We start from the raw sequence: 120,581 nt of genomic DNA, 5'->3' as shown, positions 1-120,581 counted from the left end.
AAAAAGGGGCAAAAAACGGTTTAAAAGGGGGAAAAATGGGTTAAGGGGGTAAAAAAATGGGCTAAAGGGCGGCTGGAAGGGGCGAGGGGCCTGTCCCTCAGGCAGCTCAGAGCCCGGGGCAGGCCGAGCCAGGCCGCCCGCCCCTGGAAGGGACCGACCCCCAACCCCCGCTCCCCGCCGCGCCGGGAAAGGACCGGGGTGAGGGGAAGGCCCGGGGCCGCGCCGCTTTCCCGCCCGCTCACCGTGCCGGCCCCGCCGCCCACTTCGAGCCTTCCCGCGCTCGGCCCCGCTGCCGCCGGCCCCGCCGCCCAGCCCGGCCCCCTCAGAGCCCGGGGCGGGGCTGCGCGCAGGCGGGGCCGGGGCTGGGGCTGGCCCCGGCCGGCCGGGAGAGCCAGGATGGCGGCGGCGGCGGCAGCGAAGGGAGGCGCGGCCGGGGCCGCCTCACAGCGACTCCGCTCCGGCGGCTGAGGGGAGCCGGGCTCCGCGCCGCCTCGCTCCGGCTGCCCGCACACGGGTGGCCGCTTTCTTCGTCCTTCTTCCTCCTCCTCCTGCTGCACGGAGGGTCAGGCCGCCCTGCCCGGCCGCTGAGGGAGAGGTTTCCTTCCCTCGGGGGAGGGCAGCGCCATCGGCTGATCGTAAGTCGGGGTCGGGGGGAGCCGGGAGGGCTGAGGCGGTGTCAGCGGCCCAGTCAGCGGGGTGGGCTCCGTCCTCCCGCGGGGGATAGAGGGGGGCTCGCTTTTCCTGTGGAAAACTGCGTGCGGGTGCATTCCCCCTGTACACATCTCAGTGTATAGAGTGTGTATGTGTTTATTCTATATACTTACGTACGCCTACTTAATGGCAGTCCCTCCAGAGTGGCAAGGAAATGAGGGGCTTATCCAAAACCCCCCTGAGAGTAGAGGGGGGTTGGGGAGCCCTCTCGGGCACCCGAGTAAAGCAGGATCAAGCCCATTTGGAGATAGTTATGGTAATTATGGAATTACTCCATAATTACAGCCATCCCGATGCCTGTGCTAGATGCAGTTGTAGTTGGGCAGGTAGCGATTGCGCTGCAGAAATCATTAAGCTCTCCTGCGCCGGAGAAAAATAGGAAGAAAACGTCGTGGTTTATTTCTTGAAGGGCAAAAAAATGTTAAGAGCTCGACATACCTGAAATAAGGAAAAAAAAAAAAAAATATATATATATATAAGAGTTCTTTGTGTTCCCTTTAAGTAGCTTTAATGATCTGGCCCGGTTTATTCCTGCTTCTAAGAAAAAATTGCTTCCAGGCAAACCCCTTTTATCTTCGGAGTTATCGGTGGTTGGGGTGAGCAGAGTGATTTATTTATATTGGAAATGCGGTGGGGCTCTCTCTAGCACTCACACTGTTGGTACTTTCATGAATGAGTAAGTGACAGGATTACAAAGCAGGCACGCTTCTTTAAAAAACAAACAAGAAAAAAAGCCCAGATTTCATTATTAAAGCTTGTGGAAGCTGCGCGGAGAGACATGTTTTCCATGGGTGTAATCCTGACATATTTCAGTAAATCGTGATTTCTGGTGAGGATAACGTGTTCTAGCAAAACGTTTCGAGCCGAAGCGCTTATCAGATGAGTGGGAAGACCAAGCTATTCTTACAGCAGCCTTATTGCAAGCCGCTGCCCGGGACGGAGGCAAATGGATGTCAACTGCCATTATTTTTATTTATTATTTTAATGTGCGGAAACTCTTGCACGCACTGCACCTGAAATATTTTACAGTATAAAAGCCGTTCTAAGTTCGGTTCTATATAATGACTAAATTGATTGTCTGGAGGTGCTGCCTGCTGGGATGACTCTTTGAACAGCATGGGAAAACTGGGGGGGAGGGTTTTTTTGGGGGGGGGGGGGGGGGGCGGGGGATGAGTGTTGAGGGATCCCATGGTCACTTGGCCAAGGGACTGCAGGCCTGGTGGCTTTGTCACATGTGAAGTGGCACGGTATCGAACACAAGGTTATTCTTTCAATCCGTTCGGGAACTCGACCTGCTGCCGAGTTGATGAATAGGTGTAAGCGGCTGCTCGCGGAGCTGCTCGCTTTCCTCTTGGGTTTCTGGGTGGAGCACGAAGTGTTGGTCATGGACCATCAAGCTTTCACTGATTTAGGGCTGCTGCGGTCTGCCGAGCGCTGCCTGCGTCTCTCCTTCAAGCACATGAGCAGAGTTTCGTTAAAGCCGTAGATCCGAGCAGCCATCGCCTTTTGGCACCTGCTTCCAGATTGCTTCCACCTCCTGGGTGAGAATAAAATAGCCCCAGTGTGTTGTTTATCCTCCTACATTTCTGGGGTTACACAGGACAAATTAAGGATATTTCCAGCTAAGAACATTGTAGATTATCGTTGGTATCCTTAGACAGTCACTTTCTTCTCTGTGTGTGTGTGTGATAATTGCTTTAATTTGCTGGAAAGGCCTCTGGAGCCAAGCGTAGGTATTTTTGGATGGTATCATAAATCAAAATAAACACAGTCAAAACTGAGGAAAAATGAGTTAAGATGGAGGAATTGAGACTTAATGTTATCCTTAATAGGTTGGGCTTTTTTCCAGAGTAAGTCAGTAACAGCTCAACTTCAATGGAAGGTCAGGTTTTAAAATGCCGTCTTGTGGCCAAAACCTAATTGGGCGAAATTAATGAAAACAGCATGTGACCGATGAGAATTTTTTTCAATAACTTTTATGTAAGTTGAAAGAAAAAAGAAAAAGTACTCCAGTTTATTCTGGCTTGATCTCCTCTCTCTTCTAGAGCTGATAAAACCCTGAATATCAACTTCTGTAACAGTTCCAAAATTGATTTATTGTTCTTTATGCGAATCTCCTTTTCTTGTTTAATTAGAGGCGTAATACAGCGACGCTTTGGCTTTTGTCTACTTGGACAGAAAACTTGCAAAGTATTTCCTGGAAGGGCCATGCGGACTGGGAGCGCTGGAGAGGTGGTGGCACCTCTGTCCCCAGAGGTTTTCGGGACGTGGCCGGACCATGCTGTGCCTCCCGGAGCAGGGGGTGGGCTGGAGACCCCCATGTCTGCTTCAGACGGTGCTTTGCTGATCTTACTGTCAGGGTTGCGCTGCTTCGTTACACCGAAAGGGAAGCAGCTTGATGAAGAGGATTTGGAGGTACTGGGCTAGAGGCAAGGGTCTGGCAGCTCAGGGCATAAATATCTAGCGAAAGCAATTCAGTACTATTAAATAAATTTAAAAAAATGTCTGTCTACGTTTATGGGTTTTATTTTCCTGTTGGAGTTATTGGGTGTTTGCTACTGGTTTAATTAGACATATGGTGAGGCTGCAATTGTCTTCTCTCAGTTGTTGATTACAGCCTACCTCTGGCTAGGAGATAAAGTTGGTAATGCCTCCAAATAACTACTAGACGTTGCTTTTAGTTTGGGCTTGAAGTTTTAGTGTTGAGGTATCGGCGCTTGAAAGAAAAAGCATCTCGTGCAGCCGCCTGTGCTCCCCACCCCTGCAGCCCGGCGAGAGACGTGGCCTCTGAAGGAGGGAGCCGTGCACATTGTAAAAGCAACAACAAAACCCACCCAGCGCTCTGCTCGGCTTGTCCTCGGGGACCGTAAGCTGTGACAGTGTTGGATAACCTTGAACTACAAGCCGGATCCCGTGGCCCGAAGTGAACTCAGCTTTATCCCTGCTGTTGCTTTACCCTTTGCCGTTGGCTTAGAAGGAAGATTTTCAAGCGGAAGGGTTTTGTCAAATCTGCCTGGTTTTGAGATGCCCAAGGTGTCCCCCCGTAGAAGGCGGCTTCTGTAGGCAGAAGGCTAAATATATCTACCAAAAGGATCTCGGAACCGATGCGTGGCAGCGGCACAGTGCTGGGCTCCTCCATTTAACCTTGCCCTGTAGGGAAAAGTACACTTTGTGTTCCCTCTCTTTTTATTCCCGTCCTCCTCTCCCGCTCTCTCGGTTACGCTCCAGCCGTTAATGGATGTACGGTACACAGCATTTCCCTCGGCCGTTTGCAGTGAAAGGAGTAGCTGGTTTAGGCGGATAGCCTGAAGTGGTAATACAGCACTGACTGCCTCGCTGCCCTTTATGCCTTTTTCATTCCAACATCTGAATAATTTTTGGTCCCTGTTTTATTGGTGGGGCCATGAATCAGGGATTAAGAAAGGTATGAAGGTGTGACCCCTCGTCGTAGTGCCAAACCAGGGGGTTTGGGCACCGCGGCCGGTGCGTGTTTCAGAAGGCAGCTTGCCTGAGAACACACCGACATTTATAACACATCTAGAAACTGAGGTTTTGTCTCCTGAGTCACAACCTGACCTCCCAAAACGATCTTTTATTCTGCCTTCACAAGGTCGAGTTCAAACCTGGCTTTAGTAGGACGACATCCCTTTTTCTCCATTTATTCCATTGCTCTTTTCACGGGTCCAGCGTTATGTCTGATTAAAAATTACTGCTCTGACGTGGCAGAATTGGCGCCTGGGTTCCAGCAGCCTTCAGACCCCAGGGAAACAGCTCTCCGTGCCGCTGGCTAATGGTGCATGTCGTACAGCATCACGTGCTGTTTCTCCACTTCAGGTTTCAGGGTTCAGGTACCACTAGCGATTCGTGATGGAAGAAAGGTACAAAGTAGAAGGTGGCTTTACGGTTAAATACAACAACCATCCAGAAATAAACATAAAACACTGGAATTATTTCAGTTGCAAGGCTGAAGTTAGGAGATAACGGGCATTTTCAGCGCTTCTGGGTTTTGTATGTTTTGCTGTTTTTAATTAAAAGCCCATATTCTGTATATTCTTATTTCATATATGGGCTGGATATGCAGAATGAGATAATCGAAGGTTTTCAAAACTGTCGTATCCTAATTTTTATGTACTTGAATTTGCAACCTCAATGATATCTCTCTGTCAATTAAAAATCCCATTTATAGAGAGTTAATGCATTTTACCACAGGATGAATCTAGGATAACTTTTTGTCTTCAGCGGTGACTTCAGATTATAACCAGGGTAAATGAGATTGGAGCACTGAATTTTTTCCACAACTGAAAAAGAGGAAAAGAAGCAATCTGGTTTGTTTCTGGATGGAAAATCCAAATGTTGCAAAAACAATCAATGAATCTTGGTCTAAACAAAGGTGTTCCGGGTCTCATATACAAATGTTGCCTTTCTCCTGTCTGCATTGCATCCTGCAGTGTTTTCACTGAAAATTGCTTTGCAGAATCCTGAGAGAAGAAAAATAAATCCATTTCAGTATTTGGGTTATAATTGCTGGAACGTGGACCCCATTCTCTGATACCACTTGGTACCAGTGAGGTACCATTCACCCAGATTGCTCTAATGCCATTATTTTCCCCCACTTATTTGCAATATTTTACCTGTCTTGCCCTCGTTCCACATTTCTGCATCTCCTCCCTTGCCCTCCATTTTTCTTTTCCCCACAGCTCTCAGGTCAGTGGGTTGTAAATAAGGAATGCAACGTCAAAAATTCCTGGGTGAGAGTTCCGTCTGGGCTGCATTTGGCCCGCAGATCGCACGTAAGCCTTTTGGCACGGCGATCTGCTGCTTTTACTGAAAGCAGAGGCTAGAGCTCAGCCTGCGCAGCCCCGGGGGACGGCAGAGAGGTTGTGTCACGCTGCCTAATCCCGATGATGAGAATGGATTGAATGGAGAGAGGAAGTAGATGCCCTTTTCTTTTCCTGCTTAGTATCTACCACGTCGATCAGTTTAAAAAAAAAAAAAAGAAACACAACAAAAAATTGACAGCCAAAAAAACCCAGTGGAATAGAGGAGCTGTACATCGTTTTGGTGCAAAAGCCTCATGGTACGCGCTGGGAAGTATTTCCACATTCTGCCATGCCTCGGGAGAGTATAGCATACGTAACATAGTGCTGTCTATGTACCTTGAAAAAATTCTGCTCTACTTTCAACTCAGTAATCAAAGGAGGATTTTTTAATTTTTTTTTTTTTTTCCTTTTTCAAAGCACAACATTCAAAAGGAAACCTCTTATCTATTTAAGAATTCAATACACTTTTGGAAACAAAAGAGAATGAAATCAGCAACCGTAGGTCTCAGAGCAATACTGATTTTAATAATGTAAACTTTCTTCTCTAATGAGTAATAAGCAGTTCCATCTTTCATGGCCTTTTAAAATTGCTTTTAGTAAGGGACTGGATTTGGTTTAATCCTTTTCAGTATGTAAAGCCCCAGATATTTCAATCCCTTAGGGGCTCAGTATTTTCTAGCTCTGTTTGAAAAGGCGGAGGAAAACAGCTTTCAGAAATTGACAGAATCTGTGACTGATATAATTTAATTTTTTTTTTTTTTTTTTTAATCCAGAAAGTGACCCAAAAGTGTCAGTTAACAAACAGATCTCTGGCATCCCACCCTGTGGATTAGTAGCAAACAGGCATATCATCTAGGTACAGTAGCTCTTTGTGCTCTGACCTAGTTGTTTCTGTTCCTGCCTCGTTCCTTCTTGAAAGGTTACTTGGAAGAGATGCAGAATTTGCTCAATAAACAGCTAAAGCAGCATCACCTGCCACGTGAAGTGCTTCCCTTTAAAACAGACCCTAGCACTATAGGATTGCCGACACCTAAAACTGCCTGTTCTGCTGCGTAGTCAGAATGGATACCCTAAAACCACCTGAGATGGTTTATTCTGGAGGATGCTTTCCCAAGGAAGGGTTAAGAGAGCTTTGTCTGGGATCAGGCCGGTATTTATGGGGTCTACCAGTGAATTCAGCTGGATCGTATTATTTTTACATGATTAGCACTTAATTGTCGGTGTTGTCCTGTCTACACCTGCATTGCTGTTGTGCTGTGTGCGTGATGTAACTGTTAACTTGGCTGTCTTTTCTTTTTCCTTAGATATTTCCAGAAAGTGCCTTGAGGAAGCTTCCGTATGTAGAAAAAAACCCTACGAGAAACAACTGTGTGCTTTCTGGCAACTTGTGAAGCAAAGCTGTCAAAATGGCAGAAAATAAGGACAGTAACGTTAAAAACGTGGATGTGAGACCCAAAAGCAGCCGGAGCAGAAGCGCGGACAGAAAGGATGGTTATGTCTGGAGCGGAAAGAAGCTCTCCTGGTCCAAGAAGAGTGAGCACGGTTCTGACGCTGAAACATCAAGTGCTGCAGGAAGATCAGGGAGTAGTTTAAGGAGCCAAGAGAGGAAATACAGCTGTTCCTCTATCGAGCTGGATCTGGACCGTTCCTGCGGTCACAGGTTTTTAGGCCGGTCTCTCAAACAGAAGCTGCAAGATGCCGTGGGGCAGTGCTTTCCCATCAAGAACTGCAGCAGTCGGCACGCCTCGGGACTGCCATCAAAGAGAAAAATTCATATCAGCGAGTTAATGCTAGATAAGTGTCCTTTCCCTCCGCGCTCGGAGCTGGCTTTTCGGTGGCACTTGATCAAAAGACATACAGCCCCTATAAGTCCAAAAGCGGACGATTGGATAATTGCTGATTTATCCCAGCATGAGGAAAGGGAGGATCAGCTGCGAGACGATGAGCTTGCCAACGGGGGAGCGGACTCTCCCTCCCAGTCCTGCGACTTTACCGACAGCGGTTCCTCGAGGGGTGATTCGAGGTGTGAGTTGGCGACAGGTAAGGTGGTGAGGAGCAGTAAAGACGAGAGCGATATGGACTCCGATGACGAAGTTGTAACACTGTGCACAAGTTCTAGAAAAAGAAACAAGCCCAAATGGGAAACGGATGATGAGCTGCTACGGATGGAAACGCCTCCGAAATACCATACGCAGATCGATTATGTCCACTGCCTGGTCCCAGACCTCCTCCAGATCAATAACAATCCCTGCTACTGGGGAGTCATGGATAAATACGCAGCTGAGGCCCTGCTGGAAGGAAAGCCAGAGGGAACGTTTTTGTTACGAGATTCTGCCCAAGAAGACTATTTGTTTTCTGTGAGCTTTAGGCGCTACAGTCGGTCCCTCCACGCGCGGATAGAGCAGTGGAACCACAACTTCAGCTTTGATGCCCATGATCCTTGTGTCTTCCATTCTCCTGACATCACGGGACTCCTAGAGCATTACAAAGATCCAAGTTCCTGTATGTTCTTTGAACCGCTTTTGTCCACTCCTCTAAACAGGACTTTTCCTTTCTCTCTCCAACATATATGTAGAACGGTTATTTGCAACTCTACAACGTACGATGGTATTGACGCACTTCCCATCCCTCCCTCGGTGAAGCTGTATCTGAAGGAATATCATTATAAGTCGAAAGTTCGAGTACTCAGGATTGATGTACCAGAGCAGCAAAGCTAGAGAATATTTTTATGAAAGAATGAAATTGTCTCGAAACAGACAAATAGTATGTTCAGTCTTTCTTCCTTCTAGTTTGTTTTTTTCATAGCAATTTGATTTTTTTTTTTCCTTTTTCTGCAGATTATTTAACGCCCAAACTAGCCTCTGTCTAAGGCTTTTTTATCCAAGTGTACTTTGAGTCTTCCCAGCTCTGTTTTTTAGAAATGATATTCATTGTGGGCTTTTGGTACTGTTCCCAAACTAGAGTTTTACAGAATTTCAGGTAGACTTTCTGATATTTCTGTAGATGGGTAGTCTTTAGATCAGAAACCCCTAAAAATCAGTTTTGAACTTGATCTGTCTTTTATATTGTAATTTCCATGTGTTGCTGACATGTTTGAAATACTGCACTGTTAACTAAAGATTGACTCACCTGTATTTTCTGCATTTCTTTTAAAATGAGTGCCCTACCCTCTGTGTGCGTGTGTGTATGTCCATCCCTCCCTATCTAATAGAGTAAATTCATCAGTCTATTTCTAACATTACTATTCCTAGCAAAATGAAGTTTGAAAGAGGATATGATCTTTCTATAAATACATCAGGGGACTAAACACCAGGGAGGGGAAAAACAATTCAAGTTAAGGGCGACACTCGGTACAGGGACAAACGTGTATAAACTGGTCGCAAAGGGATTTTGGTTGGGAAGGGAGGAAGGCTCGTCATCGTCAGAGCAGCGGGGCTCTGGAACAGCTTTTCATTTTGTATAATAGCAGTAAAAAGCAAACTGCTCATAAACTGGGATTTGATCAGTGTCTGGAAGGGATGATGATATAGTTACTTATGATAGATGGGACTTGGATTTGGTAACTCTATTTCTATGTTCGTATTTCATTATATGAAATACCCAGTTTTCACTAACGGAGCTGCTGCTTCTGAAACAACAAGGCACGGAGTGGGAGGGCGAAAAGGAAGATATTTCCCTAAAAATCTGCATATTAAACTATCTGATCTTGCACGGTTGATCCTGAGGTGATGACGAATAACTTTCTTACTTTGTTAGTTGGAGGGTTGGTTTTTTAATAAGTATAGTTTAAAAAAAAAAAAAAACAAAAACAAAAAACAAAACCAAAACACCCCAGTCTGCAGATCTTTCTTGCAATGTGAAGCATTTGGTCGAATGGCCGCCCGCCAAATTCCATGTACGGGAAAACCACGCATGGATAATGCTCCTAAAAGCATTACTTACATTACATGGATAGGCAGATCTGTGGCTGAATTACTGGTGAAATCCCAGCGAGACTCAGTGGAGCTAGGTTTTCTGTTGCTTTCCAGGCTGGCCTCGGGGAGGGTCAGCAGTCCTGTTGTCTTCTCTCGTGGGTGCTTTATCTCCTCTTGCAAAACGGGGCCCAGAACCACTCTGCCAAAAGTATGTGAGATGATGTAATTACTTGTAATACAATGACCCCACTGTTTCCTCTCCTTTGATCGCAGGCAGCGTTTGTATCCCCTTGAAATGCTTTTGAAACCGAGACACCCCCAGAATCACAGAATGATATGCGGTTGGAAGGGACCTCTGGAGATCATCTAGTCCAACCCCCTGCCAAAATAGGTCCATCCAGAGCAGGTTGCGGGTTTTGAATATCTCCAGAGAAGGAGACTCCACCACCTCTCCGGGCAGCCTGTTCCAGGGCTCTGCCACCCTCAAAGGAAAGAAGTTCCTCCTCATGTTTAGATGGAACTTCTTATGTACAAGTTTGTGCCCGTTACCTCTTGTCCTGTCACTGGGCACCACTGGCCCCATCCTCCTGACACCCTTCCTTTAAGTATGTATAGGTGTTGATCAGATCCCCCCTCAGCCTTCTCTTCTCCAGACTAAAAAGACCCGAGTCCCTCAGCCTTTCCTCGTAAGAGAGATGAATGAGCCTGCACGTTACAAAGTGCTTAATTTCATGCGTGCAAAAGATCTTATCAAAAATCAGCAGTTACTCGTGAGTCTCGCTCCCAGATTGTAGGCTACGACTAAGCAATATTTCTATTTGAATCTTTTAATTCCACCTTGTACAGAATCCTACAGATTTTGGACATCAAACCTCCCCTGCAAGCCGGGTACTCGGGAATTACAAGGAAGCTTTGCTGTGCAACTCCACCGGGGACCCACTGCCTTGCCCTTGCCCCCCACCGCTTCCCGAGCAGAGAATACCCTTTCCACTGAACTGCTGTCACTATGATGATGTAAACAGATTTCCAGGGACATCTGCTTAGAGACCAGCCCATTTGTTTTCACTGTGTTTTAAATAGGTTTTGAACCAAAGTCTCCGGGGAGAAAATGCAAACGCATCAATCTATGGCATCGCACATGGATGAATCCGCTCCAGGACAAACTCTCAGCTGCTATAAATCAGCGCGGCTTTATTGATACGCTTATAACAGCTTATACCAGCTGAGATTCTCCCTCCTCCATATGCAAATGATAATTGTATGACTGATGCCAGAAAAATTACCCTTTTTTTTTTTGGTAATCTTCTCGTGCTGCTTCCATTCAACTGACATTGCCTTTTGCATAAACTATCTTTTACCAAGGACAGCTTCGTACCAGTAAATCTATTTTTTCCTCTACCTATCACTGTCATTTTGCAAATGGAAAGTGAGTGAGCAGCAGGGATCGTCTTTGCTCTGCTCTTTTACGCTGTGCCCATCAAAGGTCCCTTCCAACCTAGATGATTTGATGGTTCTATGATTTGTGTGGCTGCAGTACGAAGCGATCGTATCTGGTTCAAAAACCTGACTTCACAGAGCGACGTCGGGTGTATTTGCAGCCTGCTTGATTCAAATTCTCTTTCAGAAACTCCTAATTAAGGCAAAAAGCTCGTAATTTTAGATAAAGATCATCAGCATTATTGTCATTTTTGTCGCAAGACCACAAAAAATAGATTTTGACCAAAAGTCCTACTACTGGCTTTGGGAGTTAGCAAAAGCCACCGTCTCTCAAAATCAGCAAAGATTCTGTCCCTTCTAAACAAAAGGCCGTGAAAGAACCTTTTTTGGGGTGTAGTTCCCCAAAGCGCTGGGTTTTCAGCGCTGTTCTGGGTGCAGCCTACGTTGCTTTGACATTTGTCGATGCCTCACCCCAAAAACATCTTGAGCACTCCAATTTTAGGAGACCTATATAATATAGCGGTTGGGGGAAGAAGGCACAGCACATAAAAATAGTGCCTTTGGACTGGGGGCCAGTTAATTGCATTTGTTTAGAGAAATCATACGTAGAAAATATTGATGGATGGCATTTTGTGGAAGTTCACCCTGTTTTTTCTTGGTTTATTTGCCCAGATCGTTCCTGTGTGACGTTTGTAGCTAATGATGTGAGTTGTGTGTACGTGTGCAGTCTGTGAGAAAAAGATCCATTTCATCAAGTATACATGAAAAACACGACAACTCAAAAGGTCTATTTTGCTTAAATCCATGTCCCCTTTTTTTCTCCTTTTTGTCCTTTTTTTTTTTTTTTTTAAATAAGCCTGGTAGAATTTAACTGGTTTTACAATATGTCAAGAATTATCATCCTAAAGTTTTCCTCCTGCTGCATTAACAGTCTTACGGGTGCTGCTCACTCCAATAATGCTTTATAACACCTCGCATCTCAAGTGCGATCCAAAGATAACCAAGTCTTGAAGTTCAGTGTTGAAGCCCTCTAAAAAATCAGCCTCAGAAACAGGGTAAGAACTTCCCATTTTCTAAGCCCAAGCTCTTGCAAGACGGAGATCCCAAGTTCTTTGGGACGAAGATTAAATGTGGAGCAAGGAGAGGTACGGAGATGTGTGGAAAAAGACCACGCAGCAGGTCGGTGGCTGAGCGAGGACATAATCCAGAGGTGACCCTGGCCACAACCCCCCCAGTTTTGGGGTCCCCAGCCAGCTTTGCATCCGGAATTGGGTCTGCCTGAGGCCGTTTGTATTGGTTTGAAGGCGGTTCCGTAGGAGGACAGGGGAAATCGGTGTGAACAGCTTCTGGTAAGAAAAAAGATCTGATTTTGTTAAACTATTTTGATATAAGGGAGGGGGGGGGGAAAGGTGAAGGTCTCGATGCACGCTGGGCAAACTACAAATACAAGCTATTTTTTACAGGATGGTTTTAAAAATATTAAACACACTTTCCATGAATGATGTTCTCCGGAGTTTGCTTTTGCCTGAAGTGACTTTTTGCAGCTCTAGAGTAATGCAGTTGTTGGCCCAGCGCGGTCAATACAAAGCAACTTCAGCTCCATCGGAATCGTTGATAGATTTGGGGCAGTTGCTGCGTCCGATTGGGATTCCACGTTTCTTCTCAATTTTTCCCATTCTCAGCACTCGTCTTGGTGAAATCCAGGGCACGTTTGGAACAGGATGTGTGTATCTATAGTAGCATATCCAACCTGAAAAAAAAAAATAAAGGAGCAATGGTGATTTAAATGCTTTCCTTTTAAAGCTGCTGGTGTGTTTCCAATAGGAAGAAGAAATCCTTGTATGATGCAGTCATACATGGCCTTACTGTAAAATTGACATGCTCTTAAATAATTAAAAAGGGGGATACTTTAATTTTGAAAAAGGATGCTGGAGGAAGGAGGTTAAAGGAAGCTTTTAGTCATCTCTAAGGTTAGATTTATTGATCTAGTGATCAATCCCTTTCTCTTTCCTGAATTTAAAGCTAATGGGAGACTGTGGTCAGAGATGAGTGGCTTTTAGTTAAGGTTTTTGACTCTTATAAATAATACAACAAATGTCCTAGTAAGTAATAAGAAATAAGATACTCGCTCATTCTTTTTAAATAGAACAAATGTGGCAAACAAGACTCAGCTGTAATTTCTGAAGTCATTTATTAGACAAATTGCTCTTCTCTACTTCTTTTACAAGAGAGACATAAACCATTATATTATTTATTCATGAATCATAGCCATTAAGATGATAAATCAAATTATCAGCTTCCTGTCTCTCTTCAGTTTTAATCATTTTTTATAGTTCATGCAATATAAAGACAGCTTCCTTCCTATGAAACAAGAGACCTTCAGAGACCTTTTTTATTGTAAACGTACATTTCCTTCCCATTTTTAAGTATATCCTAGTGATTTTCTCTGTCAATTTTACCTGCAATAAAAATCCAATAAGGAACTTGTACATTGATTCACTATAGCCAAGTTAGCTATGAAGTAAGTGATTTTGGTTAACCTCTGAAATGACGTAGTACTGGAAAACGCAGTTCGAGGATATTTTTTCTGCTACCCCTAAACGTGCGTGGTTTTATCACACATTTAAGGGAGGGAAATCTGGGCACGAGCTCACATACTGATAGCAGGACCGGTCTCTAAAGTTTTAACATGAGCTCTGCAGCAGCATCGCTTTATTTTATACATTGAAACTTACTTTTTCTGCTGTTTTTGCGCAGCCAGCGTGTCTTTGCCTCTTCCCGTAAGGTGGGAGAGATGGTATCACTCCTCCTTTCCTCGCCTGCTTTCCCTCTGCGTCTCTCTGCTTCTGAAGCTAAAACGCTGGCAGGAGGAGCCGCACGTGACGGGGAGAAGTTGTCCATTCAGAAAAAAATGCACGTCATTGATTTCCGTTCCAAACAGCGACGGCCAACTGGGTTTAAACTTGATCGTCCTTGTTAAATACTACTCTCAGGAAGCACCGATGAGGTCAGAGTTACCCGGGATGGAGGAAGAGCCTCTGTCTGCATCATTAGAAATACTCAGCTGTGCTACAGTGTAAAAATCAATACTTGTTTACTCAACTCTATGAATAATAGAGTTTTGGATGTAAATATATAATTTATGCATCTAAAATCTATAGCATGGGGCTGACGTGAGTTGCAATAACTTCTCTCTTCCCTGCATCCATTTTAAAAATCCCCTGGGTGTCGGAGTGATCTGTTTTCTGGCCAAAAGGCATCCTCAGCCCCGGCTCCCCGTTCGGAACACCTTCCTGCAGGGTTCCATGCAGGGTTAGACCACCACGTGCCCCAAGGATGTCCTCGCATAGGGACTCCAGGTATTTTATTGCTGGGGGAGAATCCCTTGAACAGCATGGATTTGGGACCAGTCAGAGGGATGTCTGGATCAGGGAGCGTAGCTCCCGTGGTTGCCACAACATAATTAAAAGCCATAGCAGGCTCGTTAGCCCATTGAGGATGTCTGGCCACCAGTGCAGAGACAGGAGGATGACTGTCTCGTGAGAGACGAGGACAACGGCCTTGCAGGGTGGCTTCCTACCCTGGTGGTGATGCCTTTTTGCGAAGACCGTGGCTGGTAAAATCCAAAAATGTTTGTTCCCCTGTCGTCTTTGTTATGTTCATGACTCTTGCATATCAAAATGGTGCAGCAGGAAAAACTCCGGGCTCGTTTTAGTGTAACCCACCAGCACAAAGCCATTGCTGGAAAGTGCCAGCTTAAGAAAGATTTGAATCCAGTTTCAAGGTAGGAGACCGTGTTGGCTACCTGGGAGCTCTTCCATCTTATTTTCCTTATTTTTCTTTCCAATTCCTTGGGAGGAAAAAAAAAAATCGTAGTTATTTCTTAATTTTCGTGTTCAGCCACCAGCTAAGAACATCTCTGCGTTAGTCTCAGTTGAACAGGTTCATTGCCAGGCCTTTATTTTTTTAAACATGCATCAATTGGAATAGACGACAGCCATTGGAATAGACCAAATCCATTGGCTTCTGCCAACGTGGGATTTTTTGTTTAAGGAAAAGGCTGGGTCTGTCCTTCGTAGCAGTTTTGCAATTGTATTTCTAGGTCAGGCCTTTATGTGTAGTCACATGAAGTTTCAATTTGGACAAAACGCCCAGTTAAGAGTCTTGATGCTTGATGCTGTTATGATTAGAAAGTTGTCTAATCAAATTTTGTTTCCAATTAAAAAAAAAATTGGATTAGCTCTCAGACTGAGACCTTCGCTGTTATTTTTAGTCTACAACTAATGAACCCCTGAAAATAGAGTTTATAATGAAAATACGGCGATTGGTTCTGCTGGGATGGTTGGGAAAATACATTAGCAGATCAGAAAGGGTAATAAATCTTCTGTCACAACCTTCCTCATTAAAGTAGATAATTTGAAATTGCCTCTAGTGTATTAAACAGTTCATTATTTTGTAGGGGAGCAACACACAAGACAAAAGAGTAGTGTTCTTTTAATTGATGCCCAAAGCCTGAGAAAAAAAAAAAAAAGAAAAAAAAAGATCAAGCACATTTAGTCAAGAAAAATCAATCTGAGCACCGGCTGTGTTGCTGTACAACTTGTTCGGAGCCATCCGAAATGTCACGTCCTCCGACTTAGGGGAAGGAGGAAAGGTCTCTGGAAAATACTGGGGGAGAGAGGGCAGGGCCAGGGAATAGCTCTGCTAAATCCAACATTGTGTTTTTCTCCACCACCACACTTACAAAATTAGATAATTTCAGGTTTGTGGATATTTTTTTTCTGATGGTTTTAGCGCGTTAGAAATGAACAGCCCCCCAAACTTAATTTCTTGAGTTTATCAGCACCTTAGTGTTATTCCAGAGGCATCCAATGCTTCCAACTGGCAAAGGGTGCCGTCAGCCCGAGGGAGGGGCACGAAGCATAACCTGAGTGGGAAACTGAGGCAAGAAAGGGGAATTTGGGGCAAGAGCTGAACCGAGGAAGGAACCCAGCGCTGGGGTGCAACAGAGACTCTTCCCTGCGCAGCTGGCTATGACCTCTCATCAGCAGGAATGGGAAATCACCCTGGTGGTTTTGGCAAGGAATAGCCCTGTGTGATCTTCCGCCTCCCCAGAAATTCCTCGTTTTTCAGGACACCTTTGACCCAGCAAGCGGAAAGCTGAGGGCAAGCTGATGGCTTTTCTTCTCTGCCTCTTTACAGCACAACTGCTGTTTTGGCAGTTTGACGAGAAGATGCCTGAGCTCCCACCAAGGTAACACGGGGCTGGCGAGGGGGACATCCTGTCATTTTTATACTCCTGTCATTTTTAGGCTCTCGGAGCCAAATTACATCTCGGTGTGATGCTGCTGGCTTCTGCCGTCCTTGTACACAAGGAATTTTGGTCCTGTGCCCAAAAAGAGGGCAAACGTGAAGGGGAAATAAGGGAATGTTTTATTGGGGAAGAGATATTCAGTGGTGGCAGCGAGTGGGAGGGTGTGAGTTTGAGTCTGCCAGCCAGATGAAGCACTCGCCCTTTGTCTCTTTTACGTTGATTCACTAAGAACGCACGCATTTATTAAGATAAGCCAAAAAAAAAATATAAATTGCAAATGCCTCTTCCCGAGTCCTCCTCTCCTCCAAGTGAGTCAAAGAAAAATCGGCTCTCACCCCTTTGCCAGCCAGCCCTTTTCTCACGCATGAGCAAGGCTTGATTTCTGCTGGATATTCCCTCCCGACAGGATCTTCTGCTACTGCAGGTACAATCTGTTGGTACAAATTACCTGAGTGGGCGGCAGATTCTTGGTACACAAAAGACTAGCCAAGGAATAAAAGGATCCTTTCTTTCACATGAGCCAGGGGGACGCACCGAATACTTTGATATTGTGCTTCATTTAATAGCAAAAGCACAAGTAAATAATCCCTTTATCTGATGTGATTCCAGGCAGACAGGATTATTGAGGGGGAAATAAAAGGGGGGGGCACTGGAGAAGACCTAAAGGGAAGGAAGGGGGAGGCAGGGAAACTGGGCAACCGGAATTGCCGCTTTCCAAGGGCTTCCCAAGCCAAGCATTGTGCCCCTGCTCTTTAATCTCCTGGCCTTCTTCCCTCTCTGAACTGCTCTGATACCCACACGCTGTAATCAAATAGCCCTCCCCAAAGTACAATTTGGAACCCCGGTTGTCAAACGTTTGGCCACGTTAGGGTAGAAATTATTCCAGATAAATTCGTTCAATGCTTTATGAGCTAAAAATGGCACATTTGTTACCACACAAATAACATATGGCATTAGCAAATGAAATTTAATATTGTAGCAGCTGAAATCACAAGTGTAGTTTTATCCACCACCTGAACCTGAGATGCACAAGTAAAGCAAAGAGACGTGCCCCTCCCTCCATCGCACGCTGTCACGAGCATCCACAACTCTTTCATTTCACTGCCTCCGACAGCTTCGGCTTCGTTTGTACTCTAATACCAGACTTTTACACTGACTTACCTACTTTTACATGGGGCAAAAGCCCAGCCAGGAGAGTGCCCCTTCCCCAGGAGTAGCCACAAGTGACGGTTTGGGGAAGAGCAGCTCAGGCAGCAGCCAGCCCAGCCCAGCCCAGCAACGGGTGCTTTACCTGTCTCAAAATAAAAACAAGCATTACTAGTAGTGCAAATGTTATGAAGGTATTTTGAATGAGGCACTAGATGGTTGCATGCTGGTGTTTTTACTGCCTAAATATGACAGTGAATCTTAATTTCTAACAGCGGGGAGATTCATCGCAACAACTGACTGCAAATCAGTGAATGAATAAGAGTAGATCTCCACAAAGATCTCCACAAAAGTACACTTAATTCATTTGCCAATCACAGTTCTTTTTTAATTATGAAAATACATTTTAGCAGGCATGTAATACGTACTTTGTCTAAAAGAAAAGTAATTTCTAGCAGTATCTGACCTAACTCCAGGGCTGGCTGTTACATCTCTGCTGAGAGGGAGAGAGTTCATTCATCTTTTACTGCACTTCAGCATAATGGTTTTGGAGCCTGATCCCGCAATCCTTGCTACCTACTTGTTCCTTAGGAACAATTTGTGCAATTAAGAGCTATTCATAAGTTTAAATAACATTGCGCTTGTTGTTTTTACCTCCTGTTACTTCATGAAGCCTGCGGTTCAAATAGTGGAGATGGGGGCAGGTCTCCTGTTTGGGGAGTTGGTTCTGTCTGCTATTTTGGCAGCACATCGTGTTGTTTTCCCAGAACGTGTTTAGCTAAAGTAGCGCCGAGGAAGGAGGGTGACACAGTCCAGAACGAGACTGGTTTTCTCAGGTCACCAACTGGCCCGGACCCTGTGACGCTGAGCTGAAATACTCCCAAGGAAGTGTTATTCCTCTTCGTTATTTTGTATTGCAACAGCAGCTCCACGCTGCTAACCTCAAAACTAAAACAAGGAGATGCTCCATGTCCCAAAGAATTTCAAGTCCAAGCATAAAATGGGAAACAATAAATGAATACAAGGCGGGGGGGCTCTGTACTAACCAAGTCCGGGGCAGCCGTCATGGGATGGGGAATTAAAGGATGGAATTTCCCGGAGGAGGAGGGGGAGCACGACCTGGGAAAGCAGGCAGTGGGGAGCAGAGTTTGCTGAAGGCAGTTTTTAAGTGCCCATTCTTCTAAACTGCCTGCAGCACAGCCCTGGGGAGCACGAAATAACAAGGCAATCATGTCCTCAGATCCCTGTGATACTGTTAGAGTGGAGCCCAGCATGTTTCACCATGTATTTTATCACAATAGTCAGTTCCTTTTTTTTTTTTTTTTTCCTAAATGGCTGTATAGAGGAGTATTTCTGCTAATTAATTAGGATGCATTCACCGCAGGGGTGGGGAAGGGGAGAGCTTACAGTGGGGATTTGAAATCCGTTTCTTCAGACAATATTACATTTACAGGCAGGAGCAGCTCTTTCCCCCAGGGCAGGAAGAACTGCGATAACATATAGTGCCTGCTCATCCAGCCCGGAGCTGTAAGTCTCTGGTCTGGTGGGGAGAAGAGCAGCCTGGCTACTGGAAAGATGAAGCTGGAATGTAGGACTTCCATGGAAAAAAAAACCCAAAGAGTGCCAGATTAACACTTTTTTTGCCCTCCTTCAATGGGAACTCCCCAGGGTAAACCTGCACAAAGACAAACCTCTCACCCAAACTCAGCCGGGCTGAGACTTTCTCCTATCAAACCTCACACAAAAAGCCCCAAAATCAATGAGGAAGCTCCGAAATGAACTTTGGATCAGGCTCATTCCAAACCTTCCCTTATCTCACTTCCAATTTATCACTGAAACGTCTGTAATCCTCCCCAGGGAGACTTTCTAGTATTTAAACAGCTACTACCCTGCATAATTTCTTCCTGTTTTCATAAGAGAGAAGAGGAACTGAGAACATTATGCTAAATGCCTCAAGACTCCAAAGAATAGAGATCTTCATGGAATTTTCTGAATCTACTATCATTGCTAGGGATGAGGCTGGAAACAACCCCAAGGTTAAAAAGTTCAAATGTTTGTTTTCTTTTTTTTTAATGACTCTTGCTTGAAATGATCCCAACTTCAATCAATTCCAGCCACATTTGCACTTTAAAGCTCTGTCAGACAGATATTAAAAATATTTAAGTCTCATTTATTTATAGGAATCCTTCATACTTGGCTGACTATTGGCTTGACAAATCCATTTGACCTAAAATATGACTTAAGAAGTGTATTTGCAGTATGTTTATTAGTTCAGAAGAAATCTTTCCCGGGCTAATCTGTTTTCCAACCGTACTCTTCCAGCAGGCTGATGAAAAAATAAGACCCAAAGAAGGAAGTGGCTTCTTAACAGTGGTCATGAAAACTGCTTTATTCTCAAGGCATTTCTGCATGGCATTAGCGACTAAAAGGAAGCACGGGCACTTCAGCTATTTGCTGAATCAGAGCCCGAAAGCTGAAGAGAAGGAGGAGGAATGACACGGGCGTTATTCCCACAGATTTTCTCAGAGCGTTAAATGACTAGTGACCGATGTGACAAGATTTTAGCGTATTAAAGTTGCAGTGGATTAAATACATGCTTTTTTGATGGGGTAGCCCAAAACTGACAAGGCAATTGCAGCCGTGGAGCAGGGAGGGTAAAGGTAAATACAAAAACTTAGTCCTGGAACGGACTAAACTCCCTCAGCTGCACCAGGTACCTGGTAAATGTCTGTCCCAGTTCCCCCCCAGTAAAAATGTTGAGGGAAAATACGCCCACTCTGAGAGATTCCTAGAACTACTGAAATTAAGAGGTGAGCACCAATTTGGTCTTCATCTGGAAGATTTTGGGTCAGATGGATCGGTGCTGGATGTAACACTCTCCCCACAGTGTTTTATACTGAATGCTCACGTCAATAATTCATCACACACCCTTGAGTAGCTCCTTTGTCACATCGGTGACTTACAGATCTTTCACGAGCTCAAATGAGCCTTACGTGCCTCGTTCCCTGAATTACTACAAGCCATTTGACTGTAAATGTGTTCTTTGGCACCAATCAGTGGATCATTGACCTTAGCAGTATGGCTACACCGTCAATATACATCTGGAATAGAGACACGAGCAACTTGGTAGCGAACAATTAATTTCACATATAGAAAGGCGTACGTCAGTGGCTGTGCAAAACCGGAGATCTCAAAGGCCCTCGGCGGGTTTGCAGAGAGAAGTGCCCGAGCACAGAAGCGTCTCTGGATGAACAAACAGATCCCAAATGCTTCAGACAGAAAGATCAAACAAGGCAGAAAGACACGGCCACAAATGGCGTCATAGGGAAGTGATGAGAAACGGAGTGACTGAGATTTAGCAACTCGGGCGCATTCCTCCGCTGGAAGCCGCCCACAGGATCGCAGGGATAACCGGCAGGTACCCCACGGCACGGACGACACCTTCACACAGATCTCCAGAATCAGAATCACAGAATCCCAGAATGATATGGGGTTGGAAGGGACCTCTGGAGATCATCTAGTCCAACCCCCTGCCAGAGCAGGTCCACCCAGAGCAGGTTGCACAGGAACGTGTCCAGGCGGGTTTTGAATGTCTCCAGAGAAGGAGACTCCACCACCTCTCTGGGCAGCCTGTTCCAGGGCTCTGCTACCCTCAAAGTCAAGAAATTCCTCTTTATGTTTAGATGGAACTTCTTATGTTCCAGTTTGTGCCCATTTCTTCTTGTTGTGTCACTGGGCACCACTGAAAAAAGACTGGCCCCATCTTCTTGACACCCAGCTGTGGGGGATGCAGATGTGACCCCAGACTGAGGATTGCCAGGGGCTCACAGGCTTTGCGAGGGGAGGATCGTTCCACATTTCTTGTCTTTCTCCATTTCCTAAGGATCTGGTGTTGCCAGGCTGGACTGGAGGCCAGCTGGACCTTTGATCTGTCCCACTGTGACTATTCTTAAGTCGCTCCGCCAGTGTGCCTGTGTGTGTTTACATCCCTTAGAGAATCTGGGCTACAGGAAAATCAACTCTGCCCTCATTGTCAGGCCAAAGCCTCCACAAGGCAGCTACTCCTCACCTCCTTCTCCCTCTCCAGAAACAAGAGCTTCATTTACAATTGCAAAATAAGAGCAAAATAAAGTAAGGCGTCCCTTTATCTGCCTTTTGCTCTTCAAGCTTTTGAAAAAAAAAAAAAAAAGAAACTTTCCAGCTTGTCTCCACAGCAGCGAGCGCTTGAAAACATGATCCTTCAGAGAACGAAGGGCCATAATTTCATATTGTCATCTGCCTGTAGGAGCCGTGGCTGTAAGCCAAACAGCAAATGTCACAAAACTCACTGACAGGGTGTGAGGATTGCAACACCGCACCGGGAACCAGTTTGGGACAGGGCGTGCGGAGGAAAGGGGAAGGGGAGGACAGGAAAGGGACAATAAAGATTTGGGATCCCTCAGGGGAACCGTGGTTCTCTCTCTGGGGATGGGGAGAAGGTGGGCACCTCTCCGAGAGGCCAGATGATGAGGTGGGTTTCACTGGTGTCACCCAAAGAGGAATTTTCTACTTCTTATTCAGTAAAGAACAAGTGAAGAGAGCTCTGTCTCCTGCTGCCAGAGCTCTGTCTTCTGCTGCCAGACGTAATCACTGGCTCCAAAATCTAAAAACAAACTCGTGCAGTAGCTTGACACGACCAAGGCTCTACACATCCACCACCGTGGAAAGAAAACTCACTCCTTGTCACAGCAAACCCATGTGTTAGTACCTAAGTGGCTGTCGAAATGTCTTTAATGACAGTTCACCTGCTCCTAATTTCACAACAAGCAGCCAGCCATGCTTCCTTCCCAGTTCAATCCAGTTTATCTCATCTCCCCGATAGGGCGCATTTGCCATCCCAATGCACTTTGAACCAGTTTTATGATTTTATCTTCATGGCAACAAGCCTCTGCCTTGAGAAAGAGCACTTATTAACTAGAGACAGCATCATTTTCGAAGTGATTTATTTTATGAGGGTTTTGAAATAAATTATCAGTCAGTGATTGGCCATAGGGGAAAAGCATATAAAAGCTTGCCACATGCATCGAACATACCATCTGGTATCCTTTAAAATCTAGCTTCAGGGTGGCTCAGCTAATTCTTCAGAGCGCACGATGTTCACAGCGCACAGTGAAGCATGAATATAAAAGCCGAGTGACATCGCCCAGTAAGAATCAACGCTGTAAATGAAGCTTAATATCTTATATCTCACTGTTCTAGCCGATCGCCAGAGACTGGCATTTTCTTAACTAAAACCGACGTTACATTCCATAATTTTAATCTCATTTAAAAAAAATAATAAAACCTAATCCTTTTATTTTCTGGTTGGATAGAAAAGGGATGCCTCCACTGTGTCTCGGATTTCCTCCTTCCGACCGGCTGATGTAAAAGCAGGAGGTACAAAAAAGATAGCGCTATTGTTCCTCTGAATTTATTGTTTGTGGCATGCACAGCCCTCCGAGTGCGATAAAGTTTCCTGCCTCTGATGCTTGTCACATTTCAAGATCTGCGTTGTTGTCCCTGAAAAGTACTAAATCGGACAAGTTAAGTATTGTCTGTTGGTCTTTTACCCCAAAATAAAGGCTATGTCAGCCAAATATGCCCAATTTTGCCACTGAAAAACAGGAGAGATGTTGACGAGGCAGGCTGCTGGTGTAGTTGGGGAGCCAGAGCATTTGGTGTATGAAGAGAGGCTGTGGAAATGGTATTTTTGGGCTAAGAGAGAGGGGAGGAGGGATGTCGCTGCAGTCTCCGGCCATCCAGAGCGGGGTCACAGAGCAGGCAGACGCTTTGCAGAGGTAACGTGGCAAAAGGACAAGCAGCAAGTGTCACAAGTGGCTGCAAACAAAAGTCTGAGGAGATGCAAGGAATAATGGTGGTATTCATAGGGACCGTATTTAGGGACTGGACTGAGTGAAGAGACAGGTTGTGCAATCTCTGTCTTTGGAGACACTCAAAACTCAGCCGGACAAGGTTTGAAGACAGTCTTGTTTTAAGCCAGAGGTTAGACCAGAGCTTCTTTCCAAGCCAAATATTTATACGATGCTGAAGAAAAAATAAAGTGGCCTATATTTGTACCAGAGAGGCAACAGCACAGGCCCTGCAACACAGACCTGTAATGAAAAATTGCCTTCACATTATCACACCAAACAGCCCTGCTGAATAATTTAAATAATACCATCACAGGTCCTACAACGGAGGCATGGAAAATAATGCCTCTTACTAACTGGGAGCCAGATTTCTTTCACACAGCTTCCATTGTCTTCCTTAAGAGCTGCACGCAAGCTCTAAATTTGCCATTTCATCCCAACTTTTTTTCCATTACATAATTTAGAGTGCAAAGTAATGTCTTCCAACAGGATGTGGCTCGGTGCTAGGCCCCCTGAGCCCTAATCCAGGCACTGAGGCAGATCAATTGCACACAATTTATGTAAAGTCTGCAGCTCTTTTTACAACCTTCAGCATATACGTACACACAGATGAAGAGCTACGTTTGTGTCTACAGCAGGGGGAAGCTGTGTATACAAATAAATATTTGTACAAAAATTCATCATCCTTTCTGCTTCTGCATTTATTACACATCGGGCAATCCTAACGTCAAGGTTGGCTGGTAAGGTTGTTGATTAAAAGTGCTACCGCAGCCCCAGTTTGCTATTTAAGATGAGACATCATCACCGTCCTCAGCCGCATGTGTGCTCATCAATTAAGGTTTCTAACGACCAGATTGCTCAGGGAGAAACGTCACGCTCTGGGGACTCCTGCTGTCACCGCTGGCAGTCCAGGACACAGCAGCAACCGCCCACAGCGAGGCCTTTGGAGCGTGGAAAAGCGAAGGTGAGCTGAACCACTGCATCCGGCTGGGAGGAAGATTGATTTCACTCTTATTTGCTCATTTCTCCCACTGAGGCCGTGCCAGAAGGGATGGTTCTATACCAACTCCCAGCGATCGCCGGACTCGGAAAGGCAATTGCGAAAGAACTGTGAAGCCAGCCTAAATTTTCCACAGCTTTTAATTAAATTCAGAGCGAGCAGATTAACTGAGTTATCATGCCATCACAGGGCTGGGTCTGCAACGAATACCTTTTTAGTTTTAGTAGTAATGCAAATAAATCAGTAAAAATACTGAGGTTTTATGCCCCTTGCAGCTACCGTAGCACCTGGGGCCTTCTCTTGCCGCTGATTTTTCCCAGTTGCTTCAAAAATGGCTGAATAACGACCTTGAAAAGTGCAAACGGGCACTCACAAGGGGAAGGAACATGACTGTTGGCATGTGCTCGCCATCGCCCGCGCTTCTGCTGAGTTTAAGGGAATTATCTGTACAGGCAAATACTTGCAGGATTAGTGCCATAGCTCAGAGGGGCAGGGCAGGAAAATGGCACTGTATATTTAGTCCTCCTTACCACGAGGGTCTGAGGATATGAAGATATGCAGGGAGATGTAGTTCTCCTATGAGAAAACCTGCCAAGTTTTCAGGCGCATCATCCATCCTCTAGGTCTGAAGCGTCAAAACTAGCCATTTTGGGTAACATGAAGTAAAATTTGGTGGGATTTTATGCTGGCTGAGAGGGAAACCAGCCAGCCAAGACAGCAAATCATAGAATCATCAAGGTTGGAAGGGACCTTTAAGATCGAGTCCAACCATCAGGCTAACACTGGCAAAACCACCACTAAAACATGTCCCTCAGCACCACATCTGCTCGGCTTTTAAATACCTCCAGGGATGGAGATTCCACCAATTCCCTGGGCAGCCCGTTCCAATGTTTGACAACACTTTTCGTGAAGACATTTTTCCTAATATCCAATATAAACCTTCCCTGGCCCAACTTGAGGCTGTTTCCTCTTGTCATAGAATCATCTAATGGTTTGGGTTGGAAGGGACCTTAAAGATCATCCAGTTCCAAACCCCCTGCCCTGGGCAGGGACACCTCCCACCAGACCTGGTTGCTCAAAGCCCCATCCAGCCTGGCCTTGAACCCCTCCAGGGATGGAGCAGCCACAGCTTCTCTGGGCAACCTGGGCCAGGGTCTCACAGGAAAGAATTTCTTCCTAATCTCTCATCTCAATCTCCCCTCTTTCAGTTTAAAACCATTCCCCCTCATCCTATGGCTCCCCTCCCTGACCAAGAGTCCCTCCCCATCTCTCCTGGAGCCCCTTTAAGGACTGGAGGGGGCTCTAAGGTCTCCCCGGAGCCTTCTCTTCTCCAGGCTGAACCCCCTCAACTCTCTCAGCCTGTCCTCACAGCAGAGGGGCTCCAGCCCTCCCACCATCTCCGTGGCCTCCTCTGGCCCCGCTCCAACAGCTCCATGTCATTCTGCTGTTGATGGCCCCAGAGCTGGAGGCAGCACAGCAGGGGGGGCTCCCCAGAGCGGAGGGGCAGAATACACCCCCTCGCCGTGCTGGTCACGCTTCTTTTGTCCTATTGCTTGTTCCATGAGAGAAGAGACCGACCCCCCCAACTACACCCTCCTTTCAGGGAGTTGTAGAGAGCGAGAAGGTCTCCCCTCAGCCTCCTTTTCTCCAGGCTGAACACCCCCAGCTCCCTCAGCCTCTCCTCATGAGACTTGCTCTCCAGACCCCTCACCAGCCTCATTGCCCTTCTCTGGACCCGCTCCAGCACCTCCTGCGGCTGAAAACCCCCGTCGGTGGCCGGCGGATCGCACGTTCCCGACCGCTCCCGGGAGCGGGTCCCGGCCCGGCGGATCCTGTCAGCGCCGGCGCGCGGAGCAGGGGCGGGGCGGTTTCGGAGGGGTGCGGGCACCACGTGACCGCGCGGCGGGGGCGGGGGGGGTGCGCGCGCGCGCGCGCGCTGCCAGGCGTTGTCACGTGGTGTGGGCGGGGCCAAGAGCGTGACCTTCCGGGTGGTTTGGTGGTGGTGGGGAGGGGCGTGGCGTGTGACGCAGTTCCGCTTCCGCCTTGGGCGTCGGGGGTGGCGGTGGTGCTGCGGGCCGCCGCCTCGCTCCGGGCCTGCGCCGCGCTGGGCCGCGCTCCTCCCGCCCAGGTACCCGGTCTGCTGCCCGGCCCGGCCTGACCGCTGCGGGGGTGGGGAGAAGGGAGGGGGGGTTCTATCCCGCACCGCCCCTGGGGACCGTCGGGCCGCTGCTGGCTCTGCCCCCTTCACAACCTCCGGAGAGGCCCCGGAGCTGCCGGGGGTCGCTGGGCTGGAGTGAGGGGCTGGAGCCAGCCTCCCCCGCCCGGGGACACGTCGTGTGGCTTCGGGTGCTGGGGGCGGCCTGGTGGCTGTTGCCGCTTTGGGTAGCGGGGAGGCGGTCTTGCTGATGTCTGCAGGGCAAAGGGGGCTCGTCTGTAGCAGATGCCATTATACTCGGTGTAACGGTAGTAGCTGCTCTGGCTTGACTGGGTAAAACCTTTTGTCGGCTTGTATTTATGGTATATGGTCGTAATTTGTAAATGACTCTATAAATGAATGTGGATCGCATATAAGTGACTGTTTTAACTCAAAGGTCCTTCACTAAAGAAGGCCTCGGGCAAGTCAATTTTTCATAGGTTATGAGAAGTTGATTCATTTTATCAAATGTTAATGTTCCTAAGGTAGCTGATGGACTGGGGAGGCCAGCACTGTGTGGTATCAAAGGGCATGTTTCTTTGAGCGAGAACTACTTATCTGTCAGGTTTTATCTCTGAAAGAGAACTTGATTCTAGGTGGATTCCGTGGAAAACTCTGTTGATCTGATGCTGTTCAACTTTATTGTCAGTGGATGTAAGAACAAAGGTTGTTGTTTTATTTTTTTAAACAAAACTGTCACATCCTGAAACTACCCTCCCCAGGACCTGTGGAGACCAGTGGCTGATGCCAAGATTTGTGATAAATACCAAACCAGTCCTAGAAAGCATTTTTGATATTTTTGAAGCTTGAATTCATTCAAGTATATCTTAGCAGTGCCAAATCAAGATGTGAAAGATGCTAGCTGTATCCATGCAGTGAGATTGTATCCTGAAAAGCAGTTATCTTGGGGAAAAAAAGCCTTTGTAAAGGAGCAGGAAGGTGTGTGGGTTATTTTGTCGCTGTTGAGGCTAGAACTGGAACATGACGCACAGTTTTGATGTTTTTATTGCTGGGGAGGGAACCCAAAAACCGGCAGTGAAGATGTTTGATAGTTACTCACACTCAGGGTTAGTATGTTTATTTCGTCCAAAACAAATTAAAATAATTAAGCTGATGATTCCTGGTTATATGGCTTTGGTAGGAGGAGAACATAGGTATTCTTTAAATAGCTTTTGCAGCTAGTTCAGGAAGACTTCTAAAGAATTGATAATTAGAACATGAAGGTATAAATGAAAAAATGAAGATAACATTATAAGAGTGGACTCCATAGCTCTCAAGAAACTTTAGAGGCAACTATGGAAGATATCTTTTAATTATTTTGAGCTGCTGGACGAATGTATCTTTTTGCAAGATTCACAAGGTAGGATGGTGTGGACAGGAGCAGTCTTTGGCAGTGGAGACTCGCTGTTCTCCACAGGGGCTGTATCACAGCTGGCACACAAACAAGCCACCCAAGAAGTGATCGATGTCTGCCGGGTTTGGAACCATCTGCTTGCGATGTGGTGACCATCTGAAGTGATTAGGTCTAGTTTCGGTGGGGAGGCAGCTGTGAAACTGAATGGCCTATCATGGGTGGAAAGCTGGAACAGATTACAGTTCCTTATGGCTTTATATTTTATAGGTATTGGAAAGTGATAAGACCTCTGTTTTGAAGAATTTTTTTTTTTTTCTGGTAGTTGGTAATTTATAGCAACTGCAATGTTTAGGTTGTCAGTCTTCATTAAATCTGTCCTGAAAATCTGAAAACTAAAAATCTGACTTCTGTCCTTTTTGTCTGTTGAAACAGACATGGGAAAGGGCAAAAAGATTGCTAAATTTCACGTAGCTACTAATGATGTAATTGTTGTTTTTTTCCCTTCTGTCCATTTACTAATTGTCTTTATTCTCCCGATGAATAAATGTGTGGGTCAGACTAAATGATTGCACGATACGCAAGTGCGTCGGCGTGGCTTTCAAGAAGACATTAAAGATAGGGAAAGGCCAGCTCTAAAATGTTGACGCTTAATGCCTGAAGGTAGAAGCTGCAGAAATTTGCATATTTTAGAAAACATTTAGAAGCTGTCAAAAGATTTGGTCTCCCTTCCATTTTCTCTGTAGAGCTATGTTGGGTAGTTCTACTTATGTGGGCAGAAATCTTGTTGTAGATGAGGTTATGCTGGTAGGTATTAGTCATGTTCCAGTGACAGAAGAACGTCTTTGCTGATAGAGCCATGCCACCCAGTGGAAATGCAGCAGAGTCTGTTGCATCTAGAAAGCGTTTTTCTTGTGTTTGAAAAATGATGATCTTGGAGACAGGAACTAAATCTGGCACATCAAGCATTTGAAAAATGTCACACAACTCAAAAAAAAAAAAAAAAAAGTAAGCAGTTGATGCTTAGTTTTGGATAGCTTTAGTCAAAGAAAGATAAAGTGTTTTGGTTTCTTTCTAACGGGGTTCTCTGGGGACTGGTGATGGATAAAAGCCAGGGAAGGCAAGAGCATGGGAAAAAAACGCTACTCCATCCATCAATTTCAGTTGGGCTGGATGCGATCAGAGAGGGTCTAGAGCTTAAAAAACATTGTTGCAGCTGTTTTATTGTGGAAGCTGAGGGATTCAGTATGCCACATGTAGCATCATGCTTCCAGAAATGGGGATTTTCATAGAGCTCTCTGAAAAATCACCGCTTGGTCTTGAAGGCAAGGCTGTTGGTAGAATTAGCCTAGCAGTGCTGCGTTAAAGCGCTTCTCAGCCTTCTTCCAGCCTGCTGCGTGGTGCCCCACAGGATTGCTCGTCTCACCTACCTGCTGTTAATTTGCGGGAGCAACTCGTGGGTGTCTGGGAGGCCTTGGACTGTGGTCTGAAGATTTTCCTCTGTATGGTTTCTGCCTAGGTGTGATGGAAGTCCTCCATGCCCTCCCATCGCTCTTCAGGATAAAGGATGAGAAAGATGCTGCTCCTAGATGCTTTTTTTTTTTTCCCCAGACATTGGTCATCTCTCTTTTTCCCTGGCTTTAGTTTCACACTTCTGGCCATATGTGTTCTCACAGGTGGCTGAGAAATGGTGCCCTGAGCAGCGGATCCAGAGCTGGCAGGGTCTGTGCTTCTGGATAGCAGGGGATGTTTCCAGGGGCGGTGGCCTTCAGCAAACAAAGGAAATCTTTTCTTACAGCACAGTGGATGGGAGCGGGACTTCAGTTTGAATGCTGCAGGTTCTGTAGTCTTTCTACTCCCTGCCAAATCGCTTAAACTCCTGAACCCTCCTCCTTCCACTCACTATTTCTTCTCCCCAACTCCAGGAAAGAATAATTTGGAGTTTAAATGTGGCAAAACAGACGTCTGTTACATGAATCAGCTTTTCTCTACTCATACCAGAGCTTGTGCAGTGCTTCTCTAGGAAAGCTTCAAGAGAAGATGAGAGTCCATTTGTTACCTCTACCAGCTCTAAAAGTCTAGTCAAGGCACCATTCAGTACATTTTTCTAAAATCTTGAGCCCACGTGTGCCCAGTGGAGGCTTTAAAATGGAGTTACTTGGAGGTCTTCTGTCTGACGGTGTCTCTGAGTCTAATTTGTGAGCATGTGAATTGGGCAATGCTCTTAGAAATATAATTGATATTTCTCTGCAAGGCTTTGATTGAAATTCTTTATACCAGCGTTGAATGACTTAAATGGAATATACATTCTAGATTTAAGTACGAATTAGTTCATATGTTGTCTGAACGTGCCTAACGGTAAGTTCAATTTATTTTTTATGAAACGAAGGTGACAGTACCCGGCTTAAATGTGTTTTTAAAAACGTCCCTGAAGTAGGCCATCCTGTCTGCGAGAGCATCCTTGACATGCTTGGCATTGACTCACTTATGCCAAATGTTGCCAACAAATGTTGCTCTAGTCTGCTTGCCAAGTAAAAAAGCCAATAAATCTCATTATAAGCAATGCTTAACTATTTTTTTTTTTTTTTTCATAAGCCATGCAGGGGAATTGTTTCCTTAATTTTCATGGCACGGAAATATTTTGAAACGATTTGCTGACAAATATGGGGGATATTTGTTGATATTTTGTAAGCAGGCCTGTTTCAACTGTGTTCATCCACTGCTTTGACTAGAATTTACTGTTCTGCACTTTTGTGACAGACCATGGGATTTTCTCCTGAGTTCTCCTTTAGGGCTGTTTCCTCTCCTCCTTCTCTCCCTTGCAGCATATGGTCTGTCTTCTTCTGAGGGCTTTTTTTTGATCTCTTGTAGATCTGTTTTTCGGTTGATCTTTCCCCATCTCCATCTGCCTGAAGAAAGGATGATTCTCTTGGCCTGTTTTGTTGTGGCTTTTTCTAACGTTTTCTTTTTTTGCTTATGAATACATTTACATGCACACTTAGAGAAAAGCACAAAAATAACTTTTTACCGATACTAGTGATTGATTTCCTATATTTTGTGGATTATGTCAAATAGCTTCTGGGTCTGTGCAGGTAAATTGCACTAAAAAGCACGTACCAATTTGTGATTATTATTGAGCATGGTTCATTGCAAAAACTAACAAACTCTTTTCTTAAAAGAGCTATCTACTAAAGAGAAATTGAGCTTTTTTCTGGTAGATATCTCTCGAACAGCTGAGCTGTTAATAATGGGAGCAGAAACCACTTTCCTGATGCAGTTCAGTTAGTTTCACAACTTTAAACAAATAGTCATTGACGTGAATGGTGCAAGATTCTCATCTGATGCAAAGATTCAGGTATTTGTACTTCCTTGAAGGAACTACTGCTGTTAGAAGCTAATGTTGGACCTTTGACAAAGCTTTGGATTCAGGCAATTAGGCACCGACTTCCACCAGGGCGCTAACTTTTTGGATATGTATTTCTTAGAAGGTTTATTTAAATTGTTAGGTGTAACTTGAGAAGTTCACTGTGTTTCCACAGGGGTCTGGGTTGCTGGATGGGGTCACAAGTATCTTGGGGCGATGAGATAAACAGTGTCTTGGTGTTACGAAGCCATTCAGGAAGGTAAGGATTAGGTAATAAAATGGCCGATATAATTCAATGCCGATAAATCTGGTGTAATTCAGAGTAGATAAATGTAGAGCGGCGCATATAATTTCATATATAAAATGATGGGCTGACCCTTAACACTGAGAAGTGAAATACTGCCACAGAAGTGTCAGTTCCATAGTGATCAAAACGCAGATGAAACATTAAGAAGTATTAGGAAGGAAATAGAGGACAAACCAGAACATAATTATGAAACTGTATAAATCAGTGGTTATCCCACATCTTGAATTCTGTGTGGTTCTTTCTTGTCATTCGTCTGAAAAGATACAAAAGAATTGGCAAAGCCTCAAAGAGAGGCAGTGAGAATAATCAAAGGTATGGAATAGCTGCTGCGCAAGGGTCAATGAAATCAGCTACAGCTCAGCCTGGAGAAGGAACAGCTAAAAGAAAATGGTAACAGATCTGTAGAATAATGAGCAGCATGGGCTGAGGGGATAAGAATAGATTTCCTGATTTCCTCAGCTGCAAGAATAAGGGAGGAACAACTGAATCTAGTAAGAACCAGGTTTAGAACAGGAAAAGAAGGTGCCTTTTTGTATAACAAATAGGAACCCTGTGGAGTTCCTCGCCAACGGGTGTTGTAGGTGAAACTAGAGGTGTTTGTGGAAAAGAAATTCTTTGAGGGTTGTTATTGCATAGAAATTGCCTGCAACTTAGGAATTCTCTGAGCTTGGAATCATTGAAGTATTTGGGAGGGTGTCATCCCTGTGTTTGTTCTTCCCTGCTGTCATTGCTGAAGATAAAATGGTATGCTGAGCTAAGCAGCCACTTGTTCTGATCCAGTACTGTCTTAAGATTAGGAATTTGTGTAGTTGGTAATAAACTTACAAGATGGCTTCAGAGAAGACTCTAGTTTATATGTGCATTATTTGCATTATGCAATTTATAATCTAATAGAGCTCATAAACCTATTTGTGGGAGGCTTGTCTGTACAAACCTCCATCACTGAGACCAGTCTCCATGTTAAAACTGAGGTCTTCACCATCAACAACAAAGAACAAGGATTGGTTTTTGTGGGTATCAACTTGGCAGTCATATTTGTTCTCTTGACTAATAATTTACATTTTTCCTCCTCTTATGTTCCTCTCTATCTCCTACACTCTCCCCTAAAACCTTCTGGCTGCACTGGGGCGTGATGTTCACCTATTTCATTTGCTCTTGGTCATCCTTTCAAGAGTAGTTCTTCTGGTCAGTATTTGTTGTCAGTTAGTTTAACTGAATGTAACTTCAGGTTTGAGACAGCAGTCCTTTCCTATGGCTAATAAAGATTGACAAAGCCAGTCAGTTTTCATTGTGTGATGAAGCTCTGGAAAGCTCTAAGTGCAGTAGTTGCCTTCATGCAAAGGTAACGCCTGACTCATTGGTCCCTATTTTAAATGTTTCTTGTACGTGTTGAGAGATTAGAAGTTAGGTGTGTATTAACGACATCATGGCCACGTCTACGATCCGTTATCGCTAGCTGGGGTCAGTGAATGTAAATAAGAGCATCCACGAAATAACTGGAGGACAAAGCATCAGCAAACTATAGTTCTTTTATTTTTGACAATGAGATCTGCGTGGGGATTCAATCGTGTTTTGTTTTAGATGCATTAACTTCACCTGCCATAACTTTTCCGAGTCCCAGTTTAGAACAGACCTTAAATACTTTACCAGCATCAATGTCTGGGTAGGCTGCCTACTCGCTATGAATATTTGAAGTATTTTTTTCTTAGTGTAATGTGACCCATTTACATTATGTGTCGGTCCTGTCTGAGATGAGACAGGTAGAGGCTGAAGATTTTCCTTTTCATGCAAACTTTATCAAGAGGAAAGTATTTGGGTAGCACTTGTTTTTATGGGCCAGAGTCGTTAAAGCAAAGCGCTACCAGTTCAACACTTGGTTGTGGTTTGAATGAGACAAATGTAGAGTTTGTCTCATGAACTCTTGCTTGAAATGCTTTTATTATTTTCAACAAATTTCACTTTATCTTACCTTACTTTTCAGGAAAATGTCTGGAACTGATGATTTTTCGGTAAGTAACAGTTTTTCTTTCCTGAAGATCAGCCAGTTGTTACTTCATTTTAAAAGCTGACATGATTTTTTCAAGAAGAAAGGGGAGCTTACAGTTGAGAAGCAATTTCCTCTGTGTTGCGGTTGTGTTTTCCTTTTGGGCGGATGTAGCAATCTGCGGACTAAACATATGAAGGTTCTCTTCTGCTGTGATATTAACAAAGGAGTTGCGTTTTAATACTGTCAGAATACCTGTAACAGAAATCTATGAAAATCTTTTCGTATTTGCGCTGAAATTGCTTATTGCTGTGTACGGTAGGTCGCCTTTTATCTTTGATTTTCTAACTGCAGCGTGTCAGAATGCCTCTTCTACCTTAATGACAGAAGCTGCCCAAAAATGAATGTAATCATCCCTGTGCAGCAGCAAAGAGCTCTCTTCCCTTTTTGGCAACTGAAACGTATACGTGTAGTGGGTGAATGTCTGCAACTGGTGAGTGTTGGGGTCGTGCAGAACATCTGGAAGATCGATCAAGGCTGATTTTAGAACCCTTCTGAGCATATGGCAGATCAAGCAAAACTTAATCAGAACTAAGACTATATTGCTTTAAGAATAAGATTGTTTCGAGCTGGCCGGACAGAAAAAACAAAACAAAAACATTTGTGTGTGTCTGTGAAGGTCAGGCTGGAAAACCGCCTGGAGGAATGTGTGCAGAGAGATGTGGCTGCAAACAGTCGCAGTCTGTGAGAATGGGAGCGCTCACCCTGTTTGGCAAACCAGCTCAGAAACTAGCTCTATACGTATAGTTTTGTGTGTGTGAATAAAGGCTGCTGCTGCTGCTGCTTCTGCTTATAGCATACAATTGTGTCCTGATCAATCATCGCTGCAAATTCGTGCCCCATGTGAGGCTCATCTTTTTCGGCGTCACACAGCCCGACGGGTGAGTATACAGTTTTTTATTTCGTGGCCACAATTCCTTGTAAAAAGGAACAGTAACGCCTGTTGAACAGGCAGGTTACGGTGGTGGTGTTAGAAATGGGACGGACAGACTGCATCGCGTGAACATAAATTATACTTAAAGGTTTTGCAACAACTTTTGCGCGCTGCTGGCTGTAATACTAGTGAGAAGCAATTATCTCAATTGTTATTACTAGTAAAGGAAGATTGCAGTTGGTTTCCATCTGAGGGTACCTTTGATAGCTCACAATGGGAAAAAATAGGAGAGCATTTACAAAATAGGAAGGAGCTGGGTTTTGATATCCCGGAATCGGCAGTAGTAACCTGGTGTTTTTTTATATTCGGCACTAGCTCAGTTAAAACCTAGTGAGGCTATTGTAACTAAAGATATTGAAGGCAAAAATGTTTGTAAGGATGTTGAGACTTCCTCAAATGATCAAGTTCCAAATAATCCCTTTGATCCTGGTCCAGTCGACCCAGAAACTGAACCTAACTTATATCCACCATTACCCGCCCTCCCAACAATTGAGTACGCCGTTGTCAGAAAAGAGGTCTTTGCCAATCACCCCCAAACCCATTTTTGGAAACAGAACCTGAAAAGCTTCCAGCAATGCAAAAGTGCAAGGAAGAAGCTTTTAAAAAATGGGGATTTTTCTTTTGCATTTCAGGGAATCCTGGAATTGTCAAGAGTTGGAAGGGACCTCTAGAGATCATCTAGTCCAACTCCCCGCTAAATTTCCAGTGATACATAAAGCTAATCACCCTCCCACTCATGAAGGATTACCTTATCAAGTTTTCAAGGAACTTAAAAAATCCATACATGACAACGGGCTGCAGAGTACATTTACAGTAGGCATTTTAGAAGCAGTAGGAGACGCTTACGTTATGTTACCATGGGATTGGAAAGTATTAATGAAAACTCTTCTTACTGCTGCTGGGTATGCTGTATGGCAAATGGAATGCAATGATTTGGTGGTTGAACAGGTAATGGATAATTTGAGTAATGGGATACCTATTCATCAGGTTATGTTGTCGGGGACTGGGAATTATTTGACTCCGCAAACCCAGGTGGGTTTAGATAGACGGGTGTTTGAGCAAGCATCACGACTAGCAGTTACTGCATGGCAGCGAGTTCCCGAGGCTGGTCAAAAAATAGGGTCCTTTGCATCTATAAGGCAAGACCCCCAAGAACCCTATGTTACCTTTATAGATAGGTTACAAGGAGCTATTACTAGACAAAGGGAGAACCCAGAAGCTGCGAAAGTCTTGCTTTTTCAATTAGCTTATGAGAAGGCAAGTAGTGACTGTCAGACGGCATTATTGCCAAGAAAAGGAAAGGTGTCAGATATTGGACAAGACATAAAAATTTGTCAGAACATTGGGACTGACACACATGGAGCCTCAGTTTTAGCTGCAGCTCTGGCTCAAGTGCACATAAACAAAACTCCTTTGAAATGTTTCGATTGTGGCAAACCAGGACACATTAGCAAAGACTGTCCAGAAAAGCAGCGTGCTGTAAGAACAAAGAAACCTAGCCAAGTGTGTCCCCGATGTCAGAAGGGTTTTCATTGGAGTAATCGGTGTAAATCCAAGTTTGATAAATTTGGGCAGCCGTTGTCGGGAAACGGGAAGAGGGGTGTGCGGCCCGGCGCTCCTCAAATGAACAGGGACTGGAACCCCCCTCAAATGAAAAGGGTGTGGAATGCTCCAGTACAGCAAACGAATGCGGCAAACACTATGTCTCCGACCTCATCGCCGCAACAGCAGGAAGTGCTGGATTGGATTTGGCAACTTCCACAGAAATACTAGCTTTTGATTCACATACATTAGTCCCTACCTTATAGACCGTACGGGGTCCATTACCCCAAGGTTTAATGGGATTAATTATTGGACGATCAAGTATTTCGAAACAAGGCATCATGATTTTGCCTGGGGTCATTGCCTCGGATTATACAGGGGAAATTCAGATTATGCTTATGGTACTGCGACTGTTATGCAGAATATTGACTCATCAAAAAATTGCACAATTGATATTGTTGCCCTTTCAGGTCCCAGCTAGTGAATCGTGACCAAGAGGTCCAGGTCAATTTGGAAGCACAGACATTGCAAATATCATGTGGACAAAGAAAGTTACAGCCAAACAACCCTACCAGTATCTGAAGGGAGCCTACAGGAGAGCCGGAGAGGGACTCTTTGTCAGGACAAGTGGTAATGGTTTTAAATTGGAAGAGGGGAGATTTAGATTAGATATTAGGAGGAAATTCTTCACTGTGAAGGTGGTGAGGCACTGGAACAGGTTGCCCAGGGAAGCTGTGGATGCCCCATCCCTGGAAGTGTTTAAGGCCAGGCTGGATGGGGCTTTGAGCAACCTGCTCTAGTGGAGGTGTCCCTGCCCATGGCAGGGGGGTTGGAACTCAATGATCTTTAAGGTCCCTTCCAACTCTAACCATTCTATGATTCTATTTTATGATTCTAACCCGTATTAACATTAAAAATTGAAGGAAAGCCTTTTTCAGGGTTGGTTGATACTGGAGCTGATGTATCTGTTATATCTCAAAAGGAGTGACCTTCTCAGTGGCCGCTATGTGCTGCCGTAACTACTGTAACAGGTATTGGTGGGCCACAAATTCCTGTACAGAGCGCAAAGCCACTCTGCGTAGGAGGCCCTGAGAATAACCAAGCTTGGATTCAACCTTACGTGTTGCAAACTCCGTTGAATCTCTGGGGTCGAGATTTATTTGAACAATGGCATTTGACGATTAGCACCTCACAGACCAATTTATCCTAAGGGTCACTGATCTGAAAGCCCTGCTCAAACTCACCTGGTTAAACCGATAAACCTGTTTGGGTTGATCAGCGGCCCCTGGGTACAAGATTTTTCCAAAGGAACCTCTGAACGTTGTTTGTGATCCTGAATATGTGGTAAACAGTGATGAGAATTCCTTTTTCCTTTATTAAGGAAGTGGATAATAAAGTTTTTTTTCGGATGTTTTTGGCACTAAAACAAGTATTGGAAGGTAGACAACATCCTTAGTTTATTACACATATTTGTTCGCATACCACCCTGCCAGGTCCTCTAGCAGAGGGTAACGCAGTTGCCGATTCTCTCACTGCTGCAGTACTTAAATTGGACTTTGCCCGTGCATTGCATTCCTTTTTTCATCAGAATGCACAAGGCTTGAGTAAACAATTCCAAATTCCTTTAACACAGGCAAAAGACATAATCCGTGCCTGTCCCGAGTGCCAGCGCCTCACGCCATTGCCTGCTCAAACAGGGGTTAATCCTCGTGGCTTGCGATCTAATGATGTAACTCATCATTCTCCTTTTGGGCACTTGCAGTACGTTCATGTTTCTGTTGATACCTTTTCAGGCGCACTCTGTGCCTCCGTGCACGCTGGGGAGAAAGGGCGTGATATTCGCAGGCGTTGGACTCGTTGTTTCCTACTTTGGGACTGCCTAAGGTCATTAAGACTGATAACGGCCCTGGGTACACTTCTTAAACTACCCGTTCCTTTTTATAGCAGTGGGGTATAGATCACAATTTTGGCATTCTACATAATCCCATAGGACAGGCCATTGTTGAGCGTAGTCATGCTCTGTTAAAACGTATCCTTCAAAAAAAAAAAAAGGGGGGGAATATGTCACCACAGGAACAGTTGGATAATGCTGTTTTCACACTTAATTTTCTGAATATGTCATCATCTCTGGGGCAACTGACAAGTGCCATGGAAAGGCATTTTGCAATACCGGAAGGTTTCATAAAATGCCCAAAAGTTCTTTATAGAGACCCTTTGTCTGCCATCTCCTGGCATGGGCCAGTGGAATTGGTAACGTGGGGGAGAAGGTATGCGTGTGTTCTTCTTCCAACAGGGCCATGTCAAGCCCTATCATGAGCTGCACAACCGACGCAAAGAGCCCTGTACCAGAGATGGAGACGACGGATGTGAACAAGGACAAGAGAACTCGGAAACGGAAGAGACCGTGTACAGACGACCCAATCACGTGGGGAAAATTAAAACAACTACAACAACACGCAAGTACCATGATGGCAACTGTGGGTGCGCCCCCAACCCCAGTTAACACCTTTTTGGCCTACCTAGCTATCATTGGCAGCGACAGTACAGTAAGAGTTGTTTTGTTGTTACATTTGATAAGCTACATTGCGAATGCTCAACATTTTTATTGGGCACATGTTGTAGATCGCCCTTTGTTTAAACCCATAACATGGTGGGATCCTGCAGTTCCAATATCTAATAACGACAGCAAATGGATAGGGGGAACGTGGCTTCCACCAGCGGGTTTTTTAGAAAAAGGAAAGGATTGGATTGATATTAATGATACGCATATCTATCACAAGGACCTGCCACCTCTGTGTGTAGCTACTAAAAAGTTACCTAACTGTCTCATGGTGGCTGAGAAGTTTCACCTGTTTTACTAACAGAGAGAAAATGAAAAGACGGTGGCAGGGAATTTAACTTTCATTTCCATTCCTCGCTTAGAACATGCTAATATTAGCAATAATACAATGCTGAGTCCCCCTGTAAATATTCCTACACGTAAAATACCAAGGGAAACGACACGGGATGTGGTGAATCTTAGTTGGATGCCTTATAGCCTGCCTGAACGGGTGACACAACAAGCGGAAGCTATCAAATTCTGGGATTGGGGACCTCGTGGCCATCTAATAACCAAGTCCTCTCATACAGTAAATTTTTTGCAAAAAAACCAATGAAACCCTGATATGGTCTGAAGGAGGATTGTCAGGACCTGTTTTACAGGCTGAATTTCATAACACTGTCAGTCCTTTCTTTACCAAAATCTGGCGCGTGGCTGCACCTTTTTTCACAAGGCATGTGGCTCATGGTGTATATAATAAAAAAGGTTCTGTTTATAGTTTAGATTTAACTCATATTCACAATGACACTGCTGGGTATTGATGAGCAAATTTTGGCCCATTTAGATGCTCTAGAAGCGGTGGTAATTTGGTTAGGGGATGGGCAGAGTGCTCTAACCACATGCACACGATTGCATTGTGATTGGGAATATACAGAGAAGAATTTATGTGTTAATCCCCTGCAGTGGAATCAAAGTATTTATGAGTGGCATCAAATTAAGCAACATATACTGGGGGCCTTCTCGACTAATGTTTACAGGATGGTTCAAAATCTAAACATAGCCTTACAAGGACAATTGATGGAATTACAAAAATGGGCACAGAAAAATGTTTTAGATGAATTATCGGACAGTGTAAAATGGTTAAATCCAAAAAATTGGTTTGCAGGCCTTAATCTGAGAATATGGATTTTTGTGGGGTTGGGTTGCACTTGTCCTGTTTTTATTCTTGCAGTTACCAGAGTCATCCGGGGAATGGTGCACGGCCTCCGAAGAACCGAAGTCAAAGTACTCGCCGTCCTTGCTGTGAACCCCATCTTCATAAACAAAAAAAGGGGAAATGTTGAGGCCATGCAGAACATCTAGAAGATCGATCAAGACTGATTTTAGAACCCTTCTGAACATATGGCAGATCAAACAAAACTTAAAAAAAACCCAACATTGTGTGTGTCTGTGAAGGTCAGGCTGGAAAACCGCCTGGAGGAGTGTGTGTAGAGAGATGTGGCTGAAAACAGTCGCGTTCTGTGAGAATGGGAGCGCTCACCCTGTTTGGCAAACCAGCTCAGAAACTAGCTCTATACATATAGCTTTGTGTGTGTGAATAAAGGCTGCTTCTGCTTATAGCATGCAATTGCGTCCTGATCAATCGCCGCAGGTGAGTCCAGTAGATATTTTACATTCTCACCGATGTTTTATCTTTTAGTTGGCAGATGCTTTACCAGATCAGTCGCCTGCTAAAACTTCCAAAGTGAGCAGTACAAAACCTGGTCAACAGCCCGGGCAGCCACCGCAGGGTTGGCCAACTTCCAACCCTTGGAACAACCCAAGCGCTCCCCCTACGGCGTCAACTGGACTGCCACCAAATACGTCCGCTTCCAGCATGCCGTTCGGACCTCCACCAACAGGAATGTATCCTTCAATGCCCCCTGGACCGCCTGCTCCATTTCCTCCTCCTCCTACTGGACCCTCTTGCCCTCCTCCTGGTGGTCCATATCCACCCCCAACTGTGCCAGGTCCTGTCCCACCAGGGCAATATCCTCCACCAAATATGCCCTTTCCAGAGCTTCCAAGACCTTATGGTGGTCCAACAGAGCCAGCTGCGCCTCCTGCTCCTGTTGGGCCATGGGGATCCATGCCCTCTGGAGCATGGGGACCAACAATGGGAGGGCAGTATCCTGCACCCAGCATGCCATATCCACCCCCAGGGCCATATTCCGCTCCTACCCAGACTCCAGGGGCTGCGCCAACAGTACCATGGGGTACGGTTCCACCGGGAACATGGGGACCTTCACCACCAGGCCCATTTCCTCCACCCACAGGATCATATCCAGCTCCAGGACTATATCCTACGCCCCCTAATCCTTTTCAAGTGCCATCTGGTCCTGCTGGTGCTCCATCAATGCCTGGTGGTCCCCATGTGAGTATTTGATTTTTAGTCTTGATTTACTCTATAATGTTATACTTTTAAGTGTGGAAAATCAGTAGCATAAGACCTAGTAGTGCAGGTAAGGAATTTCAGCACATCTGTTTTGTTTCTGTAGTCAGTGGAATGGTAGCCAACTGCTTCTTAAATGCTTAATTATACAAGGATGGTGAAATTATGTGAAGTTGGAGTGTGTCTAAGCATCCCGTTATAGTGCTATATATATATATATAATTATAGTGGACTTCCACTGCTTGGAAAGCCTTCCCTAGAAGGCAAAAAAGGGGGGAAAGCTTTGTAATAATTTCTGAAAGAGAAAATATTCTAGTCTGTAATCTAGAGAGGTTGGTTCTAGGGCACATAGGGAGAGAATAACAAATTAATAAGGATGATTTTGGTTTTAATTAAGAATTTTTGTGACTGAATGAACTGCTTTGTGAAAAGCCTGTATTGACTGTGAATTATTGTCTCTTGCAGCCTTACCGTTGAACATGTTCTGGGCAACAAAATACTGTAGCTTTCCACCTTCATCCACTACTTACAAGAGATTTTTACAGTTTTTGTTTCAGTAATGTTTGGGGCTATGAAGAATACTCGCCTCTTGTATGTGCATTTGAGGTATGAAGGAGCAGTTTGCATAAATATACCTTGCTCATATGCTGGCATAACTGTTCGGTTTCATAAAACGAATTACGAAGAGCAGAAATAAAACTAACACCTGTGGTTCTTACTTTGGCAAGTATTCCTTGGAAAAATGGGGGTCGCCAAGTAAGGATTATAAAGAATCAGGCCCAAGGACTGAAAAAAAAAAATAATAAAATAATGGTAGTTCTTAAATTTCCATGAATGCTTTAAGTCTTGTTGCCAGACTTGTGCTGGTCACTGAATGGATGGATAGTCATATTTTGTCTATTTTCAGGTTATTCTAAAATGTCAATAAAAAGTGTTTCAAGATATTTGTCAAGAAACCTAATTTTTGAACATGCTACAGTAATTCAAACTAAACAGACGGAGCATGTGAGTGAACTTGAAGGTTTTTCTCAGCATTTTGTATATACTCAAAACAATTGCTCGGTCTGGGACTACGGAAGAGAAGAGACACGTTCGAAATACTGGGTCTGACTTGTCAGCACGCTGTTTGTGCTCGCAAACAGGCGTTTACGTGCCGATGAAATAACCTGGATGTGCAGTTAACTTTGGATCGACACGTGTGAGTTTTATGCATGCCGATGAGGACGTCATTTTGCCAGTTCTCATTTCTGTGGTGGTTGGAAGTTTGGCTTGGTCTATGTAAAGAGAAACTGATTCCCACGTAGGTAAGGTACTTCCCTATTTCTAACCTGGGTTCTAGTCATTTAAAATTTGACTTTGCCGCTGGGTTGTGTAAACTCAGCAGACTTTTTCAGAGTCCCTGGAAACTGAACTTGAGCTTAAAAGATCAAACGTCCCGTCCCGTCCTCCCCCCCCCAACCTGACAATTCCCTTCCTGGCAATTTTGGGCATGGCATTTAAGGTCTATCAGCTACAAAGATCCTTTGTATCATCCTTATTGCCACAGCTGAGAATGGTGAGGTCTCATCAGGGCTCCGCTGAGTATTGTGGTGGGGAGAAGTCCCTCTGTTCTTGGCTAGGTGTCTGCATACCTCACTGAGTAAGTGTGATTTGGATTAATTGAATGTCTAGAAGCCTGTGCACTGCTCTGTAGCTGTCCCCCTACCCCCGAAGGGGCACTGCAGGAAGTTTTCATACTGCCATATCTGTGCGAAGAGCACGCGAGGGGTTTGCTGCGATGCTGGTTTAGCGTTACCAGGACAAAGCCACGTGTCGGTGAGGAGTTCTGGCACTCTTTGTGCTGCTTCATAGCCCAGGCTGTGACCACGGATGGTTTGTTTCATCCCCAGCTGGGGATATCCCAACTAAACTCTGGAGGTAGAATCGGGAACAAATTTTGCTTGACTTGGTAGCTCATTAGGGAGTCTTTTATCATGAAACTGTGAAAGCTATTTAATTCTCTTCCAGTACCTTATTGTGGCGTCCTGCATGCCTGTGGTGGACTTCTTAAAAACAAGTGGGGTGATCTGGTGGCGATGCTTGTTAGTAGTTTTAGCCTTTATGGCAAAGTCTTGCAATATTTCTTTGCAGAAGGAAGCGGGCAGCTTAGCTGTGGCTGGTTTAACCTAACGTCATGAAAGCTAATGGCAAAGGTTACGTGTATTTTTTGTTTTAGGAAGACAATACTGGAGCTGAACAAAAGTACGTAACACTTCAGCTTAAAATTCAGTATCTGCAACCTAGAAATAGGAACCAAAAGTGCACATTTTATCAACCTTAAACAAGCCCCAGTTGCCCCTTCAAACAACAGACTCTGCTTAGATCTTGGCAAGACTGATTAAAAATAAACATAGGAGAACATTGACTGCATTTGCTCAAGTGCTTTTTTGATGCCTGCAGCCTTAGATTCCAAATCGATGTAATGAAAAAAAAAAACAACCCACATTTATTTTGAATGAATGGATCATGCAGTAGCAGCCTCCCAGTTTGAAATTGCACTGGTCTTTGCGGGGAATGGGAAGAGGTAGGAAAGGATCCAGCAAACGTAGCAAGTAATGATTTTTGGCAAGGGGATTTGTAAAAGTAACTAGACTTCTAGGTTCTTCCTGAAATAGGCAGGATTTATTACTGGAACATTTAGGCTAAAATTCAGTATATATGGGATGTTTTTCAATGTATATTCGTATTTCTTGAGGTCATGAAAACTGTTTCATAACCCCTTTGTTTTTGTGAGCAAAGTTCTTTGCATAGCAGTGAAAAGGGTATATACCTGTTAATCTAGTGTGTAAAAACTCAAGTTGTCACTATATACCGTGTAGTAACTTTATCACATGTTATGTCAAGTGTGAGCAACTTCTGGCCTGATGCTTTTGCAATGGAATTTGTACATTTCTATGCATCATTTGAGTTAAATCGCTGAGAAGTTCGTTTTGACTTGTGCTTTGAGATCAACATACCGCATTTGTTTACAATATGAAATATAAGCAATCACATCTTTAAAGTATAGATTATCACCTGCTGCTGTATTTTCTTTAGATGAAACAAATATTGCTGTATGATAGTGAGAAGCTATAAATACAGGATTTGATATTTTTTTGAAAATGCTGTCACTTTTGTATAAGATTAGACATTAAACGTATTTTCAAGACTGTCGTGTTTACTGTTTTTCAATTGCTGCTTTTTGACGTGCTTGTGTAGACGTTGGCCTTGAATGAATAGTAAAAATAGGACATCCTGGATTTGCAAAGACTGAATATAAAAATCAGAATTATTTGACTTCTGTGAGTGTTTTTCCTCTTCCTTTTGTGGTTTTTGCAGCCTGTGCATAAGGCATGTTAAGCGTGGATGCGAGCACTGCTGTATTGTAGCTTGTCAGCCTCAGGCATTGCCTGTTTGTGAACCTCCTTGTTAATTAAGAGAAAAAAAAAAAAGATCTGATCTTGCTTGTTCTAGATGAGGAATGGGGACTTATTTTTCACCTGTGCGGAGTGTGGTGTGGATTTTTTTCCTGGCTCTGAACAATTCCTGTGCTAGATTGACACACGTGGATGTGGTAAGTGACCAGCAAACCAATGTTTTTGTGTGCTTATCGGGAGTTTGATGGGATAAGGCGTCTAATAGCATTTGGGAAATTTGGCAGTGGTGTGAAATACAAAGTTTGGGCATCACTCATCGCTACGTTTCCGTTTTTCCTTCCTCACACTGACCTGGCCAATGCCGCTACCTCCGTTCACACCTTCACCCTTTCAGGAAGGTAAAAATGGCAGCAGCGAGCAGTAAAGAGTGGAAATAAAAATATTTATCCACTTTAAGGCTTAAAAAACAAGCTCTTCTTAGACCATGCACCAAATTTAATCCTTGCATCTGTTAATAGAACACCACAATGTTTGGCCAATGCTTTGTCTTGATAGTGTTCTGCTATAGAATTGTCTTCTCCTTTGGGGTCCTCGAATGCATTGCCTCTTGCAACTCTTTCACGTTGATAGAGATGAAGGCATGGGTTTGCTGATCCAGTTATATTAATTGCTGACTCCTCTGCAGGCCCAAAAAATCCTAAATTGAATTTTTGGGGAGCACCTGACAGGTGATACCTACATAACTTTTCGGGGAGCGGTTAGTTTGGAAAAACTATTCCAGGGGTCTTGCGAGATGCTGAGTATGTGCCTGGTGAGGTCTGTGATGTAGGAGATGTTAGTGCTGGTCTACGGTTGTGAAGGCAGACACCTGAACTCTCCAGGCAAGTTCAGACCCATTTCTGTGCACGGGTACTGATTTACTGACCAGCCAGTTTTAAAACTGCCCCCAGGCTGTCCGGAGGCTGGGATGTTGGTGGGAAGGTTGTCTTTAGCCTCGGGGTAGCAAGAGCCCTTAGGACAAACTTTTCATACATATTTTTCTCAATAGTGGCTTTCCTATTTCTGAAGCTAAAATTCCAATTGTTAGAATGTGATCCTGTACTCTTCCAACAGCCGTTATTCACCAGGCACACCATGGATTAGTGTGGTGTGTCATCCGGCAAATCAAGAAATGCAAGTTTCAACTGCAGCGTAAGCTTCTAATGGAGGAGTACGTGCCGCGAGATTAACTGTTGCCGCGTTGCACAACGTATGTGCTTCCTCCTGGGACATCAGGAGCGGACTTGGGTCGGGCTGTGCTCCGTGGGTGGGTGTAGGAATTTGTGACGTGGGTAGCAGCGAGCTCTGCCTTCGCCGGGCTCCACCCGGGAGTCACCGGTGCCAGGGCGTAGGTGACATTTCCATACTTCATTTTCAAGGTAGCTGCAGTGGGAGCATTAACTCAAACTTTTCCTCTGCCCTCAGAGTTTAGCAGAATTTGAGTTAACTTGGTCTAAAAACATCTCTCTTTTTTTGGTCACTCCAGCCTGCAGAATCTCCCAGGTGTGTAGGAATTCGGTGTGAATCAAGGGCTGTGGAAAGCAGATACTCTTGTTTCAGAGATCTGCTGGTCAGGTTGACCCTTTTGATGACGGTGAAGACGGAAGAACGGGGACTTCGTGTTCCCCGTGCAGCAGATCTTCAGTCATAGTGAAGTTACGAGTTACACCTAGATAAATAAAAAGGGATAGTCAACATCATAGCACAAGCGCTTCAGTTCTGTAGTATCGCTTTCCAAAGGGTACCCTCCCTGTTAAATGAGAGATTGAGAGATAAAATAGCAGTACCTGTGTTTCTTTCCAGCTTTCTCCTGACGCTGGGCAGGGAGGGGCTGTCCTGTGAAGTCTGTTGACAGTGAGACACCTCTGGGTTTAGTTCCAGGCCCTGGTTCTGTTGCCTGCACAAGATCTTACCTGCTCTTGCAGATTGATGTTCTTGTGGTGGATGGAGATCAGGGGAGGGACTTCTTGTAGCACTTAACCCTTAAACTCTTGCATCGAGCCTCAACTCGTGTCACTTGGCAGTAACGATGCCTTAATACCCATCTCCCCATGTCTTCTCTCTGCCACCACCCCAGTTTGTCTTCAAACCAGTTATTTCTCTGATGGAATCCCATGTGCATCCCACAGACTACTGAGTAGGACAATGGCTTTGGTGAGGAGACACTTGCAACGGGTTTTGGTCAGTGGGAGGAAGCTCATCCAGGAGAGGAGCTGGAGCATGTGTCCACTGTTTGTGATTAATTTCATGCTCCTTTCTCTGAGCTTAAGAGGGATCCTGGGGAAGATGAGCTATTTAAATCATTAAAGACTGGATTTTGGGGGAGGTTGGGTAGAAGTTGGGTACCCTGCTGTGCTGTGGCCTGTTATTAGCTATTTCTGAGTGATACTTGGGCATCCTCAGTGTGAAATGGGGGGAATTACTTATAGTTTACATTTAAAGAGGAAAACTTCCCACTGCTGGTGATGGAAACCGTATTCTAAAGCAAACATCGGCTTGTGTTGCTGCAAAACCAGATGATGGTGCGAATTTAAGCAAGAGAGTGAGGTAAAACAGAACCAATTTTCCATTCAGTAATTTTACTTTTCAGCTAAGCCTCTTCTAACTAACTGAACTCTCTGAAATTAACAGTGTGTTTTTCAGGCAGTGTCCTACTTCCAGAGCGATAAGACCTGATTGTTTATAATTTATGCCAAGGGATGGTATGAAGAGAGGCTCCTGCTTAGACTTACTGCTATGGCAACCAAGGACAGGTAACTTCTCACTTCAGGGTAAGCTGGTGACAGCAGAGAGGGGATTCAGTTCCTGAGGGCCCCCACTTTCATAGAATCATAGAATGGTTTGGGTTGGAAGGGACCTTAAAGATCATTCAGTTCCAAACCCCTTCCCTGGGCAGGGACACCTCCCACCAGACCAGGTTGCTTAAAGCCCCATCCAGCCTGGCCTTGAACCCCTCCAGGGATGGGGCAGCCACAACTTCTCTGGGCAGCCTGTTCATTAAAGTAGTTTAATTATGTAATTTTTTAAAATTTAATTTAATTTTCGTTAAAGTAGTTTAGTTTCTTTTTAAACTCCTACGTCTCTTTTTCTCTCTCATCCTTCTCTCCCTGAAGGGAGATGTTCTCCCTGTCTGCAGGGGAGAGAAGTAAAAGAGAGCCTCTGTTATTCAATTAGTGGCCAGCCCAGCCCAAACCACGACAGAGTCAGAACACCAGAAATGAGGAGAAACTTTTTCACCATGAGGACAATCAAGCATTGGAGTGGGTTGCCCAAACTCTCCATCCTTGGAAGCCTTGAAGGCCAGCCTGGATGAAGCCCTGAGCAGCCTGGGCTGAGCTCGGAGCTGGCCCTGCTCTGAGCAGAGAGTAGGAACCGTCGTGATGTCCATTCCCACCAGAATCACCCCATGACTCATAAGAAGTTCACACTGTTCCAAGTCTGATTAAAAGCAAGCACGGAATTTATGCATTCTTGAAACAAATTCAGAAGGTGACAAATGACGGCAGATTTCATTTGTGACTTCTTGCGTTTGCCCTGGCTCGTTAATGCAGTGTTGTTCTGGGGCAGATCTGGGGCTTCTGGTGGGAACCCAGAAGGTGCTAACAAAGGGTGATGAGTCAGGATACTTCATTTTACCAAGCTGTTAATGGATAACATTAAAAAAGTAAAACTATTGTGGTGCCTTTTCACAAGAACGTGCTTAATTTGCATGATGTGAGAAGCTTTACATAGTGCTTTGTATGATAGGAATTGTTCGGAGTGGTTTGAAATCCTGTGCTTTTTAATTTGCCTGTGTTCTCCTCAGTTACAGGGCAATACCCTCCAGCACAGAGAAGGTGGCAGAATATCCAATTTTAAGTTTGCTTAGAAGTGGGAAGAATTAATTCTTTAATATCCTGGTGTTTTCTTTGGGCGTTGGGCTGTTTAACACTAGAATTCATCAGTGCTCCTCAAGGAGACAACATCAGAGTTTATCTTGAAAGCTTATTGAGACAGGCACTTCTAAGTCTTAGCAGCTTTCACATCTGCGTTTCAGCCTCGATGCTCTCCCCGTTTTCCTGCTCGGAAAGCCGAGGGTGAGCAACGCTGTGTCACCTGGAACATGGGGATGATGGCATGAGTGGGTCTGAGCAGCTGATGGCACCCTCCTTGCCTTGGTGCTCTCAGAATCACAGAATGCTATGGGGTTGGAAGGGACCTCTGGAGATCATCTAGTCCAACCCCCTGCCAAAGCAGGTCCACCCAGAGCAGGTTGCACAGGAACGTGTGCAGGTGGGTTTTGAATGTCTCCAGAGAAGGAGACTCCACCACCTCTCTGGGCAGCCTGTTCCAGGGCTCTGCCACCCTCACAGGGAAGAAGTTCCTCCTCGTGTTTAGGTGGAACTTCTTCTTATGCTCAAGTTTGTGCCCGTTCCCTCTTGTCCTGTCCCTGGGCACCACTGAAAAAAGACTGGCCCCATCCTCCTGACACCCACCCTTTAAGTATTTATAGGTGTTGATCAGATCCCCCCTCAGTCTTCTCTTCTCCAGACTAAAAAGGCCCAAGTCCCTCAGCCTTTCCTCGTAAGAGAGATGTTCTAGGCCTCTGATCGCCTTTGCAGCCCTCTGTTGTACCTTCTCCTGTTGGTCTCCACTGGCTCTCAGAGTAAGCAGCTAAAAAGAGAGCGTCTGTGGAGGGACACCGAGGAAAAAAAACTGCTCTGAGTCTGTCAAAGAAAAATCGGATGCTGGAAAAACGAGCTCCTGACTGGTGTGACCAAGCAAAGCCTGGTGTGGTCCCTCTGCGTTGCTGCTCTCCCAGCTGGTGGCTGCAGATCCACTGTCCTGCTGCCATCAGCAGAGGGCAGCAGTGCTGCTCCGAGCCCTCCTGGCAAATCCTCCCTGCCAGGGAAGGCTGGATCTGGTATTGATTATTTTTAACACCGAACTTGATAAAAAATGGGGGAAAGCAACCCCGTTTTAGTGACGTACAGCACTGTTTGGGAGATGGCCTTGACACTCGCATCCTTGCACGGGCTGTGGTGGGTTTGACTTCTACAGGAAGAACACAGGCATGCCGTACACGAGATTTAATCCTGAACCCTGTTTAGCGTGAGGATTCACAGGAGAGCGAATTTCTGTGCTCTGCAAAAATCTAGCATCAAGAGCCGGGCAGCAGAGAAGGAAAGTCAATGAACTGACTGAACTGAGCTCGTTTCACCTGGCAGTAACGATGGCTTCGTATACATCTCCCCGTGTGTGGTGGTATCACGCAGGGCTTCTACTCTCCTTATAGAGCATCTTTCCCCTGGTAAAGCTGAGCCTGGGCCAGCTGGAGGTAAAAAGCCAGCAGGGCCCTCCACCTGCTTCCTCGATCTCCTGGTGCTACACCCAAAGGGACACCAGGGTTCCACCCTGGCTTTGGTGGGGGTAGGCTTGGACTGATCCAATCGCCTCCTGCAAGAAAGCACCCCTCCTTTTGGCTTTATAGGCTGGATTAGTTTTCTATAAGGCTGGATGAGTTGGCTGCATGTTTGGGCAAGCACAGAGCATGGCCAAGAAAAGCAGTAGGACCTTGTCTTTTTGGTGGCAACCAAGCCATGGGGGTCTTTCACCCCATCTACACAGGCATTTGGAATCGCTGTAGGGATTTCCCACCCAGTTAGTTAATAACGTGAGGAGGAGGAGGTAGTTACCATGAATTTTGAAGTCGGGGTGTTTTGAGGACTTCTGAAATTGCTCAAATTGCTACAAGATTTGTTCAATGCTTGGAAAGCAACTTAATGCTCAGATCAGCACGTCAAGTGCAAAGTGCTTCTCATTTAGTCATCTTTAATAGTATAAAATCATCATCAAAATTATCAGGGAGTGTAGCGATAGGACGAGGGGTAACGGTTTTAAACTAAAAGAGGGGAGATTTAGAGGAGAGATTAGAAAGAAATTCTTGACTGTGAGGGTGGTGAGACCCTGGCCCAGGTTGCGCAGAGAAGCTGTGGCTGCTCCATCCCTGGAGGGGTTCAAGGCCAGGCTGGATGGGGCTTTGAGCAACCTGGTCTGGTGGGAGGTGTCCCTGCCCAGGGCAGGGGGGTTGGAACTGGATGATCTTTAAGGTCCCTTCCAACCCAAACCATTCCATGATTCTAAAAGCTTCAAACTAGCATGTTTTTTTCTCATCTACAGCATCAGCATTAGAAGCCGTGCGGAGCTTTCTGGGTGTGGACTTGCCGTTCTCCTGGTACTGTCGGAGCAGGAGGGATCTGGAGGAGCTGCCCTTTTCCCCCAGTTCTCTGTTTTCTAGGAGAAGGAAGCTACAAAGGCAGGAGTTTTGCTTTGTGCTTTCTAAAGAGAGAATAAAAGGGAGCTGCTACAGGACAGAGACAGCAAGTCCAGACTTGCTCGTACTCATGGAGGTACACGTGAGCCTCAGGGATGGTGCTGCGAGCATCCATGCTCTCTTTCTGCTGCTTTTGCTTTCTTTACCATCCAACTTAAGTTCTGGAAGTTCTTGACCTTCCTCTGCATTGAATTTTTCCCTAGCTCTAGAGCAGGGCCACGTTGGGGGCGGTGAGTAATGTAGCCAAGGAAGCTCTTGAATGGGCCGTCTCCCCAAAAAGGGCTGGATGGGGAGGAGCGGGGCCCTGGTTCCCTGCAGGAGGCTGGTTTCCAAAGTCCTGGGAGGACATGGAGGACAGTCCCATTGCCTGCTTTCACTGAGCTGCGGCGAGGTGGCGAGTCGGAGGTGACTCAGCCGCTGGCACACAGGGCTGGGGCTGCGGTGACATCTCAGGGAGGTGCCAAGGCAGCTGTGGCACCTAATTCCTCATTCCTGTGTCTTCAGAAAAGGAGGTGATGACGTGGTGGTTCCCGTTCCCCAGCCTGGGAGGTTGGAGGGGGAGGAAGGAGAGACAGCGGCTGAATTTAGCCCTGGTGGGATTTGGGGTAGAGCTGCTGCCCAAACGTTGCATGTGGTGGTTGCTGCCAACCCCACGCACCAGTCAGGCCCCAGAAATCATGAGACTGGTGAAAATCATCACGCGGGGGTGCGTCGTTCCGCTCCGTAAAGGGGAGCGGATCCCTCGTGCCATCGAGCTGCTTGCCCCCTGGTTTCATTTCCTCCCCATTCATTTGCTCTCAAGCAGACAGGAGAGAAGCAGCTTTCCGTTTATGAATTTCCCATAAGCAGTTGGAAATGATTACTTTAAAGTTATTTAACGTTACAGAGACAGATCGGCCATCGAGGCGAGGTCTTTCGCCTCCGAGAGCCTCGGCATCCGCAGGAATAGAAGGTGCAGAGGACATTAACTCCTGCTGTGAGTCAGCGTAGAGTAAAGGGCACTGGCACCAAGTACAGGGTTGATAATTCTGATTTGTATTTGCACACTGTCTTTTTTATATGTTTTTTTAGTGTGTGTGTGTATATATGTTTATGTGTAGATATATATATTATGAATAAAAATGTTTATATATTTTTTTAAACGGTTCTTTAAGAACAAACCAGCCCTCAAGCCTGAAGCAGCTCAACTCAGCATCCTCCTGCCCCTCTCCTGCAGAGGACAAGGGATGCCTGAGCCACTGGGGTGGCACAGCCGGCCACCTCCTCCGGTCCCTGCCCCTGTGGTGGCACGAGGGGGATACTGCTCCAGCCCCCTGCTCTCCTCCCACCTCTGCTCGCTCTCCTGGCTTCTGCCATCCAGTCTCCATTAATTAATTTTTTTTGTCTACTCAGTCTTCTTCAGCTTAAATGGCTTCTTTAGTTTAAAAGGCAGTACGTAGTTAATTAACCCAATGATAAACATTGCTGTGACACAGTGGCAGGCAATCAACAGACGGCACTTTGAAACTATTGCAGAGCAGGTTATTGCTGCAGGAAAATGTTTAATAAGGTGTGTTACTGTGTACTGTGATGGTGCCTGAGTGTCTTGGGAACCCAGAGTTAATCATAGAATCGTAGAATGGTTTGGGTTGGAAGGGACCTTAAAGATCATCGAGTTCCAACAGCCCCTGCCCTGGGCAGGGACACCTCCCACCAGACCAGGTTGCTCAAAGCCCCATCCAGCCTGGCCTTGAACCCCTCCAGGGATGGGGCAGCCACAGCTTCTCTGGGCAACCTGGGCCAGGGTCTCACCACCCTCACAGCAAAGAATTTCTTCCTGAGATCTCATCTCAATCTCCCCTCTTGCAGCTTAAAACCGTTACCCCTCATCCTGTGGCTCCCCTCCCTCATCCAGAGTCCCTCCCCATCTCTCCTGGAGCCCCCTTCAGGTACTGGAAGGCTGCAATAAGGTCTCCCTGGAGCCTTCTCTTCTCCAGGCTGATCAATCCCAACTCTCCCAGCCTATAGCTTAGTTGGTGGGTGAGTTAGTCCCAGTCCTGGACCGACCCTGAGCCATTGTGGAATTGAGCTAATTAGCACATCTCTAGCTGTATTGCTGGGTAGCCACTAAATATCATTTGTCTGTCAGATAAACGCTGGGTATTTTAAAATGGGGAAAGTAAATAGCGTTTAGAGGACGTGTTTGGCCACAGTGAAGGGCACATCAGAGCGTACATCCCCGAGAGACAGGGTGACCTGATGGCCGAGCCTGTGTCCTCGTCTCTCTCCCACCCCTTGGGTTTGCACCTCGGGGCTTTAAGTTACACGCCGCACCACGCGGGGCTGCGTTTTACATTAAGAGTCTCTAAAGCAAGAGAGTGCTTAAAGAAAAAACCGACAAATCTATGCTTATTTTTCAGAAATTACTTTTTTTCCACCCGCTTGTGCAAGCAGCCAGCCCTGGGCCGCGCAGGCGTTGTGATGCCGCAAGGGAAAAGAAGTGATCGCCGCGATCTTCTCCTACAGAGCCGGAGCGTTGCCTTCCTCCGGCAGCAAAATCCCGCCGCTGGCTTTGCTCCGTTCCAGGAGGGAAAGCTGGGAAACCGCAGCCGCCGCACCCCCCCTGTCCGACCCGGTGAGTCACCACCCGCTGACTCCGATGGAGCGGAACCGGGAAACGCGGCCGTTCCGCAGCCCTGCCTGCAAAGGGCTCTGGGGCACCCACCCCGTGAATGCGGGAGGGACGCTCTCTCGCCATCCTCCCTGCCGCTGGGTTTGTTGAAGCGAAGAAATTAGCTCAGATTTTGTGTTTTCCCTTTCGGTTAAGCATATTTTTATTTTTTTTATTATTATTATTATTTATCTTTTTAACACCATGTGTCTGTTGCGTAACTGGAAGCACGAAGGTTGTGGCGTTGGAACTGGGGAAAAAAAAACCAGGCAAAACCCTCTTTGGCAAATGTTTGGAGCCTCCGAGTGAAAGCCTGAAAATAGCGAGGCAGGTTTTTAATGAAAATCTCTCTTGCCGAAGACGGTTTGGGAGGAGTCTTAGGGAGGAAGGGAAAAAGCGGTGAACTAATGAGTTAATACAGCCTTATCTGGGAAGGCAGAAGTTGCCAGTACCTGCTTAATTGCTTTAATCAGCTTTATGAACACGTACACCTCTTCGTTAACACACTCCCAGGAAGGCCATGTTTTGGAAAGATGCTGGAGCAAGAACTTGAAGTGGTGTTATGAAAAGCAGCGAGCTCCTTCCCCTTGCGTTACCGACTCGGGCAGCTCCAGATACTCACCCAACCTACCAGGGATCCTTTAAACTTACTGTTTTTAAATCCTCTGTGAGTCCCTTTGCCCTAAAACGTCCCCCAGAGGTGTCGCGGTGCCTGTGGTGAGGTTTGGGTGCTGAGAAAGGCGAGGGAAGCAGCACCCCCTCCTCAAGTGTTCCCCCAGCGGAGCATCCCGAGGAGGGGCACTCCATCCCTCCCTCGGGCATCCCGGGCACCTCTCCTCAGCCTGCGGCGTTTTTACACGCTCCAGCTGGGTCTGAATCCCTGTGATAAATATTATACGAAGCTGAGGGATGCCCAAATCCACAGCAGGGAGGAGGCTGCCCTCTTTTAAAGCCCAGTCTTTTAGATAAGCAGAGATGAGCAGGGAGGAATTATACTAAAATTCATTAAACCCTAACTCAACGGATTTTTGCCTTTTTTTGGGTATCAGCTGCAGTTTCAACTAAGCTGTTTAGTTCAGCCACTGCCCTCAAGAGGTGTTCTCTACGTCTTGAATGACACCAATTAAAGTGTGTGTCCCTTAATAACCTCTGGTCAGCCCTGACAGCCATCGGGCAGCTGGAATAAATGATCGTTGTTGGTCCCTTCCAACTGAAATCTTCCCCTTCTCCTTCTCCTTCTCCTTCTCCTTCTCCTTCTCCTTCTCCTTCTCCTTCTCCTTCTCCTTCTCCTTCTCCTTCTCCTTCTCCTTCTCCTTCTCCTTCTCCTTCTCCTTCTCCTTCTCCTTCTCCTTCTCCTTCTCCTCCTTCTCTTCTCCTTCTCTTCTCCTCTCTTTCTCTCCTCTTTCTTCCTTCTCCTTCTCCTTCTCCTTCTCCTTCTCCTTCTCCTTCTCCTTCTCCTTCTCCTTCTCCTTCTCCTTCTCCTTCTCCTTCTCCTTCTCCTTCTCCTTCTCCTTCTCCTTCTCCTTCTCCTTCTCCTTCTCCTCTCTTTCTCCCTTCTCCTTCTCCTTCTCCTTCTCCTTCTCCTTCTCCTTCTCCTTCTCCTTCTCCTTCTCCTTCTCCTTCTCCTTCTCCTTCTCCTTCTCCTTCTCCTTCTCCTTCTCCTTCTCCTTCTCCTTCTCCTTCTCCTTCTCCTTCTCCTTCTCCTTCTCCTTCTCCTTCTCCTTCTCCTTCTCCTTCTCCTCCTTCTCTTCTCCTTCTCTTCTCCTCTCTTTCTCTCCTCTTTCTTCCTTCTCCTTCTCCTTCTCCTTCTCCTTCTCCTTCTCCTTCTCCTTCTCCTTCTCCTTCTCCTTCTCCTTCTCCTTCTCCTTCTCCTTCTCCTTCTCCTTCTCCTTCTCCTTCTCCTCTCTTTCTCCCTTCTCCTTCTCCTTCTCCTCTCTTTCTCCCTTCTCCTTCTCTTCTCCTTCTCTTCTCCTTCTCTTCTCCTTCTCTTCTCCTTCTCTTCTCCTTCTCTTCTCCTTCTCTTCTCCTTCTCTTCTCCTTCTCTTCTCCTTCTCTTCTCCTTCTCTTCTCCTTCTCTTCTCTCCTCTTTCTCTCCTCTTTCTCTCTTCTCCTTCTCCTTCTCCTTCTCCTTCTCCTTCTCCTTCTCCTTCTCCTTCTCCTTCTCCTTCTCCTTCTCCTTCTCCTTCTCCTTCTCCTTCTCCTTCTCCTTCTCCTTCTCCTTCTCCTTCTCCTTCTCCTTCTCCTTCTCCTTCTCCTTCTCCTTCTCCTTCTCCTTCTCCTTCTCCTTCTCCTTCTCCTTCTCCTTCTCCTTCTCCTTCTCCTTCTCCTTCCTCTTCTCTCCATGCAGAAGGTCAGAATTGCAGCCTTCAAACACGCCTTTTTCTTTCCCGTTGCTCTGAGCTGTGAAGGCAGCTGAGGAACAGGAGATGATTCACCCTTAACGTGCAGTAAAACCACGCTCGTTGAAATTACAGCCGCCGCTAACAGTTTTCCAGCAGCGGTTCTTGCTGCATCGGGTGAAAAACAAAGCTTTTTCAGCTTTTATTCTTCTTGGCAGTCTCCGGAAAGAAGCAGAAAACCTTTAAAATTTATAACTAAATTCGTATTTTACTTTATTTTACTTATTTGTGTTTATTTTAACTTCTGAGGAAAAAGAAAACCTCTGATGTGTGGAAATAGACGCCCCCTCCAAGCCTGGACATAAACCCACTCGAGACATAAAACACGGGAAACCCAAATTTTCCCCTGTGTAGTTTTGCCCCTTGGTGGGGTCACCACTTAATTAAGGGAAATAAAATGATGTTCTTGTGCTGCTATGACTTTCCCAGCTGGGGGGGACCCCGGGGGATGCTCTGGGAGCCGCCGGCTGGCGGCTCCCGGAGCATCCCCCGGGGTCCCCCCCGGCTGCATCTCCCGGAGCATCCCTGGGGACCCCCCGGCTGCATCTCCCGGAGCATCCCCGGGGTCCCCCCCGGCTGCATCTCCCGGAGCATCCCCCGGGGTCCCCCCCGGCTGCATCTCCCGGAGCATCCCCGGGGTCCCCCCCAGCTGCATCTCCCGGAGCATCCCCCGGCGTCCCCCCTGGCTACATCTCCCGGAGCATCCCCGGGGTCCCCCCCAGCTGCATCTCCCGGAGCATCCCTGGGGACCCCCCGGCTGCATCTCCCAGAGCATCCCCGGGGTCCCCCCCGGCTGCATCTCCCGGAGCATCCCCCGGGGTCCCCCCCGGCTGCATCTCCCGGAGCATCCCCGGGAACCCCCCGGGTTGCATCTCCCGGAGCATCCCCCGGGATACCCGTGGGCGGCATCTCCCGGAGCATCCCCGCCCCGTCCCCGCCCCGAGGAGGCGAGGTCCCCGCTTCCGTGTCGGGGCCACCCGTTTCCCGTGGGTTTCCAGTCCCAGGAGCCATCACCGAAAGTCAAGTCGTCGCACCGTAGGGTGAGTGGATGCTTCCCACCCGCGGGGGTCCCGAGTGGGAACGGGGCGGGGGGGCAGGAGTGGGATTAAGGCACGTATTGCCTTGCAAAGAAAGGGTTAAGGGTGGGCTTATCCCCCCAGCACATCACCCAGGGGGTGTCCCGGGTGGGAGCAGGGGGTTAAAGCACGTATTGCCTTGCAAATAAAGGGTTAAGGCTGCTCTTGTCCCCTTCTGCGTGGGAGTGGGAGGTGGGACACCCTCTGTGGCTCTCTAACCGTGGGCTCCGTGGTTAATAACAGCAGCCGGAGCGTATGTAAAGCACTCGCTGGCTTTAGGGGGGGTGCCTGGGTGAATATTCAGGAGTTATTAAGGCTGTTTGCAGCTCGCAGGGTGCCGGGGTAGCCCTGCCCGTGCCCCAAAATCCCCACGGAAGTGCGTGGGAGGCTGGAGGCATCCCAGAAAGCCGCTGCAGAAATGGCACCGAAGGGAAGAAACCTTCTGTTTCTTTCCCAAGTAGAAGTTTTCCCACTTTGCGTGGATCTAGAAAATACTCGGGGTGCTTTATAGGCGTCTGCCTTGGGATGTTCCCTGCGGCCGATCCCCCGTCGGGTCGGTGAGAGCTCGGAGAGCTGGAGTAAGTTCAATTTCGGCAGCCCAAATGGTGTTGGAAATGCACCTTTGAGGCACTACCCAAGGGCAGAGCTGCCCGGGGGCTGCGGGTGGGAGAAAAACCCTTCCCATGCCCCCGGCAGCCGGCAAACAATCCCATTTCCAGAAGGAGAGATGTCCAAGAGCTACAACACCGCAGTGACGGGGAGAGGACGGGGTGACCACCAGGCTCCAAGCTCGGTGACAGCAGGAATAGTTGGGGTTTTTTTCAAGAATTTGGTTACAAATATCAAATCGGCCACCCCAGTCCCTGCAGGGAGACTCCTGCCGCGCCGTCCCTCTGGCAATAAAAAATCCGTGCAAGGGAGCAAAATTGCTCCAGGGGGAAGATTTGGGGCTGCGCCCCGTAGGAGCTGGCGTTGTCCCTCGCCGGAGCACCCCAAGCCATCGCAGCCTGTGGCTCCATCGAAGCCCACCCGGCTGGATCCATCCAGCCCTGGGGGGTCTGCGGGAGCCGCGTGTCCCCCCCGCCCCGGCTTCACCCTGCGAGCAAACGGCAAACCCAAGGGCTTAAAAATACCCCGGGAGGCAAATAAAAGCTTTGGGAGACACGGGCTGTTCAAACAGTCGGGGCTGCTGGATGCCGGTCGAAAGATCGGCTTAAAAATCGGAGGGGGGGGCGGTGTCAGGAGGATGAATGTTTGTTGGTTGTTGAAAACTTGCCGGGGGGGGGGAGTGGTGGTGTTATTCCTCAGGCAGCGCGGCCAGATTTGCCCCGACCTTTGTGTCTCCGAATGTTTCCTTCAGAGACAATTTTCCTTCTCTGTTTTCAATTTGGAATTTTCCTTTTCTTTCCCCGTTTCTGCCTCTCCCTTTTTTTTCTTTTTTTTTTTAATTTTTTTTTTTTTTTTTAAATATTTTTTTTTTCCCCCCCTTCTCTTATGAATGCTCCCTTTGACGGGAGGAATCCGGCTCCGGGCCGCGGCCGTTCCTGCGCCCGGGCAGGTACGCGGCGTTTGACCCTGCCACGGCAGAGTGGCTCGGTGTGGACTCACAAAACTTGTAAAGCAGCTTTTATCCGCTGGCCCGGAGCGGCCGGTGGCACGTGTGTCCCTCCCGCCGTCCCCTCCGGCCCATGTGGGGCCAGCGGGGGATGCGTGGGGGGGGAAAAAAAGGGACCCCCACCCGTGGGTGCCACCCTTCTCTCACCTGCTGCAAGCGTGTCGTGGGGTGGCTGCGTGTCTCCCGATGCGCTCTGCTGGTTTTCCAGCCCCTTAATGTTTTATGGAAATCTTCTCCGGGATGATCTTCTCCCGCTTCGGCAGGGGGTTGGACTAGATGATCTCCAAAGGTCCCTTCCAACCCCTGCCCTTCCGTGATTCTGGAGGGCCACAAAGATGCTCGGGGGCTGGAGCATCTCTCTGCTGAGGAAAGGCTGAGAGACCTGGGGCTGTTCAGCCTGGAGAAGAGAAGGCTGAGAGGGGACCTCATCCATGCTGGGCAACATCTAAAGGGCGGGTGTCAGGAGGATGGGGCCAGGCTCTTCTCAGAGGTGCCCGGTGACAGGACAAGGGGCAATGGGCACAAGCTGGAACACGGGAAGTTCCATCTCAACATGAGGAGGAACTTCTTTCCTGTGAGGGTGGCAGAGCCCTGGAAGAGGCTGCCCAGAGAGGTGGTGGAGTCTCCTTCTCTGGAGACATTCAAACCCCACCTGGACGCGTTCCTGTGCAACCTGCTCTGGGTGACCCTCCTTTGGCAGAGGGTTGGAGGAGATGATCTCCAGCGTCCCTTCCCACCCCTGCCACTCTGGGATTCTGTGATGATGCCTCGGGGAGGGGGAAGTGGGTAACGCCAGCCAGTCTGCAGGTCAAAGCCACTGCGGGGGTGTGGGTGTCACCCGGAGTCCCGCACAGCCGGCCGGCACCCCGCAACCAGGGCAGGGAGGTGACCCCGTGTCCGCTGGAGCCAGAAAGAACATCTCGCCGCACTGCCCTTTGGGGTTTTTTTTTCCTTTATAAAAAGTGTTTTGAGGCTGGAATAAATCTTCCTGACTCGGGAGCACAGCAGACCTGGCACGGGTGGGGTTTTTTGGGGGGGTATTTTTTGGGGGGGGTGTATTTGGGGGTGTGCGTGTGTGTGTGTTTGGGGCTCAAACGCAGAGTTCCACACCGAGCCATGCTTCGCGGAGGACGAGGGTCCTCGCCTGGTTTGCGATGCTGCGCGAGCAAAGAGCAAAAACCCACCGAAACCCCCTGGAGAGGCTGGAGGGAGCCGAGAGCTCTCGGGGCAGAGCAGCCCCAGGTCCCCGCGGTCCCGTGTCCCCTCCCCGCTTGGCACCGGCAAGGTGGTCGCGAGGTCAACCGTGGCGTTGCATGGACATCAGCCCCGCGGTGGTCCACGTCATCCTGGGAAGGGGGTGGGGGGGTGGGATTTGGGTTGGATTCACCCCCGGAGCCGCTCGTGGTGGTGATCCCGGCTTTCTCCCGCAGGTCTCAGAGGAGGGTTTGTTCCGGAGCCCGGCAGGTACGTGACGGGGACTTACCAGTTTCCAGCCCGTTGTCGCTGTAAACTGTAACTCTTCCCCAAAATCCCTATTTTTTTGGATGCTGTATGTTAAAAATGATTTGAGCATCTTTTTTTTTTTTTTCTTTCTTTCTTCTAGGAAAGATGTCGGACGGTTTCTCTGTAAGTAGGGCTTGCTTTAAAAAAAAAACCACCCCACAAACCGGTGGGGGCTGCGATTGTTTAATTGCCTCCAAGTGGGGACCTTTGGCCGGGGTGGGAGCGCGGCGGCGCCACCCTGCCTAACTCCCCCGATCCGCCCCAGTTACACCAGCGCTTACTGGTTTTCTGGAACCATCAGCCCAGGCCCTCAAGTGAGGAGCCGCTGGGCTCGTGGCCACAAAACCTGGGTGTTGAAGGACTTGGCCTGACCCCAGGGTTCACATCACCCCCCCTCTAACCCTCCTCCTCTTCCCTCTATCCCCAGTTATCCGACGCCTTGTCCACCGGCAACAACCCGAACCCCTCTGCCCCCCAGCCCCAAGGCTGGCCCTCCTGGGGGAACCAGCCGCCGGCTCCTGGGGGCTTCCCAGGCTATCCTGGTCCTGCGGGGGCTTATCCCGGCGCCCCAACAGCACCGGGAGCATACCCTGGAGCACCGGGAGCATATCCTGGAGCACCAGGAGCATATCCTGGAGCACCGGGAGCATACCCTGGAGCACCGGGAGCATATCCTGGAGCACCAGGGCCATATCCAGGAGGACCAGCAGGACCAGGACCATATCCAGGAGCATCAGCAGGACCAGGGCCGTATCCCGCCCCAGGACAACCGGCCAGTGGCCCTGGATTTGGGTCACCCACTCCGCAGGGGGGACCGACCCCTCCCATGGTAACGACTCCATCATATTATAAGGGTTTCTGGGTCTTTTGCTGCCTGATTTTGGCTTGGCCACGGGAGGGACCTGGGGCTGGCTGTCCCCAAGGGGATGGTGGTCACCATGACCACCGTGGGTGGTCGCCGTGTCACGGGGCTGCCCCGGTGTGTTGTCACGTTGGAGGTGTTTTTTCTGCTGACACCAAATCCCCCGTTGTCTCCCAGAAAGTGCCCTTCGAGCTGCCCCTGCAGGGAGGACTCGTCCCTCGGCTCCTCATAACCATCACGGGGACCGTCAACCCCAACCCAAACAGGTACCGGGGGTGGGAGGGGGTTCCATGGAGGGGTCCATCCTGCTGGCTGGGGTAGGGAGGCTGGAATTTGCTTTCCACCCCCTGAATAACACCTGCCTGGTGTAAAATCCACCCGAGGTGGATTGAGAACTGGCTGTGTGACAGGACCCAAAGGGTAACGATTAATGGAGCAGGTTCAAGCTGGAGGCCTGTAACCAGTGGTGTCCCCCAGGGGTCAATACTTGGTCCTGTCCTGTTCAACATATTCATCAGCGACCTGGACGAGGGGACCGAGTGTATCCTCAGCAAGTTGGCTGATGACACCAAACTGGGAGGGGTGGCTGACACCCCGGAGGGCCGTGCCGCCATCCAGCCAGACCTGGACAGGCTGGAGAGCTGGGCAAGGAAGAACCTCATGAGGTTCAACAGGGAAAAGTGTAGGGTCCTGCACCTGGGGAAGAAGAATGTCAGGCACCGATACAGGTTAGGGGTGGACCTGCTGGAGTCAAGTTCTGAAGAGAAAGATCTGGGGGTCCTGGTAGACAGCAAAATGACAATGAGCAAGCAGTGTGCTCTTGTGGCCAGGAAGGCCAACGGAATCCTGGGCTGCCTAGGGAAGAGTGTGGCCAGTAGGTCGAGGGAAGTCATTCTCCCCCTCTACTCTGCACTGGTGAGGCCACAACTGGAATACTGCATCCAGTTCTGGGCTCCCCAGTTCCAGAGGGACAGGGAACTACTGGAAAGAGTCCAGCGAAGGGCAACGAGGATGATTCAAGGATTGGAGCATCTCCCTTATGAAGAAAGGCTGAGAGAGCTGGGACACTTTAGCCTGGAGAAGAGAAGGCTGAGGGGAGACCTTATCAATGCTTATAAGTATCTGAAGGGTGGGTTGAAGGAGGAGGGAGCCAGACTCTTTTCAGTGGTTGCCAGTGAGAGGACGAGGGGCAACGGGCACAAGCTGGAACACAAGAGGTTCCACTCAAACATGAGAAGAAACTTCTTCACGGTGAGGGTGCCAGAGCCCTGGAACAGGCTGCCCAGGGAGGGTGTGAAGTCCCCTTCTCCGGAGATTTTCAAGACCCGCCTGGATGCAGTCCTGAGTAACATGCTCTGACACGCTCTGGGCAATCCTGCTTCGGCAGGGGAGTTGGACTAGATGATCTTTATGGTCCCTTCCAACTCTAAAAATTCAGTGAAATTCAGTGACAATCAAATATTACGCTAAAAAAAAAAAAAAAAGTGTAAATCGCCCAAAGGGATCTATATTTTAGGTTTTTTCCTGCCCACTCGCTCCTGGTTTTTGGGAAGCAGAGCCCGAGGCTTTTGGAGGAAAAGCAGCGAATTCGTTGTTGCCGTTGCAGGTTTTCCCTGGATTTCAAGAGAGGGAACGACGTCGCCTTCCACTTCAATCCCCGCTTCAAGGAGGACAACAGGAGAGTCATCGTCTGTAATTCCATGTTCCAGAATAACTGGGGAAAGGAGGAGAGGACGGCTCCGAGGTTTCCATTTGAAGCTGGAAAACCTTTCAAGGTAACAAAAAACCCCACCTCCTCAAACTCATTTTTAATGTCGTTTTAACGCTGGGAGGGTTTGGCCAGGGCTGTGTAACAGGACTCGCTGTAAGGACATCGATGCTTTTGCACAGGAATCCTCTCCAAAAGGTGCTTTTGGAGCAGTTTCTGGGTTCTTCCCTGGTTTCCAGCACAGCAGGTCCTACAGCACCCACCCCCGAGCTTCTTACCTCCTCCAGCAGGTCCGGGTCCTCGGGGTGTAACTTCTCCCCACTCCTGTTATTCCCATTTGTTATTAAAGCCTCCTTATTTACACCACAAGGGCGGTTGTTGGGGCAGGTTTCTCTACCGCGTTTTCCCCGTTAGCAGCTGTTCTGGTTTGAGGAACCCCCAACAATTTATTGGCGTTTAAACAATTATTCTCTCACCCCATGACCCCTCCCCACCCGGGAAGGGGAATTGGGAAAAACAAGGAAACTCAAGGGCTGAAATATGAACAGGTTTAATAGAATAAGACTAGATAATTAACATAGGATGAGGGGAAGTGGGTTTAAACTGCAAGAGGGGAGGTTGAGATGGGATCTGGGGAAGGAATTCTTTGCTGTGAGGGTGGTGAGACCCTGGCCCAGGTTGCCCAGAGAAGCTGTGGCTGCCCCATCCCTGGAGGGGTTCAAGGCCAGGTTGGATGGGGCTTTGAGCAACCTGGTCTGGTGGGAGGTGTCCCTGCCCATGGCAGGGGGTTGGAACCTGGTGATCTTTAAGGTCCCTTCCAACCCAAACCATTCTGTGATTCTACATTGATCCCAATCCCAATATAAAATACACAAGGATCATACTCAGTCCAGCACCGGGGCAATGAGTTCTCAGGATGGCAGCCATCAAGGGAGAGAGAGAGAGAGAGAACTCCTCAGCAAACTTTCTCGTTTCCATGGAATGTGCCGTTCATGGTATGAAATAACCCTGTTGGCAGCTTGGGTCAAGCGCCCGGGTCTCGCTCCTCCTCATCCCCGCACCTGGGGAGCTGGAAACACTGAGACCTTGGAACCCGCATCTCAGAACTGGCGATAAAGTACATATTTTCACAACTGCATTCTCAAATGCAGTTTTCCCAAGGATTAGAGGAGACCTTGCCGAAAAGTAAAATTATTGAAAGAGAAATTGTGTCGCTCAAACCAGGCCAGCAGCCAAGGTCTCTTCACCAGCTTTTTCTCCTGCAAAGTTGGTTCACCTGTGATGAGGATGTGGCCTCTCACCATATGAGCCGTCAGAGACATGAGGAGGCAGAAACCACGGGCTAAAACACGAAGGAGGAAGAGTAGGGCAGGGCTGGGAGGAAGGCAGAGCTCACCCGAGTTGCCGCTCCAGCTCTTCCATGTGCCACCGGGCTGGACTGGGCTGGCAGCAGCCTTTGGCCAGTGCCAACCTGCCCAAGTCTGTGGCTTAAAGCATCTTCCTAAAAGAAATCATAGAATGGTTTGGGTTAGAAGGGACCTTAAAGACCATCCAGTTCCAACCCCCTGCCATGGGCAGGGACACCTCCCACCAGACCAGGTTGCTCAAAGCCCCGTCCAACCTGGCCTTGAACCCCTCCAGGGATGGGGCAGCCACAGCTTCTCTGGGCAAAAATCTGATGGGTTTGTCTTCTGGGGGTTGTGTTTCAGCTCCAGATCCTGTGCGAGGTGGATCACTTCAAGGTGGCGGTGGACGACGCTCACTTGCTGCAGTACAACTTCCGCGAGAAGAAGCTGAACGAGGTCACCAAGCTCTGCATCGCGGGGGACATCGCTCTCACCAGCGTCACCCCGACCATGATATAGCTACGGCCGGGTCATTTTAATGCAAACCCAGCGCTCTTTAATACGGCTTAAGAAGTGCCTTCTTAGGGGAATATTTTGAAGTAATAAAATGTACTTTCACAAATAAAATCTGTTTCGGGTAAGACCTCAAAAGCCGCGACGTCCTGCAGCAATCTGAGCTCAGCTGTGGAATTTTCTGAGTTCTAAGTGCTCCGTAGCTGGAATGAAAAATTCCTTTTTCACTGGGAGAAGGGAAATGGGGCAGCAAAGGACCGAAGCTCATCCCCGTGGGGAGGAGGGGGAAAGGGATCAGGCCCTGAATGGGTTGCGGGTGATTCACACAAGCGTCACCGCACTGGATTGTCCTCTAGGAAACATGGGAAAATTGGGAGAACAGGAGCCTGTGATCCTGACCAGAATTAGGTATTTGGAGAGAGGGTTGAGAGCTGGAGGAAGGAAAACCCTGGAACGTGGCTGGAAAAGTGACTCCTCTCCCTTGTTCCCCTCCCAAAGGGGGATCCAGTTCATACCAGCGTTACGTCCTCCACGGGACAGGTCACGAGCCTTGTGTCTCCCTCCCCTTTATCTCCTCCCTGTGAGTCAGGGCTGGTTTCAGGGGTGGGGAGGTTTATTGGCGATTTCACTCCGTGAGTCAGGCTGGTAAAAAAAGGAAAAAAAAAAAAAAAAAAACACCAACACCACACAACCAAATAATAGCTGTTCTTTTCTCCGTGAGTCATTCTCCGGGGCTCGTCTGCAAAAACAAAACCAGCGCAACAGCATCCCTTTGACGTGTCTCACGCTCTTTTATAAGTCGCCTCATTTTCTCCTTGGAGATGCCAAGTTCCAAGAAGCCGAGTGTTGAAATTCCCAGCAGAGGCCCAGAGCAGCGCCCCGCTAACGGCGGCTTAAGTGCCCCGCTCAGAAATCCCTCCTTAACCAGAATTTATTGCGCAGCGTTGAAGAGCGAGCAGAGCAGAGCAGGGAAGTCACTAAGAGCTATTTGTTTGAAACTATCCACGTAACCGGAGTTCAGTAGTGAAGAAAGTTGGGTCCAGCAGGAGAAACACCAAGTCCCCGTCAGCTTCCGCTATTTATTTCTGCTTCCAGGTTAAAACTGTGGGAGTCGGAGGAGCTCCACCAGCGGCAACGCTTTCAGCTGAGGGATCAGAATTACCTTTGCCTGGTTTAAAAGAAAGGCCGGTGGAAGAACGTGCGTATTACACCAAGGTCAGCACTGTAAGGAGGAGACCAGGCAGATATTTATTAAAAATATATTATATCTGGCATGCTCCTGCTGCATAAATATATTACAGTCCAGATAAGAGAATGCAGAAGGACCAAGAAGTGAGAGGAGGCCGAGGTTAACACATCAGCTGTTCAGAGAAAGAGGGCAAGAGTTTTTCATCACATGAAAGAGCAAAGAGAGAAGAGGGTTTGGCTCGAAGATGTTCGAGAGACAACTGTGTCCTTAAAGGAAATAATAATCAATGCCTATTTCAATACGCTGCCAGGAAAAGATAGCGTCAGATTCTGCAATCACTGTTCTAAGATATTCTACTCTTAAAGCCAGTGGTTGTTAAACCCCAGGAAGACTCTCACAGGAAAGAATTTCATGCACCAAACCCTCCAGCGGCTGCCGCTCAGGCAGAGCCGCGGATGCACAGAATGCAGGAGCCCGGGGGTGCCCCAGGCTCCCCCCAACAGCCACGGAGGATGAAACAGCGCTTTGAGGAGGGCGGGGGGCAACAGGCTGAGTCCTCCCCCCAGAAGGTGCCCTCGCATCAGAAACAGGAGGATACAGGCAGCGCTAGCCCGATCGGCATCTCATTATAATAATAATAATTCCTGAGGTAAGGACAGGACAGAAAAGCTCAAAGATGAATAGTTTTATAACTCGAAATAGGCAGGAAATACACGACATTATACAAAAATAAAAATATTCCAGGTTGTAGCAAGAACATGCGCTCATTGGATACAGCAGGTAAAACCAACAGACGCTCCGCAGAACTTACGGTGCGTGATGACAGCACCCATAAAACGTTACAAAATATTTTAATAAGTTCCACTACAAAATACTACAGGTATTCGTTCGCTCCGAACACAGCGCGAGGGTAACAGACTGCATTCCAGATAATCTCCGCAGGGTTTTTGGTTAATATCATTTACACCTTTTGAATTTCGAGTCACTCTTCATTTTTCCCCAGAGGGAGAAAGGGGAGAAAATACAATCAGGTCATTGAGTGCTTCGGCTGCTGCCAACTTCTGGGCTTGGCTCCTGAGCGGAGTGAAGGGAATCTCAGCGGCCGGCATTGGCTGCGGGAGAAATCGGAGTGGGAATTAAGCTTTTGAGGAACAATTACCCTCTCTGCAAAACACCGCTGCAGTGAGACAGGACATCAGCTAATAGCAAATTCCCCTCTCACTGATGACATCTACATAAAGAGCAGACACGTGTGCTGCCTTCGATACGGTACTGATTCAAAGCAACAGCCACAGGTCACAAAATCCCATACCACTGTAAGCACCAGGGCTTTCCTAAGGGAAATTTTCCAAGCTTATTTCCAAACATAAGAATCATAGAATTGTCCAGGTTGGAAGGGACCTTTAAGATCCTCTAGTCCAACCATCAACCTAACTCTGATAAACCATCACTAAACCATGTCACTAAGCTCTATGTCAACCCGGCTTTTAAATACCTCCAGGGATGGTGCCTCAACCACTTCCCTGGGCAGCCCTTTCCAAGGCTTAATAACCCTTTCCGCATAGCAATTTTTCCTAATATCCAATCTGAACATCCCCTGGTGCAACTTGAGGCCATTTCCTCTTGTCCCATCGCCTGTGACTTGGGAGAAGAGACCAACCCCTCCTGGCTACACCCTCCTTTCAGGGAGTTGTGGAGAGTGAGAAGGTCTCCCCTCAGCCTCCTTTTCTCCAGGATGAACACCCCCAGCTCCCTCAGCCGCTCCTCACAAGACTTGTGCTCCAGACCCCTCACCAGCTCTGTTGCCCTTCTCCGGACCCGCTCCAGCACCTCAATGTCTTTTTTTTTTTTGTACTAAAGGGCCCAAAACTGAACCCTCGAGGCAGGGCCTCACCAGCGCCCACCAGAAGTGAATACATGGTCCATTTCAAGCAGTAATCCGTATTTTAAAGAGGACTTCCCACATGAGACCGAGGAAACTGTTAACACCTAAATTATTTTAACAATTTGAAGGGTTTTGCACACCTGCTTTTCCCTGTTGAATCTTACTTTGAAAGAAAGATCAAGCTATAAGGAAAAAGCGATGGGACAGACCTGGAAAACTCCAAGAAGGAGGTGGAAGGAAAAGACCAGACCATTCATTATGTCAGGAAATATTTACAAGGAAATCCATCAGAAATATAATGTAAAGGATCAATCTGACAGGAATCAGACATATGCCTGTTACAAGTGTCTTGATTGATCCTACAACTCATAGAATCATAGAATCGTTCAGGTTGGAAAAGACCCTTTGGATCATCGAGTCCAACCATCTACCCTACTCTACAAAGTTCTCCCCTACACCATATCCCCCAACACCACATCTAAACATCTCTTAAACACATCCAGGGATGGTGACTCAACCCCCTCCCTGGGCAGCCTATTCCAGTGTCTGACCACTCTTTCTGTGAAAAATTCTTTCCTAATGTTCAGTCTAAACCTACCCTGTTGGAGCTTGAAGCCATTCCCCCCCGTTCCATCATTAATTACCTGTGCGAAGAGACAAGGATCACGTGCAACAAGGAATCATAGAATGGTTAAGAGTCGGAAGGGACCTTAAAGATCATCGAGTTCCAACCCCCCTGCCATGGGCAGGGACACCTCCACTAGAGCAGGTTGCTCAAAGCCCCATCCAGCCTGGCCTTAAACACTTCCAGGGATGGGGCATCCACAACTTCCCTGGGCAACCTGTTCCAGTGCTTCACCACCCTCACAGGAAAGAATTTCCTCCTAATATCTAATCTAAATCTCCCCTCTTCCAATTTAAAACCATTACCCCTTGTCCTGTCACTACATCTCCTGACAAAGAGTCCCTCTCCGGCTGTCCCGTAGGCTTCCCTTCAGGTATTGGACGGCTGCTGTGAGGTCTCCCTGGAGAATAACAGTGTGAGCCTGAGCAGGGAGACAGGCATCGGGGCTTGGGTTTAGAGTCATTGACATGAACCGGCTTGTTACAGAGTTCAATTTACTTTGTGATTCTGTAGGAAAGGTTAACAGTTCCGTAACACGCAGATTGTCACAGTCAAACCTGAAGGTCAACTTACCACATCAAAAGGATTTCCGGCAATGGGTGTCAAACCGCTACATGAAACATCTGAAAAATAAGAATATTTCTTTTTTTTTAAAAAAAAAGTTAGTCTGATGCTGCCTGAGCTGAAAAGAACAGTATTGTTTTCTGCATTTATTGAAAAAACACCCCAAACCCTAAAGTGTCTGTATTTACTTCAAGTCTTTCATATTGGCTTTCTCCCCCATGTATCACGTGGAAACTACACATAAATCAACCCAGCTACTATGATGGTGATTTCAAAGAGTAGTATTTACTCTCTCATAAAACTTTATAATAATCCTAAGGCTCCAGCAGCCCCACACAAACTATACGAAGCAGCTTTAAGGTGTTTGATACCCGTTTGATGTATTTTTGGTTCTCCAGACTGAGCAAAGTCCGTCTCTGTGGGGGTCTCCTTCTCCGGACTGCGCATGACAATATCTTGTCCTTCTGGTTCTGCAGCACATAGTTCCATCTCTTCAGTCTCATCCGTTACTTTTAATTCACTGCTGGAATTTTCCAGCACCTGAAAAAGAGGAATTTTCACTGTTCCTAGTCCTCTGAGAGGCTAAGGTGTCTGCAGTAGCTACATTTGCTTCCCAGAGAGGGAAAAGGAAAGCATTAGTGAAATCAGATGGACGTGAGGCAGCACCTATGACACTAGAAGTGTCTTCTGTCTGCAATAAATTATATTATGCAAACCAAGTCCATACATCTAATCTGCAGTTTTTATAGACAATTCAGGAGAGGTGGGGTTTTAACTCCAAGAACTGCACAAAGGACAGGCAGGAGAAGGCTCGCAGCTTAACAAAGTGATCCATTTCACATTAAGTATTTCACAGAATCACAGAATGATATGGGGTTGGAAGGGACCTCTGGAGATCATCTAGTCCAAACCCCCTGCCAAAGCAGGTCCACCCAGAGCAGGTTGCACAGGAACGTGTACAGGTGGGTTTTGAATGTCTCCAGAGAAGGAGACTCCACCACCTCTCCGGGCAGCCTGTTCCAGGGCTCTGCCACCCTCACAGTCAAGAAGTTCCTCCTCATGTTTGGATGGAACTTCTTATGGTCAAGTTTGTGCCCATTTCCTCTTGTCCTGTCCCTGGGCACCACCGAAGAAAGACTGGCCCCATCCTCCTGACACCCACCCTTTAAGTATTTATAGGTGTTGATCAGATCCCCCCTCAGCCTTCTCTTCTCCAGACTAAAAAGACCCAAGTTCCTCAGTCTTTCCTCATAAGAGAGATGCTCCAGGCCCCTGATCATCTTTGTAGCCCCCCTGCTGTACCCTCTCCAGCAGTTCCCTGTCCTTCTTGAACTGGGGAGCCCAGAACTGGACACAGTGCTCCAGATGGGGCCTCACCAGGGCAGAGCAGAGGGGGAGGATGACCTTCCTCCACCTGCTGGTCACACTCTTCCTGATGCACCCCAGGATGCCATTGGCCTTCTTGGCCACAAGGGCACATTGCTGGCTCATGGTCATCCTGTTGTCCACCAGGACTCCTAGGTCTTTCTCCTCAGAGCTGCTCTCCAGCAGCTCAGCCCCAAACACCCTCATAAGCTTGGTAATATCTTAGAGAGTATAAAGGAATTTCTTCCATGTCAAAGAAGATTTTGAACTTAAAGTGCAAAAAACATTCCAAGGATGTTCTCTAATGAGACTTTACCTCAAGGAAAATCTATCAGCAATACTGAAAGTTAAAGATTATCACAGTTTTCCCCAGGGAGCGACCTCATGAACAAGAAGTTTCTCATTTGACAGGGAAAGGATTAAGTAAAAGGCATGAGAATAAATCAGTAACCAAGATTATTATTTTAATATGTATACGGGGAAGTAAGGGGAGGAAATGACTGCTGTAGTCATGCACAGATCCAAGCAGTAACAAATAAAATTAAGATATTCCGTTTCCAATGGAAGGTACTAAAGGGTGATTAACTGCCCAGCACTGGCTTTCATCGAGTAGCGCAGTGAATCATGGAATCCTATAAACTCTGGAGGCAACATTCCTGTGTTTTTAACGCTGCTCAAACACAGGCAGGTCACCAAGTCCTTACACATTTCAGGGCGTGGATTCCTGAACTCTGATACTTGCCTTGGTAACACTGTTCTTTAACAGTGTTTCTTCTTAACCTTTAAACAGTGTAAGAGCCCTACGCTCTGCTATGGCAGCGTGAGGACCCAGAGAGAGAAATACCACTGTTGCCTTTAGTCATAGTACCCAAATGCAAAAGAATTTTATAAAAATTCACACCTGAAAACAGCGGCTTTTAAAGGAGCATTGCTCGCCCAAGCGACAAGCGTCCTCAGACAGCAGCCAACAACAGAGAGCTCCCAAAGAGCTAGAGAAGGTCCCCAAACTGCAGCAGTCCCTATCTATGTCCATACTGAGAAGGACAAAGCACCAGCCTGAGGAATACAGATCTCAATGGGGGTTTTATCAGAAATCCAAATGTCTGATGCTAATAAAAATAACTTATTTTGTTAATAATAAACTATTTAAAGCACATAAATTAACTATGCGTGACCTACCTTAGTTCCCTCTGCTCTGCCAGCAACAGGACTCTGTTCTACCGAAATGCTGAAAGAGAAACCAAAACGTTTTCATTCTTCTCCATCACCTTCATCAATCACCTTCAATCATCTTCTGACTTATCCAACTGCTCTTACAATTTGTTGTGCAATTACACTCGCTTCTTTGGCACTGGTCAGCTATATCAAATTTTCTGGATAAAAACCAAACTACCCCAGCAGCAAAATTACATTTGGGCAAAGCTCTTGATGTTTGCTTGAGGGAAGGAAAATACACAAGGACTTTGCAAACCTTTATCACTGTCAAACTGGGAGGTACATTTAATGGGTATTAATTCTTTCATTTAAAACTATCAAACTCTTTGTACAAAAAGTTAATTAAAAGCTGCTCGAATGTGTCTACCTTTGTTCAAGATAAACAGCGGGGAGTTCTTCCAGTGGAGGAGTTTTTCCAGTGGGAAATTGGTGCATTTTCAGATTTTGTGCTGGGTGGAAGCCCTCGAGCACGGGCGTAGCTCGATTCGCAGTCGCATCCTCAGGGTTACGAAGCTCAGAAGGAACGCTCCGACGCAAAGCTCTGCTGGATGATCTTGGAGTTGCCCGTTTTTCAGAAATCCGCTGGGAAGATCTGCGAGGTGTCTTTGAAAGCACACCTGGGAAAGTGTGTTTAATGTTTCGTTACTACAGCAGTTTCCAGAAGATGAAAGGAACTGTTTGTTTGGATTTTAGCCGGGAACACTATTGCTTTCTGCTTGCCGAATTCTCTTACACAAGTATTATATTGAAATCTTATAGACACTGCAAGAAGAAACTGAAAAAAGGTGGCAAGAGCAGGTCAATAAGTTACAAAACTACCTTAACTCCAGCTAAACCATTTAGTAATGACCATCCCTTCACAAAGAACCTGGAATAATGAGACTTGCTGCTCTTATTAAAAAGTCCATCTGGTGAAAGCTGTCATTAATTTCCACCTTTCACATTAGATAATTTTAATAGAATTAAAGTTACACAGATTCAGAATTGATTCTTATAAAAGATTCCCTGCTAGAGCTTGCTTAAACCCAGCTTTTCAGAAGGTCTCCTCTGCTAACACAAGGCATATGAAGGAACTGCTAGTCTTGTGATGAGGAAAGAGAGGGAAGAGGTCTACACAAAAAATAAAGTGGGAAATTCAAAGTCAACTTATGAGCTAGAAATGGGAGAGAAGCAGAGCAGCTCCCACAGAATCAAGGATTACTGAAAATACTGGCTTTGCATAGATTGCGATCAAGATAGATACTGAAAATAAACTTCTATTTTGAGCATCTGCTCAAAAAAAAAAAGCTAATAAATTGAACTTACATTACAAACTTGTTGAACATGTTGAACACTTGTTCAATGCTTATAAGTATCTAAAGGGCGGGTTGAAGGAGGAGGGAGCCAGACTCTTTTCAGTGGTTCCCAGTGAGAGGACGAGGGGCAACAGGCACAAGTTGGAACATAGGAGGTTCCACTCAAATATGAGAAGAAACTTTTTCACAGTGAGGGTGCCAGAGCCCTGGAACAGGCTGCCCAGGGAGGTTGTGAAGTCCCCTTCTTTGGAGATTTTCAAGACCCGCCTGGATGCAGTCCTGAGTAACATGCTCTGACATGCTCTGGGCAATCCTGCTTCGGCAGGGGAGTTGGACTAGATGATCTTTATGGTCCCTTCCAACTCTAAAAATTCATTGAAATTCAGTGAAACATGAATACAGATTACAGGTATGCTTTATTTGCAGCTTTGAAGACAGCACTACAAGAGATTTAATTTAAAAAATAAAAATAAATCCCAGTTCCTGTCTTACAAGTAGAGGCCATCAGCCTGCAGTGACGTTGAACTGATTTGCCAGCTAAGGCTGGGAACACTCAGATTGAAACCTCGCTGTTAATCACATGCTGAAAATACACGAACCAGCCGCTTTTACCTCTCTAAGCAGAGATTTCATGTTGCCATTATCATTCTAATCAGCACATTCAGGTAGAACAGTTTACTTTGGATCTCTGACATAATTAACCACTAGCTGACATGTTAATCGTGTCCAGTACTGGAGTTGTATCCACTATAAACAGCCCAATTCCTCTCCTCAATGGGGCTGGTTAAACTTTCTTCAATACTCTCAGGTCACAGAAATCGTGATTAAGCTTCACCCACCTGGAAAGGTTTTCACAGGGCTTTCAATCCTGAAAAATCCCGCGTCAAAAACCACTTTCTCTACTTCTGGTAGTTTCTCCTGATGTGTACAATCAGCAGCTCCGTCACGCTTCATTTTATCCCTCAGAGCTGCTTTTACAGCAGCGAGGCGGTTGCGGGCAGCCGTTCTTCCAGCCGCTCCCAGCTTCGGTTTAGACATTCCATTTGGAACAGTCTTCTTCTGAAATTGTAAGAAAGTCTCGGTCACATCTGGAAGCCTTGGATAGAAGCAATTGCACAGGAACATCTACGCAGCTGCTGCCACACTCAGAGACAGCAACAAGCAAGTGACATGCTGGTGACAAAGTCTCTGTTCATCTCCAGAGTCCCCTGGACTGCCACTCAACTATTAAGGTTAGTTTGTGATGATAATATTAAGGATTTTTCATATTAAGTCTGCAGTTCAGAAATACTAAGTACAGCTTTTTTTTCTAACAAATCCAATCAACATTTTTTAAAACAGTGGGATGCAGGGACTCCTAGTGGCAGGGAGATAAAGTAACCACAGGACAGCCACCAGTCAGCCAGTGACATCTCCCCTGGCATTCGATTTTTCAAAGGAAGTTGTGTGTCTTGTACAATCTGCAGGGTTCTGACATTTATGGGCAGCTCACACAGACCCATTCCCTCCAGTTTCTTCTGCCTGGAGTTTCTTACTGACCTTCATATAATTCTTACAATTAGTTGAGCAGTCTCAGGGAAACGGATGGAGTTTAGGCGACATGAATATGACTTGATATTCAATCCATTCTATCTTCCAACCCAAAGAGTGATAAAATAGCTTACATTAAAGCTTATTTTGCAATAAGCACTAACTTATTTTGGATCAGATCCATTTATGTGTAAAGACTTAGTAGTTTAATGCTACCCATGGTGCTGTCCTAATGGGACACTGGTATAATTTAGCACTCAAGGCTCAAAACTGGCAGTCACTGCCCAACTCCAGAGCAGTTTCCTTTTCCATTAAGTCAGTGCCAACACCAGTGGCCCAGTAAAAATATTCTATATCTGATAGGTAAAGCCTCTCTCCTAAATTTAACAGATTTGCCTTATTACATTGCTTTGCTTGCCATTCCCCCTCTACTCTGCACTGGTGAGGCCACAACTGGAATACTGTGTCCAGTTCTGGGCTCCCCAGTTCAAGAGAGACAGGGAACTACTGGAGAGGGCCCAGCATAGGGCAACAAAGATGATTAAGGGATTAGAGCATCTCCCTTATGAGGAAAGGCTGAGAGAGCTGGGACTCTTTAGCCTGGAGAAGAGAAGGCTGAAGAGAGACCTTATTAATGCTTATAAGTGTTTAAAGGGTGGGTTGAAGGAGGATGGAGCCGGAATCTTTTCAGTGGTTCTCAGTGACAGGACAAGGGGCAACGGGCACAAGCTGGAACATGGGAAGTTCCATTCAAATATGAGGAGAAACTTCTTTCCGGTGAGGGTGACAGAGCCTTGGAACAGGCTGCCCAGGGAGGGTGTGGAGTCCCCTTCTCTGGAGATCTTCAAGACCCGCCTGGATTGCAGTCCTGAGTGATGTGCTCTGGGCAATCCTGCTTTAGCAGGGGAGTTGGACTAGATGATCTCTGGAGGTCCCTTCCAACTCTGACAATTCCGTGATTAGCAAAGAGTCCAATAACTCCAAAATAGTCATTGTTAATTCTTAGTTCTAATCTTTCCAGCCAAAAGAGGTAACATCACAAACACCAATTAATATAAGCGCACTTGTGAGATGCAAGGGAGAAGGCTGCACCTAGAAAGTAATTTCACTGAACTTTTAAACATTAACATCTAAAGCAGCCAGACAAGTAGGGCTTTAGAAGGAACAGGTGTTTAAGAAGAGTATTCATCACTGCAATAGCAGCTTATTAGTTATTTTCGATACCTCAATGCACCGTTGAGGCAGACGTGGCAGACAGCCTTCAGGGGCTATTCGTACCTTGACAATGGCTTTGCTTGGGACATCAAGTGGTTGCCACTCATTGTCTTGAAGCTTCTTCAGATTATCAAATTTTTTATTCACATCTTCTATCTATTGGAAATCCAAGAAAAGTCTAGGTTTAATTTTGAAGACTTATCAGATTCACAACAGAACAGCGTTTCATAAAACCAGGTACTAAATTTAAGCAAAGCTATGCATTTAGATACTTCAACCACTATTAAGTATAAAACATTCTCATACAGGTGAGGTGAAGGTCACGGTAACACACACAAGCTTCAGATTAGATGACAAAACTGGTCTCATTTCTGTAGTTTGAAGGTTAGTAGGGGAGGTACAGAATCATTCAGTAAGATTTAACATCTAAAGTGAAGGATCTGGTTTACAACCTGCTCTTGTGCTGAATTTAAGCACTTCGACAACAGCTGCGTTTCAGGAATGTGAAAGAACATATTGTGTAATAGTCTTTACACCAAAAAAGCCTGAGTCTTCCATTCTGTAGGAAACACCTCATGTGAGTTTGTTTGCTCTTTTAAACCGCTGGCCTGAACAGCTTCCTGGTGCTGTCAGTCTGTGCTTCTTCATGACAAACTGGCTCTGCAGCGTTGTCTCCTCCTTGACCGACACTCAATGCAACAGCCTTGCTCTCCTCAGGCTCGGTAATGGAGAGTCTCGCCTCGTTTGGGGGTAAGGCCACACAAGGCTTCGTTATTTACAGAGGACCAGTCACTGCAGTGACAAGTCCTTTACATCCTCCCTGAAACTCAGAGGACATAAACGAAAAACAAATGCAAAAAGGGGCAGAGTTAGCAATTCTACTACTCCAAGCTTCTCAAAAGGAAAAGGTGGGGATGCTCAGGAGAAACTCCGAGTTGCTCCCAGGTAAGCACAGGCAAGCCCTGTTTTTCAAGTTACTGGTTTTAGTAAAGTTCCCCTCATATCTCTGATGTATAAGGAGGTCAAGCTTTCTGTAGGAAATTAAAAACCCTATGACTAGGGCTTTAAAAATAAATCCACCTTTGCGTTTGATTTAACTAGTTACAAATTCCTTTGCCGAGTGCCAATTTACCAATACTGCTGAGAGACATTCTGATAATTTATAATACCGTATTTCATTCTGAAACCAATGGAAGCATCAACAGAGAGAGAGAGGTGAAGGTTTTCTACCACCTAAGCTCACCCCTAAATAAGGTTATTGTAGGTTTTGCATTATTTTCATACTGAAGCCTGGAACCCCTACTTTTCAGGTGAGCTCCAGGAATTTTCCTAAAGCTCCCGGCTTTTGGTCCAGGTAGTGTCTGGTGACACAAAACGGTGACTGTGTCACGAGCTTCAAACCAGAATAAGACATGCCTTCATTCCAGAAAAAACCCAAGATACAGAGGTGACAAGAAGACACAACAGATGAGCAGGTCCATGAATTATAAATTGTGGTGTAGCAGCTGGTATTATTCACTGTCAGAAAGTGTTAAACAAAGACCTGTGTTTCTTATACATATATAAAAAAGGTATCAGAATCTGAATATTGAAAAAACAAAAGAGTTTCAATCCATTGCTTGTAAATAACCTCAACTTGATTCTAGTAGGTTAACAAGTAGATACCTGAAAATTAACCATGTCCCAAAATCCATCTAAGTCTGTACACGTCGTTTCTTTTTCACCTCGTTTGAATTCACAATTATCCACCAGTCCTTCAAACTGTTTAAACCTTTCTGCTATGAGCAGTCTTGTCTGACCAGTTGTGGTGCGAATAAGATCTTTAGCTGACAGCAACAAGAAAACAATAAAGAAAACGTTTGAATCTTTGAATATTCATCATTGCACAATTGCTTTAAATAATTATTTGGAGAGTCTGGAATTTGTTCATTGATTGAACTATGTTCATCTATTGCAGACCTGCCGTACAATTCAGATGGAGCACAGCTATCAATTGAACTGCTCTAAATTTGCTTCTCTCAAAAAAATGTATGTTAACTACCTCTTTAAATCTTTCAGATAAGCATTGGTGAGTCATCTTCATTTTCGCAGGTAAGGACATTTATTCTACATTAAAGTCTAATTTTATTTTTTAAAATCAGCTTGGTTAAAGTTCATACATTTAAATACACTTAAAACTGACAACAGAAAAACTATTTTGATATGCACTTTGTTCATTTTAGTGGCAAGCACCATCATGTCAAGTACTACACCTAAGTTTTAGTATTGGGAGTTAAAGCACGCCTTTTTGTCTTGAGCCAGATACAACTCGAAACTTTATCTAGTACAATTTTTAATAAGTGCTGTAGACAGTGCTATTCTGCAAATATATTCAAATACACCTACTCCCCCTCCATCCCCTTCAGTTACCTTAACACCCCTTCTAGTGCCTATTACAGTTTAGTCTTACCATCCTCTGGGATGTCCAGCTCAAATTTTCCATCCCACTGGAGGCACTGAGACGTCAGCCTCTCTGTCTCAGACCGAAGAATATTTCTAGAAATAAAGGGAGAGTGAAAAAAACCCAAGTGTTTGGAGAATATTCTAACTGCTGTCACTGCTTCTGACTGTAAATGATTCCTATCCTTTTGCTTTGAGAGAAAGCATAAGAAACTCTGTCTGCGAGCAGAAGCCATGAGACTTTGCTGACTGAGATGTAATTTCTCTTCTACCGCTTTCAAGCTTGTTTTCTTTAGGATGAAGTGTTAGTATGCAAAATTTTATATTCTTCACTTACACAACAAAACCAAAGGGAAGAGTCCCCCTGCACTCGGCACTGGTGAGGCCCTACCTCAAGTACTGCGTCCAGTTTTGGGCCCCTTACCACAAAAAAAAAAAAAAAAAAAAGACATCGAGGTGCTGGAGCGGGTCCAGAGAAGAGCAACGAAGCCGGTGAGGGGTCTGGAGAACAAGCTGGGGGTGTTCAGCCTGGAGAAAAGGAGGCTGAGGGGAGACCTTCTCGCTCTCTACAACTCCCTGCAAGGAGGGTGTAGCCGGGGGGGTCGGTCTCTTCTCCCAAGTCACAGGCAATAGGACAAGAGGAAATGGCCTCAAGTTGTGCCAGGGGATGTTCAGATTGGATATTAGGAAAAATGTTTCCATAGAAAGGGTTATTAAGCCTTGGAAAGGGCTGCCCAGGGAAGTGGTTGAGGCACCATCCCTGGGGGGATTTAACAGCCGGGTTGACATAGAGCTTAGTGACATGGTTTAGTGATGTTTTTTTGTCAGAGTTAGGTTGATGGTTGGACTAGATGATCTGAAAGGTCCCTTCCACCCGAGACAATTCTATGATAGGAATGTCTGCCTACTCAGGTCACTGCTGGCACACACCAACCATCGAAAGTTAATCCTTACAAGATGTCTCATCACTCATGTTAAGGACCTCCAAGCAAACAACAGCGAACTGAAACACAAACCTGAAATAGGGCACATCATGCTCTTCCTCTCTTATATCATCTGACTTCACCTCAAGCGCTGTTATATCTGTAGAGACGGGAATTGTTTCACTTGATCTCTGAATGGGAGTTTTCTCATCTGATTCACTTGCTGAAAAATATGAAAGGCGTTTGTTCAGAATCTGGTGAAAACTAAAAACATAAGAGCAATAAACTAAATGCAAAACTTCCCACCTTTTTCTCCTTTCAAACTTGTAGTGGTTTCCTGCTCTTGAATGCTGTCACCAGCAGGTGAAACTTGGCTTGTTAAATTGGGCTCTGGTGCTTTAGCTTCACTGGATTTTTCAATTATATTACTGGAAGCAAACAAAAGGTACTTTTAGGAGTTAAGACACTTCGAGAAACTGACATGAAATCCAGCCAGATACAAGAAAATGCCCCATTTGGTAGGCTGTCTTACACTCAACACTAGAGAATGCCAGCAGTTCCTATTAATACATCTCTGTATAGATATATATGGCAGAAGTCCCCGATATATGGAGCTGCTTTATTTTAAGGCATAGACAGGATTATAGATTGTATAGCTTTCTTTGCTGTTGTATTAAGACCACATTTGATTAAGCAATGATAACAACCATGATAATCAGGTGTTTACAGAATCCCAGAATGCTATGGCATTGGAAGGGACCTCTGGAGATCATCTTGTCCAACCCCACTGCCAAAGCAGGTCCACCCAGAACAGGTTGCACAGGAACTTGTCCAGGTGGGTTTTGAACGTCTCCAGAGACAGAGACTCCACCACCTCTCTGGGCAGCCTCTTCCAGGGCTCTGCCACCCTCAAAGTCAAGAAGTTCCTCCTCATGTTTAGGTGGACCTTCTTATGTTCAAGTTTGTGCCAATTTCCTCTTGTCCTGTCCCTGGGCACCACTGAAAAAAGACTGCCCCCCTCCTGTTTAACATCACAACAGTTTGTTACATCATCTCTATAGAAAGATGATGCTTTTCTGTATCATCACAGAGAGGTTCACTTGCATTTTAGGCCATTAGAAGAAAGAAACTTACACTGGAGATTTTGAAAAATCCCAGAAGGCATTAGGTGTCAAAAATGCATTTGCCCTAGAAGGAGTCATGGGGGTAACTTTGTAAGTTGCTAAGCCAGTTAATGGCTGAAACACAAAGTTTTGAGGTGCAAAAGAGCGTGTTCTGGGTCTCCCTGAAGCAGAATTGGTTTTGTTTTCCACTGAGGTTTGTTCCTGCTGAAGTTCTACCGACACTGAATGTTTAGAATCAGCTGCAGATTCTTCCATCACTGCAAACAGTTGAGCATTTTTATCCCCTTCATCTTTAGAAGGAATTACCTGTAACAGCACAAATAGACAAAGCAAACGCTATGTTATCAAATCAGTAAAGTGTTCACTATTAGGCAAGGGCTGAATTACAACATGACTGTCTGAAAGCCACCAGGAAGGGAACAGTTTCAGGTAAGTCACTTTCTACATCAGCATACCTGTGCAGAAACCATGATTTACCAATAAGCCCAGCTGGTTTTGACACCAGTGAATCATTCTAGGAACAGGGAGAGCACTTCACTCTAAGGAATGCAACAACCCATTGAAGGGGCTAAAGTAGCAGAACACCTCACCTACCAAAAAACTAATTCAAATCAGCAAATGCTTGCTCACATTTCTAGAAAAAAAAAAAATGCATTAAGGTGATAAGAGCAGAGTTACTGGCTCCAAATCCAACTAGGCCAGTTGAATAATCACAGTTTATACACATGCTGTAATCCAAAGAGAGAAGAACAAGCTAAAACAAGCTGATAGCTGAGGAATGCAGCTCAAGACAAGGAGAAGTGCAGTTGGGACCACAGAATGTCGTTCAAAGAGGAGAAAAAGTTAATCAATACATTAAGTCCACATTCTTATGAGATGAGTGACTAGATATGCGCTCTGTAGGACTTTGAGATCCCTGTACTGAGATACTGTTAGCTCAAACCAGCCAAAAGAGCTTAGAATGTTTCTTCTAGAAAATATGCATCTTCAGTCCACTGAAAGTCTTGTTATAGTTTAGATATCCCTGCTTGGAATGTAAGCCTTGAATTCAACTTTTAACACACTTGTAATGAGATGACTGAGGTTACAGCAAGAGTTTACCGACTGGCAGCACAAAGCAACACCTGCCCATGAAGAGGTACTTATCGAAACGAAGATAAAGTGCCTCTTACCTCCTGTCAGTGAGCGTGATTGCACCAGTTTTAAGAGAATATTGGGGCACAGCTTCAGTTATAGGAGCAGGAACGGAGATGGAAGGCATGAGGGAGACATGAGGTGAGTGGGAATGGTGGAGCACAAAGAAGGAGAAAAATCATGGATGGTTTTTGCACAGGACTCTCAGCGCATGAACACACACACAAATTGTTTGGGAACCTGGGTCGGAGAGCTACGAGGAATTCACGTGCTGCTCTCTCCATATAGAGGCAGAAAAGCTTTGTTATAGCAGTGACACCAAGAACGACAATGACTGCCTTTAATTCTGATAAATCATGTCTACCTTGCAGAGAGAATAACTTTTTATTCTCTCCAGCTTCATTTTTTGGTGGTTCAAAACCTAAAAGTGCATTTATTTCTTAGCTTCTAGAGTCTCAGCAGGAAAAGGACACATTCAGACTATGTTTCAAAGAGTAATGAACTGCACAAAATTTACAAACACTAGATAAAACCAGCAAACTAAGCAGGCCTTTTTTTTTTTAACTAGTTGAACATCAGACATGAGATATGTCACCTAACAACTTCTTGTCTAATTTAAATCATTGTCCAGATCTTGAGTAGGAATCAAGTCATCCATATGAGCAGACTAAATTTGATCTTAATTTTAAAAATATGGCAATATAAATACATACAAGTTCTTCCCAACATCTAGCTTATTAGTGAACTTATTACTTCTATGCTTGAACACAACTATATTTGAGCTACAATCACATTACAATTTGTTATTGGCTCTTAAATCAGTTTTATTACTTTTCCATGTCAAATATTAAATGACCTACCTCCTTGATGTCAGGTTTGACTGCTTTCTTCTGCTTTCCTACATTTGCTGTCTTTCTCTGTGACTGGTTACCTAGAGTAAGAGAAACTCCCAAAGGTCAAAAAGGCATGTGATTAAGACAATCTTTCACCAAAAGATTGCCACAAAAAGTCCAGTGGTTAAAGACAGGGAGAGACTGTTTTGTTTCTTGAGTGGGAGGTGGCCAGGGGGCAGACACCTATTGCAAAAGTCCATTCAGAAGAAAACCTGGCCTAGGATTTAACACTCTATTAGATCTATCGTCAAGAAAGGAAAACAGATTCATTAAGTCATTAATCTTTAGATGTTGTCATACACTAAAAATAAAAGTCACCTTGTTTCCTTAAAGGCTGCTAAGTGTCAAGCCAATCTGAGTTCACATTTTTAATTTCTGTATGGCATAGGATTTCTAAGGGTGAGTTGAAATCAATACTAACGCAGCTGTGCTTTCAGCTTAGGGGTTAAATTCTCTCTCACCTGTAATACAAGGGACACTCCAAAACATTCCAGAGAATATCCTGAGAACAAGAATATACACCACTAAAAATTTCCCCTTCAGTATCCATCATATTCCTCTATTCCAGTAAACAGAGAAACGTGGATGAAGAGAAATTATGGATCTGAAGAACATGGGCTCTCATCTCTTCCAGAGGCATCTGTTCCTGATCACAGGCTTAATAATCATATGTCTTTAAACAGCGATACACCAAACTGGCAAACCTTTACCAGTCTGGTTTTGTTCTTTCAGTTTATAATTACCATATGGATATTGATGCTCCACACTGATGGGTTTTATGGGAAACTGTCCAATGTTGGTTTCAAAATCTTGATTTAAATATTAAAATAGAGTTCCAGATGAGAGTGTAAGTGATGTAGTATTTAGTCCTTTCCTTACATGACGATTTGGCATGATTTACATACAGTCTATCTATCCAGAGGAGATAGTTACACAGCAGAAGGTAGTGTGCTAAGACAGTTCAGAACAAGCTGATTTGTGTCTCTACAGCACAGAGTGATATAAGCAAGATCCTAAAGACAATGGAGCTCTCTATCATTTGACAGCGAGTCCAACAACAGCATGTAAATGTACAGATGTTGTTGCCAGTCCTCGCATGTCCAATACTATATGGTATCTCTTTACAGCACGCTGTTCCAAATGCTTATCTATCAGGCTTGACTGTACTCACTGCCTCCCTTACCAGCAGTAGCCGCAGCTGCTGTTGTTTTCAGCATCTGCCCAGCTGCAGAGGAGGCTGATCTGGTGATTCTCATGTTTGAGGTCATCTGAACAGCAGGCTGCAACACTGTAAGAAATGTTAATTCCAGAGATTGCAAAGCTTAATAAGAAGCTGCTTCCAAATAACATAATTGAAAGTTTCCATTTTGTAGAAATCAGAAAAGTGCGTGAGCAATTATTAACTGGATTAGTTTGCTAGAATTAACAGAGGGTTGGGGTTTTTTTGTCAGCTCGGTGCTAAACAGGGCCAGCACAGCTGAGCCTTGGCATCAAGGCAACGCTCTGAAGGATCTCGATTGAAGAAGGTTTTGTTGTACAGTATACCTCCAGGACCTAATAAAATCAAGGTCCCTGTGTGCCAGACGCCATGTACAAGCTTAAGGAACCCTTCTCAATGTCCCCTGCAATCAGAGTCAACATCCTCCCCATTTTACATCATGGAGCTTTTAGAGTAATAACTTGCCACAGTTATTTGCACAAAAGGTGCAAACCATCTGTATAACAAAGTGATGCCCTGGTCATTATATTAAAGTATTCTAAGATCTGAATTTAACATAATCTAATAAAGCGTTCTTAAAATTAAGAGAAACGCCACCCAACATATTTTCTAAAATTAGATTAAGATGTATTACCCATCTTAATATTTTTCAACTTTGTATTTTAGTATACTGTTTTTAATTTCCTTAAAAAAATTATAGCATTCTCCTGCACAGAAAAAAAAAATAAAATTAATGGCAGCTCTTTATTTCACACCCTCCCTTTCTATATCTGCCTGAAATCTATCATCCCCACTCAATTACTGTCAATGCCATTTGCCTTTTTAATGTCATTCTAATTCCACAGAACTGCAGCTTGACAAGCTGGGAAAAAAATTATTAGATAAATAAGTATAATGTTTGATTTAACCAAACATTCACTTCCCTAACAATTTTTAACTAGTGTTTAAATACATATGATATATATTCTTGATTCAGCAAAAAGCATTATCAAGTCTGGTAGACGATAATTAAAAAAAAAAAGTTTTAATTGTTGTATCAAATACTGATAATAGAGCTTTTCAGTATTCATTAAAGGCATGACTGAAATTTATTTAAATTAAGGTCTACTGCTTGCTGATTTAATTAAGTTAACGATGTGAAAGTCATTTACACTCTGAATTACTGAATATCTTGCATTAATGTCAGTATTTCACATGACTTAACCATATCTACTTAAGGCAAGGATCTCACTGTGCTATCAGGAAGAATTTCTAATCAAAGATATTCTAGTCTCTTAAACGAAGGTATCATGGGTTGGGGTTTTTTGTGGGTTTTGTTTTCTTAAGAAACATATGTAATTGTCACATAGAGAATCCAATAACTAAAGAGATACAGAAGGGGCTATTTTAAAATACGAAAACATTAGCTCGTACCTGTCATTTATATAGAAAACAATCACACATTTACTCAGTTGCAATAGTGTGGATCAGAAGATTTGGGTCCTCTCTCCACATTAAATATATATGCTAACATGCTCTACCCAAAGGCTATCCTTTTCCAAACCTCCTTCAATGCTGAGTTACACAAGCAGTTGTATTTAGAGACCCCAGATAACAGCATGTCTGCTGACAGAGAGAAGAAAGACTTCACTGAAGTGTTTACAGCTGATTCAATCAGCTATTCTCCAGGTTACCCACAATAGCAAGGAAAATTCATATTTTACTTGTATCAGCTATTCTTCATCTTTCCAGGTGAAGTCACTTGCTCTTCTGTAATAATAGCAGCTACTATATGTGATATTCTTCTTAGAGACATACAGGAAGCTCTGCACAGCCCCAAATGCTGAAACAGCAACCGTGCAATTCTACCTACTGACCCTTTTTTCTTTTCCCCTCTCCTAGGGTGAATAATCAGTAACCAGGACTGCAGTAAGTATCCTGCACTCCCTTTTCCCAGCCTATAGAGGCAACAAGTACATGCAACACCCAGAGACACACACTTGATAATCTGCCAGTTGCTGCCCTTGTCATAGTTGGTAGGAATGGCTGTCCTGAAAACTCCTCTTTATTTCCTACACACAAAAATTTACTGTGGATCTCTCCCAAAGATGTTCCTTGCCTCCCTCCCATAATGTCACAACTACTGACTTAAGAAAAACGCAACTCATCGTCATCCTTTCAGATTCAGATGTTGGGATCGTACTACTTTCATACCTTTCTTTTTTTCAGCTGCTTTATCTGCATTCATCTGTTTACGTTCTGCTTCTGTAGGACGCACACTGTGCCCGTTGGCACAGACCTACAAGAGAAGAACATTTTTTTGTTAAGTATCATATTTCCAGAAAAGAAGCAGCCTAATTTCTTTCCTCATCTTTCTATCCTAGGGCTCCAGTAAAACAAACGGTCAAATAATTTGGCACAAAGGGCTTTAAAAAATAAAGAGAAATCAAGGATAACTCAGATAGCTCTTTCTGGACATGCGTTACCATGCATTATCCAACTAATTAAGAATTTGTCAGAAAAAGAATGAAGAAAAATATTTAAGAAACAGTTTCAGTTTGCTATGAAACTAGGTGCCAACTACTGCTGCATCTTAGTACATATTATATGTTTTAAAAAAATCAGTTTTCAGGGGAAAAAAAAAGAATCAATATTAACTCAGTTGTCCCTTTGAAAAATTATGAGTGGAAATCCTTCAAATGCATTCAAGTTTTGTAAGGCAAAATTGCTAGATTCAAAATATAGCCTCTTTTACAGATTATTGCTGGTGAAATTCCTCAAAAAACCCTACTCTTTTTATACAGGTAACAGCAGATGGGACTGCTAAGATTCACAGTAAAAATATGCCACCATTGAAGTGATTTTTGAGTGAAGGAACTGACTCTTTATAAAAATCTGCATTCATGACAGACTTGCTGCATTCAAGGCTCTCCAAGCCAAACCCAAAGTATGTAAAATTCAATCTCACCACTACCTCTACTCTAATTTGCAGCCCTTGCTGACTACAGTATTTTGGATTGAAAAGCTGGTCCAGAAGATCTGTGCACTTTGTTTGTACTGACCTAATCAAAGCCTCTGTAGTTCAGCTCAGCACAATGCTCAAACCAGCATAATAAGGTCTATCAGATTGCTGAAAGCTTTTCTCATCTGTCTTTCTCACCAGGGAAACCTCCTTCAAGAGCACTTATCTTGTAAGTATACAACCCTAAGTTATTGTCTGAAGGATAATTGCATCCTTTCCTCTAAATTTATTACTGAAGTTGATAGAAAAAAAACAAACCGTAGAGTGCTTTGATGCAGTTGGTATCAGAGTTTTCTCCTCTTGGTTCTTGGCCTTTGATCGAGTAATCCTCCCGGAGTAAGCAGGAGCTGCCTGGAAACATCCCCAAGGAAACAAGAGTTAATAGAATGGTTTGGGTTGGAAGCGACCTTAAAGATCATCTTGTTCCAACCCTGGCTCCTCCCCGCCCCCCGCCTCAGTCACTGTTAAGAGTGGGCAAGAAGCCTAAATGTGAAAAGCAACGTGCCCATGCAAAATGGGTCAAATGTGTCATTTGAAAAACTTTCCAAGTCAACTGGACAAAATAGGAACAAGTTACCAGTTCTAAAATAACTCAGCCGTTTCATTTGTGGCTAAATCAGTCCAGTTTTTGAACCGAGAACATAAATACAAAAATCAACACATCACTAGCACCATTTCCAGCTTCGTTTAAAAAAAATAAAAATGAGCCAAATTACTCCCTTATTGTTCCTTACTATAAATATTTATCAAGTATTTACAAAATAAAATGTTTATTTGGCAAAACATACACATAATTTTGTATACAAATAGATATTTTGATATTGTATTCTACGTCTACTTCATTGAGGTATTTCTTGTTACTCTTATTACCTTCTCTTTTGGCTTCACTGTCACTGGTTCTTCAGGTACAAGTGAAAGAAACCCAGGCGCAGTTGGTCTGTATAACCCAACTTTAAACACCCCCTTTTTTGCTTTCTCTCTCTGCTCTCTCAGTTTTCGAAGCTCCTTTTCTTCTTTATAGCGCTGGAGCATTTCCTTGCGCTCGTTCATTCTCTTGGTGGCCGCATTTGTAGATTGTTCTGAAGCAAAGATGACAGACAGACACGTTATAAAATCTTGAAGATATTTTTCAGCCAGCAATAAGCAAGTCAGAAAATTTCAAAAAACTTTTTGAAGACAGAAGAGGAACATACAAAGACAAAGAGCAGAAGACTATCTGGAATATGTGCCTGCAAGTTTCAATTAAAGTCTTACAATGCAAACACATGTGATTTATTAGCTTGCTAAAAGCTTAAATTCTCTTAATTGTCTTAACCCTTTCCTTGAAAAGCATATTCAGTGGTAAATTTCAGCTGGCAAATCCACCTCCCCAGATCTGCACCTAAGGGATACTGTCAATTCATATCCATTTTACAGTGTAAAGGCTGTTCCCACAAAGTTACTAATACTAAAGTTAGCACTATAACTACTTATTTAGTTTATTTGTATCAGTTTCTCTATTCAATCACATGTAACGTCATTGAAAGCCAAAGTCTAGCTCTGCTTTAGATACCAGTCCGCCTCAGGCTGAGAATAAATGAGGCAGAAGTTACATGAAAGAATAAAACCTTCAGATGATGCCAAACAAATTTTGTGTCTATCTAAAAAATTAGTATCGACTTAAAGCTATAACTTATTGAAGAAAATAAAGATATAAATTTCTTAAATTTCGTATTTGACATGATCACATAGGGATCACACTGCTTCCTCCAGTAGTCATCCGCTATCAAAATACTGAAGGTGAAAATATTTCTAAAGAAATCTGTTCACATTTTTAAAGATTAACTTAATTCCCTAGGCCATAAGAATCCAGGAGAGCCAGGAAGGTGGAATTCAGTAGATACGCAGGCCCTATTTTTTGGGAGGAAAGATGAGTCGTCAAAAGTAGCAATTTTTAAAATAAAATTTCACCATGCATTTACTCATTTATAATTATATATACCCAATATTAATATACAATTACCCAATTCTAAGCATAATTTAAGCACATGACAGACACCAGTTATATGCTAGATGAGATTTTTAGATCACGATTTTTCACTTCTTGAGCAACAAAGCAACCATTAAGAGACTTCCTGTTGAATATTAATAGCAAAATGCATTTTCCCTTTAGCTGCTGCAGACAAACCAGAGCAAAGCCTCATTTATACCACCAGAGCAGTAAGGATAAAGCTGCAGTAAGACTTTATTTTCTGGATTTTTCTTAACAGTTAGAACTGGTAGTCGTCATTTTTTAAATTAATTGAATTTTCAAAGTACAATGTTGACCACAATTAGGTTCCTGTGCTAATGTTAATAAAACTACTTAAAGACATTCCTAAGAATTAAAAAACGCTTTAAAACCATTCTTTACTTACTCTGTTTCACACTGCTGTTCTCTTGAGAGCACATTTTACTCGTCTCGTTTAGCTGAGAAATTCCCCTCTCTTTTGGGCGCTGAACATTGATGTCTGCCAATCCAAACTGCCTGCCCTTTTCAAACAACTTGTGCCTGTTCTCCTTTTGAAGCATGGATTTTCTGCGAGCGACTTTCGCTCTGAGGGTTTCCGTACTCAAATCCTTTTTGTATCGACTGGCGAACTGGGAGGTTGCAGCCATCTTGATGACCCTGGACAAAAAAAAAAATATCGTGATTAGGGGAAAAAAAAAAAAGCTGTCATGTTTTGGTTTGCCCTTTTCATTAGGGTTTACGCCCCAGGAACAAAGAAAGGCCTAGGTTCTTCTTTTCTGTATGTGTAGCAGAGAAAATGCAAATGACAATTTCAGTAATGAGTCTTCATTATTTCTCTTCATTTTATGCATTCACGGGGCTAGTTTGTTTGTTAATGGTCAACGAGTCTGAAACAGAATTAAGTAGGGGACGCTGTGTCACTGCCAGGGATTGTCCTGCTGGTCTGTTTTCAACACAGATGTTTTTCATGTTAAGGAGACAAGCAAGTAAATGACAAGGTTGTAGGACAATACTGGGAAGCAACCCTGCCACTGAGCGTGTAGATTATACCCTATCTGATGGCAAAGCATTTTTGTTGTGCATCAGAGTATACTTGGCACCATCTCCCAACCCAGTTTCCAGGACACAACCGCAATACAATAGCCTTTATTTCCTTTTTTTTAAATAACCCTGTCTTATCCGTGGTTTTCATGATTTCTTCCCGGAGAGAGGTCAGGACCAGTTCTTGCAATTGGTCTTACTCTGTCACCTCAACCAGGCTCTCTTAAAAATCTCATCTTCCATTACTTAGAGAAAACAGCTTTACAGTAAGGAAGGTGATAGAGCTTAACTAAATAGCCAACAGTTATTCATTGACCAGTAAATTGGCCCATGTACTGAAGTTCTTCATTTCAAGACAGCAAATGTCAATCAAGCTGAAGGAATCATCAGTGAACTGGACTGAAAGGATCAGCCTTGACTAAGGCTGTACAGGATTTCTAAAAGTCAATCCTCTCTCCTTCCATTTGATACCAAAAGCCAAAAACACCACCAGCAGCCTCACTGAAGTCCCCAGATGTCAGAAGAAAAAGAGTACCAAAACAAACAGAAAGAGTACAGGAATAAATAACAATGTACTTGTAAGGTATATATACTTATGGGAAAAAAGGACGCAGGGAGATGATCTGAGCTACCATAAGAAGGAATAAAGACAGTCTGTTCAGATACCACCACCACTGTTGGTGGCAGCTCCTTGTGTCCCAGCTCATGGCAGTATTCATGTACTGAGTAACTTGCAGAGCACCAACAGTACCTGCATAACCATCTGGAAGTGCTTGGAATAGACACTGGAGACAACCGAGGAGTCAGAAATATAAACGGGTATATTTCCCTTCTTTTTTTCCCAATATGTTTGGTGCTGCAGGAGAGGGAATTGGTCACAGAATCACAGAATGATATGGGGTTGGAAGGGACCTCTGGAGATCATCTAGTCCAACCCCCTGCCAAAGCAAGTCCTCCTAGAGCAGGTTGCACAGGAACTTGTCCAGGCAGGGTTTGAACGTCTCCAGAGATGGAGACTCCACCACCTCTCTGGGCAGCCTGTTCCAGGGCTCTGCCACCCTCAAAGTGAAGAAGTTCCTCCTCGTGTTTAAATGGAACTTCTTATATTCAAGTTTGTGCCCATTTCCTCTTGTCCTGTCCCTGGGCACCACCGAAGAAAGACTGACCCCATCCTCCTGACACCCACCCTTTAAGTATTTATAGGTGTTGATGAGATCCCCCCTCAGTCTTCTCCAGACTAAAAAGACCCAAGTTCCTCAGCCTTTCCTCATAAGAGAGATGCTCCAGGCCCCTGATCATCTTTGTAGCCCTTTGCTGCACCCTCTCCAGCAGTTCCGTCCTTCTTGAACTGGAGGGCCCAGAACTGGTCCCAGTGCTCCAGATGGGGCCTCACCAAGGCAGAGCAGAGGAGCAGGATGACCTCCCCCCACCTGCTGGTTGCACTCTTCCTGATGCACCCCTGATGTAAATGAGTAAATGGGAATAAAAAGCTAAACTCAGCTTAAAGCACTCAGAGACAGGGATCTCTTCCACAGAATCCTGGAAGAGCTGGGGTATGTCAGTACCACCTGATTTGTGAACATCTTCCCTTTCACCCTGCATCTCACTTTCCAACTTCCAGAAATTGATTAAAGATGCCAGTTAATTCACAATGATTGCCTTAAACATTGATAAACATTTAACACATTTAAAGGATTTTTGTGCTCTACCTTCTACTTTGAACAGTATTTTCCTGGCTATTGTACTATAAGACCACTTAAGGCCTTCTCCCATGAATAAGCCTCAAGAGCAAGTGATCTGCCTTTCAGTAAGTAATCCTGCTGCAGAATTCATCTGAAGCTTGAAGAGGGAAATATCACATAAGCAGAGATACAAAGAGAGCTTCCCACAAAGGTATTATTAAACTTATATCCCAGGTCAGCAAATGCAATGCAACAGATTACCCACGATCTCTTTGAGCTCATTAAAATTGTATGGCGTGCTCAATGTCCTAAACATCTCTTTAGGACAAAAATACTCGTGTCCTTTTCTTTCCAGGTTATGGTTTCCGAGTAGTGCTTTGCCCCAACAGGAGTCTAGAAGATAATTTGGAATTTAGATTGGGCATAAATGCAAGTAAAGACTAGTAGCAGCAAAGAAACAAGGGGCTTAAATTAAAGATTTAGGACTGGCTAGCATATAGTACCAAAATTAAAGTGAATTAAATCGATAGGATTGATTTCTGTAAGAAAAAAACAGTGAGGGAGAAAAACCACTGAAGAACCACTTTTGACCAGCAACACCACAAAAACCAGAAGAGTGACATGGTTAGGAAAAACACATAGGTGCACAGTTAGCATTTTTAGCCGGAATAGCGACGAAGTAGAGCAGGAATTGCAAATACCAATATTTTTAAAGCAGGAACCCGGCAAGTTTAGGGACTAAGGTCTCGACTCAATGGTTCCGAGACGGGGCCCGGGAGCCACCATAAGCCGAACCCCGCCTTCCAGCCCCCTACTCCCCACGGCGGCTCTGAAGGGCCGCCTCAGGGCTGGTCCCTCGGCCCCTTCTCCGCCACCGCTGCCAGAACCAGACCCCCGCCGCTCCGGGGACCGTTCCCGCCCCCAGCGGCCCCCCCAGGCCCACCATACCTGCACCGACACTACGGTCTCCTCAGTGCAGCCCGCCTCGCCTCACTTTCAAATCTCATCCGCCAACGCTCATTGGCCACTCGCGGCCCACCCGCAAGCTCTCATTGGTCCGCTCAGGGCCGACCGTTGATGGGCAGAGCTGAAGTCGCGGAGCGAGCTGTTTATTGGTCACCCGTGTCACGACGCTTGATTCTCATTGGCTGCGCTGAGCATTTCCCTCCTCTCATTGGCCGACGGGCTGCGGGGCTTGTCGGGCGCGGTCATCCCTTGGTGTCCCGCCCGCCGTGGGGGCGCCGCTCTAAGATGGCGGCGGGGGGAGCGCCTCATGCCGGGCCCAGGCTACACCTCAGGCGGCGGCCCAGGCTGTGGGGCCCTCACGGCGTACGGGGACTCGGGAGTAGAGTGATAGGACCGCGGGCTTCCCATTGCCTTCCCGGCGCCCAAGCGGACCTATGTCCGTGCCTCAGCGATCGCGCCGTGCTGCCTCCTGAGGAGCCGAGGCCGGGTTTACAGAGGCCTGGGGTTGTGCCGAAGTTTGCTTCCCCTCTATTCCCTCCTGCATCGTACCGAGCCTCCGGTTTGCTGGGGTGGGTTGTGTTTAACGCGATTCTCATCTGCAAGACAGTTTGTTCTGCGTTTGTTTATAAAAATCTGCTGAAATTAAAATGCTAGTGGAGAGCCCAGCCACTTGGTGGCACTGCAAAAATGTAGACGGCTTTTGAAAAAAAAATAAACCAAGTCTTGCCAACCAGGAAAGTGCTGAGCAGCAGGAGTGATGTAAACGGCGGAGGGCAGCCATACCTTGCAAACAGCCTAAAAATGCAGGACCTCCATGCGGCAGGAGAGTAAGATGTCGGTAAATTCTTACATAAACGTGATTACAGTGGATGAAGACAGCAGTAAATGGATTAAAGACCATTAGTGCAGAGCGGTTTCCCACAGCAATAATGAGTCTCGCGTTTTTGGAGATGTAGCAGTTGGAGAAACGTCACCCCCCAGGTTCCCTGTACAGACTGGAGGGGTTACAGCAAAGATTCACAAACTTCCACTGTCTGGACTACTCCCAAAATCATTGATTTACTGTGAGACAGTAAGAGATTCCTGTGGAGGTCGTTGCCAGGTTCTGCAATGGTATGAAAAAGACCCAATTAAACAGTAGAGCTACAGGAGTTGGTATTTGTAGACTCTGCCCACAGAGTCCAGTCCAATGCAGTCCTCAGTGCTGGCTGGGTTTGGCTACTCCCCTTTTTCTCCCAAATCAGTGGAATTTGAGGACATTCAGCAGTTCTGCCTTGTGATACCAGGTCATAGTCCAATGATATGAGCCATGCTGAACTACTTAGGGGAAAAAATGAGTTTAGGAGCATCTTCCTTCCAACCAAAAATGATTTTTTCTTCCCGTATACCTGCATCTGAAGGATTCCTTCATGCTGGAACAACTCTTGTTTGCTCCTCGGAGCATCTAGATTGGGGCATTTGCTAAATTCCCATTCCTGTGGATGTCAGTACTGAATTTAGGCTGCATTTCAGCTGGGGCTTTAATCTCACAAGCTCAAATAACACCATCAGCGATAACGCAGCCGTATGCGCTTCAGGGCAGATGGGTAAACCGAGTACCTAAATTGGGTCCTTGGCAGGCTCAGGGTGTGCCGTGCAGTGTCACTGGCTGTCACCTGAGCTAGCCAGGTTAAAGCCAGAATGGGTTTCCTTAATGCGCTGCAGTCACACCTTCCACTAACAGTATCTAGGTCACCGCAAGGGTCTTGATGGATTTGAATAACGCCGTGAATTTGAAAGTACTGCAGTGCCATTTTAAGATAAAACATGGTAATGTTTATTTTCAGCCAAATTCCTGACTGCTGCTGATTTTATTGCATTAAGATGAACAAATACAACGCCATTTAAGAGATAAACAAGAAATATGAATATAAACTCATTATCCTGTACAGATATTATACATGCCTGAAAGATTAACCAAGTCATTCTCGTATAATCCCGATGATTTTATAATATGCCTGCATTTTAGCCACTGAAGCTTTGAGAACCAATTTGAATTTATCTATTTCTTGACAGTACAACTATCATTATCAGACACATTTTGTACCAAGGAGATGGTTATATGGAAATCTGCTAACTTGCTCTTTCTGCTCTTCATTCCTTCCCATGGGATATTGTTCTTTCTGAGGATAATTCTTCCCACCTTTGCCCAGGGAAGCTGTGGCTGCCCCATCCCTGGAGGTGTTCAAGGCCAGGCTGGATGGGGCTTTGAGCAGCCTGGTCTGGTGGGAGGTGTCCCTGCCCAGGGCAGGGGGGTTAGAACTGGGTGATCTTTAAGGTCCCTTCCAACCCAAGTCATTCTATGATTCTATGAAAAATGAACCTTATTGAAGAGCAATATGGAGCATGTAGGGAAACCCATCTCCAAATTTAGCCCTGAAATAATTACAAGTCCTGAATATATTTTTGGTGAAAGTTCAGGCAAATGGAGTTACGAAGCTGTAGCCCACAGTGCCACGTACCTGCCACTTGCAGGGAGTCATAGAAAAGCCTCTGCAGGCAAACTACTGTATGTGGAGCCCAGCATGATGCTGTAGAGGGCACAGAGTAGTCCTCCTGCCAAATTTAATTGATAACCTCTTAATCAAGTGTGCAGCAAAACCGTTATGGTGCATTGGTTGTCATTCCCAGTTCCGCTTACGCTTTTCATCTGAAGTGGCTGCTAGTTTAAAAACCAGAACAAATTACAGGAGCAAAAAACAGAAGCTAAATTCCTGCCTTACAACTAGGAAGCACAGTTATGCCTTCTGCTGCATTTTCTTGCTCCGTTCTTTGGGTTTCATGTTTTTAAGAGGGGTGTGAGATAGCCACCCACCGAGCCTCAGCCTGCAGGCTGGGAGGAGGGCATGGCCCCAGCAGGTAAGAGAGAAAGACATTTGGATCCTCACCAGGATGAGTTTGGAGAGCGTCTTCCCGTTCCTTTGCTCTCCCACCTGGATTAGCACATACAACAAACGACAGGCAACAGCCCACGGTGTTCAAAAGAACTCGGTAACCTTGTTCTGTTCCTTCAAAGAGCGCTTAGAGACGCCTAAACCCCAGATGTGTGGGCCCGGGATGCCGAGCTGATGGAAACACCTACACGCTGGCCATGCAAAGCACAGTCTCCTACATCCTTCTTTTGATGTTTCCTGCAAGCAAGTCCCTCTGCTTGTTAGGTAGGAGGTTCCACTCGCCCTTGGGAGGTGTCTAACGCTCTCCGGGCTATAAATAGAAAAACGAGGTACCCGACTCTGGGTATTACATTACACTCTGGCAGCCTGACACCTAATAGCTAGATGTTGTAGCACATTTATAAGCTCCCGGCTTTTACTGGAGCTAGTCTAAAATGCAAACTAGCAATCTTCTAATGCAAAGTACAGTTGGAAACAAAGCCGGAGTAGTTTTTCTCTCAGCATATCTTTACATCCTCTGTTATTTACGGTGCGTTGACACCGAATGTTCCCTGCTGTTAGAGATTTCAGTCAAAAATCCGCTCCGGCGGTACAGGTGAAAGCATCCTGCAGCTGGTCTCATCCTCCAAGGCCCAAAGCTACATTCTTAGGGAAATCACATTTCTTTCCAAGCAGACTCAGACCTTGCTGGTTTTCTTCCCTGGGGAAGAGGGGAGCGGGAATTAACCCAAGAACAAATGCCAGATTCAACTATAAGCCACTGCTGAGTTGAGACCAAACATTTTGTTGTTTCCAGGGACTTTGGAGTGGGTTACTTTGGGTGAATTGTACTTTTATCCCCTTTAGCAAAAGCAGACGAAGAAACCACTTAGTGTGGTGGTATTAGGTGATGTTTCAGCAGCATTAAGTAGGTTTCTAATAGAGTTAGGCCAGGAACATTGCGTTTTCATGTGAAAAGAGCATTCTTTTCCCTACCTTAGACAAGACTTCTAGTAATTTTTTTATTCTGGGGGCGTGGGTGGGTTAAAACCTGTCTGTATTTTTTTTCTCAGCAGGCATCTCCTTTGTGTCTCCATTGCCCAGAAGCAGAACATCTCGTCTGGAAGTTGGATGCGACTGCTGGAGTTAAGTGTTTCACAGCTAAAACAAATACAAAGGTGGTAAAGAATGGCCTGGTTTAGAGAGTCCAAGGCAAAGCTTTGAGAAATATGACCGTTAATTGAGATGGAAACAATAAAAGAGCTCCAACGCCTTGGTTAGTCCTATGTCCTCTGACAGAGTTAAAGGTCTCCGATAAGATAGGACTGGTTTATCTATTTTATTTTTTTTTTTAATGTTCAAGGCTACTGAAATGCAAAAGTGCCAGATGGCCATGTAAGCTAAACAATGTGCAAAATCTTTCTTATATTATCACTAAATGCCCCGGGGGGTGGGGGGTAGAAAGGTTATTTAATCATTAGGAGTCACTTAGCAGCAAATGGCATTTAGGCCTGTCTTTATCAACTTGCAACAAAAGATTGGGTCTGTACCGTTGGGGGGCCTTTGGCTAATATGACAGGGCACATATTTCAATCCCCTTTAAGTCATCTGGTGATATCTCGTGTGTCAGTGTGTGGTACCAGGCAGTAAATAGGGTTGGTTTTTTTTTTTCCATGTGCACAAAAAAAATCATAGAATCATAGAATGGTTAGAGTTGGAAAGGACCTTAAAGATCATCAAGTTCCAACCCCCCTGCCATGGGCAGGGACACCTCCCACTAGAGCAGGTTGCAATCGCCATGGACCTATACCAAAATACAGGTACAAAATACAAATTTTTTCCCCTGGAACACATGAAGCTGCTGCCTCAGCAGCAGCTAAATCCTGGTGGTGTCCTGGGGTTTTGTTACAGTCCAGAGGAGAAAGTACTTGAGGGACGAGGAACTGTAGCTTCTGCTTTCCATCCTGTCACTGAGCTGATATTTGACCTTCAGCAACTCATTTTACCTCTATCTTCCCTCCCGGCCTCGCTTCGTCTTTGTATTCAGTGGTCGTAGTCAACAGGGACTGCGGAGACGTTGGGAGATTCATCTCAGCCATCTGAGACGCCATGTTAATGTGATCCTGTGCCTTGGCTTAATTAGCTCTGCCCCTTGTCAGGACTACTGTGGCATGGTGCTGTGCTGACACACTTATACTGCTTTTTAGCTTAAGAACGGTCTCAAGGATCTTTTCACAGTGTTGTGTTACGCAGAATGAGCGGTGTCTCTACTGCCACCCTCCCGCAGGTCAGAGAAACCAGGCCTTTTCGTTTTGCTAGCCCTGCTGTCACCCTGGGTCACCTGTGGTCCCCCTCAGGGACCTGCATCCCTCCCCAATTCCTTCTCAGCAGAAACAAACTGCTGAAATCTTCTTTTCGGGAGGGGGAGGCTCTTCCTTGCAGGAACCCCTGAGGCTCAAGCCACCATCTGGTGCCACCACTTAATTCCCCCTTTCCCGATGCCTTCCCTTTGCATTTCAGTCCCGTCCTCGATACCTTTGGTTTTGGAGGATGTCTCTGGTGCCCGTCTCTTTCTCCCTGCAGGCTGAGGGCTTTGTGAGGACGGCATGGAGATGGCCGCAGTGATGCTCATGTGTGACCAACCACCACCGTGCGTCCTAGGGTAGCTCTACACCAGGAACAGCAGCTCGTGTATTCCTCTGCGAGGGCAGCAACCACATGGATGACGGCAAAGGGTATTTAGTGATTGTGCCGGGGCGGTGACATTGGCCAAACAAGGCTCGCACCACGCTGGGGGGGCTCCAGTACCCTGAATGACTCCCCCTTCACCCTCCCAGTAACCTTCCAGCAGCTCTTTCAGCTCTGCAGCCTGGAGTTAAGTCCATCTTAAAAGCCAGAAGGTGCATCAGATGAGTCTCTTTGGCCTCCTGCAGAGGTCCATAGAGATTTTCAGCCTGTTATCAGCGTGTTAAATCCACTCCTAAGCTGCCGAGCTGGGAGCTGGCACCCCCCTTGCTTTCAGTGCCACGTCGGTCCCTAAACCTCACGGCAACCAGCACCGAGCTCCGGGCCTGGAGACACCATGGTGGCACGAACACCGAACTTCGACCCTGGAGACACCACGGTGGGCAAGGCTGCGGGGGCCCCCAGCGCTGGGGACTACGGGGGGGCCTCGACCCTGCCGCTCCCCACCGCCGGACTCTGCCTTAAAACGTCCCCGGCCTTCAACCTGGCGGCCAGGCCCCCCTCAGCGCCCGGCCCGGCCCTGAGGAGACCGCCGAGGCCCTCAGGAGAGCCCCGGTGGCGGGAAGGGCCGCGGCGGGGAGTCCTGAGGGGAGCTGCGGGCCCTGAAGAGACCCGAGAGGCCCTGACTCGGGGCCCCCGCGGTGCCCGGCCGGCTCTGCCTGGCGGGGCAGCCGGTGCCTGGCACGGCGCGGGGGCGGTCGGCGCTGCCGCGGCCCTTCCCCGGCGGGCCCGGGCCCGTCCCGCCCCGTCCCGCCCCGTCCCGCCCCGGGCGCCGATTGGCGCGGCCGCCTCGGCCCCTCCCGCCGCCGCGGCTGAGGCGCTGGGGGGGATCCGGCCGCGCCGCGCCGAGCCCAGCACGGCGGCTCCGCGGAGCTCGCTGCTGCCGCCGCCGGGACGTCCCCCCCTCCTCCCCGCGGGAGCGCGGCCGGCCCCGCTCCGGGTAGGCTTCTCTCGGGGCGCCGGGACCGGGGGGTGAGGGCGGCCGCGGGGTTGGGGCAGGTGGGCGGCGAGCAGGCCCCGCATGCACCGCCCGCTCTCCCGGCCGGCCATGGCGGCGGCGGGGGCCGCCGAGGGGCCGCTGGCCGCCCGCCGGACGGGTCTGCGCGCCGCCGGGCCCTGCCGAGGGCACCGGGCCTCCTCGCTCCCCCGCCGCCTCCTCCTCTCGGGTGTATATTTTGTTTGATTTTATTCCCCGTGCTCCCCTCGCTGAGGCCGGGGGGTCGCCTCCCCGGGGGGTTCCCCCGTCCTGCCCCCTCCCTGGCTCCGCTGGCAGCGCTCCCCCGGCGGGTCTGACAGCGGGGCCGGGGCGAGCGGGGCTTCTCCGCACACCCCCCACACCCCCCCCCCGGCCTGCGTGTCTCTTCCTGGGCCTGCGGGCAAGCACGAAGGGTTTTTCTCTAGAAAAGCCCACCAAAAATCGTGTTTTTCCTCGAATTTTGATCTTCTGAGCGCTGTCACTTTCTGATGGTGTTTTTCTGCACGGCTTACCCCCTGGTTCGTACATCTCAGCCCTTTGGAGGAAGGGTTGTGAAGCTCAGTAAACAGTGATCCAAAAAGAAAGCTTTAATCGTTATTAGATACTGTAGATAATACTTCTCATAATGTGTTTGCGTGGGGATGGTGCAAGAAGCTAAGGAAAGGTTAAAAGTACAATGACGGTGGAAGTGATTTCTTCTCAAAATACTTCCTCCAAGGCCTTACTCGAAACAATAAGCATAGCTTTTAATTTCTTCAGTAAACTGAGGTTATTGACTTGCGCCGTGTGGCTTCCAGTTAGGGGGGAAAAAAAAAAAATCTTGTATCAGCCAGAGGAGTGGGTCCGGCTCCTGTCCTGCGAGGTGCGTTGTACAACGCCCAACACCAGCGTATACGTCTCCTTGCTCTGCTTTTAAATAACCGGGTTGGATGGGACTGTGAAGCACAACCACAGCAGCTCGGGGTTCGTTTCGGGCTGTAAAACCCGCCTGCGAAGCTGTGTAAATACTCAGGTGGTTAACCCTGCTGTGCTGCCTGCTGTCTTGACTCTGCCGGAGCTCTCGGTATCCAGTTTTGGTCGCTGGAGATATGCAGGCTAGCTCTGAAACCGGCTAACGTGCGGCTCAGGCTCCAGTCGTGAGTCTTAATGAGTGTTTGCGTAGTGCTTCATGTTTCCTCAGATGAAAGGTTTTGCATAATTGGGCATTATAATTGTCTGTCACCCCTAAAGAAGAGCCCAAAAAAAGACAAACGTGGAGGTAGGCAGTTGTTTTGGAAGGCCCAAGTCTAAACCCGTAAAGTGCCTGTAAGTTGTTAATGTTGTTACTGCGTAACGTGGAGGCAGCAAAATGACTGACTTAAAAAAAAAAAAAATAAATCTAGTTTCTCCTTGGAGCCATTTGATCAGCATCGTCAGGACAAATGACATCCTGCTTACGTTTGAGCTACTTGTTCTTCAGTGCCCAGAAGAATTCCTAATGCAACTCCAGTTGCACCAGAGTTGCGGGTTAGTGTTTTTTTTTGTTTTTTTTTTTTGCTCTTGAAATCTTAACTGGAAGCCTTTTACAGTGTTTTGATTCCTTTTTAATAAATGGCTAATCCCTTGCTGCAGGGGATGGGAGTGTTTTTGAATGAGGCGTTTTTGGGTCCTGAGGGGAGGGGGAAGGGAGGGCCTTGTATTGCTTTCCAGCAGCCACCCGCCTTTCCCGGCTGGAGTGAAAGAGCCTTATTGACTGGTTTTGAAGGTAACGTGCCCAATTCTCCTCTTACATGCTAAAAACCATAAATTTGCTGTAGCTCAGAGCCTTTAAGGGAAAGAAGTGGAATGTCAGGGAGCCTGGGCTTCATCACGAGCAGCCTGGTAACAAAGGCAGTGTCTGTTAATTGCATTGCGCTTATCAAAATCTCCCCTTCTAATGACAAAGTTCCATTTTAATAGGTGTGAGAAGTTGTGGGATTTGATTTAGTACCAGTGTCTTAAAAGCATCTTGCACGCTCCGTATGACTAAGTTGTCTCTTTCATATTTAATTGGAGAACGAGCAGAGGCTGAGGAGGAAGCTGTGTTCGTTTCACTTGCACTAAATGCTCTTTAAATTTTTTTTCTTCATTTAGATAAGGACTGGGAAGAAGCGTGAGTGACTTGTCAAGCGCTAAGCTGCAACTCATTTTCTTACAGGCGTATCAAACATCTTTCTGCGTCCTTTAAAACTGGAAGCTCGTCTTGTAGCGTGCTGGGGATGTGTACCACGGCGTTGGTGAGCTTTCTGCCGGCTTGAATAGCAGCTGGCAGCGAGAGCGTGCGTTCAGAGAGAGTGGCCTGTAGTTCCTGTGCCAGGAAGGGCTGTGGTTTTTGGGTACAGAGGTGCTGAGGTCCATTTTTGGTGCTATGAAGTTGAATACTGTGTAATAGGCGCTCAAATACTACCTAGGTGGTAACTGTTCCTGAGGTTCCAGGTGTCAACACGTTTGTCATAATGTGTTATTTTCACTTCTCGCTGCCCTGTAGCGTAACAAAACAAGCAATTCGGTGTAATCCTCAAACACCGCTTGCTTTATTACCAGCAGATACGGCATATTTCAGTATTCCCAGTGCAGGTTTGGTACCTGGTTTCGAAGAAGACAGCAGCTTTTCTTGTACCCGGTGGTTGAGCCTGCAAGGACAATGTAGGACTGGTCTTAAACCTATGATTAAAGATCGTGTAGCTTTGGAAGCGCACATCTCTCATCCCTGGCTGCAGCTTTTTTTGGCTCTTGTGGATGATTTGGCCATCGGATGTGTTACTAGATGTTCCTATCCATGCATTTAAGCTTTCGAAGGAGATCTTAGTTTAGTGAAAGCTGCTGGTTAGAGATCAACTTCCTGACTCCGTAAACTCTGCAGCAAGGAAGGCACGGGACTGCTGCTTTGGTTTGTAAGGCTGCTCCCTTTTTTTTTTGTACTGTATTTTACTGGGTTTCTTTTCTAAGCTATTTTGATTCTACTAGCTTATTAAAGTCAGTGTGACACACTTATTTTGATGTGTGAATGTTGTCCTTTTTTAAAATGTCATTTTCCTCCCCCCTCCCCTGAAATATGAATCGGGATAATTGCTTGTAGTGCAAGATACTGGCTGTAACTGTGGGATTTGTGTTTGGAATTTGTAGTTGTGGAGTTTGTGTTTATTCCCCAAACAACTTTTCCTTTCTGTCTTGTTGTGGAAGGGGAATATCTGCTGTATCACTTGCTAATCCTGCTGTTGCAGTCTTCTGCCTAGGGCATTACTGGAGATGTATTTATCACTCTAGGCACGGTGGTTAGTTTTGATCTAGTTTTTTTGGGGGTATCAAGCACAGAAATCACAGAGGGAGTGGCTTTGGCGTAGGGTGGGCTTGGACAGCCAGTTTGTGGTACAACCTGGGTGTCTGCAGCATCATGGCAATGGGTGTCAGAGGCAGATTAAATATAGCTCAGGTGTGCCTAAACATGTTGCCATTGCACCTCCTATTGCAGTAGGGACGTAATGTGAGTGTTTACATAGATCACCCTCCTACACATCTGAGGTTCAACTACATCTGATAGTGAGTTGCTGCTGGGCAGCCACATGACTGCTTGATACTGTTTTGAGAGTAAAAATATACTACAGAGAGATGCATAAGTGGCTGTTAAGGTGTCAGCTTTTTAAAAAAATAAGTACATAATTCATTAAGAAATGGCTGTTTGGTATTTTGGGGTTTAGAAGGTAGTGTTATTCTCCATGTGATTTAAAAAAAAAGAAAAATCCTTGCTGTGTCTGCAGTTCATAGCAAAGCAATGGCATTTAGGTAGCATGGAGGCTGAATTTCTGCCAGTGAAAATCTTACAGTCCTAATGTGCTGTTCTGTAGGGCGCTTGGAAGCTAAGATACAGTGTTCTTCTGCCTTGCAGCAAAACAACTAGTGATTAAAAATTCAGCAGATGTTGTGGTTCACTTAACTACTTGTTCTTGCATCATTCAGGTCATATCACACAATTAATGTTGCTAATGTTCAATCTAGCTTTTTTTTTTGTTCTAAGAATGGAAATTATCTGAACTACCATGGGATTTACGGGACTGTTTTGGCAGGAACTGGGCTGTGCAAAGTAAATTATTCAGAACTGTTTTCATCCTTCCCCTAACTTGGAGAATCTCCTCTTGATTTCTCAAATATTACTTGTTCGTGCCAGACAGGGCTTTCATTTTCTGCAGCTTTTCTCACTTTAAAAATTGAAGTGTTTTTTTTCGATTGCTTTGAGATAAGCGAGACTCCCTGGTTGGGAAGAGGGGGTGGGGGGAAGGAGCACGATAGGGATAAGTGCTTCCTTTCTTACTTAAATTTACTATTTCATTTGGCCACTCTCGTTCTCCTCTTGTATGAGAACTCTTGTTTTGTTTTGGGCAGGGTTTCTTCTGCTCTCCGTAAATCTACTTTTAATTTGCACAAATTTGGTTAATAGCGTTCAATCCAGTGTGTCACTTACTTGATTTTTTTAAATTAGAGTTGAACTTTACTTCCCCCTCCCTATTTTCCTTTAATTATGTGGGCTTTGGGTTCTTTTTGTAGCATACGCAGGTTCTGGAAACCTTTTCTGGGCTACTTGGAGCTACAGAGCAGTGTTTGTGTAGCAAGACGTGTGGCTTGTTTTCACTTCTTTCACCAGTTTTCTGTTTGGAAACTGGTGCCCGTATGGCATAAGAAGAAGCCAGGATAGTTTCTTCATGACCAGTGGTTTTGGTTGATATCTCTCCACCTTCTCCAGACTCATCTGCTGTTGCTCGTAGGAGGAGACTGATGCTCCTTGGTGGGTTCCCCCTAATCGGGATGTATGCGTTGACGTACATCTTTATGGATCGTGCTGTTACAAGCAAGATAAAGGCAGGCTGACAATGGAGAAAAGTTGCTGGGTCTTTCAAGGTCTTTGAGAGTAACTTGCTGTACTGGGGCTGCTCTTGGTTCCAGCGCTTCAGAGGAACTAAATTCAGAATGTGGAGCGCAGGGTGGATGTATTTTGGTCAAGGGCACGCGTGAGGTTCAGCTGTGGCTCTGCGCGTTGCGGCAGATAGCTTGAGAACAGCAAGGCTGAGGAGAAGGCTGTGTCTTTTTAAGCATGAAGTAAATGACAAATCAGTAATAGCAATGGAAAAGCTGGATTTCTGCATTATATGATATATATGCATTATATTATATATATGATATACCATATATGATGGAGACGCCTGTAAACTAAGTTTTGGCGAAGAGATGGATAAAAACTGAAGACTTTCAGTTTACGCACTTTGTTTGAACGTGCAATTTGGGTGACTCTGCGATATGTCAATTAGCGCTTCAAGAGGATGTGTTTTTAGTCAAGGCAGACATTTTTCTTTGGAAAAACCTGTTTGGACTATTAACGCTGATGTATTTTGAGAGAACTTATTTCAGTTAAATCGTCATCAGACAGTCAATGGGTTTGAAAAATGATGTCTTAAATACGTCAACCCTCCCCCAGCCTCCTTAGTGTCCTGTTTAGAGTGATGGAAAAGAAGGATTCTGATTGGGTTTTGCATATTCCTGATACCATGTATCCAATATGCTGTACTCGCAGAATTGATATTCAGGATATGTTTAATCTCCAATTGCAAAAAAATAACTTCACACACAGCTAATTCCATCTGCTGGAAAAATAGGAGCGAGGCGAACTTCATCACTTACTTGGGACCTGCTTTTTGCTGTGCTAATTACTATGTATGAACTTTGGAAATTTGCATAATTTTTTGGCAAACCTCAGCGGCAGCCATTTAATTTAGAATTTTATTAACTTTAAACATCTCTAGCAACTCCTAAGCTACTTCTGGTTCATTTTGTGCTTTTGGTGTTTTACAAGCTTTGATTTAATAAGCTTCGGTAACGTTTTTTCTTCTTGCAATGACATTATATATATATATATGAAAAACAGCATCTTACTGCCATTTCCAGTAACTTCCAATCTGCAATCTAATGCAAAATTCCTTCTGTCATTCAAATAAAAAAAAGTGTTGAAATCAAACTCTTGTAAGACGAATGCTAAAACAGTAAAATTAGAATGTAGGGTTTGGTCGCTCTTCTGCAGTCTGAGAAGAGCACTCGAAATATTTTTAAGTGTAGATGGTTTTCAGAAAGTAACCTTGGGGAAACTGGGGCATGTCAAGTCTGCTCCTAATTCTGCTAAAAGCTGGTCTCATGATGTGAATTCTTAAGCTCCAAAGAGTTTGGATGTAAAATCATCATTGCAGATAGCTACTGAATGTTCTCTCATACTAAAAACCTGGGGTTTGACACGTTTTCAGCTCCTCAAGGTGCCTCGCGATGCCTTTTCCACTTGGTTTGCTTTTGTTCTTGTGAACTCCTCCTTTTACTGATCTTTTGCTGGTTGGCAGTTAGTGGAGGCGTATAATCTGTAAAATATTAAAATGGTTGGAATTTTACAGTAAAAAATAGTCTGCTTTACTGCAATGCTGTTATTTACTGGCTATTTTTCTTTTGGATGCAATAGACTGAATTAATTTTAAAATTTGAACTATTTTTTTTTCCTGTGTGATGGTCTTAGCCCGCTATCTGCCTCAATACCGTAAGAAACTTCCTCTTTTGCTATGTGAAGCTGCCGGCCCATGTCTTTGTCCCTCTTTCCTCCTCCCTCTTTATTCCGTCGGATGACTTCAGAATGCAGTTTCTTCCTTGGGATGCGCAGGGTTATATTGCTGGGCTCTTTTAATTCCTCTCGAGTTGGCCGAACGCCAAGCACAAAATCTTGCTCATAAGTCACTCTAGAGGTTTCTTTGTACACGCTATTATTTTCTCTGTATGCTAACATCACTGAAAAGGCTTCTTTTTTTTTTTTTTTCTTTCCCTAAGTCTAGACCAGGCATAATTATGTTCGTGTGTATGTGTAGGCTTGGGTGTTGCCGCTCCGCAGCCCGGCGAGTAATTTGAAGTCCTTGGGCAGTTTTAAGACCAAAATTTCTCGTAGCATCAAAGGCAGCAGCTATCCTTCTGCATCTGGGTAGGTGAAATAATTTTCTGCTGTATCTAAGCTTCAAAGACTTAACTCGTGGCTTGTGCCTGTGGTTTGGCTTTCTGCAATGTGTCATACTGGAGGCTATATTTAAAAAAAAAAAAAAAAAGTTTGGACACTGGGTTCAAACAGGGCTTGTAGTATGTTGATTGGTAGCAGCGAGTGTTAAACTGGGGTTTGTGTTCGCCGGCTCCTGCGCTTCCACAGCCAACCCAGTTCTCTGTTGATTTATAAAGCTTTTAATTGAGGTCTCTGTCCTGAACTTTGCCTCACCGAAGCCTTTATTGCAAAACGTAAAAATCCTATTCCATCGTGAAGCCTCCGCTCTGGCATTGGGACTGCAGTCTTGATGTATTTATGGCTTCAAACCTTCTGTGCTTCCTCCTGTCCTGACTCCCAAGGCTGAGAGAAGCTCCCTGTCAACACGTAGGCAGAGCTGCCCCTTCTCCTCCTGCTGAGGCTGCCCTTGCTTTGATACCGTGCTGCTTATCGCTGTGGCTGCGGTTTTCTCATTCATGTGCCTTCCTGACTGCCCGCACGTGTCCCTGTCCTGGGCAGAGCAGGGATGTCCCTGCACAGGGCGCTTGTGCCCTCGCAACCCACTGCTGAACAGCCAGGGTGTGACAAATGTCAGGGACTAGGTAAGTGAACTCTAAAAAAAGAATAAAACCCCTTTAAGGAAAACTTATCCTCTGGAAATCGGTCTCTAGACCCTGGTTTAACCATCAGGGCACCAGCGCTTGCCATCAAGTGTAGGACAGACTGTTGGTTTCTCACCTTTTTTCCTTTAATTTCCTTTCTCAAGAAGGATGGCACTCTACCATCATCTGTTTTTAATGCGTTAACTTTATCTTAATAAACACATAAATGAAGTGGTGCAAAGAGCGCTTGTTTATGCATCTGAAATATAAGGAAATCTGCTACCGCTCCTGAAATTTGGGCTGTGGGAGGCTGACGGATAGCAATGAATCCATCTTCCATGGTGTTAAGAAAAAAATCCCAGTGTTTCTCTTAGAACGCTTATGATTTTTTTTTTTTTTTTTTTAGATGCAGTAGGACTGCAGATGTAGTCATATTAAAATGTATAATAGCTCCCTTTGAATTGGTGTCACAGCAGAAGCAGTTGGAGACGTGGCTTTGGTGCAATTTACTGGGAATTCTATTCTAATGTAGCCTGTGCTGGGAACGGGAGCTGAGAGCCCTCTGAGTCATGCTCCCTCCATGGATGGTGCATGGGGATGCCACCGGGAGTGGACTAAACCAGTTTTCCTAATGATTGCTTTGTTAGATTGTTAAAATGGTGTGTGCTGATGTTTCAGCTGTAGGCTTGGGGGTAAATTGTAGGATAAATAGTAGTAGTTTACATACCTTTGGAACAAATCTCTCTGCAGCTTTCTACGTACTGTTCTTGCCTTAAAAGGTGGGTTTTTTTAATCCTCTGTTTTCCTCTTTTGGATCAGTAGATGTAGCCAGCAAGGAACAGGTTATGTGTGGATTTTGTGAAGTTAATGCAGCTTCATCCCTGGCCTGAGTGAATCCAAGGAAGTGAAGGCAGCGGAGTGTCCTGCAGGGATGGCCCATGCATCTTTGGGAAAATGTTTTTAAGAGGTTGGGAAGAACTTAACTTGGAAAAAAGTCAAGGAACGTAATCTGAGTGTAAAATAGTTGCATCCATAGTGGAGCTATACAGAGTAGGTTCATTGATGTTGCTAGTTGCGTTCATACTGGTTGTAAGTGTTTGTGTGTTTGGTTTTTTTTTAATTTTTTTTTTTAGGGCTAGCTGAAATGGGGAAACAGCCCTTCCTTGTGTTACCTGGGTCACAGCGCACCAGCAAGGAATTGTTTTTCCACAGGTGGCTTTCCAGGCGGAACGAAGGCAGTTAAGGATGAGTCGTCCGTCAGACTGCTCTCCATTTGAAGAAGCGTGGAGATTGGGGGGGGGAGGTGGGGGGGGAAATGTAGAAATCGGTGATCACAGATGGAGAAACTTTACTGGGGTATATGCGAGGCAGAGGCTGTTAGGAGAAGGCTTGCCTTTAATTAGACCAACTGGTATCGCTGGGGTGGAGGGGAGGTTGGATGAGCTTTTGAGCACAAATAAATGTCGACCTGTATTTTATCAGAATTGCAGTTTGGAAGCAGGGATTTACTGTCAGTTGCCGTTTGGCTCTGGGGTGTCTGGGGCCTTTCTGCATCTCCCATATATTAGCTGAAGTTACGGAAGAAGCTGTATGTACCACTTTACAAACATAAAGCACAACTCTTTAAGGGAAGGTAGGGTGCAAATCGCTCGGGTAGAAAGAGACAGCGTTTTCAGGCTGGAGTGTCCCGAGTTTAATATATTCACTTTACAGTGGTTGTGCCCAGGAGGATTAGCAAGAGGTGCTTTAAAGCTAGTAGGAACACCAATGCTTTTTTCCTCTGAAAAGTGGTGTGCTTTCACTGGAATAGCTAAATGGGGCATGTTAAGCTTAATGTATGTGTGTGGGTACCTGAGAACACATCCCATTAAGTAAACGAATAACTTTCTTCTGGGGAGATGCTGAGAATCTCACCTTTGCTGCCAGTCAGGGCCCAGCCAGGCTTGTTAACAGCTTGTAAGCGACAGCTCTACTTTGCTTTATAGGTATTTTAAGTGATGAGGGTAGCAGAGCCAGAGGGAGAAGTGATAACGTCTGTGCTGGGGTTTTTTTTTTTTCCCCCCTCTTCCTAGGGGGGAGGAGGAGGAGATGGGACTAATTGCATACCTTCCAATTCCAGTTACTTCATTACTGTATAATCATTGGAACAGCCCAGCAATCTGCTCTGATAGCAGATAAGTGGCGTGGCTTGCAGCACTTTAATCTAAACAAAACTTAAGTGCTTTTTCCCTTTTTTTTTCCCTGGAGTGAAACTGTAATTTCGTTATGCGAATGTTAGCCAGGACGGAGTTGTTTTTGCAGCTGTCACGATGCTTCTCTGTGCATGTTCGAGGTGTGTCCCCAGTGTATGGAGCAAAAATAGCCTAAAATCCTGCATTCCCTTACCTGGCAGCTCCAGCTGAAGGCTCTCTGAGTAGTTTGCCAGGTGAGGATCTGTTTAGTTTTGACGTTGGATGTCTCGAAGGGTTTAGATATAGACCAATGAACGCTTAAATTACATTTCCTTTCCATAGGTCTGCATTAGGCCCTGAACAGTCAAATAAAACAGCCTGAGCTCACCTCTGCTGCCGAGTCTGCTGCTTCGGAACACAAATCCCTGCGGTGAGAGCGGTCACGTTGAGGAGGCTGTAGCAGAACTGCGCAGCTTCTGTTCCCCAGTGTAGAAATTGCAACCTGTATGATGCCAAAGAGAATTACTGGGCAGAGCTTCGGAGAGGCGTTTTGTCTGTCTCTGAAAGAGGATGAAAGTGCGTTGGTGCAGCAGGTTCAATCCTGATCAAATGCCTTCTTGGAACTGATGTTTCTGAAAAATGATGATTTTGAGGTACTGGCTTAAGGCTCTGAATGTACCAGAGACAAGCGCCTGGATTTTGCATAACGTAGCACTGGGCAAAGCTTGAACTCTTGTCAGGGTGACTCTTTCTGGTCTGCCGTAGAGCTGTTAAATCTGATCTAGTCCTAAAAAGACAGCTGACTGTGCAGTCGGAGACGCGTACTTTGTCTCTGCTTTTGACTTGAATGGAAAAATAGTTTGGTTTTTGTGTTAAATCGAGCTCGACTGTTGCTGCCCCAAAGGGGGTCTGTTCTTGCAGGCTCTGCTTGGACTCCAGGCAGGATGCTCTTGGCTCGCTGCTTTTTGCTGTAAGCACAGTAACTCAAGCTGGGGTGACGGGAGGATGGCAACCCACTGAGAGAGATAGTTGTTGACAGGTGAAACGTTTTGGGAAAGAAAACTCGGGGTCTTGCGTGTCTAGAGTGGGTTTCAGAGGTAAAAACCCAAACATGCTTTGCAAATGAGGCTGCGCATCGTGCACTGGAGTAGATCCACGCTTTGACAAGAACAATATGGGTTCTTCTAATGAGACGAACCGCATCACCTTTTTTTTTTTTTTTTTTAAGGAGATATTTCTTCATTTGTATAGAGGGAAAATATTTTATTCCTGTGCAAATCTGTAGCTGATCAGAGGAAGGGTCTGCAAAGCACAGTTCCTTCCTACCAGCGGGTGAAGCTCCTCCACCTGTATCCCTATGGTGAAAGTAATAAAAAATATTCAAAACTTACCTGGATGCATTCCTGTCCAGCCTGCTCTGGGTGACCCTACTTTGGCAGGGGTTGGACCAGACGATCTCCAGAGGTCCCTTCCAACCCTTGCCAGTCTGGGATTCTGGAAGCACTGCTGCTTAGAGCAAGAGCTTTGCGTCACCTGTGCCAAGGTGGACGGCTGGCTGATAAAATGATGTCTCTCACGTGTATCTCAAACCCACAGTGATGGATTCTGCTTTGTTGGTTGTTGAAGGGGTTGTGTGTGGTTGTGTTCCCTTTCTCCAGTGGGAAAAAAAAAAAAAAAAAGCTAATCCTACATCTCAAAATGTATGTTCACCTTCCCAGTGCTGCGCTTAGTGTTTTGGAATTGCTTTTGGGCCTGTACAAGTTGAGAAAGTTCTTTGTGGCCATTTGGGATGGTGAAGTTGCCTTCCCCATGCTCTGCTTCCCCTCTTTGATGTTTGTTAACCCGGCTTCCACGGCAGCCACCCAGCCTTGGCTCTTTTCCAGCCTCTATTTACCTTTTAATGCTTGAAATGTGCCTCAGTGCTTCCTTCCGCTCTCGCTCGAGTTCGGCCTCGGGGTTTGATCGCCCCTCTGAAGCGACGTAGGGTTGCTGGAATTGGCACCCATGACTGGGAGGGGAGATGACGAGTGTCCGCGGGTCTTTGCATCCATGTGTTCATGAGCTGGGATGGGTGCGCTGGGGCTACTCGTGTTCTGCAATATCCAGTAATTTGTTACGATCCATCTTGACTGCAGAAAATGAATTGAAGGCAAATTATCCGGTACTGGAGACTTTTCTGGGGGAAAAGCTTAATGAGCACCTGAAGGGCCACAATCCTGTAGATTGTGTGTGGTGTCATGTAGCTGTGAACAAGTTTTCCTTATTGCAGAAGCTGGATTGATTCCTCAGGGCTGGATAGCATCTGATCTTTATGCAGAGGGAGGGGAAAAAGCTGTCCAGCTTTAATCTGAATTTACTGGGTAGTTAATAAGACAGACCTCTGCCCTGAGTAGCTTGTTCAGCCTATGTTATGTTGCAGGAGCTCCATGGAGATGAAGCCTGCTGGCTTTATTTTGCTCTGAAATCCGTTTGGCTTAAAGTTGCCTCCGGAATCGCAGCCCCCGTGGTACTTCAGCCTTGCAGCTGGGTAACCTGCTGGGTCTTTTAATGGCTGAGGTCAGGACAAAGCCTTGGATGCTTTGCTGGTTGAGAGGTGACATTGGCACGTGGAACTTGTCGTTCAGGTGTCCTCATGCTGAGAGCAGTGTGCCTCTTGCCTGTTTCTTCTTCCCTTTATAATTTGAAATTTGTATGTATAAGTAGGGGGGTTTAATTTTTTGTTTTCTCTGCAGTTGTGGTCCGTGGGAGCAATTAGCAGTCGTGATGTTTGGCACCGGGGCTGCCTACGGTGGCTAATTGCGTAAGCTGCTATTGCTGAAGAGAGTGAAGGTATTTGCACCAGTCATTTAGAAACTGGTATAATTCAGGTCCGGATCGAGCTCAGGCTCAAACAGGTTGTGGAATTTATTTATACAACACCACCGGGGTGTGTGGCATTGCAGAGACAAATAAACAATGGGTCCCAGCCCCGAGGCTTGTGTTTGGAATTAGATAATCAGGCAGGGGGTAATTATAGCCAGGGACCTTGGGTGGAGGGGTGAGGAGAGGGTAAGGGTTACATCCGTGTAGAGAACCTGAGATGTTCCTTGTACCCGCAGCTTGTTAATGGCCCTGTGAAGAAATTGTGGGTGCGACTGAGGTTATAGGAAGGATGGAGGTCAGCTTTGCAGAAGGAGGCGTTGAGTGAGTTATAGGAGACGCGTGGATCAATAAGAGAAAGCGGAAGGAGATGAACTGGAACCAGTCAAGCGTACGGGGAGTGGCCAAGTTTACACGGAGGTTGAACACGTAGAAGCGATGGCACTGAAGGGTCTTGAGGAATTGGGGTGTTAGAACAGTGAGTGGGAATCTGCACCCAGACCCCTAAACATGTGTGCTTGATGAGAATGGAGGAACAGGTAAAGAAAGGGGTCCAGCGTGGCTACTGGGAGGTTTGTGGTCTCTCCTCTTTGCTGTCTCTGCAGCCTGGGCTTCCACAGTACCAAAGCAGCTCCTGCCTGGTCACCCAGCAGCAGGACTTCTTGTGGGCAGGGCAGCTGCCTTCAACTGTAGTTGCTGGACTCTTTTCGGAGTGTATTCTGTCAGTCAGCACTGAAGATCTGCTCAAACTGGTGGTGCTCCACATGTCAGCTGTGCATTGATTGTTGTTCCCTCGTGCCCTTTGCACTGGGCAAACTGGATCTTTTGGGTTTTAAGAGCTGGTTAGTAGTTGTAACACTGTTACTGTGTCACTAACTTCCTTTTTCCTTCCCTTTTGCTCTTCAGAAATGCCATTCTCGTGAGTGTGCAAGGAACCTACAGAACTGTAATGTCTAACCCTACATGGAATAACAACTCTTTGAAGGTACCACCCTTTTTTAACTATGTGGCTTTGTTATAGGATGGGTTAATGATGCACTGGGCTTTGCTTCAAAGCTTGAAATTGAGGAACCATGCCTTATGTAATGCTGTCCCTTCCAAAGGGGTGACAGGGCTGTAACGCTCCGGTCTCTGCTTTCCAGAAAAACTGCGTGCAACCCAGCACTTATCTGGGGTGCCAGGGGGCCATCCCTGTTTCTCTGGGAATGATCTTTGTAGGCAGGTCTGGTGTTGCCTTAGAAACAGATGGTGGTTTCTATTCGGAGAGCTGAGCTAAGCTTTTTTCAGACTTGGTGGCCATCCTTGGAAACATACTGCCCTTCTTTTTAGTGACGCATGATGGCTTGCCTGTTTGTCTTCAACTTAATGACCTTCTGGATCGTCTTCCCTAACAAGAGGCTTCCAGCCGTATTTATGAGGAATATTCATGATAAAGTGCAGTTACACTTTAACGTTCAGATTGAAAAGTCTTAGCTGTTTGTGCTGCATTAACCAGCTCTCAGGCGTTGGCTTTGCTCTGCTGTCTGATCCTGCAGTGATGCCATAATACTGAATTTTGGACTGCCCTGTACGTTGCCGTAGCAACAGACTGATGTCACAGACTCAAGGACATGACTTCAGCGTATGATCATGCAGAGAGGCAGGATCAGATTTGGGAAGGAGAAAGCTGACTAATGCACATCTCAAAAGCAAACAAGGGGAATGCAGGTTACAGCTGACCAAGCAAGGTGCTTCGGTATGAAAATTCCCCTCTTAGAGGAGGGGCCCATCATGTCTTTAAGACAAGAACAGTTGATGTGATGAGCTTCTTTTTACCGTGGATAAGCAGAGATCTTGCAGGTATCCCTCTCTCTTTTAAACAGGTGGTGTTTTGGGGTGGGGAAACTTGCTCTCTGGTTTCGGAGCTTTGAAAAGGGCACTTTCTTGTTTTAATTTTAAAGAACTTCTCAGTGGTCTTGTAAGCACACTGAGAACACTTCGACTTGCTTCATGTTGTTCAAACAGTTTAATTGGTTTTCCAAAGCTTTTATTTTATCCATAACATTGGAAGGTGAAAGGGGAACTCTGCATCTGCATTATGGTCACATTTTCCTATATCCTATTAGCAGATTCCAAGATTGTTTAATGTGATCTCCACCCATTTCATTTGGCTGCAACCTTTGCTCCCATGAAAACAAGGCTGATTGTTCTGAATTGCTGTGTGTATGTGCTTTGGCACAGCATGAAGGTACCTATAATAACACAACCATTGTCTGGAAAAAAAAGCAGTTTGCAGTAATAACTACAAATAAAAGGGTGCAGTACAGGGGCGAGAGAGATAATGGTCGTTTTCCCACCCATTACATACAGCAGATTCTCAACGTTGTCACCCCTCGGCATGACAGGGATGTGGGCTTTAGCATAGTATGTGAATGTTGGGAATAAGGGACTGAAATACTTGCATTTTGTTCCAAGTTTCTCTTTCCTGGATGTGGTTCCATTGCTCATATCTAGGGATGGGGAGAGTGAATGACTTTTGCACAATGCGGTATTTTATTTGCATGCTGTGAGCAGTTTAACAAGTGTGTGTGCTAAATGAAGCATTCCCACTTTCAGTGAGCAGCTGACGCACCCTTAAAATAAAAACTAAAAGAAATGCCTTTAGGTTGAACAGTGGGGTTTTGAGGGGTGACATTGTGCTGTGTGTTTGAGCGGATGGTCGGTTGTGCCAAGCCTGAATGTTAACTTGAAATGCTTTGGGATTCAGCAAATAACCGACTAAAACTCCTTCGTGCTGAAGTAATTTTTGCTCATCTCTGCACTTTGTGGAATAAAAGCTGTTCTAGTGCAAGATTTGGAAGTAACGTAATTGTTTAAATGTTCAGTGTCACAGGAATTGAGGATATTTAACAGAAACTGGCATTTCTTACAGCAGTTTGGTTGCCTCCCAGGACAGGAAGCTGTAGAGTGTTAAAAAAAGAGGGAGGGAAGGAGTTTTAACAACCCTCTCTCTAAATCAGGATGCTTGAATTGGGTGCCTGGCCTTTAGCTGAAAAAGGGCTGGAAGCTCTGCAAGATCCAGTGATTCACGCTGCTCTGCAGTGAACAAGAAGATAATGGTGATGGACTATCAAGAAGGCAGCCCTGCTAAAAAGAGAGTCTTTTGTGATACGGTAAAGGGGAAGGAAGTCTGGAGAACTTCGAAAAGGAACAGATGTTTTTGGAGATGGGGGGGTGGAGGAACTTAACTATCCATGTCGTTGGCTCTTGCAGCAGAGCCAGCAGAAGGAACTTGATACCAAACAAAAGTAGGCACACCCAGTATTTAGCACAGGGATCCTGGAAAGCTGCTCTTCGGTGCCGCGATGCTTTTCTCTTGGACAAATATGTTGTACGGTGACATCTCACAGAGGCAGAAGTGAACAACACAAGCACCTGTGAATTTGTGCAAGGGTATGTCTGAAAGAGGTCGGAGGCGTTTGACGCTTCTCTTTAACAACAATAAAAAAAAAAATATATATACCATAAGGGATGTATAAAATGGTACTCGAGGCAGGAAGCCAAGAGGGATGCTATTCCCTGAGAAAGAAATAATGACAGAAGATGCATTAAAAAAAGAGGGAGAGGTTGCTCGTAGGGTGTGCTTATGGATTGCGATGATTTGGAAGCGCAATAAAACAGATTGCTGATCCTCTGTATCAAAGTACAAGCGGCGATGATTTTTCAAGTTGTTGAAACTTGCATCCGAAAAAAAAATAAAAAAAATACATTTTGCTCATATTAATAGGTTAATCCACTGTAATTGACTGTGAAATAAACCTGGGGGAATTTTCCCATCTGTATGTGCTGCAGAGCCTCCCTCTTTGCTGTCTACTTGGCAACTGTACCTTCAGATAATTAAAAGCTGTTTTTTAAATCCACTCCTCTTTCAACTGTGGGGTGGCTTTTTTTATTTATTTTTTTATCTTGCCGTCAGTTGCTTCTCTGGCTGAGGTATAAAAACCAAGATAATGTGGTTTTAGGAAAGGAAAACTGCAGATGGATATTCTTACTTTTTAAAAAAACACCAGAACACAAAACCTATAAAACTAGGTGAATTTGTGAGGCTTTTTAACACGTGCATCACTGCTATATTTCCAAAAATAATTTGACTTGTCCATTATGGGAAAACTGTAAGTATGCTTTGACTTTCTAAGCTCTCATGGCACTTGCCCCCTCTAAAATCAATAACTAAACCTCCGTGGCTGCCTTTGCTTGGAAAGCGGTTGTAATTACCCAGAAATGACAGGAGTTGCTCAGCGCAGGGATCCTCTGGTTTCAGCACATAGTTTCATCGCTCTGTAGTGTTTTGAGAGGCCGAAGGGTGGGATGCAGCTACAATGAGTTTCCAGATTCCTAACAGTGTGAGGGACTGTTTTTAATAGTGATGATAAAAACAGCTATTCCCAGTTGGAGGTTAGTCAGTGGTACAATTATCAGAGCTATGAAATAGTGCAGGGATGGCTCAGAATGGAAAAAAACTAAGGCTTGAAACTTATTTTCTTGAGGGAGCTGTTTGAAAGTATTTCCTGCAAGCTCGTGGAGAATTAGTGAGAGATGTTAAATGGGGAGAGACCAGGCTGATGGGGCTTGGTTATTGCTTCGGTAATTTAGTTTTTCAGGCCAGCAGACTTCAGCTGGCTTTTGGGAGAGGGATTTGGTAGCAATTTGGTGACGAAATGGTGGTGAGTAGGAGCTTTGGAGCTGGCATGTTTGATTTGTAAAGTTACGGTCTTCTGCTGTATGGTGTGCTCACACCAGCTGCTCCGCTGGGGAGCCTAAAAACAGGCTGAGTATTTTCCCAGTAACGATCCCCAGCTCAAAATCTGGTTCGTTTAAACCATCCTTTTTAAAACACAGTTGTGGGTACCTTATTTTCTGTTTAATTTCCTGCTGATTTAGTTCTTCTTGTTCATATTTTGTCTGTTTTGTCCAAGAGGGGGGAAATCCTGAAAAGAAAATATTGATTGTACTGAGAGGGGGAAAGAGAATATTGATTGTATTGGGAGGGGGGCAGCAGGGAATGCTGATTTAGATAGCAGTACGTATATTTTTTTTCTCGTCTGTCTTGTTTATAAAAGCTGTTTTGGCATTGATATGTCTAAAAGTAGTGTGAAACAAACCTGAATCTGATGTTTTCATTTCGTACTTCTAAAATGGTCATTAACCTGGAAGGAATTGCACCAGAACTATTTCTAGTGCCCTGTTGTAGGTCCATGCTACTGAATTTTGAAGCTGAAACATGAAAAGGGAAAGACTTGCAGCAGAAGTTCTCACGGTTAACAAGGACTTGAGCATGCAGAAGCTGTCCTTCACTGAAATTTAGATGCTATTTTGGTACCTTTCTTTTTTTCTTTAAAGAACGATTTACAGCAGAATTGGTGCTATGTGTGGAATCTCTAAAAACTGTGTTAGCTGCTGGGCGTATCAACTGCAAAGCGCTGAAAATATAAACCTTTTTTTTACTTCAAGGAACTCTTGAGTTATTAATGGAAAAGAGATCTTTAAAAATGTAGCCAAAAAAAAAGATTAAAGATCCACGGAGTTGGTAGGTTTCAAAATTAGCTTAGGTTTGAAAAACAGTCTTTTGAAACCATTGTGCAGAAAGATACTGTATTAAGTGTGGGTCTGTGCTGCAGTTTACCTGCCATAACCCCAAGCTGAGTTAGTTCAGCAGATGATGTTCTGTGTATGTTCTTCTTTTAAGAATTTGTATAAAACCAAGCGGATACTTTGGCTGGGAAGGATTTTCAGCGTGTCCTCTTGCCTGCTTTCTGTCTTCATCTGAAGCAATTTAGCCTTAGTGTGTCACTGCTCACAGGCCTGGGCTTTTGGGTGTTGCAAAGCCCTTTCTGCTCTCTTTGAGCAGGTTCTGTGGTTTTTCAGGCTGCAAAGCGGTTCAGTGGTGAGAAACATCCTCTGCATCCAGACGCTGTTTCCCGGATCGTTCACCTGCGTTTGTGTGGCCCCAGATCCACTCACTGACACGTCGAGTCCTCCTGCCTGCTCCTGCTGAGTTCATAGAATCACAGAATGGTTTGGGTTGGAAGGGACCTTAAAGATCATCCAGTTCCAACCCCCCTGCCCTGGGCAGGGACACCTCCCACCAGACCAGGTTGCTCAAAACCTCTTTCAACCTGGTCTTGAACCCCTCCAGGGACAGGGCAGCCACAGCTCCTCTGGGCAACCTGTTCCGGGGTCTCGCCACCCTCACAAGAAAGAATTTCTTCCTGATGTCTCATCTAAAACTCCCCTCTTTCAGTTTAAAACCATTACCCCTTGTCCTATCACTATGCACCCTGGTAAAGAGTCCCTCCCCATCTCTCCTGTAGGCCCCCTTTTGTGGTACCAGTTAAACAGCACCGACGCTTCACAGCAGAGTCAGAATAACTTTAATTTCTTTAGATTTTTGTGAAAAGTTGTGTGCTCGGTTAGCCTTGGCCAACAGCCAAACGCCCACCCAACGGCTGGCTCACTCCCCATCCTCAATGGCTCGGGGCAGGGAATAGATTTCTAGTGTTTAAGGGTCAAAAGTCAGGGAGATTATTGATTACTGTTGCAGGCAAAGCAGAAAGAATGGATTTATTGCCAGTTAAAATAGATTTGGGTAGTGAGAAATAAAAAGATAAACATTAAACCAACACCTTTCCTTTTTTGCTGCAGGGGAATACCTGCCCTGCCACGGAGCATGTCCTCCCGATGTTTCTCTGGCCTCGGCTGTTTTTTCCCCCTTTCCTCTCTTTTTTTTTTTTTTTTTTTTTTTTTTTTTTTTTTTATAGAATCATAGAATGGCTAGAGTTGGAAAGGACCTTAAAGATCATCTAGTTCCAACCCCCCTGCCATGGGCAGGGACACCTCTCACTAGAGCAGGTTGCTTAAAGCCCCATCCAGCCTGGCCTTGAACACTTCCAGGGATGGGGCATCCACAACTTCCCTGGGCAACCTGTTCCAGTGCCTCACCACCCTCACTGTAAAGAATTTCTTCCTTATATCTAATCTAAATCTCTTCTCTTCCAATTTAAAACCATTGCCCCTTGTCCTGTCACCACTCTTCCTGACAAAGAGTCCCTCTTCAGCTCTTAACCAAGTGGGTTTTTTTGTTGCCCTTTCTTAAATATGGTTCCACAACGGTGCCAGTCGCTTGGCCGATGGGCTCAGCTGCATCCTGTGGTGGGTCATGGTGGAGCTGGATGGAAAGGACCTAGGACAGCCACGACCTCCTCCTGCAGAGGCCATGGTAGAACCTAATTAGTGATTTACAGGTTTTTTTCTTTTTTTTTCTTTTTTTTTCTTTTTTTTTGTTTTAGACTGTAGCCTGTTCTTTGTGGCCTTTTTGTTGTATTTTATAAGATACCACTGGAAAGAGCAGTGAATCCAAAGCTTTTTGAGAGGGTGTGGGTGATGGTGGGCCTTGTTTGTTTGTGGGTGGGTGGGTTGTTTTTAGATGCTTCTAATGAATCCGTTCTGTTGCAGGTTTTCTGTCCTCAGCAGATATAATGCTGCACTTTGTTATAAAATGTTCTGTGAAAAATAGTTTGAGCTTCTTTTTATGTGAAGTCTGTCCTGAAGTTGGGTGTACTTAGTGTAACTGGTTTCCTAAGTTTGCGGAGCAGAGTTTTCTCGTAAACTGCTGACCTATAAATTTGAAATCTCGGAGTTCAGCGTTTTTGCATTATCCTCGCAAGATGAAAAAACGTTGTCTGTGAAAGCGTGATGTCGGGGCATCAGCAGTGCCCTGGTTTAAACAAAAATTTGAAAGTATTTAAGACTTCGTGACAAATCACGAGACGGTGGTGCAAAAAATCGTAGAAGACTTCAGTATGTGAAAACAGGGTGGATTCAGGAATGTAGAAAAATTTGGGCTTTCTGAATTACAGAAATACTTGCAACTAATAGCACAGTTACTTCTAAAACTTCTTTTTTTTTGGCGTACTGTTATATTTAATGCAGTGTTTGTGTTGCTGAGCGAGGTTTCTGTTGAATTTGGTTTTGGAGACCCTTAGGAAAAATTGGGATGCTTCAGAGATGCATAGTGAATATTGTAACCTCTCACCTCTACAATAGATTGGCTGAATGAATCCATGTGGACAGAATTATGCTGTTCTGCTTTGACTCTTGTTGTGTGTGTATGATTTTTTTGTTAGGGTTTTTTTGTTTGTTTGTTTATTTGGTTTTTTTGTTGTTGGTGTTTTGTTTTGGTTTTTTGTTTTGTGCTTGTGTTTTGTTGGGAAAGGTATCTGCGGTGGTATAGGACAGAGAAATCCACAACATAACCTTTTGGTTAAAGAGTAGGATTCCACAGAGGTAAATAAAAATTAATTACCCCTTATTCTGCTGAATTCTTTAGGGCTGGACCCTGGGATCAGCGTGTATGGAGTTCTCTCTGAAAGGAGAATCATTGACCCAAAGACTGATTCAAATCAGTTAAAACCACATTTATTTCAATTAATTAAGTTTCAAAGCTGATAAAGCTAGTGTTTAACATTGGTTTCCCCAGCTGTGGAGTTTTCCTTATTGGCAAAGCTCTAAAGAAGGAACTATACTTATTGTTTCTTAATGCTGTGTCCTGTTCTGGACTCCCCAGTTCGAGAAGGACAGGGAACTGCTGGAGAGGATATAGCAGAGGGCTACAAAGATGATGAGGGGCCTGGAGCATTTCCCTTACGAGGAAAGGCTGAGGGACTTGGGTCTTTTTAGTCTGCAGAAGGGGGGATCTGATCAACACCTATAAATACTTAAAGGGTGGGTGTCAGGAGGATGGGGCCAGTCTTTTTTCAGTGGTGCCCAGTGACAGGGCAAGAGGTAACGGGCACAAACTCAAACATAAGAAGCTCCATCTAAACATGAGGAGGAACTTCTTGACTTTGAGGGTGGCAGAGCCCTGGAAGAGGCTGCCCAGCGAGGTGGTGGAGTCTCCTTCTCTGGAGACATTCAAAACCCACCTGGACACGTTCCTGTGCAACCTGCTCTGGGTGGACCTGCTTTGGCAGGGGGTTTGGACTAGATGATCTCCAGAGGTCCCTTCCAACCCCATAGCATTCTGTGATTCTGTGTTTTATTTACTGGATATTTAGAAGTTAACAGTAGGTTTGCTCTTCTACTTTAGAAGCCATTTAATACCCCATGGAGAGATGTACAGAAGCAATTGCTCCTGTGCATTGTGTGCCGCGGTGCAGGAGGACTTCTTGCCTAGATAGTGTCAAGTAGGAGGTTTTGGGTTTCCTGCTGACATTGTTTTGCCAGTTCATGCCAGTAAAATGGCCAGTCCAGTGCTGGAGGACATAGATTCATAGATACACTTGTAATCGTTAGAGTATCTCAAATGGGTTTATTTCTACTGTCTTACAGGATCTGCCACAAAACAGGCAAAGGAAACTTTAATTTTAAGAATTGAAGTGGGTTGTTATGCTGTGCTGCTGGATCACTAACAAACTATTATGGGCAAACGAGTGAGTAATTAGTATCAGGTGGGCCACGTGATGGTCAGTTTATTAGCTGTCGCAGCAAAACCGAGTCTACCCAGTCTGTGCCAAAATGAGTCAAGTGGACTTCTCCAGCCAGGATCCCTGACATCTGCAGGCA

General features: G+C 45.6%; 4 protein-coding genes across 4 annotated transcripts; 3 read left to right on the top strand and 1 right to left on the bottom strand.

Moving 5' to 3' along the window:
- Positions 1–386: 386 nt before the first annotated feature.
- Positions 387–9,319, top strand: SOCS4 (suppressor of cytokine signaling 4). Its single transcript, XM_074149676.1, has 2 exons — positions 387–635; positions 6,836–9,319. The coding sequence occupies exon 2, from the start codon at positions 6,938–6,940 to the stop codon at positions 8,246–8,248; it is 1,311 nt and encodes a 436-aa protein (XP_074005777.1). The 5' UTR covers positions 387–635; positions 6,836–6,937; the 3' UTR covers positions 8,249–9,319.
- Positions 9,320–26,276: 16,957 nt separating this feature from the next.
- Positions 26,277–44,250, top strand: MAPK1IP1L (mitogen-activated protein kinase 1 interacting protein 1 like). Its single transcript, XM_074149167.1, has 4 exons — positions 26,277–26,358; positions 33,428–33,455; positions 40,205–40,918; positions 41,402–44,250. The coding sequence occupies exons 2-4, from the start codon at positions 33,432–33,434 to the stop codon at positions 41,411–41,413; spliced, it is 750 nt and encodes a 249-aa protein (XP_074005268.1). The 5' UTR covers positions 26,277–26,358; positions 33,428–33,431; the 3' UTR covers positions 41,414–44,250.
- A 12,424-nt stretch (positions 44,251–56,674) lies between these two features.
- LGALS3 (galectin 3) lies at positions 56,675–64,489 on the top strand. Its single transcript, XM_074149514.1, has 7 exons — positions 56,675–56,772; positions 59,854–59,887; positions 60,027–60,049; positions 60,354–60,755; positions 60,966–61,054; positions 62,395–62,563; positions 64,206–64,489. The coding sequence occupies exons 3-7, from the start codon at positions 60,032–60,034 to the stop codon at positions 64,359–64,361; spliced, it is 834 nt and encodes a 277-aa protein (XP_074005615.1). The 5' UTR covers positions 56,675–56,772; positions 59,854–59,887; positions 60,027–60,031; the 3' UTR covers positions 64,362–64,489.
- Positions 64,490–66,215: 1,726 nt separating this feature from the next.
- DLGAP5 (DLG associated protein 5) lies at positions 66,216–91,693 on the bottom strand. The gene is made up of 19 exons (XM_074149076.1): positions 91,633–91,693; positions 88,368–88,618; positions 86,842–87,050; positions 86,230–86,322; positions 85,164–85,248; positions 82,935–83,039; positions 81,719–81,789; positions 79,735–80,030; positions 78,907–79,028; positions 78,694–78,823; positions 77,688–77,773; positions 76,904–77,064; positions 75,302–75,394; positions 73,333–73,552; positions 71,566–71,815; positions 71,163–71,211; positions 68,990–69,158; positions 68,628–68,677; positions 66,216–66,656 (listed from the first exon to the last, which is right to left on the bottom strand). Exons 2-19 carry the CDS (start codon positions 88,606–88,608, stop codon positions 66,534–66,536), a joined length of 2,553 nt encoding a protein of 850 aa, XP_074005177.1. The 5' UTR covers positions 88,609–88,618; positions 91,633–91,693; the 3' UTR covers positions 66,216–66,533.
- Between the last annotated feature and the right edge of the window lie 28,888 nt (positions 91,694–120,581).

Source organism: Numenius arquata, chromosome 6, assembly GCF_964106895.1.
Source record: "Numenius arquata chromosome 6, bNumArq3.hap1.1, whole genome shotgun sequence".
In the NCBI taxonomy this organism is placed as follows: Eukaryota; Metazoa; Chordata; class Aves; order Charadriiformes; family Scolopacidae; genus Numenius; species Numenius arquata.
The sequence above is the reverse complement of the archived record's forward strand: the minus strand, read 5'-3'. Positions and strand labels throughout refer to the sequence as shown.

What these genes read in the sequence shown, in the direction of transcription:
- SOCS4 (XM_074149676.1), top strand. Translation starts at nt 6,938, where the DNA reads ATGGCAGAAAATAAGGACAGTAACGTTAAAAACGTGGATGTGAGACCC.
- MAPK1IP1L (XM_074149167.1), top strand. Translation starts at nt 33,432, where the DNA reads ATGTCTGGAACTGATGATTTTTCG. An exon ending in CTGGAACTGATGATTTTTCG is followed by an intron (nt 33,456 to 40,204) that starts GTAAGTAACAGT and finishes TTTATCTTTTAG; the next exon opens with TTGGCAGATGCTTTACCAGA.
- LGALS3 (XM_074149514.1), top strand. An exon ending in GGGGACCGACCCCTCCCATG is followed by an intron (nt 60,756 to 60,965) that starts GTAACGACTCCA and finishes GTTGTCTCCCAG; the next exon opens with AAAGTGCCCTTCGAGCTGCC. An exon ending in GTCAACCCCAACCCAAACAG is followed by an intron (nt 61,055 to 62,394) that starts GTACCGGGGGTG and finishes TTGCCGTTGCAG; the next exon opens with GTTTTCCCTGGATTTCAAGA.
- DLGAP5 (XM_074149076.1), bottom strand. Translation starts at nt 88,608, where the DNA reads ATGGCTGCAACCTCCCAGTTCGCCAGTCGATACAAAAAGGATTTGAGT. An exon ending in CATGATGTGCCCTATTTCAG is followed by an intron (nt 77,774 to 78,693) that starts GTTTGTGTTTCA and finishes CTTTATTTCTAG; the next exon opens with AAATATTCTTCGGTCTGAGA. An exon ending in CAAGCAAAGCCATTGTCAAG is followed by an intron (nt 73,553 to 75,301) that starts GTACGAATAGCC and finishes TTACAATTTCAG; the next exon opens with AAGAAGACTGTTCCAAATGG.